Source organism: Brachyhypopomus gauderio, chromosome 4 (genome assembly GCF_052324685.1).
Source record: "Brachyhypopomus gauderio isolate BG-103 chromosome 4, BGAUD_0.2, whole genome shotgun sequence".
NCBI classification, from domain to species: domain Eukaryota; kingdom Metazoa; phylum Chordata; class Actinopteri; order Gymnotiformes; family Hypopomidae; genus Brachyhypopomus; species Brachyhypopomus gauderio.
In genome coordinates this window covers 34,433,257-34,555,065 of record NC_135214.1, presented here as the reverse complement: position 1 = coordinate 34,555,065, position 121,809 = coordinate 34,433,257, and the positions used below count along the sequence as shown (strand labels likewise).

At 41.9% G+C, this 121,809-nt stretch overlaps 2 protein-coding genes across 3 annotated transcripts; one reads left to right on the top strand and one right to left on the bottom strand.

Annotated features, from left to right (window-relative positions):
- Positions 1–23,557: 23,557 nt before the first annotated feature.
- On the bottom strand, positions 23,558–48,653 carry LOC143513154 (tumor necrosis factor receptor superfamily member 14-like). 2 transcript variants are annotated; one of them, XR_013130594.1, is made up of 8 exons: positions 48,374–48,653; positions 32,618–32,970; positions 28,987–29,112; positions 28,001–28,156; positions 27,786–27,873; positions 27,279–27,469; positions 27,119–27,189; positions 23,558–26,698 (listed from the first exon to the last, which is right to left on the bottom strand). XR_013130594.1 is itself a non-coding variant. In XM_077004248.1 (8 exons), the coding sequence occupies exons 2-7, from the start codon at positions 32,778–32,780 to the stop codon at positions 27,173–27,175; spliced, it is 741 nt and encodes a 246-aa protein (XP_076860363.1). In that variant the 5' UTR covers positions 32,781–32,970; positions 48,374–48,652; the 3' UTR covers positions 23,558–26,698; positions 27,130–27,172. The 2 variants fall into 2 exon arrangements, 1 of the variants encoding a protein (XP_076860363.1); XM_077004248.1 differs by having other exon boundaries at positions 27,130–27,189; positions 48,374–48,652.
- A 3,244-nt stretch (positions 48,654–51,897) lies between these two features.
- Positions 51,898–105,831, top strand: LOC143513153 (tumor necrosis factor receptor superfamily member 5-like). Its single transcript, XM_077004247.1, has 8 exons — positions 51,898–52,174; positions 87,144–87,496; positions 99,867–99,992; positions 101,788–101,943; positions 102,063–102,150; positions 102,467–102,657; positions 102,748–102,820; positions 103,572–105,831. The coding sequence occupies exons 2-8, from the start codon at positions 87,334–87,336 to the stop codon at positions 103,582–103,584; spliced, it is 810 nt and encodes a 269-aa protein (XP_076860362.1). The 5' UTR covers positions 51,898–52,174; positions 87,144–87,333; the 3' UTR covers positions 103,585–105,831.
- Positions 105,832–121,809: the final 15,978 nt, after the last annotated feature.

Genomic DNA, 121,809 nt, shown 5'->3' with positions numbered 1-121,809 from the left:
TTGTCCGGCTCTCTCTTTTCATTCGGTTGAAAGCCGAAATGCTCCCAAACTGGCGAAGTCACATTTGGTTTTGCGACCAGAGTAGCCGCAATTGTTTCCATAAAAAGGCCACTCAGAAGCAACGGATACGAAAGTTTTTAAATAGTAATTAACATCCACCGCACACGCAGCGAAGTGGCTTACGTGTAAAACAAGAAGAACCTTGTGGAAAAAAAGAAAACACGAACATCGCGGTGTGACGGTTGCTTGGAATTCCCTGCGGTTGGCAGGTGAATATCGCGGTATTACAATATTGCGGTTATTGCGACAGCCCTAGTCTGAACATGTGTCTGAACCAGGATACGTAACGGTGGAGTGGTTCCCCTAATGTAGTTTAACTCATCAGCTAATTATTTACCTTTGATGAAGTGGACATCAGTGGTTTGGGTGAAATGACTAATCATGTGAGCATCTGTGAGCACTTCCTGTATTTCAGAGTTTCCTCACTTTTATTTTGAAACAAAAGCCATAGAACATAAAACTATCATATTCCAGCGACAGTGGCTGTAGTACTACGCAACGCTAGATGGTGCTATAGTCCAGGGTGAATGTGTATGTTAGCAATATTTACAAGCACTCCATAAACGTGGTCTTTATGGTAGGCTGAAAATAAAAAGTCCCTTTAAACTATTACTGAAATGCTCCTTACACCTTAGACCAAGTGAGCAAAGGTGCACTTGTCTAATGCTAGAAAAATTAGATTTAAATAGAAGGAACTTAGACTGAGACAGGAAAATGCTGAACTGGAAAATGCTGAACTGATTCACTCACAGCATGACAATGTCTGTGCACTACCAGAACAACTAAACAGTGGCTGAACACAGGCAGGGGAATATCAATCAGTCAATCAAAAAAATTTACAACATAACAACAATTAGAGATAAATTATGGCAATGATAAATAATTCTCATCTTTGTGTGCGCTTATATGTGTTCTCTATGTAATTCTTATTCTTAAGAGTCTTAAGAATAAGATACATACAGCCCTATCGGGGGGAATTCGGGGTAGTGAGAGGGTCCAGGGTAGTGGGTTGATCCTTCATCCATAGCAGGTTAGGCAGGAGGTGGCTGGCCCAGGGTGGATATCAGGAAAGGCTCGTCTCTCCTCCTCTCAGTATTCCTTGGGTAGGAGGGCAGCCATTTGGAAAAAGAAAAGAGGGACAATTAGCTCTGTATGGGATTATATGTGGCGCAGAGGAAATGTAAACATTTCTGGAGTGTGATAGAAACTCCGGCATTAAATTATTACAGCCTAACTAAAAGGGCAGGACCAGAAGGTAACACAGAGTTGAAAGCATCCTGAGACATTAGCATCAATCCACTAGACTGTGAACAAACGAGTGATCATGTGCAGAGACAGTATAACAGCACCAGCGTCCCAGTTTACCATAAAACCCTTTGCCCTTAAACCCCTGGATCTGTAACCTTTATTTATGGGAGCACATTAATGACCAAACGCTAAACTTGATATATTGAAATTAGTGGTGGGACTTTAACGCGTTAATTTCGATTAATTAATTACAGGGAAATTAACGAACTAAAACAATTAACGCATTTTAACGCATGAGACACTTTTGCACCGTGGAATGTTTCTCAATGCACGAGTTCCAGGCATACAGATTATATGGACGCACAATAAGATGAGCATAATGGAGATGACTGAAGAGGCTACGCTGGTGGATGGGAAATTTAAATATAAGAAACTTCCAGATGGAAGTACAAACTAAAATAGTGTTATTTGCACTTTATGTACGAAGGAGTTCGCTTATCACAGGAACACTTCCACCCTTCGTTACCACCTCAACGCAAAACATGTTGGGGCTAACGCGCAGGTCAGTAATGATAACTTAGCTGCTAAATGTATTCCTAGTACGAGCAAACAGTGTCGCCAGTCAACACTCGACCACATGTTGGGGTTCAAATTAAGAAACAAAATGTCAAAGTCCACGTCGGACAAAGTGACCAATTCACTGGCGAAATGGATTGTTGTGGACTGTAGACCGCTCACTGTGGTCGAAGGCTTAATTAAGACGCGGCAAATTTAAACAGCTCCGCCGTTTGCGGAGTCGAGCGCTAAGGTTTATGTAGGAGTGCTGCAAATTGCGTCAGCTGATGCAAGTTACGAACTGCCATCCAGAAAGACAATGTCGAAGAAAATCCAGCAGCTGTATGATGAGGAAAGGGAAGTAAAACAGGTTATTGTGAAGAGCGCCACAAATGTGGCTCTGACTGTGGATCAGTGGACTTCTGTTAGCATCTTCTGATTTACTTCTTATTCTTCCAATGTCCTGAGCAAAACTCCCAAAATTAAACAACATTTTTGGTCAGAATTCCCAGTGTTCTGAAAACTGTTTGCTCTGTTTTCTGCACTCATCTATTGGTCTGTGTAGTAGACTGGTGGAAAAATAAACAAGATGTTGAAGTTTATGCTTATGTTCATTGATTCATTCATCATTCAAACTTAAATTAATATTTATCAGGTTAAATAATGGGGCGGCATGGTGGTGTGGTGTTTAGCACTGTCGCCTCACAGCAAGGCAGTCTGGGTTCGATTCCCGGTCTGGGCTGCTCTGTGTGGAGTTTGCATGTTCTCCCTGTGCCTGCGTGGGTTTCCTCCCACAGTCCAAAGACATGCATGTTAGGTTGATTGATCACTCTAAATTGCCCGTAGGTGTGAGTGTGTGCGTGTGTGTTGGCCATGCGGTGGACTGGCGACCTTCCCATGGTGTACCCTGCCTTCGCCCGGAGATGCTGGGATTGGCTCCAGCCCCCCGTGACCCCGACTAGTGGGATTAAGCGGTTCAGATAATGGATGGATGTTAAATAATGAAATTCGATTCGATTAATTTTTTTAATCACATCCCACCCTTAATTGAAATATCAGATCCCTGAACACAAGCAGAGGAACATCAGAACCCCGAACACAGGCAGGTGAATATCTGTCACGTAGGGCTACTCCCCCCTCGTCTAGCTGTCACTCCGGTTCCCTGTTCCTCCTCTCTGTTGTTTTGTCATCATTGTGAGTAAGAGTCCTGCACGGGTCCGTTTTTTGAGACCCGCACCCACCCATACCCGCAGAGTACAGCAACCACCCACCCACCCGCGAACCCGTGGCTATTTCAAAGTTAAATTCATACCCGCCCGGACCCGTTAATTTTCTACCCGTTACCCACACGTGCCCGTGAAAAATCACACAAATCGAAAGTATTCCTATAGAGCACTTTATTTTTCAATGCGCCTCTGAAAAAACGTCAGTACAACACAAACTAAAATTTAAGGTTGCTGTGCAGGAACAGTATTCCTGGTAAAACTGGTAAAACGCAAGAAAATGTATGTAGCCAACCGGTGCCATAACACGATGCAAAATGAGAGGGAACAAATGCCAGTAACAATTAAATAAAATCGCATAGGTTCACAGGGGTAGGAGTTGCCTATCTGCTGTGGCGGGAGCAGCACGCTAAGTTCTCTCTCGTAATTTTTCTTTGTTCTAGCACGGCCACCCATTTAACTTTGTAACCACCAAGCAAGCTACAATAAATGCCCGGTACTGCGTTATAACCAGCCACTGCTCATGTTTCTGCTGGAAAAGAACCGAAGTTTGGGTATTACCCCAGAACGGGTGAAGTGTAAAGTTCAGCCCGCTCTGGCCAACGGAGCTACGGTGTAAGTAAGCTCCTGAGCTTCGCGACCACGATCGGGAGGCGGTAATCAGGCAAAAGGTAACACTATGTTCATTACGTAGCAAATAAAAGCCTACAAAAAATGGCCACTTATTCACGTGCTACCCATCCGTATTTAACTTACCCACCCGCATACCCACCCGTATTTAACATACCCGCCCGCATACCCACCCGTAAAATTGCGGTATGTGTAAAACCCACCTGTTTCAGCATTTATTTGCCCATACCTGCAGGTACCCGACCCGGTGCAGGACTCTATTGTGAGTACTATTCAGTCTAGCATTTGTTCCTGCCTATTCTCTGTTATCCCTGCCTTATTTGTTCTCTGTTCAGTATGCCTATTTACCTGTCATATGCGGATGGCCTTCCTGTTATGACCCGTGCCTGCTCTATCAACCACGACTATGGAATTCCCCTTAATAAATCTCACTCTCGTCAGCGTTTGTGTCCGCCTCCTCGCTCCGCAGTGTATGCTGCGTTACAATATCCTTTATGGGTCTAATCAGAACCCTGATTTAACTTTCATCATAAACCTTTGAAATGACTTGTACAGAATGAGTCTCAAATGAGACTCTAAAGTTCCAAAGATGTCAATAGGTTATACTTAATGGAGATGTGCAGTAATACTGTAGTTTAGTACTCTAGATCAGTAATGCTTTAGTTTAGTTTCTAGATCAGTAATACTGTAGTTTTCTAGGTCGGTGTTGATAATATGTTGATTGAGTGAAGATGTCAGTATGGTTCACATCTGGGGTGCTGAGGGTAAATCACAACACTCCAGAGCATGAGACTATAATCATCAGAGCAAACATGACTCAGCACAATTCCTCTAGTTCCTCTTCCTCATTACTTCAAGCATGACTTCATCTTCTGTGAAACTATGTGGAGAAAAGTCTCATTTCATGCATTTGGTTTCAGTGAGACAGATTAAGATGGGACTTAATAAATAATGACAGGAACTAGTTCTTGTGATGATAAATGTGGAAATAAAACTCCAGTTCTTCTAAAAGCTGATAACTTTTGTTGTGGTGGTTGTAGAGATAGTTATGTTTCTAAGAAAGGATCATATTTTTATATTTGAGACTATCAAACATGTGGCAAAATATTCCTTACTTCTATCCTTACTAAATATTCTATATTAATGCAAAACGTGCCATATTTGTCAATTGTGATTTTTCACTGCAATCAAAATTTGTCCTCCGCATTTACTCATCTGTACAGTTAGAACACCACCCTCCTTCTCAGTCTCGTGTTGTCTGCCCTAGCCCTGTTTTTCCTATTACCTTGGTTTCCCTTCTGTTTGTCACGCACGTGTCCTCAGTGTTTTCACCTGCGTCTCGTTTCTCCTCCCTGTTTCATCCCCTCTGTTTTACCCCTTCTTTGTCGGTCATTGTGTTTGCCATGTTTCCTGTACTGTGTTATATTATCCCCTCTGTTTTACCCCTTCTTTGTCGGTCATTGTGTTTGCCATGTTTCCTGTACTCTGTTATATTATCCCCTCTGTTTTACCCCTTCTTTGTTGGTCATTGTGTTTGCCATGTTTCCTGTATGCTCCTGTGTATGCTTCTCTCCGCGCTCAGTAGCCTGTGCTTTCCCTTCGCTTCTCCTGTGTGCTGGTCTGGTTTGTTCTGTTTTGTCTTCCCTGTTTTAGTTCTCATATCATATCACATATCACTTGCTGTCTTCAGACGCCGACTGAAGACCCACCTCTTTCAAGTGCACTTTGCATAATTATGCTTTGTCTCTTTCCTCAGGTGTTAGTTACAGGTATTGCTTACTGTCTTTTTCTCAGGTATTGTGCATAATTGGGTTATAGGAATTGTTTACTGTCTTTCCTCAGGTGATGTGTATATTCAGGTATAATTGTTAGGTATCATTTGACTTTCGTCTAGTGGTTTTTCCAGCTTGGAGTACCTTGTGTTCAGGACTATCTATTCTACCTTGGAGATTCCAAGCAACTACACACTAAGAAAACTAAGTACAGACTTGTACTTAAGGGAGTACAAAGGCTTGTCGCTGGGGCTGTACCCCGGTAAGGTACAATACAGTACCTTTCAGTTCAAGTCCTTTTTTGTACCCATATATTTTGTACCAGTTAAGGTACATTTAGGTACCCCTAAAGGCTAAAATGTACCTTTTAAATTATGGTACAACTGTGTACCCTTTCTAAAAAGGTACCAATATGTGCTTTTAGAGGTACCACCCCAGCGACAAATCATTTTGGACCCTATAGTGACTAAAATGTACCAGAAATATCCACACAAATGCTCATAATGTAGTTATATCCTGTTTATTTAGCAGTAAACAGAATTTGTAGCATTCATTCAAAATGCATTGAAATAGAAATTCATAGCAATGTGAGATTAAATATTTAAAACACATCTTCATTGCAATTTTCAAGAAATCCTCTAATACCATTATAAATCTGCCATCAACAGGCTATAAAAACAATTGATCCAAATGAAGAATTTGTTATAAAAATAACAATATTACAGAATTTTAAAAGTGCATGTATCTATTCATGGGAGAATTCAAACAATGGGAAAAAACCTTCAGAAATACATACTAAAACTCGAGGACAGCCTAAAACACTCCTCAGAATAACAATTAAAAAAACCATTTTAAACACCAAACCTGCCCTACCCACCCTAACATTTTCAAGAAACAGCATCACATCTAAATGTGACATAAGCAACATACAAAACATACAATGATGATTTCATGACTTTTTTTTTTTAAGACAGCATTACATATGAGCTTGACGAAATGTACGAGCATAAAGAGAATCATGAAGATAAAAAAATCAACAATTCTTCATTCCTGTTTTTAAACTAAATACTTCATTGAAACAAAAAGATTATCATCAACCGAGTATGTGTCAAGAGCTTGATGATCCAGTTCCATTCCCGGATTTTGTAACGTCCAGTCTTTGTCAACTGTGACGCGATATGAATGGAAATGACCATCAAATGAAACCGGAAGCAAAATTTTACCACATAGAACCCACAAAGTATCTATGTTTAATATGTACTTGACCTTCCAAAACAATGGAATCATTTCAGAGTGCAGATGGCCTATTACAAAGACATCACCAAGGGAATATTTAATATTATTTACTGACATATTAGATACACGTTGAAGCACCTTCCCTTCAAACTGTACATCTCTGAGAACATCACTGAATTTAAGAGCCTTCTGTAGGTCAGCTGGTAGAGATGACATTGGCGTGCTAACACTTTTGCTGAGCATCTTTTCATAATCACCTAGGAGTCCTTTAGAGGAAAACTCCCAGAAGCAGGACCTAGTGCTATCTACGCCGGGGACAAGGCACAAGAGCCTTGTGTGAGGATAACATTCGCGCCAGGGCTGACAAGGTTGAAAATGAAGTTGTAAACTCTTGTCATTTGATAGCCTACCCTGTGCTTTAGCCCATGTTGGAAGCCTTTTGTGACTAAATAAAAACACGTGAACCCTGGTATTTTTTACACTAATTTTCGCCGCTGATGTTATTTATTGGTTCATTAAGACGTAGTGGTTTTGACTGAGCCATCTGGAATGGCAAAAGCGGCTTTTCGCGTTTATGGATCTGACTGCATCCATTCATTGACAAGACAGTCAAAAAAGTTTTTTTTTTAAATGGATTTTACTATATTTGGCATCGCCTGTCACTATACCCCTGTACACCAGCAGCCCCCCCCCCCCCCCCCGTCGTTGTCGTATCCACATGATGTCCTATGTCAACGCCCTCCCCCGCCCACATGTCAACGCCCCCCGTCTTCTCACCTTTTTAACCCCTGACCCATTTTCATGCCTGACAATGAATAAAGGACAGACTCCAGGGCCTGTAATATTTCATCTTGCATCACATGCTTTTATACATTTTCCTACATTTTTTTTATTTTTATTCCACTGTATTTAACAGCCCCATTGCAAACTATACAGCTTGCTGTTGATTCATTTTCTGCAATAAAACAAATCCAAACAGCCAGGTCCATCTTTAGGCTGCAACGTGCCCATGGCCAAAAAAAATTCAGTGCCCCCCTTGTCATTCTTTTGCACCTGCACTTTTCAGTCTAAAGTAAAAAACAACAAGCCAGTAACTGTTGTTGCTGTTCAGTTCTATTCGTAAGTTCGGAAACTGAGTAGTCGAATTTACACAGTACAGTAAATGTAAATTTCTCATAGACACAATCAGTAAATTATTACTAGTAAATTATTATTATTGTTGCTGAAAAGCTGAACAGTATCTAAGTCATGGGCTGGTGGTTAGGGAACTGGTCTTGTGACTGGAGGGTCCCAGGTTCGATTCCCAGACCTGAGGTCATGACTGAGGTGCCCCTGAGGAAGGCCCTTAACCCTCAATTACTCACTTGTATAAAAATGAAATAAAAATGTAAGTCGCTCTGGATAAGGGCGTCTACCAAATGTCAAAGTCACACTCATTAACTGTATGTAAATGTCATAATTTAACATTTACCTTTTATTAGAGTTTGGCAGCATGCAGCACAGCATAATGCATAATTATGCATTCCGTATATACACCCTTACATTTATATAGCGCCTTTCACAAACCCAAGGATGCTTAACATCACATATATGAGGGGACACACAATTAGGAAGAATACTGAGAGGTAAAGAGGAAACATTTAAGCTGGTTTTTGAAAGAAGACAGATTACAGTTAAGAAGAGATTGAGGCAAAGTTCCAGAGTTTTGGGGCAGCAGCACTGAAAAATCTACTGCCCATGGAAGCAAGCTTAGTGCGTGGGACAATCAGAAAAGTAGGCTAAATATATACAGTATACAGGCGGAACAAAAAAAGAATAATGCTACTTTTACATAGCCTAGCGCCTATCAAATCAAATCAAATCAAATCAGATTTATTTGTATAGCGCTTTTCACAACACATGTTGTCACAAAGCAGCTTTACAGGATTTACAAGGTTAACAATCTAAGCAAGCCAAAGGCGACAGTGGCAAGGAAAAACTCCCTATGGTGGAACCTAGCAGAACCCAAAGACACAAAGACCAGGAAATTAATTAAAATATATGATAAGCATGAAATGTGCCATATTTGTCAATTGTGATATTTTCACCGCAATCGAAATTTGTCCTCTGCATTTACCCATCTGTGCAATTAGAACACACACTAGTGATTACTAGGGGGCTGTGGTACACACATGCCCAGAGCGGTGGGCAGCCCTTGCCCGGCGCTCAGGGAGCAGTTGGGGTTAGGTGCCTTGCTCAAGGGTATCTCAGTCATGGCCTCAGGCCTGGGAATCGAACCCACGACCCTCCAGTCACAATACCAGTTCCCTACCACAGGACCATGACTGCCCTAATAAAGCGTGTGATAAGGCCTCCACAAACATACTTTCTGTTTTGGTTTGTCTTCAAGGGAAATTCCATGCGTCGCGTCGTTTATCAGCCCTCATCGCAGTCCTAGTGTGCTTATGTGACGCTGCGTGAGGAAGCAAGACGCACAAAGTTTAATTTCCTCTACTCAGCAACAAAGAGAACAAACCAAAAATCACACAACGAAAAAATCACTTGCAGTAAGCACTCAATGCCGGGGCAAGAATTTGTCCTTTATTCGTCGTTTCAAACAAATACACCATAAGAACTAAACAAAGCAATAAAACCACTTATTCCCAATATACCTCCATTACACAATGTCAAACAACCTCAATAATTTTAAATATCCAAATATTTTTATATTAACATCATTAACTCATTAACAAATTTTAAATAGAAATTCTCAACATTAAAATACTACATGCTCTATACCAGGAGTGGCCAACCCACGTCTTTGCCTGATTTCATGCAGCTCCCAAGCCTGGCCCGCATTCAGGTATGCATTCATTCATTCAGGTATGCAAAAATTCAAGTTGAAATTCAGGTTCGGGTGCGGTCCCTGTTTGGCGTGTAAGTAGCATATAAGCAGCATGAAAGTGGCTTCTGTGCCACCCAGAAATGCCACCTTGTGGCAGCTGCCATATAATCTGCTGACAGGCATCTAAAGACTCTTGGGTGACACTACGTATTGGCCACTCGCTTAAATCATCCTGACGAGCCCTGAATCGGCATTTGTTGAAATGAAAATGGTTCATAACTTTTGTTTGAAAATTATGTTGAGTGAAAGATACTAGCTGACATCCAGCTAGACAGCTCTATATTACTTGTTCAGAATACTGTTTGGCGATAACGTCGAATTAAGATTATAGGAGGGTACGTGAATCTACAGTAGTAGACCGTTAACAACAGCACTGTAAATTTAAAGATTCATTTACAGTGCTGTAAATTATTATTTATTCATCAGCGTAATTTAAACTACTGTGAGCAACACTTTCGAAGAGGTAGATGGAGAATGAACACGTCTCTGCTTCATGATGAGGTATACTCTAAGGAACTCGCAGAGGACCTATCTGCATTTTTTAAAATAAACTTCGGTAGCACAGAAAGTATTGCAATGGTCTGGGAGGCATCTAAAGCATACATCAGGGGGAAAATGATTGCACAGTCCTCACAAAGGAAAAAAGAGCACAATGACAATATTAAAAAATTGGAAGCATTAATATTATGGAAAAAGATTTGGCCTGTGACGCGCAGCGGAGCAGGGAAGGATGAGACACGAATCCTCCTTTTCACTGACGTCACTTTTATTTTCTACAATGATTGCGCAATACAACGCACGAGGAACATATAACACGCACACAGAAACGTGTAAACTCTAGACAATGACGAGCACAGGACACTGCGCGAGCGCACATTAAATAGACAAGCCACATTAGCCCCACGTGATTACGAGACGAGTCACAGGTGAGATGGATTATCACAAGACATAACCATAACCACGTAGTTCCACAGACGCAGACGATGCACGTGGACAACGTAAACACACGCCCAAAAGGGAGGGGCTGGGGTCCTCAATGTGACAGACGCCCCCTCCAAGGGCACTACCCGTCCCGGGGTGCCAACAGGGCGGATGATGGGCGGATCCGACGCGCTCAGTCCTGCGTCTGGGAGGTGACCGCCCTCGGTGAAGCGTCTGCCACGAACCGCCTAGAACACCCTCCCTGGGAATACAGGGGAAAAGACGTTAGACAAACACAACGGAACAGACACTAACACACACACAGGTACATTCACACACATAGGCACGAACGGGAAAAGGGGGTTAGGCAAACATACGGGAACAAACACGACAACAGGGACAGACAAACATGAAACTGCGCGCCAGGAGGAGAGCTAGGAGAGGAGAGAGACCGGGAGCTGCAGGTGCTGTGGGGGACGGTCCTCCTCCAGCCTTCGATGCGAACCCTCCGCTGGGTGCAGCGCGACTGGCGGACGCGTCTGGTGCAGCGCGACTGGCGGACGCGCCTGGTGCAGCGCGACTGGCGGACGTGCCTGGTGCAGCGCGACTGGTGGACACCCCGAGCAGGCCGCGTGGGTGATCCCCTTCTGTCTCCATCTCCTCCTCCTCTTCTCTCCGGCTCCACTCCATGGACTGCTCCGGGCTGCCACCCCGGGAGTAGTCCATTCTAGTCTCGCCGGAGCGATCGGAGGATGGAGTCCACCTCCCTTTCGCGGTCTCCACAGACAACTCTGAGGGGGGAGGGCTCTCTTCTTCCTCCGCGGTGTAGGAGCCCTCTGATGGAGGGTAATCTTTGTTTTCCTCCTCCTCTTCACACCGTCTTCTGCGGTGTGAGAAGGGCACACGGGTGGAGCGAGGTAATCCTCTTCCTTCGATTCTTCCTCCTCCTCCTCCTCACCGTAGTCCACGGTGGAGGAGCCACACACCGACGGAGGGTAGCCCTCCTCTTCCTCCCCACCGTAGTCCACGGTGGAGGCGTCACACACCGACGGAGGGTAGTCCTCCTCCTCCTCCCCACCGTAGTCCACGGTGGAGGCATCACACACCGACGGAGGATAGTCCTCCTCCTCTGCCTCCCCCTCCTCAGAGTCCTCCTCCCCGAACTCACTCTCTGGAGTGGACTATGTGGCACCGATGATGCACGAGCCCACCCTCAGAGGCGAGAGGAGGGTTTCTGCCAGCTCGGGATCCCTGTTCTCGAGCCTCCGGGCTGAGGCCAGCTGGTAGGCACACACCGGGTCCTTCTCCAGCTCCTCGACCGTCAGTGTGGCCTCTTGGCACGGGGGGAAGTCCTCCTCCTCTAGCTCGTGGACGCCCAACCGTATGGGCGAGAGCTCCCGGGAAGGAGAGGGGTGTCTCTCTCCTGCCACATCTGCACAGCTGTCTGGCGGTACTCCTCTGCCAGCTCGAGAATAGCAGTCTCCCGAGCCGCGCAAAGCAGATAGGAGCAGTCCGGGTCTCGCTTCATCTGCGCCAGAGTCGGCGTGGAGCCGCGGCGCGGGGGAGAGGAAGAGGCACGGTGACGCCACTTGCTGGACTTCTTGCCTTGTTTTGGCCGGGTCTTGTAGCCTGGCATGGTCTTAGGTGTCTCGGACGGCTCGTTGTTCTGTGACGCGCGGCGGAGCAGGGAAGGATGAGACACGAATACTCCTTTTCACTGACGTCACTTTTATTTTCTACAATGATTGTGCAATACAGCGCACGAGGAACATATAAAACGCACACAGAAACATGTAAACTCTAGACAACGATGAGCACAGGACACTGCGCGAGCGCACATTAAATAGACAAACCACATTAGCCCCATGTGATTACGAGACGAGTCACAGGTGAGACGGATTATCACAAGACATAACCATAACCACGTAGTTCCACAGACGCAGACGATGCACGTGGACAACGTAAACACACGCCCAAAAGGGAGGGGCCGGGGTCCTCAACGTGACATGGCCAGACAGTACTCCGAAAGTATTAAAAAATGCATGACATTTTCCATAAAAAAACATAATATGCTATGTTTAGACTTAAAATAATAATAATAATAATACATTTTATTTAGTGGTGCCTTTCTTGGCACTCAAGGTCACCTTACATAATTTAATTTAACAAACAAATTAAAAATACACAATAAAAATAAGTACAAAAAAGAAACAGTGCAAGTAGAATTTACAGGTCATAGGCAACTTTAAACAAGTGAGTTTTAAGTTTGATTTTAAAAGGTGGCAATGAATCTGTGTTGCGAAGATCAGCTGGGAGTGAATTCCAAAGGCGTGGAGTAGCACAGCTAAATGCTCTGTTCCCCATAGTAGCAAGACAGACAGGTGGAATAGTGAGATAGATAGAAGAACAAAATCTAAGGGTGCGAACTGGTGTAGCAATATGAAGGAGGTCTAAAAGATATAAAGGGGCAAGATTATGGAGAGCTTTGAAAGTTAAAAGGAGTATTTTATAATTAATGCGATGAGAAATGGGAAGCCAATGAAGCTGCTGTAAAACAGGAGTGATATGATGCATTGTAGGGGTCCGTGAAATGATACGAGCAGCTGAATTTTGTACTAATTGTAATTTATGAAGGGTTTTCTGAAGTAGTGTGGCGGTGGCGCCAGAGAGACGGACGAGACACGAGTCCGGTTGTTCACACACTGTCACTTTAATTTAACCACAAGTATTGCGCAATAGCGCACGAGTAACACAGAAGCAGACACACACTACGTGTAGACTTTAGACAACGACGAGCACAGGACACTGCGCGAGCGCACATTAAATAGACAAGACACATTAGCCCCACGTGATCACGAGACGATTCACAGGTGAGACTTATTAATCACACGACAAAACCCTAACCACGTATATTCACTGACGCAGACAAAGCACGTGGACAACGTTTACACACGCCCAAAAGGGAGGGGCCGGGGTCCTCAATGTGACAGGTAGACCAAAAGAGAATTACAGTAATCTAAACGAGAAGTAACCAGACTATGAACCAAGATAGCTGTAGAATGATGATTAAGAAGAAGATAAATGGGAAGAAGATAAGGGTCCCAGGACAGAGCCCTGGGGAACACCTGAGGTAACCAAAACAGAGTGAGATATAAATAATTTTAACTGAACAAACTGAGTGCAGCCAGATAGATAAGAGCAGAACCAATGAAGAGGTATATTTGCAATGCCTCAAGAAGAGAGTCTGTCGAGGAGGATGTCGTGTGAAATTGTATCAAAGGCCGCAGTCAGATCAAGCAGAAGAAGTATAGATAGCAGACCGGAATTAGCAGCAAGAAGGAGATCACTGGTGATCTTAAGAAGTGCCGTTTCAGTACTATGAAGTGGACGGAAACCAGATTGAAGTTGTTCATAGATCATTATCAGTCAAATGAGCATGGAGTTGAGCTGCAACTGTTTTTTCAAGAATTTTGGAAACAAATGGAAGATTTAAAATAGGCCGAAAATGATTAAGGTCATTTGGATCTAAACCAGGTTTTTTAAGTATTGGTGTTATAACAGCTGCTGTGTTATAACAGAGAGCAAGGGGAAAGACACCAGTGGTAAGGGAAGAATGTATAATGTCTGTAATGAGAGGGGACACAGAGGAGAGACTAGCTTTAACAAGAACAGTTGGAAGGGGATCTAATTGACAAGTTGAAGATTTTGATTTTTGAATTAATTTAGAAACATCATTAACTGAAGGAAGAGTGAAAGCTGAAAGTAGATTAGGAGAGGCAAACTGAGGTGATGAAATTAATTCCAAAGGAACAGTTGGTAAAAGTAGTTGCTGGTGGATATGTACTATTTTTGAGAAGAATGATACTAAAGTATTACAAAAGTCAGAACAATATAAATGGGGAGGAAGTGAGTCTGGTGGTTTTGTAATCTTTGCAACTAGTGAAAAGAGGGCCTTGGAATTACCCTCATTTGAACTAATTAAACTGGAATAATATGTGGATTTAATTGTAGAAATTGAATCTTTATAATCAAGAATGTGATTTAAACACATCTCTTTATGTTTGGTGTCTTGAAAGTCTTTCAAGTTGGTGACCTTTTGCTTTTAACTGTCTAAGAGTTGAAGTAAAGCAGGGTGCAGTGCAAGTGAATGAAACAGATCTGTAATGAATCAAGATCATTTAGGAGCTTATGAAGGGATGTATTGTAATGTGAAAGAAGTTCATCTGAAGTAGAAGATGGATCAATACTAGGAAGACTATTGATACAGCAAGATAAATTATTCAAGTTAATATCCTTAATTTTACGATAAGTTATGTTACGTGGAGGGTTAGATTTAGAAAGTGGGATATTGATAACAAATGACAGCAACATATGATCAGAAAGAGGAAAGGAATCAGCTTTACAGTCAACAGGTCTAACACCTGAACAACAAATTTAATCTAGAGTATGTCCTTTAACATGCGTGGGGAAATCAATATATTGCTGTAGCCCAAAACTGTCCAAGCAAGATATAAAATCCATTTTAAGAGGATTATTATCATCATCCACGTAGATATTAAAATCTCCCACAAGTATTACGTTAGGTGAAATTGTGGACAGATGTGTCAAGAAATCAGCAAGTTCGTTAATGAAATCCTTATTATACTTCGGGGGTCGATACAGGGTGGCAATAATAGTGGGAGTTGGTCCAGAGAGCTGGCAAACAGTAACTTCAACTGAGTTGTATACTTAGACAGTTACTGGCGCTACCCTCCACTTCTCGCGGTAGATTATCACAAGACCTCCTCCTCGGCCAGAATCACGAGGTTTTGCCATGTAAACAAATCCCAGAGGAGTAGCATCATTGAGTTGAGCAAAGTTGTTTGGCTGTTGCCATGTTTCAGTTAAACATAAAAAGTCCAACTTACAGTCAGATATGATATCCTGGATAAGTTGCCCCTTATTCGTAAGTGCGCGGATGTTTAAAAGACCAAATTTAATGGTCTTTTCATGATGAGGAGTCGTGATAGATTACATTAGCTGGGTGAGTAGGGCGAATCAAAACACCATGATTAGAGCTGTAAGCATTGTTTTTGTGTGGACGGCGAACAGTAGTCCAGGTAGACTTAATAGAGCTGGACCCAGCATGGCAGAAAATCCGGTGCAAGCCTCGATGTATGTATTTCCGACGGGGCAGATAGAGAATGTCCGGGTGATCAAAGAGAGCTGATGGTGGAGGTCAATGCAGATGTAGGCGGAGCCTATGGAGCTCAGCTGAGGTGTAAAACAGCCGCTCCGCTACCGTTGGACAATGAACAAGGAGCAGAGTAATATAAAGAGCAAGGCACATATAACAAGTCCAGACAGTTCCCAACATGATAGCAGGTGATATTATGACCTTAAAATACTTTACAAGCAGCAGTTTAAAAAGATTAAAAAGGGGAGCCGAGGGAGCTGCGGTGACAAACATGCCAGTGTTCACTCGCATCTGATAATCACAATTAAGATGGCGGCGCGTGCAGACGCAGCGGCTTGGTACTCTCTGTTCCTCATCTTTGTTCGTTTGTTAAGTTCGTTCGTACAGCTATCAGAGGCACTCATTCACTATGGGAGAACTGAAATCCTGGATATAGGTCAGCAATATCAGCACTGCATGTCCTGAAATTTTGATTTTATACCACCTGAGATCAAAAGATTTCAGCCGACCAGCGGTACCATCATCATCCCGCACCAGCGACGCCAGAGACGGAGAAGAGAACTTAAACAAAAACGAGGCAAGAGAAGCGGCCTACGTGCTAAGCTACAGGCTAAACCACACAGACCGGCTCTACCGAGTTTGTTTCGCTCAAACTCCAGGTCACTCGTAAATAAGATGGATGAGATACGTTTAAGGACTCTTTCACACAGCATGGACAGCTGTGTTATGATCATTACAGAAACCTGGCTGGACAGCAATATTCCCGACGCTGCCATTGAGCTAGCGGAGTGCTCCGTGTACCGAGCGGATAGATCAGCTGACTCCGGTCAGAACAAAGGCGGGGGTGTGTGTATGTATGTACACAACAAATGGTGCACTGCAGCAGACATTGTCGATACACATTGTTCACCACATTTGGAATATCTAATGGTGAGGTGCAGACCATTTTATATGCCGAGGGAGTTTTCTGCTACTCTGATCACAGCGGTGTACATACCACCACAGGCTAAGCTAGCCCTAGAAGCGTTACACAGAGCAATCAACAACCATCTAAATACACAGCCGGATACAGCATTGATTGTGGCAGGGGACTTTTAATCACGTGGACTTAAAAAATGTGCTGCCCAAACTCCACAAAAACATTAACTTCCCGACCAGGGGCAGTAACACACTGGACCAGGTCTATACCAACATAGCGGGGGCTTATAAAGCCACAGCCTCACCACACCTTGGAGCGTCTGACCATCTAGCAATTAAACTGATCCCGGCATACAGACCTCTTATTTGTAGGTCCAGACCAGTTGCAAAAACTGTGCAAGTGTGGAGCAACGAAACCACCTCAATCCTTCAGGACTGCTTCGAGAACACTGACTGGGAAGTGTTCAGAGAAGGTGCAGACATAGAGCAGTACACATCTTCTGTCCTGTCCTATATACAGTTCTGCACAGACTCTGTCCTGCCTACCAAGATCATCAACGTGTTTCCAAATCAGAAGCCATGGTTGGACAACACAGTGCGCAGTCTGCTTAGGCCCAGAGACGCTGCCTATAGAGCGGGTGACATGTTGACATACAGCAGTGCCAGAAGAGACCTGAAGAAAGGCATAAAGGAGGCAAAAAACAGGTACAAACAGCGCATAGAGGAGCAATTCAACAATAACAATCCTCGTAGTATGTGGAGAGGCATCAGAAACATGGCAGACTACAAATGCAACAACCAGCAGCCCAGCTACGACCACTCACTACCTGACACTTTGAACCAGTTCTTCGCACGCTATGATACCCAAGAAGGCGGAGTACTGGCCGAGCCCCCGAGACCTGAAGAGCAGCAGCCATATCTCACTCTCCAGCACCATCAGGTGAGATCCACTCTGAGGAAGATAGACACTTCCAAAGCTGCGGGGCCGGACAAGGTTTCAGGCAAAGCACTAAAATTATGTGCGGACCAATTAGCAGGTGTATTTCTGGACATTTTTAACATCTCCTTACAGCAGGCTGTAGTCCCCATCTGCCTTCAATCATCTGTCATTGTACCTGTGCCTAAAAAGTCAGCAATAACTTGTTTCAATGACTACCGACCAGTTGCTCTGACCCCTGTGATTTCAAAATGCTTTGAGAGACTTATCCTGAAACATATTGGGGACAGTATTCCACTCAGTTTGGACAAACACCAGTTTGCCTACAGGGGGAATCGTTCCACAGAGGATGCCATCTCCATTGCACTCCACACGGGCCTGTCTCACCTGGAGCAACCTGACACATATGTCAGGATGTTATTCATCGACTATAGCTCCGCGTTCAACACAATAATCCCTCACAAGCTGGTGGCCAAACTCTACAACCTAGGACTGTCCCCCTCACTGTGCTCATGGATCAAGGACTTTCTCACAAACAGACCACAAGTGGTGAGAATAGGGGACCACACATCGTCCCAAATAATCTTAAACACTGGCACACCGCAGGGCTGTGTGCTCAGTCCAGTCCTCTTCACACTTTTCACCCATGATTGCAGCCCCATCCATGCCTCCAACACATTTGTGAAATATGCTGATGGCACCGTAGTGATAGGCTGCATCTCCAACAACGATGAAACTCACTACAGAGAGGAGATTCAGCACCTGGCACGGTGGTGCTCAGACAACAACCTAGCTCTGAACACCACCAAAACTAAAGAAATCATCATGGACTACAGGACAGTTAAAAGAACCGCACACGCCCCTCTACTCCTAGATCGAGATGAAGTGGAATGGGTTCACAGCATTAAATACCTCGGAATCCACATCACAGCTGATCTCACCTGGACTCTAAATACCTCACACCTCATAAAAAAGGCCCATCAAAGACGTTTCTTTCTGAGGAAACTAAAGCAGTCTGGACTCCCCTCACAACTGCTTGTGAACTTTTACACCAGCACAATCGAGAGCGTCCTTTGTCTCTGCATGACTGTATGGTATTCCAGCTGTACAGCACAAGAGAGAAAGGACCTGACTCGGGTGGTCAGAACAGCGCAGAGAATCATAGGGAGTCCACTCACAGATCTGGACTCTGTGTATGCTGGCCGCCCTCATAAAAAAGCCAGCAACATTATCAAGGATCCCACCCACCCAGGACACCATCTCTTTGTTCCTCTACCTTCAGGACGAAGATATAGGACAATAATAACCTGGACAAACAGGCTGAGGAACAGCTTCTTTCCCAGAGCTGTAACATCCATCACTCCCCCTGCAAACCCGAACCTTTAGGACCTATTGCACTACACTATTAATATAAGCACTATCTCTCACTTGCAACTTTGCACCCAAAATTTGTATTGCTGCTATTAATATATATATATATATATATATATATATATGTTTAGTTATAACACTTTAATACCATACATAATGTAAATACACTGTTATACCATGTCACATAATCAAAACAGTCATCATGCCATAACTGCCTCACCTACACCATGCTGCTGATATAAACCTCTATCAGTATCTGTTCCGACAGACTAGTGAAATGTTTTTATGTATATATGTTGTCTCGCACTGTTATGTGTTATATGTTATCTTGTTATGTGACTAAGAGGTACCAATCAGAATCTCGTTGTATCATATACAATGACAATAAATTCTACTCTACTCTACTCTATGATAAAACACAATTCTGAGTGGCTGGCAGGCTCCTAGCCAGACAGTTAAAAGAACAAAGTGCTACCTGCACAATTCCAGCAGTAAGAACAGGAGGTTCACTTATAACATCACCTAAAGGTATTAACAAGATCTTTCCGGAATTCTATGAAAACCTGTACAGACCTTTGATGCGAATGAGCCATCAGTCCAACATTTTCAATCGAACATAAATCTTCCAAAGTTATTGTAACGCGTTACTCCGCCCCCCCCTCATTTACTTACGTTTATTCGTCAGTTTTAGTGTTTTGCACCGCCTAGTTCCAGCCCTTGGTATTATGGGTCACACCTGTACCATTGTCGTTTAAATAATTGGGTATTTAAATCCTTAGTTAGGACACGGCCTTTGGTGATTGTTGTTTCATGCCCTCCGCGTTTCCAGGTTGTCCAGTCCAGTCCAGTCCAGTCCAGTTCAGTCCCGTCTGTCAGTGCTCTAGATTTTAGTCGGTTCACTCTAGTCTTCGTTTCAGTCTTTATCAGTCTGTTCTGTCTCTGGTTATTACACGTTTTGTTGTTATGGTTATTGTGTGTCTGTTTCCTTCGGGGTTGGTTGTTGCCTTTGGTGAAACGTTGTCCTTCTAGTTCGCAACCCTGTTATGTTTGGTCGTTCCCCGTGTTTGTTCCTTTGATTTCCCTGTCTGTCAATGTTTCTATATTAAGGTCCCATGTCCCATGTGTTCTAATTTTGAGTTATGTGGTTAAAATACTGTGTAGTTGAAAACTTAAAGTTTCATTTGTCTTTACTAAATCCAGGTGTTCTCTCCCTTTCACTCGCGAATTATCAGAGAATACTGACGTGGTTGTTTCTAATGTCTTGTTGATCTGGTCACCGTTTAAAGATTTGTTACCGTCCATAATGTTATGTGGTTTATTTAAATGCCTCGGTGATCGAGAAGGGTAATGCTGCAGGCCGGAGCCCCGGTGGGCGTGGGTAAAGGGCGGAGCATGTGTCAATCATTTTCGAGTGCAGCCAATCAGATACTACACTTTTGTTGTCAATCAATTTTTATTAAGCCAATTATCAGCCAGAGTTAGCTGTCAATCATTTTTTACTGCAGCCAATCTTAACAGATCTGCCAAAAGAAGGCGGAAACTGCACGGAGAAGCTCTTTAAACAGAAGTATATGCCATTCTTGCACAAAAGTAGCTGAATAAAAACATTAGAAGAGCCATGACTTTAGACATTTTTAAATAAAAGTTTAAAATACTTCTCACTTGTTATTCTGGAACGGCACTTTAATGTTTTTTTTCCTTTATTGCACGTATTGCATCATTTACATCATATATATATATGTGGCGAGTGTAAATTGTTAGCGGAGGGGAGGTGTAAATGGACACAAATTAAGTATTATATCGCGATCGATCGCCAAGTATAAGCGCCTCCGCCGAGCAGAGCGTTGAGGAGCGATTTCGATTGGAGGATCGTGCTCTATTTTGTATTATTAATTTTTTGCTGATGCTGGTCCAGCGTGTCGCGTGCCACTGATTATGCCTCGGCGTGCCAACGGTGGCCCGCGTGCCATAGGTTGCCGACCCCTGCTGTAGAGCCTTTGAATATTAAAACCATTGTAGAAATTAAGTTCAGATGTGACCAGCAATGGAGCGCAAGTAAAAGAAGGACGCGATCACACAGTCTCATTGAAAATGTAGGAGTTAATGAATAAAGTGCACCAACGCAAAACCCGTGACATAATCCAAATCCAAAGTTTGAAGACCAGTATTTTTTTTATATAATCAGGCATTGCTTTTAATCGAATCGTCATAATTGTGGAGAGCTAGCTAGATATCGTATGCTCACCGTGTATCTTTCGCCAAGAGAAATTTGTGGGCAGAGTTTAATTACATCTTTGCGGGAGTCATTGAGTTGGATTAACTCTGATTTGATCAACTCTGTCCGATAACTCCAACGCTCCATCGTCATTTGATTATATCAAAACAATACTAGTCTTCAAACTTTATTTGGATTATGTTACGGGTTTTGCGTTGGTGCACTTTATTCATTAACTCCTACATTTTCAATGAGACTGTGTGATCGCGTCCTTCTTTTACTTTACTTGCTGAGCTTCTACAATGGTTTTAATATTCAAAGGCTCTACAGCAGGGGTCGGCAACCTATGGCACGCGGGCCACCGTTGGCACGCCGAGGCATAATCAGTGGCACGCGACACGCTGGACCAGCATCAGCAAAAAATTAATAATACAAAATAGAGCACGATCCTCCAATCGAAATCGCTCCTCAACGCGCTGCTCGTCGGAGGCGCTTATACTTGGCGATCGATCGCGATATAATACTTAATTTGTGTCCATTTACACCTCCCCTCCGCTAACAATTTACACTCGCCACATATATATATATATGATGTAAATGATGCAATACGTGCAATAAAGGAAAAAAAAAACATTAAAGTGCCGTTCCAGAATAACAAGTGAGAAGTATTTTAAACTTTTATTTTAAAATGTCTAAAGTCATAGCTCTTCTAATGTTTTTATTCAGCTACTTTTGTGCAAGAATGGCATATACTTCTGTTTAAAGAGCTTCTCCGTGCAGTTTCCGCCTTCTTTTGGCAAATCTGTTAAGATTGGCTGCAGTAAAAAATGATTGACAGCTAACTCTGGCTGATAATTGGCTTAATAAAAATTGATTGACAACGAAAGTGTAGTATCTGATTGGCTGCATTCGAAAATGATTGACACATGCTCCGCCCTTTACCCACGCCCACCGGGGCTCCGGGCTGCAGCATTACATATATGCGGTGATCTGGTCGTCACGTAAAGATTGTTACTGCCCATGTTACATGTGTTATGTACTGTCGGTGATCTGGTCGTCACGTAAAGAGTGTTACTGGCCATGTTACATGTGTTATGTACTGCCTCGTTCATCAAGTCACCATGTTAAGAGTTGTTACTGTTTTGTCTTAGTATTGTTATATCTAGGTATTATAGTGAGTTGATGTAATCCCAGTGTTACGTGGTCTGTCCAGAATGCCTCATCGGTCTCGTCACCGTGTCGGGAGTTTGTCAATTGGTCATCTGTCTTTGGATTCTAAATTAAATATACAGTCTACTGCAAGTGCAACCTTGGTCTCTACGCGTTTGTATCCTACTTCACCCAAGTCCGCAACAGAATCGTTACAGTTATCTTCTGATCAATCGACCCTTCTTGATGCACAAATAACCCAAGAAGAGGGTTAAGAATGTCATATTTTCTATGAATACAGGGAAAACACCAGGAACATATGGGTTTCCAGTGGAGTACTATAAACAATATATTGATTTAATCACTCCAATATTGACATATGCCTTCCAGGAGGCTTTTCAAAGAGGCTAACTTCCTCCATCCCTCAATGAGGTACTCATCTCTCTGGTTCCCAAGAAAGGAAGGAATCATACAGACCTGGCTAACTTCAGGCCAATCAGCCTCATCAACGTAGACAGTAAGATCCTGGCTAAGGTTCTGGCCCTAAGACTGGAAGCAATCCTACCACACATTCTACATACAAACCAAGTGGGGTTCATAAAGGGTAGGTCTTCTACTGATAGTCTGAGAAGACTTATGCACTTAATATGGCAAAACGCCTCTAATGCGGCGCCAGTAGTAGCGGTCTCACTTGACGCAGAGAAAGCGCATTTGATAGAATCGAGTGGGGTTTTTTACACTCAGCCCTGTTGAGATTTGGTTTTGGTTCGGGCTTTGCAAAATGTTTTGACAAACAGTATTATCTTGCCTCCCTTTGATCTTTCTAGGAGAACGCGACAGGGATGCCCCTTGTCGTCCTTATTGTTTACATTTGCGTTGGAACCCCAGCTATTAAAGGAATGGAAGGTGGGGGGAGCGAGCATAAGCTGATGCCCTGACAGAAAATGCAATCAGAGAATTTCTTTGGGCAGGGAGGAAACCCAGATTTAAATGGAGTAGATGTGTACCCAAGGAAAAGGGTAGACTTGGTCTTCCAGATGTTAGGCTTTATAGTTTGGTGTTTGAGATAATGATCCATTGGAGAGGAACAGTGTCTGCGTGGGCTACTATTGAGAAAAATCTGGCAGCACCATTCCAGCCGATTTGTGTGCTGTCCAAATGCTTGAAAAGTAAAGGAACAGACACAAATCCAATCATTAGGCACTTTAAAGATGTGTGTGCAAAGGTTCATAAGATGTACAAAATCTCCCATTACAAGCAACTGTATGCATCACTTTGGTTTAATCCTGAGGTGAAGATCGGGAAGCAGAAAGTGTTTTGGAAAAGATGGTTAGACAGGGGAATACACACTGTGAAGGATCTGTATACAGAAGGTACATTCCAGTCATTTACTGAACTTGTCCAACAGTACAAATTAGAAAGAAAAAGAAGACTTCTGGAGATATTTACAAATAAAAAGTTTCAATCAGAAAGATTAACCAATCCAATTGTGGTTTACTTAGATAACCCCCTTAACTATAAGGCATCAACATTTTATAAAAACACAATTTATTCAATTAGTAACTGTCACGCTACAGGCCCGGACCCCTCCCCTTGGGGCGTGTTCATGTTGTCTGCGTCTGGTTATGTCCGTCTATGTAGTTCCGTGGGTATGGTTGTGTGTATGTGTGTTCACCGGTCTCACCTGTGGCTCGTCTCGTGTGCACCCACCGTTACAGTAGCGAATGGGATAATTTGAGAATCATCTGGCAAAGGGACCTTAAGTGGGAAATTAATAAAGAAACTTTAAAGAACTTTAACAAAAAGGGTATATTCAGTTCTGATGGTGGGGATAACCACAGCTGCTAGAGTTCTATTAAGACACTGGAAATCACCCACATATCCAACACTCCAAGAATGGAAAATCCTAATGAGTGAGAGCACTTCATATGAGGTCATGTTAACTAGGATAAGGAGTACAGGACCTGCAGAACTGGGAATCTGAGATTACTTCATGGAATATCTTACTTCTAGTTAATGGTGTGATTGAGGTTGGGGGTGGTGTCTGTGTGCATGGGTGTCTCATTGTGTTGTCATTGAATGTTTGACCTTTGTGCATTTGTCCTGTAGGCTTCTTCTGACAGGGACCTCATAAGCCTTACTCAATCCATTCTCATTTTTGAGCTGTTTTTCTGGGGTTGGGACTGCCTTCCTATGGCTTTCTGACTTTTTCTACGTGATGTACCATATGAGCTTTTGTTTATTTTGTTTCTTTTATTTAACGTGCTTACTATGTTAAAATAAAAATGTTAATGGCAAACAAAAAAACAAAAAACTAAGACAAGACATATATAGACGGACAAACAACCGTCAGGTGAGGGAGATCACAGGCCTCACCCACCTGAGGGCCGAACACAACTACCACTGTATACAGGGGCAGTGGTAGTGACAATCTTACAGCAAATCAGGCAAAGGACACCAAAGGACACCGTCGCCCTGTTATCTCAACACCTGCAGTTTCTGCATGTGTGAAAGGAGGAGGTGTAGGTATGGCGTTTTTCTCTCATCATGCACTGCTAGTTCTCTGCTCTAGAGTAAAACTATGGCTATCGCTGTGATTACTGTGTGTTATTCTTCAATTACTACAATTAGTAACTGTTACTGTAGCTCACTCTGGAACGGATTACATGTTTATTCACCTCTCTGTGTTTGGTTTTGAAAATTGGGGTTTTATTGCAAGCTTATAAGGTTTGTGAGTTTTGAAGTGCGTAAACGGAACAAAGCATTTTACTTTTAGCTGAACCTGGTAGAAAATAATATGGTCTGATAAGCCTTTCAATCAGAAGCACCCGTTTCTAAAACGACATGCAGGCTAATGTGTGAACTAAAACAGTACTGCTCACCAGGGGAGGAGAGATTATGAATACATTTATACATTTATAGCTGATGCTCCTGTCTACAGAAGTGCTCTGTATCCATGGAGGTTATCTTTGTTATCCACATGCTACACATGTTTGTGTAATATGACTTGTAGCAATAAGTAAACAACCATCAAACACATAATTAAATGACGAGATGGATGTTGCACACACACAATCACTATACACATTAACTAGTCACAATGAGGAGGTCGTGGCAGACACACGCACACACACACACCCATGCCCACTCACACTCACTTCTGTGCTGCTGAATGACAATAGTCAAAGCAATGGTTTACACAAGAAAAGAAGAAGCTTATTACAACCTGAGGTCTATCACCTTGGGAAAGTCATTGCCCAATAACAATGATGAATGTTGAACTATTCTTTTATTTAATGCTGTATTAGAGGTAAAGGTTTAAGCACTATAACATGCTAATCAGTACAAGAGTGAAGATGCTACAAACATTATGTATTAGTACACATCACTAACATAGAACTAAAACAGCTCAACACAACACTAAAAATCAAGATTTGATTTGGTCAGTATTCTGGTTTTCCAGACCTCCTGGAAGTTACAAGTGATACAAACTAGAAGAGAAAATGTTGAACAGTGGAGTAGAAACAGAAGCAGCATTTGGTCACACCTGCCCTTGTGTGTGCAATGGTTTGTCCTGAAAAAACAGAACTGCGGCTTCCCAAAACCTCCCATGTCTCCTCCATGTCTCCGGAACCCACCAGATGTTCCTCAACTTTATTGCGTTGTCTCTGGTGCTGGAGAGAGCTCAGCTGGTTGTGTAGGTCAAATCACTTTTTGCATGGAGTGTGAAGCCAGTGTCCAGAGTGTGTGGTGTCTCTGATAAATTTTTTATTTTTTTTGCCATATGTCAACTGTGATTTTCACCTCAATCGAAATGTGTCCTCTGCATTTACCCATCTGTGCAGTTGACACACACACACACACACACACACACACACACACACACACTAGTGATTACTAGGGATCTGTGTTGCACACATGCACAGAGTGGTGGGCAGCCCTAGCCCAGCGCCCGGGGAGCAGTTGGGGTTAGGTGCCTTCCTCAAGTGCTCCTCAGTCATGGCTTGGGAATCAAACCCATGACCCTCCAGTCACAAGACTGGTTCCCTACCACAGGACCAGGACTGCCCCATGATGTTGACTTTCATCTTTAGTTGGTCAGCACACACACTGTCCAGGTGTGGGAGGTCAGACCTGATTACTCACTGCAGCCGTCAGTACCCTCTGTGAGTCCTTCTGTTCTGAGATCAGTTTGTGAGCAATTGTTATTTTATGTGCAGCAATCCTACTGCAGCCCTACTGATTATGTAGATGATGTGAACAACACCGTCACGATCAGCCCCATCCCCAGCTCCGTCAGTCACTTCCTGGTTTTCTTTCTTGTTGTCTTTCTCCATGTGCTTCTTTGGTTTGGTTTGTCATCACGCCCCCTCGTTAAGGTTTTCCGTCATCATTAATTCCACCTGTGTATAGTTAATCCTTGTTAGCCCGTGAATTTAAACTGTGTATTTCCTCTTTTCTTTGCTGTTTGTACTTAACCTCCATTGTGGTCTGTCAGTATATGTTGTTTCATCTGCATTTATTTTTGAGTCCTCTATTTTGTCATCTTTTTGTCTTTCGAATTGATTTGTGCTGGTGGTCTGGCTGTTTTAATAACCGTGATTATGGATTTACTCTGATCAAATCTCACTCTTCTCAGTGCTTATGTCCGTCTCACTATTGCTCTGTGTTACAAATACACAACTTGTCTGTGTATTAACGAAGACTATGTGATGTCAGTATTATTTGTCTTAACTGGGACTCAATATACAATTTTGGCTTCATCAGTGTCTTATTTGTTTTGATTTGTCGACAAACTAAAATACCAAGAAAAAAATCCTTACGACTTCCTCACATTCAGAGTCTCGACTTCTCAACTTGTCTTCATCCTCAGATAATCACACAGCATGGTTTCCTTTAAAATCCAATTTTAAAAGTTCCATCATTTAACAATAAAATGTAAAAAACTCTGAACTAAAAGTTAGATAAGTGTCAGATCATTACCTGCAGGTGGGACGTGCCTATACATCTTTTTACGAAACACGCCTACTCCCACTGCTGCCACCACCATCAACACCACAACCCCAGTTATAATTATAATTCCAGCTGTTACTGCAACAGAGGTTTGCTTCCCACATTCAGTATCAGAAGAACTGGTTCCTGGCTTTATTTCTACAAGTCCCAAATCTTCACATCTGTCAGAGTGAAACCAAAAGTATAATGAAGTAATACTGAATATAATGTCTTTGAAATATAATTAACATTTCAGCCTGTACTGTTACCCAAATCATTGATGAGATCAGTTTTCACTACAAGCTGCATCTCTGATGATCCTGTTCCTCTCTTCACTCATTACTGTATTTACACTGTACTTGTAGAGTCTTCTATATCATACAGTACTTGATCACCCAGCATACTACAACTCTAAACTACTCAGCTAAAATAATACAGCACTGGAAAACCACAGCTGATCACTGTAATGACTCAGTGACGGTGGACAAGTGAACTCACTTTGAATGTGGCTGACAGGTTTGAAGAGAGCCATCTGAGTAGGTACCAGCAGTACACACATCACATACAGTGTCTTTAAGGGCTGTTCCTGCAAAAACAAACACATATCAGGTCTGTTGGGTCAGAGTGAATAATGTGGCAGCTTTTATTACCCAGTAAATTAAAAAGTGCCACAGTATGACAGTATGAGTTTACAGCAGGTACATTACACCAACCTTCCTGCTGTATGTAGTGTCCAGGGCAGCATGCTGTGTGCTTCTCTGCTTGTGTACAGCTGCCCCTGACTTGATCAATACAGTAGTGTCTCTCCAGTGGCTCACAAACTGTATCTGATGACCGTGTGCATTGTGTCTTTACTCTTAAACCAGATCCTAGGGAAACACACAACATTGACATAAAACACCATAACACAGTCTGACTCCATTATCAATGTGTGATGTTCATACATGCAGCTCTAATTCTGTATTTGGCTTGTTGAGGCAGCTGTAGTGACTCCATCTGTGTTGTAGTTTAACTCAGTATATCACCCTCCTCTATCTACCCAATCACTGCACAGCATGAACACTACTTGGCCAATCACAGTTCTTAGTACTGACTGATTATTGTGGCAGTTATTCTGGAACTAAACGTTTTTCTAAAACATTCTAGTATGTTTTAGTTTAGACCTCAGATGGCTTTCATCTATGTACTACTGTGTTGATGGCTGACACTCTGAAGGCCATTAAATATGGAGCTTTTGTAGTGTCACCAGAACCTGAACCTGAAACCATTATTAATTGATTATTGTGAAATTCATTCAGGTATGCATTCAGGTTGAAATTCGGGTTGAGAAAGCATCCGGGACACTTAGGATGAGCAAACAAACTCAGAGCTAATCGAACTGCGAGCTAATCAAATTTTGACCTGAACCTGAATTTTGACCCTAACCTGAATTTCGACCCGAACCTGAATTTTAACTTGAATTTTTGCATACCTGAATGAATTTCACAGAGTTTTTTTTCTGTGAAAAATAATAATGGTTTCAGGTTCAGGTTCTGGTGACACTAAAAAAGCCCCATAATTAAAGGTCATCCATTATTCTGTGGTAGAATCGTGCTGCCTGAAACCTTTTCAACTACACTTTTTTTTTTTAAAGCACAGAGTGGAAGATGAAACCACACAATTCTTGGAAATTACAGATTCTTGGAAATTACAGACTTACCAGGATCACACGTAGAGCAGTTTAAGCATTTTTCTCGTCCATTGGGTTCAGCAATATAAGTTAAATGAAGACATGGAACACACCTCGTAATTGTGTAATTTGTACACTGCTGATCAACGTGATAACCTTAAAGAAATGAAAGACATGAAAGTATCAGTACAATGTTTTCATTAAGGTTTATTTCAGTTCTAATGCTAAGATGATTACTTAAATGCAGAAAGCAACTTTTGTACCACATATATTTAAAGGCTAAGCAACAGCTAGACATCTAGATTAAAGACTTTCTGTTTTTACTACATAACTCCTGTCACGGCTCTGAGTAGTTATGAGAACACGGAAGTTGTTTCTCCAACTATGAATACGCAGTGCAAGCTTAAAGTTGCATAAATGTTTGCGTCACAAGACTATGTGGTCATCAGCACCATGTTTAGTTCACAATATATACAAAACCTCCAAAATCAAAGTTCAACGTATTCTAAACCAGAATTGTCAGTAACAAAGCAGAATCATCAATAGCCCTCCAAACCAAGATCATATATCTACAAAATCACAAAGTCTACACATGAGCCAACAAGCACACTACCAACAGCGAAATGGAGAAATCTTCTCCCAGTGGTTCACGTCTTTGTCGCCTTTATGTTTGTCCTCTTGTGGCGGGACCCTGCAGCAGCAGAGTCATCCAAGGAGGGTGGGGCAACACACAACAACACAGAACCTTCTCCAACAAAATGACAGTGACCACACAGGGTCATAACACATGTTCACCTCTGTGCTCGAAAAGACTGGGACGAGCACAGAAGTCCAATAACAGAACACCACTCTGGTTCAGATCGGGAAGGCCATTCCTCCCAATCACGCCCTTCCAGGTCTTACTGTCGTTGGCCACATGAGCATTCAAGTCCCCCAGCAGAACAATGGAATACCTTCCAGTATCCCCTTCAAGGACTCCTAGAAGCCCGGGTACTCCGAACTGCCATTTGGTGCATAAGCACAAAGAACAGTCAGAGCCCGTTCCCCAACCCGAAGGCGCAGGGAAACAACTCTTTTGTCTACCAGGGAAAACCCCAACACACAGACAGCAAACCGGGGAGCTATGAGTAAGCCCACTCCTGCCCTCCACCTGGTCAATTCCAGAAAAGAATAAAGTCCAGCCTCTCTCGACAGGATTAGCTCCTTAGCTCCTAGGATCATGTAGGCACACAAACCCCTCCACCACGATAAGGTGGTGATCCACCGAAGCTGCTCTTTGTCACAGATTCTATTCATAACTTTTATGGACAGAATTTCTTGGCGTAGCCAAGTGGCAGAAGGGTTTCGGTTTAGTGGCCTCAGGATTCCGCGTCTCCTTTTTGCTTGTGTGCCTTTTCCAATACTCTATGTGTTTGCAGTAGGCTAAAAATGGGATGTGTGAGAGGAGGCTCACTGTGACCTTATTTGGTAAGGCCAGGTAGTAAGACCTCACTTCCAGAATAGAGACAGCTATAGGTTTAACATATGGAACGTGCAGCTCCTATGTTTAGCAGAGAAGGATCACATAAAATGGGGAGCAGACAGATTCAGAGCTGCACATGGGGTGACACGAATAGGTTTTGTGAGCTCTCCAGAGATCTCTGTAAATAAAAGGTTAAAGACAAGACTGGTAATGTTTTCTTTTGCAATCAACGAACATGCTGCGCTAAGGTAAGAAAAGGTTAAAAGAATTACTTCCAATTACCTTTTAACTTCATGACAAAAACAGTTGAATTGATGTGCTGTGACAAATTAAAGCACCTGCGATCTTTGGAAGTTCATGTTTAAAAAACAAAACCCACAAGATCAACATGTTTTGCAGGCTTTTGAAAAGATTGACAGCCTAGAACAGTTTGCTAGCTAGATGTATAGCAGATATTCCAAACCTCATTAGCTCATGCTAATCAGATAATTGGAATCAATATCATAGCATCTTTTTATTTTATAGAATAAATTATCCATCCATCATCTTTACCACTTAATCCCGCTAGTCAGGGTCACACGGGGGCTGGAGTCAATCCCAGCATCACCAGGTGAAGGCAGGTGCACCATGGGCAGGTCACCAGTCCACCACATGGCAAACACATGCATGCACTTACACCTACGGGCAATCTAGAGTAACCAATCAACCTAACATGCATGTCTCTGGACTGTGGAAGGAAACAGGAGTACCCAGAGAAAACCCACACAGGGTGAACATGCAAACTCCACACACAGCGACCCAGACTGAGAATCAAACCCAGACCACCTTGCTGTGTGGTGACTGCGCTCACCATCACACTACTCACAGAATAAATGAAAAATACTTATTTTGTTTTGGAACATAGTCACACAAGTGGACAAGGAAAAATGTAAAATGTAGGATAACTGTACAACACACTAAACCAGTGGTTCCCAAAGTGGGGGGCGCGCCCCCTAGGTGGGGCGCGGAGCTATTGCAGGGGGGGCGCGGAGCTTGAAAGTAAAACGTGCACATGTGTCAATATTAGGGATGCACCGATTCCGATATTAATATCTGAAAAAATTCTAGATCGGGTATCAGTGACAATGTGACCGATCCATTAAAACAGATCTATTCAGTCTAATTCTATGCTTGTAACGCTTTTCGGAGTTACACTCCGACACGGACAGAAAACTTGGACAGTTAACAGGCGAGTGAAACACGAAGCACACAGAGAAGAGGTGAATCACTCACTCGTACTCGCGCTGGTGCTATTCCACTTAGTCCGTTTATGTGCTGGTTAACCAAAATAAACCTGGGCTCCATCATTACTTGACTGTTCATACATGAACTGGTGAGTTGTCCAAAGCTCATTGAATGCGTTACTTACAGAAATAAAATAAAGATAAAATAAAGAGCAGTGGTTTTCTACGGCAGAAAGCTAAATAACAACAATATTCCATACGCGCGCTCAACTTGCTCCCTTAAAGAGACAGTACACATATTTCTGGCCGTTACATGCTTTGTGCTCTGCGTGATGTCAACGCTAGCAAACTAGCCGCATAGGTATTGCTGTTTCTCTTATTTCATCTCCTTATTTATTTTAAATGATATTTAGAATTCTTGAACCATTTCAAAGGTTTCTTGCAGTTTATTTTTTTCATGTTTGACCAAAGTTGTGAACCTATTGTTTTTGTAAGTTTCAGGTTCTTTGGTATTATTTATTTTACATTCAATGTTATATTCATAATTGCCCTGACTGAACAAATGCAAGTTGTGCTGTTTTTACATGTTTTTATGTGTGTTTAAGTGTGCTATACTGGTGCAGAGTTTTCAATAAACTTGTAATTCAGTATGTCTGTGTTTAAAAAAAAAATGTTTTAAGTCGATTCAGCACTGTTTTATCAAATCGGTATCGGATCAGTATCGGCCGATACCAAGCCTCAGATAGATATGAATGGGTATCGGAAGTGAAAAACGTGAATCGGTGCATCCCTAGTCATTAGGGAGGGGGAGGGGGCGCAAAAATATTCTCATCTACTAAAGGGGGGCACGGCAGAAAAAGTTTGGGAACCACTGCACTAAACTAACTGCAAGGTTTGCAGAAGTTCATCTGGCCTAGATTGATGGTGGTGAATTTGGACTTGTTAGAGGAGATTAACGTGCTTTTATCTCACTTACCTGGTGAACACATTGGACAACATTGTTCATTTATTTTATATTCAGCCTGGGCACACGCACACACACACGGTTCCAAATTCAGTAAGAAAACAGCAACAATAATCAAAATAATCTCCAAACTACTGATCTTGGAAGTGCTGGTGAGATTCATTCCATCCTGCATTATTAAAAGAAATTAAAAGTTTCATCTCCAGACTTCATATGTTCCACTGGGTTGTCTTCAGCTCATTTGTTAACACATTTGGAAAGTCTGCAGCCCAGAAAGGGCTCTGCTAATGTGGTTCCTCATCTTCTCTACAAACGTATCAGGAGTTCAGGATGATGGTCCAGATGTTCACTGCATACTGAAGAGTCTGAAAGGAAAATGCAAATATTTAGCATGGCTGAAACCTCTTAGAGATCAGTAACAACCAGGTGGTGTTTTACCTACCCACTTCCTACCACAGAGTGCTGAAACACAGCACAGCAATAAATGGAATTTTTGTATTTTAATATCAATTTACCAGTATAACTAGGGTAACTGTATACCTCATTTGTTTTCAGTAGGACATTTGATTTACAAAGTAGGACAAGTTTTCATCAAGTAACTTTCTCCATTATATTTTAATACTGAAGATGTAATGCAGTTTGCCATGTTTTGCAGTATTAGCAAAACAGTGCGCATAAAATAAATACCGTTGTTTGGCGAGGTACTATTGACGGAGATTAATCAGGGATAATTTCTCTGGGTCAAGAATTTTTTTAAGTGCATTATGGTCCACCCCCATTGCCCCGCCCACCTACACTGACACTGCCTCACCTATTTCGCTTACAAGTGCAGAACCAGTTTTTCAACAAGTACACCGTGATGTGTTGCAAAAGTAGAGGCAGGCGGATTTGAAGTTGTGCTGTTTATCCTTCATGGTCTCTATTTTTGCAACAGATTTACCTTCATACAGTTTCATCACCTCAGCCTTCGAAGCTAAATAAACTCAACGGTTTATAACACCTCTCCCATAACATCACAAACTCCTTTAAACTACTCCTAACTCCTTACAGGCTTATTCATAATCCTCTCCAGCCTCTCAACTACCGTAGTTGGGACTTCATACACCGTCAGTGGTCATATAAATCGAGGCAATAGACCAAACCGCAGACGCCACAATTTCTATTTTCCTTTAAAAACATTTATTTTAATCGCTTCCACCACTTATGTCGACCAACTGTAATTGGAGATAACCAGGGCTTAATTTGAGCCGGATCCTGCTGGAACTCTTTCATTTTGAAGGGTGCGTTCCGGGAACTGTCTGCCTCGATCCGGTAACTTTCAAGCCTACTAATGATAAATGATAAAAAATGATACTAATTAAAACAGAATTATGACAAGTCCTGAAATTCAGAAACTAAAAGGGATGACTCTTATTATGTGCGGAGAAAATGTCGCTAAACAGCTTGACCTGGTGCATCTTTCAAACGACACAGTCACTCGCAGAATTGATGAAATGGCGGACAATGTCAGACAAACATTGACCGAGAGAATTAAAATGAGTAAATGCTTCTCACTGCAGTTAGATGAATCCATAGATGTCGCAGATTTAGCCAACTTGCTCATTTACGTGCGATATGAGTATGAGGGCATGTCACACGAAGACTTTTTGTGCTGTAAACCACTACCAACACGAACTACAGGAGAACTACATTATAACATATGTGTGTAATGAGCAGGGTGGCCAACTCTCACGCATTGAGCGTGAGACACGCATTTGACTGTCTTCACATGCCACACATCCGATTTCTCACGCCGACAAAAAAAAAGTAGTTTATTTACCTCTGATCCACATATCTGATTCAATGAGTTAGTAGTTCGCTCTGGCGCCAACCATCGCGATGTAATAGGCCCTTTTCACAACAAAGCGGAAATACGTCACCGACGGGTAAAACAAGTTCCGGTACTCACAGAAGATAGTTGTTGTCAATTCACCTCAGCATGGAGCGTGTATTTACTTCATCCCTGTCATCGCTGCCAAGACTGAATTTTGAAGACGTTTTCAGTATCGTTGGAGAACATTCAACAACGAAGGGTTCCAAGTTGAATAGAGGCTACAAATTGTTAGAATTAATTCACTCATACCAGGGTAAGGTGACACCAGCTAACACTAGCTAGGTAACTATAGCTAGTTCCATTAGTCATCCTACGGAGTGGTAAAACAGTTTTGCGATTTTTGGCCCATTTCCAGCCGATTTTTCACTCGTGCGACTATTTTTGCGATCGGGCCGAGTTTCGGCTCAATCGCGTGTCGTGCATCATAGTTTACACAGGTAAACGAGGAGCGATTCACACCTCATGACCAACTCCCGATCAGAAATCGCAGCGTCGCAAGAATATCAAACATGTTTGAAATTCAAATCGCTCCTCGTGAGAGTATCACACTGTTGAAGCAGCTCCACGAGCCGACTCTCCCTGCGAGTTAGTCGTACAGTTTGAGCTGGAGCTGAGTACACGATTTAAAATATCGTACAGTGTACGCCCAGCTTTAGCAAGCCAAGTGACGTCAGCTATTGATTGTTTGGTTTACATCAGTATCAATAAAGTTCATGACACACACCAAGTTATTAAGTGTTGTTGTTTATTCAGTGTCCAATACAGTCGACAGCAAAGTGATGGTCAGAGCTGGATGAGCTAGATGCTAATGGATCGGGGCTAGATGCTATCGGATCACGGCTAGATGCTATCGGATCGGGGCTAGATGCTAGCAGACTTGCGTGTACTCCCAGCCGAGAGCTTGATCTTTCAAACGCGGACAGCAACTGTTCCACTGAAACCGGCTGGGAACAGTACCAGTACCGGGGACAGTAACAGTACCGGGGACAGTAACAGGGAACAGCACCAACTTTTAGCTGCGAGCTTCCTACTATGTAGTCTGCAGCAGTGAAATGCTGGCTACACACAAAGATGCTCCGTATCACAAAGTTTTCCCCTTCATCCCTCCTAATTGCACAAACCCATTTTCTTTTCTGCTCGTCGTCAGCTGGAAAACCATGGAAACTGAGATACGGCTGTTTTTGCTTCGAGATCGAGCACCCTGTATGGTGTGATTTTTGTTTCAATAGTTCCACAAAAGCAAAAGTAAATCCAAGAGCAGAAAGTATATGTTATGAATGCAAAACAGAAAAAAATATATCAAAAGTATATATTTTTTATATAATTGTTTATTTGAAACTTATATTCGTTTGCATTTTGACAAGTTTTTGGTTCCATTGTTTTTGTTTTTTTGGATTTTCCCAGTAAGGTCTTTTGCTTCTGGAATCTCTCTTTGCTTCTGCTTCGTTTTTTGCTTCTGACTTTTGGAACACATTTCACGTGTGGGAGGGTCTTAGATGAAGGCGTTCCTCTGCAATCTCCATTGGTCACTGATTCCGGACTGACACAGAGCTCTGAGACCGCCTCTGGGACCAAGCCACGCCCACCCCACCAGCTTCCCAGCGTTTTCAAACATGGCGGAACGCGGTGGTTCTGTTTCACAGTAGCATGTAAACTAAGTTTTACCATAAAAGTTTATACAAAAGGTTATAATTAATTGCTAAATTGTCTGTAGATATTGCAAATGTACACTGTATAATAACTATATTAAGCATGCTCACCAGCACGAGCTTTTTAAAATTTTAGTGAACTGGATGGAGAGAACATTGATGTGTGGAAGAAATATGAGTATTTGCAATATCTGGTATGGCGACAGGTGATGGCACGGGGATACGGCGACGGACGGGGGGTGGGGGGCAGCTGGTGTACGAGAGGTGATGCCAAATATAGTAAAATCCATAATAGTAAAAAATACCAAAATTAAAGCCAAATACCAAAATTAAAGCAATACTGAAAAGTGGCCACCCTATATACAACCAGCTTTGTTCACTCACATTGTTTTTCAGTGTTCTGCAGGTACCACACACAAACACACATCACATGCATCTTGTGCTGTCCATATTTAATTAAGAAGTGAACAATATTCATTGAACCATTGAACATAGAGATACTAAACATAATACATGTGTAACCAGGTTGATCTGTCACTTGTATAATTACACTAAATGTACTGTATTTGTTTATCTGTTTATCTAGTTGTGAATATGTGGGATCCAGACTCCTCCCCTTTCTGTTTTCTTCTTTTGTGGTGTTTCCCCCCAAGTATAAATAGCGACCACCCATCTTAACTCCCCCCTTTTCATTTTAATATCGTGGGAGAGGTATGTCACTATTTGTTATCCACCCATTTTATTTCAGTTATGGTGGTGATGGGGAAATGTTTTACAAATCTGTTATTTGTGCTTCACTCACTTTTCTTCTATTATGTTTTTAGAGTGCTGGAGTGAGTTTGTCAGCATTGTTCAATGCACTTGTTGTGTATTAACAGGTATGTGCAGCAAGGCATGCGCGTTGCGCGCGCGGGCCCTTTTCATTTTAATATCGTGGGAGAGAGTGCTGGAGTGAGTTTGTCAGCATTGTTCAATGCACTTGTTGTGTATTAACAGGAGTGGCTGATCGAATAAAAAGAAGATCGCCTACAAAGATTGCATGTGGCGGATAATTTTTACACAACGCAGAAACACACCGGTCACACTTGGTGCCGTTCGACCCTCCACTTCGCAGACCTGCGTTCATCAGTTGGCGCGGACTGCTGCACCCCACCTGTCATCGCGGGCCGCACTTCTGGATCTTCCCTGCTGCTCTAGCTGCTGCTAGCCGTGCCTTTGGACAGTGTTGCATTCATCAGGTTTTATTTTTCTTTCTCTTTTCTTTTCTCAAAGTTAGCGATCGCGCGGTTTGTTGCTGATATCGCAAGCGAGTGATTATCCGTTATTTTTGAATGTATATGTCCCGGTATATGTTATATTGATGGTCGTTGGTCCGACGAAAGTTTTATGTTTGATTTGGATTTTTATAATTTTTTTCCTTCGTGTGTCGCATGCTATATTTGAGCGGGAAGTTTGTTTTTTTTTCTCTTTCTCCTTCTCTCCCTCGCGACTGTACAGTACTCTAGCTTCACTCCTTTTAGCGCCATTTTGAGTTAGCCCGTTTCGCTTGCTGTTAAAAAAAAAAAAAAAACGACTGCCGTTACTATGGCTGAACAGAATTTTAAGGAGCCTTCGGATGCACTTGGTTTGGGAAGGGGTAGGAAATTATTTTCTTTTGGTAGGGGCAGACCAGTAGCCGATAGCGAATATGAACACGATATTCACCATCCGGACATACCGACGTCGGACCCAGTGGCTAGTTCCACCCCTATTGTTAATACACGGACTCGGCCCACCCAGGTTATTTCGACTGAGGCGTTTAGCAGTATGATCGCAGATCTAGCTAAGGAAATTGGCGAGAATGTGGCTGCGAGTCTTGCCGCCATTGGCCTCCCTAGCCCTCCCACACAGAGGACTGCGAGCAGCCAATCAGGCCCTTCTGATCCATCCCAGTTGAAGATTGTGGTCCAATCAGAAACTAAAGCACCGCCATACTTTAGGGGAGATGGTACAGATGCATTCTGTATCCAAGAATGGGAGGATATGATGAAGTGCTACTTATCTAGGTCCAATTGTGAGACACATGCAGAGAGGTTTGATCTGACTATGTCCAGATTGTCAGGCAAGGCTAGAGACGTAGTGAAAGTATCTCTTCGTTGCCGACCGGAGCTAGGTGATGCTGACCTACCGGCTGCAGTGTTTGATATCCTCAGGCGCAACTTTAGCAAACTGGCCTACTCTAGTCTACCCATGAAGGATTTTTATAACACTTTGCCACAGCCCGGTGAATGTGCTATGGATTACTGGATCCGCTTGAACAAATCTATTGATGCAGCTAACGAGTGTCTCCGCAGGAGGGGTAAACTAGTTGAGGATGCTGGTGCTGAGGTTGCCATGATGTTCGTCACTCACTGTCCTGATCCCAACCTCTTTCTAACATTTCAACTAAAGCCACCAGAGGAATGGACTGCGGCCGAGGTACAGAGACGTCTGGACAACCATGTTGGACAGACTAGAGGTTTGATGGTTCAGTCCCAGCAAACTATGAGCATGGTCTGCTCTGCCCAGACTCAAATTAACCCCACTTGCCAATACACACGTGACTCCCCTGTAGCGGTTGGTGGGCCAGTGAATCATTTCAATTCCCCATCCGGTCCTGTTAGTGATCAGGGTCAGGTTCAGCCTGTAGTAGGTCAGCAGAGCCATCTTTCGCCCGGCACTCCCGTTATGCAAACGTCATGTGCTACTCCAGCACCGTCTGCAGCCGAGCATGCTACCCAGCAATTGGTGGGTGTATTTGACAGAGTTTTGTCTTTGTGCACTTCATCTGTTGGCAGCAACCCGCGTGCTCGTGAGCGGTTTGACCGATCTCAGGGCCGGCGAGACTGGCAGCAAGCTGCATGCAGAGTCTGTAAATCAGCAGAGCACACAACACACGCACACTGCAAGTTGTTTAGGTTGTGTCTTACCTGTTTCAAATCTGGCCACATGAAACGCGATTGCCCGTTAGTGGCTCAGCAGTCACCCAGACCCGTGCCTCTTCCAATTCAGCAGTCACCCAGACCCGTGCCTCTCCCATCTGATGCTGATTTAAACTAGCTAGCCCATGTGATGAGAGGGTAAACATGGACGGCATTAGGGACACCCTCACTGAAGTGCTGGACCCATTTTCTATATATATGAACTGTTGTGAAAGCTTTCCTAATGATAAAGTCATTTTTGAGGGCTCGCAGAAGCTTGGGGGAGCTAGTGAATTGTTCTATACTCCGGTTTTAGTAAATGGTCAGGTAAATCTGAGAGGGATGCTTGATTCTGGGAGCATGTCGTGCACTATGAGTACTGAAGCGCTGAGCAAAATAAGGGCCGCTGGTATAGTGTTGAATCCTCAGCCTGTCCCAGAGAGAGTAGTGTTTGTTGGCTGTGGTGGCCTCCTTACGCAACCGGATTGTATCTATGAGTTGGATATTGAAGTCTGTGGTGGTAAATTTACAGTGCCAACATTTCTAGTATCAGGGCAGCGGGATGAGTTGATTGTGGGCAGTAATGTACTCCGCCCTATTATCCAAATGATGAAATCTGATCCGAAATACTGGCAGTTAGTGTCCTCTAAGAGTACGGACCCAGAGTGTGAACAGTTCCTCCAGCTCCTGAGCTGTGTTTCCAAATGGCAGGGTTCAGATGACCCAGACAAGATTGGCACAGTAAAATTGAGGCAAGCAGTCACCCTGCTGCCTCGTCATGAACACATAGTGTGGGGCAAGTTGCCACCCTCGTCCCCTATGTCCCCGGGCAGCACAGTTATCGTTGAACCCTCGTCCACCCATTCCTCTCCGAGGAACATATTGGTTGGGCGGGTTGTGACACCTATGTGGGGAGACCGGTGGATCCCAGTGAAAATCTTAAATCCCACACATGTGCCTGTGTTGTTGAAACGCAATACAAAAATTGCTGACGTCTTTGCATGTACTGCATTGGAGGACTTGCCTCTTTTTCAGGGCCTATGTGAAACTCGTCGTGTTCAGTCAGAGACGCCACTTGAACCATCGCGCTCTTTGTCTGATTATGTGCGACAACTTGAGGACTGTGGGCTATCTGATATTGACATCAGGGGTTGTGAGGTATCAGATGAGTGGCGGAAGAGACTAGCTGACCTAGTACTGTCTTATCAGGACATATTCTCCAGAGGCAAGCTGGACTGTGGTGAAGCGAAGAACTTTGTGCACCGCATTCATCTCACTGATGAACAACCCTTCCGGCTACCGTACCGCCGTGTGCCCCCAGCACATTATGAACACTTGAGGGAAGTGTTGAGTGACATGGAGATGAAGGGCATTATCAGTAAGTCCATCAGTGAATATGCTTCCCCTCTAGTCATGGTGTGGAAGAAGTCTGGTGACATGAGGATATGCACAGACTTCCGCCGGCTTAATGCAAAAACAGTTAAGGATGCCCACCCTCTGCCACATCAAGCTGACTGCTTGGCATCACTTGGTGGTAATGCATTCTTTTGTTCTATGGATTTAACGTCGGGGTTTTACAACATCCCCCTTCATAGATCTGACAGGCATTACACAGCTTTCACCACGCCTTTGGGTCTGTACGAATATAACCGTCTCCCACAAGGTTTGTGTAACAGCCCGGCGTCGTTTATGAGAATGATGCTCAGCATCTTTGGTGATCTAAATTTTTCCAGTCTGCTATGCTACCTTGATGACTTGTTGGTGTTTGCACCCTCCGAAGGGGAGGCCCTGGAAAGGCTAGAAATAGTTTTCCGCCGTTTGAGAGCCAATAATTTAAAATTGGCGCAGAAAAAATGTCACTTCCTCAGACGGTCGGTGCAGTTTTTGGGTCATGTGGTGGATGCGAGTGGAGTCTCTGTTGATCAAGGGAAAATTGAGGTCATTTCCAACTTCCGGAAGGAAGATCTCATGGATTCAGATGGCTGCACCCCGTCACAGCGGAAAGTGCGCTCCTTCCTTGGCATGGTGTTATTTTACCAGCACTTTATCCCGGGGTGTTCTCGGATTGCCAAACCACTGTATGCACTGACAGCGGGTCAGAAGAGGAGAATTAAAGGATATGGAGGCGGTAAGGCTGGTACATATCGGGTGTTGTGTCCTCATGACTGGACTCCGGAGTGCGAAAGAGCATTTGAGGAGCTTAAGTCTGCGCTTTTGAACTGCGTGGTCTTGGCTCACCCTGATTTTGGGAGGCCTTTCATTCTTTCAACTGATGCTTCGCTGCAGGGGTTGGGGGCTGTTTTGTCGCAGGTTCCACCTGGTGGAGACAAGGCTAGGCCTGTTGCCTTCGCCAGCAAGTCTCTCAGTCGCAGCCAAACAAAATACCCAGCACATAGGCTCGAATTTTTGGCCTTGAAATGGGCTGTGTGCGAAAAATTCAGCCACTGGCTTAAGGGCCACAAATTTACTGTGTGGACCGATAATAACCCCTTAACTTATATTTTGACCAAGCCAAAACTGGACGCCTGTGAGCAACGGTGGGTTTCCAAACTCGCCCCGTACTGTTTTGACATCAAATACGTCCCTGGCAGACACAATGTGGTTGCGGACGCACTGAGTAGAGTTCCTTTTGTCAAGCCTCTGTCCCAACGTCTCCTGTCAGAACCGTACTCTGCATTGCTTGATCAGGTCTGTGATGTGGGAGACGAGAATGTGCAGAGTGCGTTTCATTTAACCTGTCAGCCTCAATCCCTGGAAAATCCACCTGACTCGAATGCTGGTGAAGTCACCATGTCAGAAGGTGAAACCTCTGCCTTAATGTCTTCTGTTAGAGACTGGGATGCAGGTCCCTCACAGCGTGCTGCGTCTCTGGTTGATCACCTGTCATCAGTGGCTCCACCTAGTCAGGACGTTTTCTCTGAGTTGCCTTTGACTGATCTCCTTTCCCATCAGGAGTCAGATCCTGTTGTTTCCAGGGTAGCCTTCTATGTTGGGAGGCGACGCCGACCTTCAAGGCGTGAGCGTTGTGGTGAATGTGTGCAGACCCTTAGGATTCTGAAACAGTGGGATAAACTCACATTTTTGGATGGCATACTCTACCGAGTCACGAGAAACCCTATGACTAAACACAAGAGGTTCCAGTTTGTTGTACCTAACTCCCTGAAATCGCTGGTCCTGTCTGGTGTTCATGACAACGCGGGTCACCAAGGTCAACCACGCACACTCTCATTAGCTCGCCAGCGCTTCTTCTGGTATGATATGGAGAGGGATATTCGTGACCATGTAAGAAACTGTCACAGATGTGTTCTCAGTAAAACTTTAGAGCCTGCAGCAAGAGCCCCTTTGGAGAGTATTAAGACCTGCGCTCCATTGGAACTTGTATGCATTGATTTTTGGTCAGCTGAGGACAGCAACAACAAATCTGTAGATATTTTGGTGATCTCTGATCATTTCACTAAATTGGCACATGCATTTCGATGTCAAGACCAAACTGCACGGACCGTTGCAAAAAAGCTTTGGGATGAATTTTTTTGTGTTTACGGTTTCCCTCAGCGCATTCATTCCGACCAGGGAGCAAACTTTGAGAGCGAGCTAATCGCGGAGCTCCTTAATTTGTGTGGTGTTCAGAAATCTCACACGACGCCTTACCACCCTATGGGCAATGGACAAACGGAGAGGTTTAACCGTTCTCTCGGTAACATGTTGCGGTCTTTACCTCCAGGATCTAAACAGAAATGGTCGCAGATGATTCAGTCGATGACGTTTGCATACAACTGCACTGCCCATGAGACCACCGGATTTGCACCATTCTATTTGATGTTCGGTAGGGTTCCCAGGTTACCGGTTGACCTCCTGTTTAAAAATGTCCTTCATGATAGCGACGTCTGTGATTATAACGCCTATGTTACATCTCTGGTGGATAATTTGCGTTCTGCCATGCTTTTAGCGCAGCGTAACAGCATGAAAGAACAGAAACAGCAGTCTGACCAGTATAACAAAAAGACCAAGGGTCTTCCTCTCTCTCTTGGGGATCAAGTACTGGTAGCTAACAAAGGGGTTAAGGGGAAACGGAAGCTTTCTGATAAGTGGGAGCCAGTTCTTTACACGGTGGTAGCCTCAAAGCCTAATCTGCACGTTTACAAGATCAGGGACCGAGAGGGAAATGAACGTGTGGTGCACCGCAACCTACTTCTTGATGTGAGCTTCTTGCCTGTCACTACAGACACAGACGGTTGTGACTTTCACCCTGCTGGTGATTTTGCTAGTGATGTAACTGGCTCTGATGCATGTGAGACTGAAGTGACTGTTGTGGACACTGGAGCAGCCACTGCTGCATCTTCTCTAGCCGCTTCTCCCTCTTGGTGCAGTAATGATGACCGCACAGCATCATGGGTTCAACAGCAACCTTCTGCTGTGTCGAGGTATACTGTGGAATCAGATTCCTGTCCTGAGTCCTGGTCCTCTGTCCCTGAAGGGCCAGTTGATTCAGATGCTACTGTAGATCACCTGCCTGTTCTCCACTTCATTCGTCCTTCTGACGAGCACAGCACCGACTTGAGTAGTAGGTTCACCTCACGTTTTGGTAGGGTGCTCAGACCTGTTTGCCGTTTGATAGAGTCTATGACCCAAAGAGAGTCGCTATTTGACACTGAGAATGTTCGCTCACCTTTAATGAATGTGTGAATTTTTATATATATATATTATTATTATTTTTATTATTATTATTATATATACTCTTTTCTCCACCTGCTGTTTGATGGATAGTTGTTTGCTTGTTTTTTTTCTCATGTGTTTTTATTTCCACTTTATTGGAGGACAGCTCCTCCTAGGATTTCCCAGTAATTGTATGTGACGTGCATTTTGAGGTGTAAATGGCACCTCTTTGTGTCTATGGGGCATCCTGGGGCCTTGCCGGGCGCCAGGCGGTCCTCAGGTCTCCTAGCCCTTCAATTGGGTAGCGTTTTGCTGACATATGTCACCGTTTTCTTACTGGTTCATGTAATATTGCTGAGTGTTTTTGTGCGTCTTGTGATTTTGTGTAATTCTGGGGGGTGAATGTAACCAGGTTGATCTGTCACTTGTATAATTACACAAAATGTACTGTATTTGTTTATCTGTTTATCTAGTTGTGAATATGTGGGATCCAGACTCCTCCCCTTTCTGTTTTCTTCTTTTGTGGTGTTTCCCCCCAAGTATAAATAGCGACCACCCATCTTAACTCCCCCCTTTTCATTTTAATATCGTGGGAGAGGTATGTCACTATTTGTTATCCACCCATTTTATTTCAGTTATGGTGGTGATGGGGAAATGTTTTACAAATCTGTTATTTGTGCTTCACTCACTTTTCTTCTATTATGTTTTTAGAGTGCTGGAGTGAGTTTGTCAGCATTGTTCAATGCACTTGTTGTGTATTAACAGGTATGTGCAGCAAGGCATGCGCGTTGTGCGCGCGGGCCCTTTTCATTTTAATATTGTGGGAGAGAGTGCTGGAGTGAGTTTGTCAGCATTGTTCAATGCACTTGTTGTGTATTAACAGGAGTGGCTGATCGAATAAAAAGAAGATCGCCTACAAAGATTGCATGTGGCGGATAATTTTTACACAACGCAGAAACACACCGGTCACACATGTCAGACATGACATTCAGACACTGTCCGACTCAGAGATAAAAACAAAAAGATTTTAACTTGGAGGGGTGGGAGTAAGAAGAGTAGTCCATTAAAACGCAGAGTGCGGATTAGTTTCCTTCTCACTTTAGACCCGCGGGGACGCTAGCGAATGATCCAGGAGGAGCGAGTAACTAGTCGCTACTATTGTGAATGTAGCAAAACGGTGACAGAAGCTACAGCAGCGATTAAATTAAAAATAATTTTAAAGGCTAGCTTTAAACACGCTCTTCCCTGTTGACTTCTCTCACGGTAATGTCGCGCTGAAAAATATTAACCTGTCTTGTCAATATATGGAGCCAGATCCGTAAACGCAAGCCGCTTTCGCCATTCCAGATGGCTCAGTCAAAACCATTACATCTTAATGAACCAATAAATAACATCAGCGGCAAAAATGAGTGTAAAAAATACCAAAAAAATCTTGTTTCTTATTTTACTATCTACCTATTTTTCATAAGAGTTTGTTTTACCGCAAAATATGAAAACTTCAAAACGACGAATTTTGCCGCAAGGTGACAGATTTTCATGCCTGCATCCAGTTCACTAAAATTTTAAAAAGCTCGCGCTGGTGAAGTGTGCTAAATATTAACTGCCATGCTTAATGTAGTTATTATACAGTGTACATTTGCAATATCTACAGACCATTTACCAATTAATTATAACCTTTGTATAAACTTTTATGGTAAAACTCAGTTTACATGCTACTGTGAAACAGAACCCCCGTTCCACCATGTTTGAAAACGCTGGGAAGCTGGTGGGGTGGGCGTGGCTTGGTCCCAGAGGCGGTCTCAGAGCTCTGTGTCAGTCCGGAATCAGTGACCAATGGAGATTGCAGAGGAACGCCTTCATCTAAGACCCTCCCACACGTGAAATGTGTTCCAAAAGTCAGAAGCAAAAAACGAAGCAGAAGCAAAGAGAGATTCCAGAAGCAAAAGACCTTACTAGGAAAATCCAAAAAAACAAAAACAATGGAACCAAAAACTTGTCAAAATGCAAATGAAAATAAGTTTCAAATAACCAATTATATAAAAAATATATACTTTTGATATATTTTTTTCTGTTTTGCATTCATAACATATACTTTCTGCTGTTGGATTTACTTTTGCTTTTGTGGAACTATTGAAACAAAAATCACTCCATAACCCTGGTGCACTGCAAAAGCTCTTGTTATTGGACTCTGCCATTGTTTAAATGTGTAACGGAAGTAACTTTACCCTGCGACGAGAACTTCCGGAAGAAAAAATGCGGAAGTGTGAAAAGGGCCTATACTTAATTCGTGTCCATTTTACATCCTCCCGGTAACAATTTACGAATTAAACTCGCCAAACAGCATTTTCTTTTTTTTTTTGGGGGGGGGTCGGTGGTGGCACGTGGAGGTTTTTCGTTTGACAGTTGGTGGTACTTTGTCTAAAAAGTTTGAGAACCACTGTACTAAGACATATCGTTTCGGACAACACTGCAAAGAATGTGACGCGGAAAGTATGAACGCTTCCGCCGTTCGCGGAGGTTTGTGCGAGGTGTGCGGAGTCGCACTACGGTCTCTCGCGAAATCCGCCCACCCCTCACACGGCCCTAGTCCAAAGTCATGGGCATTTTTATTATTATACACAAACATATAATAAAACAGCACAAATAAATTGCAAATCAGTTTTACGGTTTATGTGGGTCAGTAATAAAAAAATTAAATTATTTATTACATTTTACAATAAAAAATAAAAATGGTTGATGGGAAATATTTTGTGTTGCGTAGATATCAGACAAAGGCGCCAATTTGTCAAAATAACAGCGATCAATATGTCGAAGACAGTCAAACTTGCTTTCCTTTTTTTACAAAAAAAAAAGCATCTGATTGTACTACTAAACAACCGAGACTTGAAACAAATTAACGCAGCGGCAGTGGAGATGTTATTGGGGCAAGTGCGAGTGTGGTTGAGTCCCAAGCTATATACTAAACAACTAATAAGGTAAGAAACGATTCTGCACTTAAAACACTTATAAAACACACGTAAATCATTTTAAAAGTAATTTATATAAACGAATTGGCTTGTTATTTAGACATTTGTGCGCCTAAGCGTTGCGTTTTGTGTGTGATCCGGCCTCAGTTGGCCTCAGTGACCCCTTGTCTCATGCCACTGTTTGCGTTCCGGCATCTGTCTGCCAAGTTTGGTGTTTCTGGGCCTTACAGTCTAGGCTGCAGTATGCATTTTACAGCCTGAATAATAATAATAATAATAATAATAATAATAATAATAATAAGAAGAAGAAGAAGAAGAAGAAGAAAAACTCGAGCAATTACAATAGGGTTCCCACACTATGTGTGTGAACCCTAATAAAATAGAAACTGTAGAAGTGATAATGCTGATAAAGAATGAATTAAGCTAAATGTTCTGTTTCTTGTCATTTAGGACTACATAAGATTGTTGTGCATAATGGAAGACCCAGTGCTAGACAGCTTTGGTTGAGAGTAATAAAATTATAATGGTTTAGGCAAAGACACACCTGAACCTGCTGTTTAAAGGTAAAGCGATGATGTACAGATAGAGTTTTTAGCAAGTACACTTTCAGTATCAAAATTAAAGTTCCCAAGCACAAGTACAGATGGACATATGCTAGCAAGAGTGCATAAAAGTTTTCACGTAACAGGACGCATAACAAATTTACAGTAACGGTACATTAACGTGAACATGGAACACTAGTGTAATAGTATCCTGTGCCATTAAAACTTCGTTAGAACTGAACACGAAGCCCAGTTTGATCTCCTCATTTCAGTCACTACGACGTGCGAGCGGGTCCTTTTCCCAAATGAAACTAGGCACCATTCGCCTTCTTTCTGTTGATGTTGCCTTCACCTTATCCTAGACCTGTTTCTCCACAGTCTCCACATTCAACTCGTACAATAACATTCTAACGAACACTTTGCGAGATGGACCGACATTCCACTTCCTCTCTCAGTCACATGTGTCGCTGTTTCACCACCTCATCCATCGAAGCTAAATTAACTCTCGTCAACCGTAGTTTTAAGACACATCACGTCTCTCATAACAGCACAAACTCATATAAACACAGCGCTACTCCTTATAGACTTATTCATAATCATCTCCAGCCTCTCAACTACCGTAATTGGGACCTCATACACCGTTAATGGTAATCTAAATCGAGACAATAGACCAAACTGCAGACGCCACAATTTCTATTTTCCTTGAAAAACACGATTTCTAACTACTTATAATCGACTCCACCAAATATACCTACCAACTCTAATTAGAGATAGCCTTAAGACATCCTGTAGTTTTTCCCAACCTAGAACTCACTTCGATGTCCTAATTATTACTATATTTAAGGTGTCAAAACGTATTAACGTAGTTTATTTAATGTATTTTCTCTCAGTTTATTTTTACTCTTTACTGTCACCGAGTAAAATCGAAAAATACCTCGTGATTCGCTTCCCTGTTTGCGTCGTAGTTCATAAGCAGTATTACATTAGTATTTTTACAGTGAAGTAGTTTGTATCCAGAACGAACTAAAATAAGTTACACGTATACAGCGCCGTTCTCTCAAGACAAAGACATTCATCAGAATATATGACAAGCAAATTATGTGTATTAAAGTCTTAATGGCCATTTGCCAACAACACTGTACTTACCAGTGATATGAAAAGCTAAAATACCGAAGAGTTCAAATATAAAATGTCAAAAATAAGCGTATATTCCTTGCTCCCAAAAGTCGCCAAACCAGTCAACATAGGTGAAGCACACTTTCTGTTTTGATTCAAAGGGAGTTTATCGTATTACAGCCCTTGCGTAATCTGATACTGCACCAGCATGAAGGAGGAACTATTTTCAGGAACAAAGTACAACGAGGCTGAAGTTGGTTACTTATTCGCAGTTTGAGATTCGTTTGGTTACTTATTCGCAGCTCCGTATTCGGCGGCTGAAGTTGGTTACTTATTCAAAAAGGGTGTGTTCACGATGCGTGTTTGCTGCGCACTTTGTTTAAAAGCGATAGATTAAACGTTACATTAAACGAGCGTAAGAGCAAACATTTAAGAGGTTATAATTTCCCATACTGATTTTGTGAATGTAAAAAATAAAAATATAATGAAAGCATTTCATTTGTAAAATGGTTTCTATTTCAAGTCGTTTCAATTGTATGCAATTTGTACATGATGATTGAATTCTTCAGCATTTCTAACGTATTCTTAGAAATACATATTCTTAGATTTGAAAAACGAAAAACAAAGAAATGCTGTTCTAGAACACAAATAATCGGAAGAAGAAATACCAGCACACAACATGGCATATTGAGCAGTGGGCAGATAGGTGAACGCATTTAAAGGGGCAGTTTCAGAGGCTTATTGAAAGCCTTATTGATGGCGGGCCAGAGAAATAACAAATGCATCATGAAGAACAGGTCACTCCCTAAGAGAGGAACCTGATTTTAGCCTGATCCAACATCATTTTATACCTTAAATCTAACTGGAAACACGGCATATTGAGTAGTTAAGTGCACAGAGAGCGCACTGAAATGGTTCAGAGGGGCAATTTCAGAGGTGTGCTGTATGCCTATAAGGCGTCGGGCCAGACAAATAACACATGCATCATACATAACTAGTTCCTATATGTATGGGAAACCTGACTTTAGCCTGGCCCAGAATCATTTTAAGCCTCAAATCTAACTGGAAACATGACATATTGAGTAGTTAAGCACACAGGTGAAATGGTTCACAAGTTCAAGTTCAGAGGCCTGCTGTATGCCTGTAATGTCTTGGGCCAGGCAAAACTCAATTGTATCATACATACCTAATTCCTATATGTATGAGGAGCCTGATTTTGGCCTGTCCCAGAATCATTTTAACCTTCAAATCTAACAGGCAAAATGGCATATTGACTATTTAAGCACACAGGTGAAATGGTTCATGAAGTGGATTTCAGAGGCTTGCTGTATGCATGTAAGGCATTGGGCCAGGCAAATCACATATGCATCATACATAAAGCTTTACTATATGTAAGAGACACCTGATTTTGGCCTGGCCCAGCATAATTTTATGCCTCAAATCCAACTGGAAACATGACACATGGAGTGGTGCGCACAGGTCAAATGATGCAGAGCAGCAATTTAAGAGGCCTGCTGTATGCCTGTAAGGTCTTAGGTCAGACAAAACTCAAATGCTTCATAAATAACACGTTACTCTATGTACGAGAAACCTGATTTTGGCCTGGCCCAGAATCATTTTAGCCCTCAAATCTAACTGGCAAAATGGCATATTGTGTAGTTTTGCACAAGTGAAATGATACAGTTCAATTGCAGATGCTTGCCGCTATATGCCTCTAATGTCTCAGGCCAGGCAAAAGTCATATGCATCATATTAAACATGTGCCTATCTATTGGATAAACTAGACTTCAGTTTGTATAATAGTATTTCTAATGCAGTTAAAATATTATATAATGTTAATAGTGCAGTCTATTTATATTTTATTTTTAGAGAAATTTCAACTAGGCCTTATTCATGTAATCACACAAATGAATACTCCAACATAGAGACCAGGTTTCTCCCTAAAAGAAAATCATCATAACTCCAAATTCAATTTCCATTGGTAAATTCAATGCTTGTTTCAGCTCTGGCCAGGAATACTACACAATATGCCATATTGCCAGTTAGATCTGAGGGCGACAGTGATGTCGGGCCAGGCTCAAGCTAGGTTTCTCTTACACATAGGAACCTGTTATGTATGATGCATATGTTATTTGCCTGGCCCAGTGCCTTAAAGGTATACACGAAGCCTTTGAAATCAACCTGAACAATTTAATGTGCGCACCACTGCATGTGTCACGTTTCCAGTTAGATTTGAGAGCTAAAATGTTACTGGGCCAGGCCAAAATCAGGTTTCTCGTACATAGAGTAACGTTTTATTTATGAAGCATTTGAGTTTTGTCTGACCTAAGACCTTACAGGCATACAGCAGGCCTCTTAAATTGCTGCTCTGCATCATTTGACCTGTGCGCACCACTCCATGTGTCATGTTTCCAGTTGGATTTGAGGCATAAAATTATGCTGGGCCAGGCCAAAATCAGGTTTCTCTTACATATAGTAAAGCTTTATGTATGATGCATATGTGATTTGCCTGGCCCAATGCCTTACATGCATACAGCAAGCCTCTGAAATCCACCTCATGAACCATTTCACCTGTGTGCTTAAATAGTCAATATGCCATTTTGCCTGTTAGATTTGAAGGCTAAAATGATTCTGGGCCAGGCCAAAATCAGGCTCCTCATACATATAGGAATTAGGTATGTATGATACAATTGAGTTTTGCCTGGCCCAAGACATTACAGGCATACAGCAGGCCTCTGAACTTGAACTTGTGAACCATTTCACCTGTGTGCTTAACTACTCATTATGTCATGTTTCCAGTTAGATTTGAGGCTTAAAATGATTCTGGGCCAGGCTAAAGTCAGGTTTCCCATACATATAGGAACTAGTTATGTATGATGCATGTGTTATTTGTCTGGCCCGACGCCTTATAGGCATACAGCACACCTCTGAAATTGCCCCTCTGAACCATTTCAGTGCGCTCTCTGTGCACTTAACTACTCAATATGCCGTGTTTCCAGTTAGATTTGAGGTATAAAATGATGTTGGATCAGGCTAAAATCAGGTTCCTCTCTTAGGGAGTGACTTGTTCTTCATGATGCATTTGTTATTTCTCTGGCCCGCCATCAATAAGGCTTTCAATAAGCCTCTGAAACTGCCCCTTTAAATGCGTTCACCTATCTGCCCACTGCTCAATATGCCATGTTGTGTGCTGGTATTTCTTCTTCCGATTATTTGTGTTCTAGAACAGCATTTCTTTGTTTTTCGTTTTTCAAATCTAAGAATATGTATTTCTAAGAATACGTTAGAAATGCTGAAGAATTCAATCATCATGTACAAATTGCATACAATTGAAACGACTTGAAATAGAAACCATTTTACAAATGAAATGCTTTCATTATATTTTTATTTTTTACATTCACAAAATCAGTATGGGAAATTATAACCTCTTAAATGTTTGCTCTTACGCTCGTTTAATGTAACGTTTAATCTATCGCTTTTAAACAAAGTGCGCAGCAAACACGCATCGTGAACACACCCTTTTTGAATAAGTAACCAACTTCAGCCGCCGAATACGGAGCTGCGAATAAGTAACCAAACGAATCTCAAACTGCGAATAAGTAACCAACTTCAGCCTCGTTGTACTTTGTTCCTGAAAATAGTTCCTCCTTCATGCTGGTGCAGTATCAGATTACGCAAGGGCTGTAATACGATAAACTCCCTTTGAATCAAAACAGAAAGTGTGCTTCACCTATGTTGACTGGTTTGGCGACTTTTGGGAGCAAGGAATATACGCTTATTTTTGACATTTTATATTTGAACTCTTCGGTATTTTAGCTTTTCATATCACTGGTAAGTACAGTGTTGTTGGCAAATGGCCATTAAGACTTTAATACACATAATTTGCTTGTCATATATTCTGATGAATGTCTTTGTCTTGAGAGAACGGCGCTGTATACGTGTAACTTATTTTAGTTCGTTCTGGATACAAACTACTTCACTGTAAAAATACTAATGTAATACTGCTTATGAACTGCGACGCAAACAGGGAAGCGAATCACGAGGTATTTTTTCGATTTTACTCGGTGACAGTAAAGAGTAAAAATAAACTGAGAGAAAATACATTAAATAAACTACGTTAATACGTTTTGACACCTTAAATATAGTAATAATTAGGACATCGAAGTGAGTTCTAGGTTGGGAAAAACTACAGGATGTCTTAAGGCTATCTCTAATTAGAGTTGGTAGGTATATTTGGTGGAGTCGATTATAAGTAGTTAGAAATCGTGTTTTTCAAGGAAAATAGAAATTGTGGCGTCTGCAGTTTGGTCTATTGTCTCGATTTAGATTACCATTAACGGTGTATGAGGTCCCAATTACGGTAGTTGAGAGGCTGGAGATGATTATGAATAAGTCTATAAGGAGTAGCGCTGTGTTTATATGAGTTTGTGCTGTTATGAGAGACGTGATGTGTCTTAAAACTACGGTTGACGAGAGTTAATTTAGCTTCGATGGATGAGGTGGTGAAACAGCGACACATGTGACTGAGAGAGGAAGTGGAATGTCGGTCCATCTCGCAAAGTGTTCGTTAGAATGTCATTGTACGAGTTGAATGTGGAGACTGCGGAGAAACAGGTCTAGGATAAGGTGAAGGCAACATCAACAGAAAGAAGGCGAATGGTGCCTAGTTTCATTTGGGAAAAGGACGCGCTCGCACGTCGTAGTGACTGGAATGAGGAGATCAAACTGGGCTTCGTGTTCAGTTCTAACGAAGTTTTAATGGCACAGGATACTATTACACTAGTGTTCCATGTTTATGGCGTCAAATCCAAGTCAATAATCGCGAGCGCGGAAAATCATTTCGCGCGAGGAAAAGTGCTTATTCGCGCGCGCGGAGAGAGCTTCCTCGCGCGAGCAAAAGCTGTCAGTAGGGTCCGTTTCATGTTTATTTTTTCTCGATATCAATGCATTTAGACAGTTGGAAGCTCCATGAACTATGGTAAAACAAATGACCAGCTAGCTAGCTAGATATTTATAAGTCCGACTAGCTAGCTAACTAACTATGTATACAATGCTAATGTCTGACTTATTTTAACATACACAAAGAAAAGTTTTGCTGCAAGGTATTGTTAGTTTTCACATTAACATCTAAGGATTTTTACCTCATAAACCAAGTGTCCACATATGTGGGCATTATGCAATAATGGCAATACGTTAAACGATGTACCATGTCATAGATTTTTAAGCCGTTCATATAAATAATAAAAGTAAATTTGTACAAAATGTGTTGTTGCTGTAAATAGAAACAAATATAAAATTTTCCTAAAAAGCTAAATCTAAGAACATTTGTGTGTGTGTGTGTGTGTGTGTGTGTGTACTGTTGGTGAAAAATTCATATATTGTCTTACTGTAATATTCATCAATATACACATATGTATTGATTACGGTGGATGTGCTGATACCGGGGTTCACCTGGGGAGTAACACTGCAATCGGAGCCTACAATACCAGCATCACTGCTCCGACACGGAATGAAAGCCTGGCATTCATCAACAGACATTTACAGTGACAATATCAAAACCCAGAACTTTCAATTCTACCTTTTACCTAGTCTGATTGTGTGAATTATGTGTGACTTGTGTATTTGTGTGTTAACGGGCCGCCCAATGGAGGATGGGTTCCCTTTTGAGTCTTGGTTCTCCCGAGGTTTCTTCCTATTCCCCACCATCATAGGGAGTTTTTCCTCGCCACTGTCGCCTTTGGCTTGCTCATTAGGGTTCTGGACCCATAGTATTGTTAACCTTGTAAACCCTGTAAAGCTGCTTTGCGACAACTTGAGTTGTTAAAAGCGCTATACAAATAAACTTTGATTGATTGATTGATTACACTTAGTAGTGAGTAGAATGGAAATCACGTTATTAAGGTATATATTGAATAGGCCTGTGTTGAAAAAATTGATTTTCCGATTCAGAATCGATTCGCATAAGATGATCTGATAATCGATTCGTACATCCAAAGATCGATTTTTAGTGAACTTTTACCCCCGCCTCGTCACTGAATTCACGCAGGCGTGTTCGGTCTAAATAACTGTAAAACAACATGGCGTCGGACAGCGCCGGTAACGACGATAGTCAAATCGGCAATGTAAAAGCAGAAGGACAGTTTATCCAGTGTCAGTGACTATTTACAGTTAGTCCATGTCACTCACAGTTTACCCAGTGTTTTTACAGTTTAAAAAAGTTAAAAATGTTCTTGTAATGTTGGGCGCAAGGCGATGGACGAGACAGAATCCTTTGCACTTTCCAAATCGCTACGTTTATTACATTTACCAAAGCGCAGACAGCGCACATAAAACACGTTTACATATAACGTGTGACTCAAACAACGACGAGCACAGGACGCTGCGCGAACACACGTTAAATAGACAAACCACCAGTGGCGGCCCCTGACAAATATCTCGGGGGGGCAATTGTTGTGATGACATCCAAGGTGACCATTTCAGTGGGTAAATAAAAAACTGACTTAACCAATTAAAATATAATCATAAATATATATTTCTCTTTACATTATAGACTGTTCAGTATTTGTGCACCGATATATCTTGTAAATATCATCTTGGTTAAAGCTGTACAATGAACAATTAACTGTAGTCAACAAAAATTGTCATCTCTCAGTTTGCCCTCACAAACATTTTTAAACATGGAGAGGCCAGATTTACCATTAATTAAATAAACTGAATCTTTCCCACTCAATTTCTGTATTCTCAGACAGCATTTTATTTTGGGTGTTGCATTTTAAAATTTAAATGGGCAAAAACATTAAGGCTGATGTGCAGTTAAGCACTAAATATTAAACAATCAGTTCAATCACTAATTACATTACTCACTTGTACTAGCCATGTTTTCCGTTCATACCAGTTAAGGGAAAAACCCCGGTTATATGTTTTTCCTCCCTTTGTAGACACTTGCTTTATGCTTAAATTTGGCCTCGGTGGCCCTAATTCCTTAGTTGCTAATTTGTCGTCATTGTTACGACGAGAGAATGGCAGTTCTTTTAATGACACGATCGAGTTTTTCTGTGTTGAAGGAACGCTGTCCATGTTGAGCAGATTGCGAGCTGCCGTAATTTCCCTACGTTACGTCTGACGTAAGCACGTAGGGGTAAGCCCTCCCGGAACCCATAGACATTGCATTGCAGCGCCTACACTTTGAAAAAAAAACTTTTAACATGAGAGTCTACGAGAGCAGTCGGGGCGATTTTCAGTTAGTCTCAAATCGCCCCAAAAAAGGCGGGACTACAGGGAATGCACCTCATCGCTGATTGGACAATGGCATTCAGAGGCAAGAGACGCTGTCCAGTACAGACATAGCTAGTGAAATGCCGTGATAGAATGAGAGAAAAAAAAACCTCCTTTTCATCCTGGTGGTGCGTCGCCCAATCGCCCTAATGAACAAACAGCCCCTGCAAACCACATAAACCCCACGTGATGACGAGACGAGTCACAGGTGAGGACTATCACAAGACGCACCCGCACCCACGGAGATCTACAGACGCAGACGAGTAGACGCAGACAACATTAACACACGCCCAACAGGGAAGGGTCAGGGACCGTAACGTGACAGTTCTGTTCTTATATTCGCACTTTAAAGAAAAATACACGTTTACATTTTATACTTTCAGTTTATTAAGTGTGAGCACTTTTTAAATAAAAATGCATTTGGTAGCAACAGCTTTTGGGTGAATTCTTAATTATTTCAATCATAATAATAATGCACTGGTTAGTGTCCCAGTAGGAGTCCACTGTTGCAGATATAGACACCTCAAAGATGTCCTCTGTTTATTGTCCAGCCGTCAGTAACTACCAACTACCAGTAACTATTTGCTGATTAATAATGATATAATACTAGTTTTAACATGTTGCTTCTGTACATAGTCAGGAAACAGCTCAAATACATTTTTAATAACACTAAACCCCGAATTGGATCGAATCGGATCGAATCGATTAACACTAGAAGTCCCAGAGAAGGGTCTTGCAACACTTCTACCATTGGAACCCAGAGAAGGGTCGAGAGAGCTGAAGGATTTTAGCTAACACCCTATTATCAGCTGCGAGCAGGCACTTTTGTTCTGTAAATAAGGCCATTACTGGCACACCACAGGAGGGGGCATGCTTAAACTCACAACAAATTGTTGTTTTTCATTGAGTTTAGCCATTTAGTTTCTAGTTAGTTCTATTCAGTTTATTGTATTTTATAATATAAAGGTTATATATATTGTATTTTGTTTAGTTTTATCTGAGCAACAAAGCACAAACAATAAATAATTTTTTTATATTTTAAATAGAAAATTAGAAATTTTATAGCCAGGTACATGTGAGTAATGACCAGAAGCATTTGTGTCTAAGTCAGGAGGACTGAAATTTCAGCATGAGAAACATACAAAAGAACAACTGTTATGTTTCCATGCTTTTTTATGTTCCATGCTTTTTATTATTGCCATAAAATTATACAAAAAATACAAGGAATAAAACAATTCCACACATATTTACAATAGGCTGCAGTGCAGGGCTGTGTGTGTGTGTGTGTGTGAGAGAGTGGCATGTCCTTCTTGTGTGACTAGCACTTCAGCAGTCACTCAGCAGTCTGTCAGAACATGCCTGGCACTGCCAGGGTATCTCCCTGGTACATTTGCCACACGTGTATCTGTAGCAGTCGACACATCTCACATTTGCACAATTGTTCATGAGTGTTCTCATCAGAGCATTCACATACAACTATCTACCCAGTCTGCCAGTCCCTCATTTGGGGAGAAAGCTACAGTATTGTGGCTATTCCCACTTTAGTGACCCCATTTTGTTTCTCTTTCACTCAGACAATAAAATATTCCAATACAGTGAGGTCATGCACCTAAGACGAAAATTTCAGACCCCTCCATGATTAAAAATTGTCTAAAGTGGGGAATAGCCACAATAGTGTAGCTTTCCCCCCAAATGAGGGAGTGGCAGACTGAGTGGATAATTGTATGTGAGTGCTCTGTTGAGAACATTTCAACTTTATTGTATTTTTCTAAACTTACATCATGTCCTCTGTAGCTGCTGCTCTCAGCCAGGCCCTCTGACTGCCTCTCTCACCTTATGCATGTCACCTGCACAACAATGCAGCTGGGGGATGGGCAGACACACTCAGGACCAGCTTACAGACTTTTGCATGACCTTTTTTGAGGTGGATCAACACAATTAATTTGGTAATTTTTTTCAAAAATTGTTATTTTGAACCCACTTATCTTTTTTAGAAGAAAAACATTACTAACATTACTACATTTCTACCTGAGCCTGCCAAAAGCCAGTGCTGAGGTATTTTGGATCATGAGGCCATGAGGCCATCCTTTGTCATGCAGCCACTTCTAGGTAGACGGGGGGATGGGTGATAGTGTGAGCTATGTTGATCCATTGACTCAGACGAAGAAGAAAAGACCCTTTCAGAGAAATCTGAACTTTAGCTATTTTGACCAATAATCATGTCACCTTTTGCAGTGAGAAAAAAATCCAAAATTAGTACAAAGGAGGCAGACTTGAGATGTTTTGGAATTATAGTTCAAATAATGTCTGTGTCAATTTTATAATAAAGAGAAAGATGACTGTAGCCACCTACATGTGGATGAAAATTCATGTCACCACACATTTCACTTACTCTGTTGACTGAGAAGCAAGGATAGCAAAGGTTTCCAGTACACAGCAGGCTTTGGACATGATCCTGGAGGGGCCGTGGGCGGGTGGGGTTCCCTGGTCTTTCTCTGCCTGCCTCTGGCCTCTGGAGCTTTGCTAATAAGTACATTCTGTACATTTATCCTATGTTGCACTTACATAAACACACACACTCACACACACATACATCAGTCATTTGTGCTGTATGTCTTACTTTCTGCTCTTCATTTAGTAGCTATTGTACTTATTGTACTTTATTATACAGAATTGTTTTCTTTTGATCCTTACATGAAAACAAAGTTGTCCTCCAAAGGTGAAAGGGTGGAGGTGGGCCAAAAAAAAAAGTTTGAAAAGCCCATATGAAGCAATTTTCAAGCCTAGGGTCACAAACGTCACACACAACACATTGTTAGTTTTCAGAGAGTAGTGAATATCTGTAGTAGTGATATCTCTTTTGGTACGTTTTCCTAAATTTCCTATTTTTGTTTGCTGGTTATGGCTGTATTTGGAAGAGACACACTGCAAAATCTTGATCTTGATAAGTTAAAATTGCTCAATAATATTATTCTATTTCAAGTAGCTGGAGGTTTTTTGTATACATTTATGTAAAAACATTTTTACCTATTAGCAGTTTTTCAAAAGACAAAACTACTTAAAATAAGGTTAAAAATATCAGCCATCTCAAACATATGGTTCTGTAGATGAGGAGACTTCTTGCAAGAGATCTTGCACAGTCTCATATGGCAGCCAAGGAGGTGCAAGCTTTCAGCAGCAACCACCCATACCTGACACACGCCTCATTTACATAACACTGGAGGCAAGTTCAGCTCTTCTCCCCCCTGCTGATTCCTCAGGCAATGGGCACTTTTGCAAATGAATGGATATTAATTGGAGCCACCAGAGGTGTCAGTTTGGACTAAGGTTCTTTGGACCCTCTTTAGGGACTTCAGGGGGGTGGTTGAAATTTCAGGGACTTATAATAATAATAATAATAATCCATTTTATTTATAGTGCACTTTACATTTCAAGGAAACCTCAAAGTGCTACATAGTAATTAAAATCAGAACAAACATATAAGAGCAAGTAGATAAAAGCAACAAAAATTTCGCACATCAGAGATAATACAACAAATACTAGTAGGATTTTTTAAATAAAAACGTTTTAAGATTTCTTTTAAAAGACTCCACGCTCTGTGGTGCTCTCAAGGGGTCTGGGAGAGCATTCCAGAGACGTGGGGCAACAGCTTGGAAGGCCCGGTCACCCATAGTGCGTAGTTTGGTCCGGGGCTGCTGAAGGCAGTAGGTATTAGTTGAGCGGAGATGTCTTGCGGTGTTGTGCGGAATAAGAAGCTCTTTGAGGTAGAGTGGAGCGTTTCCATGGAGACATTGATGAGTAAGATGGCAGAGTTTATATTGGATTCTGTAATGGATCTTCTTCTAGTGTTAAATCGGATTAAATCGAAATAAATCGATTCTTAATCTTCAGAATCGGATCGATTCTTGGAATTTGAATCGATACCCAGCCCTAATATTGAAGATATGTTAGGCCTAGTACACCTTGATCATTGTATGCCTTACATGCTTGTAGGCACTCTCTCTAGTAATAAAGTAGTAAATTGTGTGAAGGCACTCCTTGTGAGATGAAGGCAGACTATGGAGCTATTATAGTGTCACCAGAACCTGAACCTGAAATCATTATTACTTGAAAAAACAGTCTGTAAAATCCTCGCAGGTATGCAAAAATTCGAGTTAAAATTCAGGTTCAGGTTGAAATTCAGGTTCGGGTCGCAATTCAGGTTCGGGTCAAAATTCAGGTTCGGGTCGTAATTCAGGTTCGGGTCGAAATTCAGGTTCGGGTCGTAATTCAGGTTCGGGTCGAAATTCAGGTTCAGGTTGAAATGTGGTTCATCCGGGATACGTAGGATGAGCAAACAAACTCGGAGCTAATCGAACTGCATCTGGCCAATTACAAAACATATCAGAGGTCATTGGGAGGCTGCTAAATTTCCTGTAAGAGTGCGGTCCCTGTTTGGTGTGTAAGTAGCGTGTAAGCAGCACGAAAGTGACCACTGTGCCACCCAGAAATGGCACCTTGTGGCATCTGCCACATAATCGTGGCACTTATTGTGGCCAGTGCTGCGTGACTGTGGTCTCCGTTGTCCAGAAACGCCGCCTGCCTCTGCTGACAGACATCTAAAGACTCTTGGGGGACTCTGCGTATCGACCACTCGCTTAAAATCATCCCGACGAGCTCCGAATCGCCATTTGTTGAAATGAAGATGGTTCATAACTTTTGTTTAAAAATTATGTTGAGTGAAATACTAGCCGACATCCAGCTAGACAGCTCTATATTACTAGTTCAGTATACTGTTTAGCAATAACGTCGAATTAAGATTATAGGAGGGTACGTGAATCTACAGTGGTAGACCGTTAACGACAGCACTAAATTTAAAGGGTTTATTATTATAGATGTATGGTTATCAGTGAATGTTCCTATACGCCATCAGCGTCATTTAAACCTCTGCGAGCGAATGGCATCGCATTTAGTATTTGTGCAATTTGTAGTATATTTCGCTTTGTATTGGTTTCTATTGTTAGTCTAGATTACGTCTGTTACGACCCCACGATGTCATGGGTCTAGTTTTGGGGTGTGGGGTAGTAGCATGTGCGTAGTGGACAAGATGAAATTAAAGAAGAACGCGAAAACCAGACGGATACGTAAGAAAACTCTTTACTGCAGAGTGGTAATGGGTAGAAGAGCCTTTTCTACGCAGCAAAACACTGAACAGACACGTACGTACAAAAATACACGATTAACCATAAACCAACCAAGGAAAGGAGCAGTAGACGGCACCAAAGAAAAGAAACAAACAAAATATACTACACTAAGTTAACAAAGCAAGACTCACACCTTACTAACATAAATAAAGAAAATATATCTACGACGATAATCTCAAACAAATATACATACACGGTGCCCGCCTCTATACTGGTGTTTCTTATAAAACATGCCTGCATGGGTGTCTATAAGTGTGCACATGCTACTACGTTCTTACGCCATGGTGGCGATTTTCACAACGCTATTCATGACAATTCATGACAAAAGCCATCGCACAAACCCTCACCTCTCACATGAGAATCATGAGCTACAGTTTCTCAAAAGTCACACATGTCAACCGTAAAGGCAGTAAATGCTCGCGTCGCCTCCCGGCAACTTCCAGCAACTCCGTCATGCAGATTATGAAGCCGAAGATCCGCCCCCTCATCCAAATCACGATCTTCGATTGGCCGACAGAATCCACCCGTACCAAGCACTGGCGTAGGGGAGGGGCACGCAAGGCACGCACTGCGGGGGGGCCCCGAACACAGGTGGGCCCCGCCTTAGGACGAGTTTGTTGTTTAGTCATCCTCCTGGGTGATGTTAATGTTTTCCCCCACGCTTAAGCCTGGTTTATACTTGAGGGTCTGCGCGGCGAAAATGACGTAATCGCTGTGGCTCCGCCCGTGCGCGAGGGTCTCGCGCGCTGTCGATTCGCGAGGTCGTGCACCTCTCGAATTTTGTAACTTCGCACGCGCGCCGCGCTTCAGCGCGATGAACAAAGTCATGTTTGCAGGGTTCATACACCTTCCACAAGGTGGAATTAAAGCATTTCAAGGTCCATTTCAATATTTCCCAGCACGTTAAACTTAGTTAAATATTTATACATATACTCGAAATTATTCGCTTTTTATCAAATTATTTAATGGTTATTTTCAAAACGCCCAATCTTAACGCCTTCACGTTCTCTCATGTTTCGTCCTGGAATTACAAGAGGCTCGTATTTGTTAACGTATGGTTTCGGACAACACTGCAAAGCCATATTTACACTGCAGTGACGCTCGCGAAAGTATAAACGCCTACACCGCTCGCGCAGGGTCGCGCGCTACGGTCGCTCGCGAGATTTTAGCTCACGCACGGGCCTCCTCATTGCCTCCTTGCGGTGGGGCCCCAGAATTTTGCGCTACGCCTCTGGTACCAAGGCAATCCACCTGTTAAACCAAAAGTAACCGAAAGAGAAAACAACCTCCCCAAAATCCACAGTTCACGGGACACCGCAGCATCAGCCATCAACCACCGAGCGGCTACTGCCACATTGTCTACCACTAATCTAAATTCGACATTATCGTTAAAGAGTATGTGTTCTGTATGAGAGTATGTGGTGTGTGCATGGGCAGTGGCGTGCACAGACATTTTGGGGGGCAAGTGCTGGGGGGAAGGGGGGAGGGCACTTTTTAGCGCACGTGGAACAATTCATTATAAAAAAATTACAAGCGCATGTTGAATGAAATTTGACTTTTATTAGTAACATTCTCTAAACGTGAGTTTTCAATGGAAAGTCACACCGCCAACTGATAAAATCCATATCCAATATTCATTGTCCTTCAGTTAACTTCTGTTTATCCTCCACTGTCTGCAGGCATTGTTGCATATATTTTGCAATTAGTAAATCAATATAGGCCTACAATTAAGACAGTAAAAAGACCAAAAAGTACGAGAAGGAGATATAGGCTACTGACTGTTGTCATTACACGAATGCAGATGGACATTTTTCACAGCCTAACAAAACCTATACAACAGAAAACGTTCAACTTAACACATAGATTTGCAAACTCTACCTTAATTATTTGTATGTGGTCGTCCTCACATTATCTATCATTGATTTGGGCTAGTGCGACTAGTTTATCAGGTGACCATCGGCTAAAAATGCTTAGTAGTTTGGTGCTGTATGAGACATTTTACTGCACAACAAAATGATTTCACGTTGGGCAAACAGTACGATTTGACTTGATGTGTATGTGACCTGGCTGGTGGGGATGGGAGAAGTCGTCTATCTGTGACCGTGTGTGCTGTGCTGAAGACGCTTCCTTCCACTCGCTGAACTGAACTGCTGCTGCAGCGCATCTGATGTTAAAGGAAGAGAGAGGTCGGGTGTGTGCGAGGTGGTGGCTCATTTCAGGGGATTGTTTTTAATCGCTCAGGTTTTCAAAAGATCATTTCAAACCGACCTCAGTAAAATGATAATAATAATAATAATAATAATAATAATAATAATAATAAAAAACGAAGTTTCAAAAGGGCACTTTCGTTGATAAAGGGCAGAGTTGGTGGTGCTTTAGCACCACCTGAGGTCTAATTGTGCACGCCACTGTGCATGGGTAAGTTTGAATGTTTTCGTGTTTATCTGTACTCGTTCTCTGGTATGTTCGCTTTAGTCATCCGTGTAGCGGACCACTTGGATTAATCACACAAACAATGCTCGGAGCTTCGACTGGTGTATCTTTATTCTCTCCTCCTTTTCGCCACCGACATTTGACACCGTGAAAACTACAAAATGTGGCAAAAAATAAAAAATAAACACAAATGCCCTAGCACCATACCTCACAGATAATGTGTAGAACAGGGTCCAAACTTTAAATGCGTCACTCCTAGCAAACTTGCACATGAACTTAACTTTATGTTATGAGCCGCAGCTCTTACTGAAAACAAAACAACAATCACATCTCCCTTCGTTTTAAATTAAATAAATCACTCTTTTGGATTAATACAATTTTTCTTCCTACCTCCTTCTGCTTCCAAGGGCGCTAAGTTTGAACTTTGTTTTACATTTGACATACAACAACACAAAAAAAAAAAAACTAAGCAAACTACAGTAAAATATCTTCCATAAGTGTCAACAAGGAATATAACAAGTAATTTGTTCTTGTGTTTTTTCAAACTCTGGAGCAACGTACATCGAACGCGCACAGAAGAACTCGCGCTGAAGCGCTCGCGCTGAAAGTCTCGTGCCGAAAGTTTAGTTCAGCGATAACAGGAGGTAGCAGAATAAGCAAATATTCAATAATAAACAAATAAATAAATATAAGGCTGTCATTTACAATCCGTGTTGTGTCGCTGTAGTGGTTTGTGGTGTCGTCTAGTTTAGTCATGCCTCATCATGATCGTGTGTCTTCTATTATATTAACGTAGTTAAGTTAATGTTAAATGTGAAACCCCTTATATAAAATGCTCTTCTCAGCAAGTGTCCTCCCACTGATAACACTTCACCCCCACGTCACAACATAAAACAGATTTATTACAGATTGTTCATCAGTGAACGTTCATCACGCCATCAGCGTCATTTAAACCACTGCGAGCGAGTGGCATCGCATTTGTAGGATTCGTGGAAATGAAGATGGTTTATATTTTTTGTTTGTTAATTTATGTTGGGTGAACGATTCGGAGCTAACCGACCGCTCCAAACTACGAGTTCAGGATGCTGTTTAACGATTATGTTGGGAGCCGCTCGGCTGACAATCTAGACCAGGTATCACCAAATGGCGGACCGCGGTCCGGATCCGGACCCGAACGCCGTCCTGTCCGGACCCAATCACATTCCTGATTAACTGGATACGGACCCAAATGCCAAAAAAAATTTAACGGGAGACTATATTTTAAACCGGAGAATTTATTTTCAGACGAGTGTTACGTTCACCACCCATTTGAGTGTTAGTTTCGCCCCCCGCTCAACAACTTTCGTTCGCCACCCCCCCCCCCCCCCCCCCCGCTCAACAACTTTCGTTCGCCACCGCGGACCCGGACCTAAGGTCTGAGCTATCTGCCAAAAATGGACCACGGAAAGATTTAATTGATTACCCCTGATCTAGACTAACAATAGAAACCAATACAAAGCTAAATATACTACAAATTGCACAAATACTAAATGCGATGCCATTCGCTCGCAGAGGTTTAAATGACGCTGATGGCGTGTAGGAACATTCACTGATAACCATACATCTATAATAATAAACCCTTTAAATTTAGTGCTGTCGTTAATGGTCTACCACTGTAGATTCATGTACCCTCCTATAATCTTAATTCGACATTATCGCTAAACAGTATTCTGAACTAGTAATATAGAGCTGTCTAGCTGGATGTCGGCTAGTATTTCACTCAACATAATTTTTAAACAAAAGTTATGAACCATCTTCATTTCAACAAATGGCGATTCGGAGCTCGTTGGGATGATTTTAAGCGAGTGGCCGATACGCAGAGTTCCCCAAGAGTCTTTAGATGTCTGTCAGCAGAGGCAGGCGGCGTTTCTGGACAACGGAGACCACAGTCACGCAGCACTGGCCACAATAAGTGCCACGATTATGTGGCAGATGCCACAAGGTGCCATTTCTGGGTGGCACAGTAGTCAGTAGTTTCGTGCTGCTTACATGCTACTTACATGCCAAACAGGGACCGCACTCTTACAGGAAATTTAGCAGCCTCCCAATGACCTCTGATATGTTTTGTGATTGGCCAGATGCAGTTCGATTAGCTCTGAGTTTGTTTGCTCATCCTACATATCCCGGATGAACCGCATTTCAACCTGAACCTGAATTTCGACCCGAACCTGAATTTCGACCCGAACCTGAATTACGACCCGAACCTGAATTTCGACCCGAACCTGAATTGCGACCCGAACCTGAATTGCAACCCGAACCTGAATTTTAACTCAAATTTTTGCATACCTGCGAGGATTTTACAGACTGTTTTTTCAAGTAATAATGATTTCAGGTTCAGGTTCTGGTGACACTATAATAGCTCCATAGCAGACAGCCCTGAAGGTCTCTGGTTTGTAGATAAGGATGAGTTGCGTTAGAATGGTGCATCTGACAGACCGGAGGAACAAGGAGACCTTGGCCAAATGACCCTGGCAGGGAAGGAGTGATGGGGTGATACCTCACCCCATCACGTCACCTCACATGGGCCACCAATGAGACCTAACATGCTTAACTCATGTCATGGAAGTATGATGTAATCATGTAGCAAAATAGTATAAGAACTATGGTCTGTGAGTGGGGGGCAGCTTTCTCTTGCAGACGCTCTTGAGCTCTGGATCGATCCATCTATTTTTCTGTCTTTTGTCTTTAATAAACTTTGTACTCTACTCTGATACCATACCCAACTGCTTTTGACTGTTCTTGCTCACCATTAAGGTTCAAATTTCAACGACAGTACATTATAGCACACATGTACAGTTGTGATCAAATTTATTCAACCCCCACTGAAATAAAGTGTTTTGGCCAGTTTGACATTGATTTTGATCATTTCAGTCATCTTATTTACAATTATATCAAAGAGGCACTTATAAATTAGACAAACATAACATAATATTTATGATGGAATAACCACAAATGTCTTTACTGTGCTCACATCATTATCAGTTTTATTCAACCCCCTAGTGACATTATTTTTTAGTACTTAGTACAACATCCTTTTCCAGTTATGACAGCTTTCAAGCGTGAAGCATAGCTTGACACAAGTGTCTTGCAGCGACCTATGGGTATCTTAGCCCATTCTTCATGGGCAAAAGCCTCCAGTTCAGTCACATTCTTAGGCTTGCGCACTGCAACTGCCTTCTTTAGGTCCCACCAGAGGTTCTCAATTGGATTTAAGTCTGGTGATTGCGATGGCCACTCTAGAATGTTCCAGCCTTTCATGTTCAACCATGCTCTAGTGGACTTGGATGTGTGCTTCGGATCATTGTCCTGTTGGAAGGTCCAACGTCTCCCAAGCCGCAGGTTTGTGACTGACTCCATCACATTTTCCTCCAAGATCTCCTGGTACTGAAGGGAATTCATGGTACCCTGCACACGTTGAAGCTTTCCTGTACCATTAGAAGCAAAACAGCCCCAAAGCATAATTGACCCCCCGCCATGCTTCACAGTAGGCAAGGTGTTCTTTTGTTCATAAGCCTGGTTCTTCCTTCTCCAAACATAGCGCTGGTCCATTGTCCCAAACAGTTCTAATTTAGTTTCATCTGACCACAGTACACTGTTCCAAAACCTTTGTGGCTTGTCCACATGACTTTTGGCATACTGCAGTCGACTTTTCTTGTTCTTTGGAGTCAGCAAGGGGGTGCGTCTGGGCGTTCTGGCATGGAGGTCTTCGTTATGCAGTGCGCGCCTTATTGTCTGAGCTGAAACTTCAGTGCCCACATCTGACAGGTCTTTTTTCAGTTCCTTAGCAGTCACGCGGGGATTTTTCTCCACATTACGCTTCAGGTAGCGCACAGGAGTCGCGGTCAGGATCTTCTTTCTGCCACGACCAGGTAACGTTTCCACTGTGCCCTTTAACTTGAACTTGTGAATGATACTTCCGATAGTGTCTCTTGGAATATTTAACAACTTCGCAATCTTTTTATATCCATTGCCATTCTTGTGAAGAGCAATAACCTCTTCTCTTGTCTTCTGGGACCATTCTCTTGCCTTCACCATGCTTGGAAACACACCAGTAGATGTCTAGAAGGAGCTGAGTATCACAGTCCTTTTAAATCTGCCTAATTGGTGCTTATCATGCTTGATTGCTGCTCGTTGACATCCACAGATGTTTTCAATACCTGATGGAAAACACTGGAATGAACCTCTGTTCTTAGGAGTGGTAGTCGTAAAGGGGTTGAATAATTGTGTCAATGAAGAAATCACAAAAAGGCCATTTAATACTTTATGACAAAAAAAATTGATGCTATCTTAGTTGCATTTAGTTCTTTAACAAGTCCTTGTAAGATTTCATTATGAACACAATTACAAATGTGCACTGAATTCCATAAAACCCTTCGCAGCATTGGGGGTTGAATAAATTTGATCACAACTGTATATGTGTTGTTTTTCAACCAGGGCAGTGTAGATCATCAACACCACACTATACAGTTATTGAGGATATTCCAGTAGGTAGTGCATCAGAGTCCACTTACAGTGACAGTGACATCAGCGAAGGAGAATATGAGCCAGATGTGAGACAAAGTGAAAAAAAGCGAAAAATAACAAAACGAGGAAGGGAACAAAGGAAATGAGGTTTAAATAATTAGCAAAGACAACAGAATGTCAGAGGCAAGAATAGAATCTGGAGATACAAGGGTATTGATTCCCATTGAGTCCCACCTATGTTCATGGGGATTTTTGAGGTGAAAGCGCAGGGTGAGGTACCCATTGAGTTATTCTCCAATCTGTTTCGAGACTCACTAATAGATGAGGGATTTCATACAAGGAAATAGCTGTGGAATAACCTGAATATTTTGACATCACTGCCTATCTTTATTTATCCAATTCAAGCTAAATTGTAGCCTGAACGGCATTAAATCACAATTAACTGTTCAAATGTTAAGAGCTGTTTGTTTCAAGATTATTTTAACAGAACAAAACTTACTTGTTTTAATGAAAAGAGGATAGATTCTCACAATTTGTTATATATTTGAGCAATTTTTATAGAAAATATTCACTCTGTTCTTGTATGGTGTCCACATATGTGGACAGTTGAATAACTTTATTAAAAAATGTTTTTTAAGTAAAATAATAAACCATTAGATTTTTTATGCATGTCAGACTAATAAAAACAATTATTTAAATCTAGCCACAAGCGGAGATTGCAGGTTCACACATGTATAGGCCTAAGCAGCCAAAGAAAACCAATGTGTTGTTTTGAGCAAATGTTTGACCTTTGATATGAATGTATGAAGTGTTTTTTTTTTTATCTCAGATGAGGCACTAAATCTACAAAAAATCAAAATGGGGCTAAATGTATTGGCAAAAAATGATTCAGATCATATAACTAAATCACATGCTGAGATTAGCTTTGTGTGTATGTGTTTGCAAGGTGTTTCATGTAAGCAATGCTTTTCAGTAGGTTCCAGTATTTGGCCAGTAGATGGAGCCAAAGTACTACCATACAGTTATTACAGCGATGAAAAGAAATTTTAGTGAAATAAAATGTTCGTTCCTGGTCAGGCAGTATACTTTTTGTTATAAGATGTAATTACAAAGTTATTTGGCTCATTGGTCTGAATCATACAAGATTCATTACTTCTCTGTATTCTGCATGACAGGATTGAAGCATTAGTTTTGATAATTTTAGAGGTTTTTGTGTACAGTAGCGTCCCCGACAGGTCAATTTTAACCAAACTTGGAGCACATCACAGGAACCTTAATCCATGACAGCATTTGAAATTAGGAGTTGATCACTGTGAAAGAAATTATGTCATTCTTGATTAGGTCACGTCATTTAGATTATAAGAGATCATTATGAACGTTATGATTTAGTACATGTCGTTCTGATTAAGCAGAAGCACTACAATAATGAAGTAGTGTGTTTCAGTGTAATCATGTACTTATGTTTAGTTTATATTATGCATTTGTGCTATACTGTGACCCAGGTCAGGGAGAGTGCGAAGGGTAAGAGCACTGTTAACTGGTACTCACTAGTCTACTATACTTGGGTCATTTAGCTTTCTCTGTGTTCAACTGATACATCAGTTTCTTTCGCTAAGGGCGTACTCACACTAGGCTCTGTGATCCGGGCCCGGGCACGGTTTCCTGCCGAAGCACGGTTTGTTTGGCTAGTGTGAGCGCTCCAACCGTGCCCGGGCCCGGATCAGTTAACCGTGCTCGGGCCTGCTTGAAGAGGTGGGCCAGGGCACGATTCATGTGGACTCGGGCACGGTTTGCTTCTAGTGTGAGCGCTATCCGTGCCCGGGCCCGCTTGGTGCCTCGTCTGATTGGTTCATTTCGCTGGAACTCAAACATGACGTCAGTGATGCGACGCTCACGTTAAACAGTCATAGCAGCAAAACGATTAGCAGACAATCGTTGTGTTAAATTATCGATAAATCTGTGCTTGCACCGTGTTTCTGCACTCCCAAAACGACTCCAAAAATACAATAAAAAGAGAATCGTGAACTCCATAGTGTTGTGCGAGCGCGCTTTTTTTCCAAATAAAGTCACGTTGTGATGACGTAAGCATGCTCGGGGCGGTTTGATAAAGCGAGTGTGAGTGCAGGCCAGAGGGGGAGTGCGGAGGGGGGATAACCGGGCCCCAACACAGAACCAGCAAACCGTGCCTAGTGTGAGTACGCCCTAACTCTAGGGAAGTCCATATTAGGAGATACACATACGTGAGACAAAGTAGCCTGTTGGGCGCCTATGTTTTGGAACATGCTGTGCTTAAGATGAACTGCTGAATGGTGTTTAGGATTGTATATAAGCAGGGGGACTGCCCCCTTGCTTTTAGAATTGGTTTACATGGTTTGAGTTATAGCAACATAGGTCATATATGGCATGGCCTGAATGATATAACGAAAAAAAAAGACCAACCTGAAAATTTAAAGATCCAAAATTGTTTTGATAATTATTCACCTAGAGATTGCAACAACAAATACATTGTATACATCGGCGCAGATGGAAATTCTGAAGTGAGGGGGACCAAGCTGTACAATATATACGTTTATGCTTGTAGATGCTAGATTTCGGATGGGGTCAATATAAATCTGGAGGGGACATGTCCCCCCCGTCCCCAGTGCCATCTGCGCCCCTGATTGTATATAGAAACAAATCTTTATTTTACCATCTATGGTTGTTTAACTCAAATGGCTCTCTACTGACAAATCAAGAATTTAGTAAATATTTAGTAACTAAGATTTATTAATTAAATTCAATGTTGCAATTCCTTTTGCTGAATTAGTTATAAAATGCTATACATGCTGGAGTGAGTATGCTATTTAAAAGTACACCAGGACATGATCCAACATTATTACCCATCGACCCAACCAATCTTGAAATAGGGAAAATATGTTTCTCTACATCACACAATAGTAATCATTATATATGCTCACTGTTTCAGAAAGATGGTGTATCTAATCCATATGTATCTATTGGAACACCATCTTTAACAACCTCGACTGGAAAGAGATCTGGACCTTGCCAGCAAAATATATATCATACATAAAGTGAAAGAAGTATATTTTAAAATAATTTACAGTTTATCCATCAAAAACATTTTTAACAATGGTTTATAAAGGACATGGAAGCGAATTGCACTTTCTGCAGAATTCACCCTGACAACATTTCCCATTTCTACCAAATTATGGGAAGATATCTGCAACATATCTAGTACCTGTATTGAACCATTTATCCCTCAGCTTTAATTGTGTATTGCTAGCTACATGCCAAGTGCATTGCTAAGGCAGATTTATTTTGTGTACTACAAATACCCAACTTAGCTAGCTAGCTAACAAACCATGTAAACAATGCAAACGTCAGACTTATAAATAACTAGCTAGCCAGGTTAACTAGCTAGCTGGTTATTTGTTTTACCATAGTTCAAAGTATTTGGAGCATCCAGCTGCCTAAATGCGTTGATATCGCGAAAAAATATACATGAAACGGACCCTACTGACAGCCAATCACAATTCACATCCTAAAAACAGCCTCAGCCAATCCTATCTGGGTCCCTCCCACGACTTTCAAAAATCAAACGATCTGCTCCGCGAGCAGGAGCTTAATCGCAAGCAGAAAGGGTGTGACAAATTTTCCTCGCGCAAGCAACTCTCTCCTCGCGCGCGAGAGTAGGTTTGCTCGCGCGAGAGTAGGTTTGCTCACGCGAGGAAGCTCTCTCCGCGCGCGCGAGAGCACTTTTGCTCGCGCGAAATGATTTTCCGCGCTCGCGATTATTGACTTGGACTTGACGTCATACATGTTCACGTTAATGTACTGTTACTGTAAATTTGTTATGCGTCCTGTTACGTGAAAACTTTTATGCACTCTTGCTAGCATATGTTCATCTGTACTTGTGCTTGGGAACTTTAATTTTGATACTGAAAGTGTACTTGCTAAAAACTCTATCTGTACATCATCGCTTTACCTTTAAACAGCAGGTTCAGGTGTGTCTTTGCCTAAACCATTATAATTTTATTACTCTCAACCAAAGCTGTCTAGCACTGGGTCTTCCATTATGCACGACAATCTTATGTAGTCCTAAATGACAAGAAACAGAACATTTAGCTTAATTCATTCTTTATCAGCCTTATCACTTCTACAGTTTCTATTTTATTAGGGTTCACACACATAGTGTGGGAACCCTATTGTAATTGCTCGAGTTTATCTTCTTCTTCTTCTTATTATTATTTTTTTTTCAGGCTGTAAAATGCATACTGCAGCCTAGACTGTAAGGCCCAGAAACACCAAACTTGGCAGACAGATGCCGGAACGCAAACAGTGGCATGAGACAAGGGGTCACTGAGGCCAACTGAGGCCGGATCACACACAAAACGCAACGCTTAGGCGCACAAATGTCTAAATAACAAGCCAATTCATTTATATAAATTACTTTTAAAATGATTTACGTGTGTTTTATAAGTGTTTTAAGTGCAGAATCGTTTCTTACCTTATTAGTTGTTTAGTATATAGCTTGGGACTCAACCACACTCGCACCTGCCCCAATAACATCTCCACTGCCGCTGCGTTAATTTGTTTCAAGTCTCGGTTGTTTAGTAGTACAATCAGATGCTTTTTTTTGTAAAAAAAGGAAAGCAAGTTTGACTTCGACATATTGATCGCTGTTATTTTGACAAATTGGCGCCTTTGTCTGATATCTACGCAACACAAAATATTTCCCATCAACCATTTCTATTTTTTATTGTAAAATGTAATAAATAATTTTATTTTTTTATTACTGACCCACATAAATCGTAAAGCTGATTTGCAATTTATTTGTGCTGTTTTATTATATGTTTGTGTATAATAATAAAAATGCCCATGACTTTGGACTAGGGCCGTGTGAGGGGTGGGCGGATTTCGCGAGTGACCGTAGCGCGACTCCGCACACCTCGCACAAACCTCCGCGAACGGCGGAAGCGTTCATACTTTCTGCGTCACATTCTTTGCAGTGTTGTCCGAAACGATATGTCTTAGTACAGTGGTTCTCAAACTTTTTAGACAAAGTACCACCAACTGTCAAACGAAAAACCTCCACGTGCCACCACCGACGTTTATGCTTGTAGATGCTAGATTTCGGATGGGGTCAATATAAATCTGGAGGGGACATGTCCCCCCCGTCCCCAGTGCCATCTGCGCCCCTGATTGTATATAGAAACAAATCTTTATTTTACCATCTATGGTTGTTTAACTCAAATGGCTCTCTACTGACAAATCAAGAATTTAGTAAATATTTAGTAACTAAGATTTATTAATTAAATTCAATGTTGCAATTCCTTTTGCTGAATTAGTTATAAAATGCTATACATGCTGGAGTGAGTATGCTATTTAAAAGTACACCAGGACATGATCCAACATTATTACCCATCGACCCAACCAATCTTGAAATAGGGAAAATATGTTTCTCTACATCACACAATAGTAATCATTATATATGCTCACTGTTTCAGAAAGATGGTGTATCTAATCCATATGTATCTATTGGAACACCATCTTTAACAACCTCGACTGGAAAGAGATCTGGACCTTGCCAGCAAAATATATATCATACATAAAGTGAAAGAAGTATATTTTAAAATAATTTACAGTTTATCCATCAAAAACATTTTTAACAATGGTTTATAAAGGACATGGAAGCGAATTGCACTTTCTGCAGAATTCACCCTGACAACATTTCCCATTTCTACCAAATTATGGGAAGATATCTGCAACATATCTAGTACCTGTATTGAACCATTTATCCCTCAGCTTTAATTGTGTATTGCTAGCTACATGCCAAGTGCATTGCTAAGGCAGATTTATTTTGTGTACTACAAATAGCCAACTTAGCTAGCTAGCTAACAAACCATGTAAACAATGCAAACGTCAGACTTATAAATAACTAGCTAGCCAGGTTAACTAGCTAGCTGGTTATTTGTTTTACCATAGTTCAAAGTATTTGGAGCATCCAGCTGCCTAAATGCGTTGATATCGCGAAAAAATATACATGAAACGGACCCTACTGACAGCCAATCACAATTCACATCCTAAAAACAGCCTCAGCCAATCCTATCTGGGTCCCTCCCACGACTTTCAAAAATCAAACGATCTGCTCCGCGAGCAGGAGCTTAATCGCAAGCAGAAAGGGTGTGACAAATTTTCCTCGCGCAAGCAACTCTCTCCTCGCGCGCGAGAGTAGGTTTGCTCGCGCGAGAGTAGGTTTGCTCACGCGAGGAAGCTCTCTCCGCGCGCGCGAGAGCACTTTTGCTCGCGCGAAATGATTTTCCGCGCTCGCGATTATTGACTTGGACTTGACGTCATACATGTTCACGTTAATGTACTGTTACTGTAAATTTGTTATGCGTCCTGTTACGTGAAAACTTTTATGCACTCTTGCTAGCATATGTTCATCTGTACTTGTGCTTGGGAACTTTAATTTTGATACTGAAAGTGTACTTGCTAAAAACTCTATCTGTACATCATCGCTTTACCTTTAAACAGCAGGTTCTGGTGTGTCTTTGCCTAAACCATTATAATTTTATTACTCTCAACCAAAGCTGTCTAGCACTGGGTCTTCCATTATGCACGACAATCTTATGTAGTCCTAAATGACAAGAAACAGAACATTTAGCTTAATTCATTCTTTATCAGCCTTATCACTTCTACAGTTTCTATTTTATTAGGGTTCACACACATAGTGTGGGAACCCTATTGTAATTGCTCGAGTTTATCTTCTTCTTCTTCTTATTATTATTTTTTTTTCAGGCTGTAAAATGCATACTGCAGCCTAGACTGTAAGGCCCAGAAACACCAAACTTGGCAGACAGATGCCGGAACGCAAACAGTGGCATGAGACAAGGGGTCACTGAGGCCAACTGAGGCCGGATCACACACAAAACGCAACGCTTAGGCGCACAAATGTCTAAATAACAAGCCAATTCATTTATATAAATTACTTTTAAAATGATTTACGTGTGTTTTATAAGTGTTTTAAGTGCAGAATCGTTTCTTACCTTATTAGTTGTTTAGTATATAGCTTGGGACTCAACCACACTCGCACCTGCCCCAATAACATCTCCACTGCCGCTGCGTTAATTTGTTTCAAGTCTCGGTTGTTTAGTAGTACAATCAGATGCTTTTTTTTGTAAAAAAAGGAAAGCAAGTTTGACTTCGACATATTGATCGCTGTTATTTTGACAAATTGGCGCCTTTGTCTGATATCTACGCAACACAAAATATTTCCCATCAACCATTTCTATTTTTTATTGTAAAATGTAATAAATAATTTTATTTTTTTATTACTGACCCACATAAATCGTAAAGCTGATTTGCAATTTATTTGTGCTGTTTTATTATATGTTTGTGTATAATAATAAAAATGCCCATGACTTTGGACTAGGGCCGTGTGAGGGGTGGGCGGATTTCGCGAGTGACCGTAGCGCGACTCCGCACACCTCGCACAAACCTCCGCGAACGGCGGAAGCGTTCATACTTTCTGCGTCACATTCTTTGCAGTGTTGTCCGAAACGATATGTCTTAGTACAGTGGTTCTCAAACTTTTTAGACAAAGTACCACCAACTGTCAAACGAAAAACCTCCACGTGCCACCACCGACGTTTATGCTTGTAGATGCTAGATTTCGGATGGGGTCAATATAAATCTGGAGGGGACATGTCCCCCCCGTCCCCAGTGCCATCTGCGCCCCTGATTGTATATAGAAACAAATCTTTATTTTACCATCTATGGTTGTTTAACTCAAATGGCTCTCTACTGACAAATCAAGAATTTAGTAAATATTTAGTAACTAAGATTTATTAATTAAATTCAATGTTGCAATTCCTTTTGCTGAATTAGTTATAAAATGCTATACATGCTGGAGTGAGTATGCTATTTAAAAGTACACCAGGACATGATCCAACATTATTACCCATCGACCCAACCAATCTTGAAATAGGGAAAATATGTTTCTCTACATCACACAATAGTAATCATTATATATGCTCACTGTTTCAGAAAGATGGTGTATCTAATCCATATGTATCTATTGGAACACCATCTTTAACAACCTCGACTGGAAAGAGATCTGGACCTTGCCAGCAAAATATATATCATACATAAAGTGAAAGAAGTATATTTTAAAATAATTTACAGTTTATCCATCAAAAACATTTTTAACAATGGTTTATAAAGGACATGGAAGCGAATTGCACTTTCTGCAGAATTCACCCTGACAACATTTCCCATTTCTACCAAATTATGGGAAGATATCTGCAACATATCTAGTACCTGTATTGAACCATTTATCCCTCAGCTTTAATTGTGTATTGCTAGCTACATGCCAAGTGCATTGCTAAGGCAGATTTATTTTGTGTACTACAAATAGCCAACTTAGCTAGCTAGCTAACAAACCATGTAAACAATGCAAACGTCAGACTTATAAATAACTAGCTAGCCAGGTTAACTAGCTAGCTGGTTATTTGTTTTACCATAGTTCAAAGTATTTGGAGCATCCAGCTGCCTAAATGCGTTGATATCGCGAAAAAATATACATGAAACGGACCCTACTGACAGCCAATCACAATTCACATCCTAAAAACAGCCTCAGCCAATCCTATCTGGGTCCCTCCCACGACTTTCAAAAATCAAACGATCTGCTCCGCGAGCAGGAGCTTAATCGCAAGCAGAAAGGGTGTGACAAATTTTCCTCGCGCAAGCAACTCTCTCCTCGCGCGCGAGAGTAGGTTTGCTCGCGCGAGAGTAGGTTTGCTCACGCGAGGAAGCTCTCTCCGCGCGCGCGAGAGCACTTTTGCTCGCGCGAAATGATTTTCCGCGCTCGCGATTATTGACTTGGACTTGACGTCATACATGTTCACGTTAATGTACTGTTACTGTAAATTTGTTATGCGTCCTGTTACGTGAAAACTTTTATGCACTCTTGCTAGCATATGTTCATCTGTACTTGTGCTTGGGAACTTTAATTTTGATACTGAAAGTGTACTTGCTAAAAACTCTATCTGTACATCATCGCTTTACCTTTAAACAGCAGGTTCAGGTGTGTCTTTGCCTAAACCATTATAATTTTATTACTCTCAACCAAAGCTGTCTAGCACTGGGTCTTCCATTATGCACGACAATCTTATGTAGTCCTAAATGACAAGAAACAGAACATTTAGCTTAATTCATTCTTTATCAGCCTTATCACTTCTACAGTTTCTATTTTATTAGGGTTCACACACATAGTGTGGGAACCCTATTGTAATTGCTCGAGTTTATCTTCTTCTTCTTCTTATTATTATTTTTTTTTCAGGCTGTAAAATGCATACTGCAGCCTAGACTGTAAGGCCCAGAAACACCAAACTTGGCAGACAGATGCCGGAACGCAAACAGTGGCATGAGACAAGGGGTCACTGAGGCCAACTGAGGCCGGATCACACACAAAACGCAACGCTTAGGCGCACAAATGTCTAAATAACAAGCCAATTCATTTATATAAATTACTTTTAAAATGATTTACGTGTGTTTTATAAGTGTTTTAAGTGCAGAATCGTTTCTTACCTTATTAGTTGTTTAGTATATAGCTTGGGACTCAACCACACTCGCACCTGCCCCAATAACATCTCCACTGCCGCTGCGTTAATTTGTTTCAAGTCTCGGTTGTTTAGTAGTACAATCAGATGCTTTTTTTTGTAAAAAAAGGAAAGCAAGTTTGACTTCGACATATTGATCGCTGTTATTTTGACAAATTGGCGCCTTTGTCTGATATCTACGCAACACAAAATATTTCCCATCAACCATTTCTATTTTTTATTGTAAAATGTAATAAATAATTTTATTTTTTTATTACTGACCCACATAAATCGTAAAGCTGATTTGCAATTTATTTGTGCTGTTTTATTATATGTTTGTGTATAATAATAAAAATGCCCATGACTTTGGACTAGGGCCGTGTGAGGGGTGGGCGGATTTCGCGAGTGACCGTAGCGCGACTCCGCACACCTCGCACAAACCTCCGCGAACGGCGGAAGCGTTCATACTTTCTGCGTCACATTCTTTGCAGTGTTGTCCGAAACGATATGTCTTAGTACAGTGGTTCTCAAACTTTTTAGACAAAGTACCACCAACTGTCAAACGAAAAACCTCCACGTGCCACCACCGACGTTTATGCTTGTAGATGCTAGATTTCGGATGGGGTCAATATAAATCTGGAGGGGACATGTCCCCCCCGTCCCCAGTGCCATCTGCGCCCCTGATTGTATATAGAAACAAATCTTTATTTTACCATCTATGGTTGTTTAACTCAAATGGCTCTCTACTGACAAATCAAGAATTTAGTAAATATTTAGTAACTAAGATTTATTAATTAAATTCAATGTTGCAATTCCTTTTGCTGAATTAGTTATAAAATGCTATACATGCTGGAGTGAGTATGCTATTTAAAAGTACACCAGGACATGATCCAACATTATTACCCATCGACCCAACCAATCTTGAAATAGGGAAAATATGTTTCTCTACATCACACAATAGTAATCATTATATATGCTCACTGTTTCAGAAAGATGGTGTATCTAATCCATATGTATCTATTGGAACACCATCTTTAACAACCTCGACTGGAAAGAGATCTGGACCTTGCCAGCAAAATATATATCATACATAAAGTGAAAGAAGTATATTTTAAAATAATTTACAGTTTATCCATCAAAAACATTTTTAACAATGGTTTATAAAGGACATGGAAGCGAATTGCACTTTCTGCAGAATTCACCCTGACAACATTTCCCATTTCTACCAAATTATGGGAAGATATCTGCAACATATCTAGTACCTGTATTGAACCATTTATCCCTCAGCTTTAATTGTGTATTGCTAGCTACATGCCAAGTGCATTGCTAAGGCAGATTTATTTTGTGTACTACAAATAGCCAACTTAGCTAGCTAGCTAACAAACCATGTAAACAATGCAAACGTCAGACTTATAAATAACTAGCTAGCCAGGTTAACTAGCTAGCTGGTTATTTGTTTTACCATAGTTCAAAGTATTTGGAGCATCCAGCTGCCTAAATGCGTTGATATCGCGAAAAAATATACATGAAACGGACCCTACTGACAGCCAATCACAATTCACATCCTAAAAACAGCCTCAGCCAATCCTATCTGGGTCCCTCCCACGACTTTCAAAAATCAAACGATCTGCTCCGCGAGCAGGAGCTTAATCGCAAGCAGAAAGGGTGTGACAAATTTTCCTCGCGCAAGCAACTCTCTCCTCGCGCGCGAGAGTAGGTTTGCTCGCGCGAGAGTAGGTTTGCTCACGCGAGGAAGCTCTCTCCGCGCGCGCGAGAGCACTTTTGCTCGCGCGAAATGATTTTCCGCGCTCGCGATTATTGACTTGGACTTGACGTCATACATGTTCACGTTAATGTACTGTTACTGTAAATTTGTTATGCGTCCTGTTACGTGAAAACTTTTATGCACTCTTGCTAGCATATGTTCATCTGTACTTGTGCTTGGGAACTTTAATTTTGATACTGAAAGTGTACTTGCTAAAAACTCTATCTGTACATCATCGCTTTACCTTTAAACAGCAGGTTCTGGTGTGTCTTTGCCTAAACCATTATAATTTTATTACTCTCAACCAAAGCTGTCTAGCACTGGGTCTTCCATTATGCACGACAATCTTATGTAGTCCTAAATGACAAGAAACAGAACATTTAGCTTAATTCATTCTTTATCAGCCTTATCACTTCTACAGTTTCTATTTTATTAGGGTTCACACACATAGTGTGGGAACCCTATTGTAATTGCTCGAGTTTATCTTCTTCTTCTTCTTATTATTATTTTTTTTTCAGGCTGTAAAATGCATACTGCAGCCTAGACTGTAAGGCCCAGAAACACCAAACTTGGCAGACAGATGCCGGAACGCAAACAGTGGCATGAGACAAGGGGTCACTGAGGCCAACTGAGGCCGGATCACACACAAAACGCAACGCTTAGGCGCACAAATGTCTAAATAACAAGCCAATTCATTTATATAAATTACTTTTAAAATGATTTACGTGTGTTTTATAAGTGTTTTAAGTGCAGAATCGTTTCTTACCTTATTAGTTGTTTAGTATATAGCTTGGGACTCAACCACACTCGCACCTGCCCCAATAACATCTCCACTGCCGCTGCGTTAATTTGTTTCAAGTCTCGGTTGTTTAGTAGTACAATCAGATGCTTTTTTTTGTAAAAAAAGGAAAGCAAGTTTGACTTCGACATATTGATCGCTGTTATTTTGACAAATTGGCGCCTTTGTCTGATATCTACGCAACACAAAATATTTCCCATCAACCATTTCTATTTTTTATTGTAAAATGTAATAAATAATTTTATTTTTTTATTACTGACCCACATAAATCGTAAAGCTGATTTGCAATTTATTTGTGCTGTTTTATTATATGTTTGTGTATAATAATAAAAATGCCCATGACTTTGGACTAGGGCCGTGTGAGGGGTGGGCGGATTTCGCGAGTGACCGTAGCGCGACTCCGCACACCTCGCACAAACCTCCGCGAACGGCGGAAGCGTTCATACTTTCTGCGTCACATTCTTTGCAGTGTTGTCCGAAACGATATGTCTTAGTACAGTGGTTCTCAAACTTTTTAGACAAAGTACCACCAACTGTCAAACGAAAAACCTCCACGTGCCACCACCGACGTTTATGCTTGTAGATGCTAGATTTCGGATGGGGTCAATATAAATCTGGAGGGGACATGTCCCCCCCGTCCCCAGTGCCATCTGCGCCCCTGATTGTATATAGAAACAAATCTTTATTTTACCATCTATGGTTGTTTAACTCAAATGGCTCTCTACTGACAAATCAAGAATTTAGTAAATATTTAGTAACTAAGATTTATTAATTAAATTCAATGTTGCAATTCCTTTTGCTGAATTAGTTATAAAATGCTATACATGCTGGAGTGAGTATGCTATTTAAAAGTACACCAGGACATGATCCAACATTATTACCCATCGACCCAACCAATCTTGAAATAGGGAAAATATGTTTCTCTACATCACACAATAGTAATCATTATATATGCTCACTGTTTCAGAAAGATGGTGTATCTAATCCATATGTATCTATTGGAACACCATCTTTAACAACCTCGACTGGAAAGAGATCTGGACCTTGCCAGCAAAATATATATCATACATAAAGTGAAAGAAGTATATTTTAAAATAATTTACAGTTTATCCATCAAAAACATTTTTAACAATGGTTTATAAAGGACATGGAAGCGAATTGCACTTTCTGCAGAATTCACCCTGACAACATTTCCCATTTCTACCAAATTATGGGAAGATATCTGCAACATATCTAGTACCTGTATTGAACCATTTATCCCTCAGCTTTAATTGTGTATTGCTAGCTACATGCCAAGTGCATTGCTAAGGCAGATTTATTTTGTGTACTACAAATAGCCAACTTAGCTAGCTAGCTAACAAACCATGTAAACAATGCAAACGTCAGACTTATAAATAACTAGCTAGCCAGGTTAACTAGCTAGCTGGTTATTTGTTTTACCATAGTTCAAAGTATTTGGAGCATCCAGCTGCCTAAATGCGTTGATATCGCGAAAAAATATACATGAAACGGACCCTACTGACAGCCAATCACAATTCACATCCTAAAAACAGCCTCAGCCAATCCTATCTGGGTCCCTCCCACGACTTTCAAAAATCAAACGATCTGCTCCGCGAGCAGGAGCTTAATCGCAAGCAGAAAGGGTGTGACAAATTTTCCTCGCGCAAGCAACTCTCTCCTCGCGCGCGAGAGTAGGTTTGCTCGCGCGAGAGTAGGTTTGCTCACGCGAGGAAGCTCTCTCCGCGCGCGCGAGAGCACTTTTGCTCGCGCGAAATGATTTTCCGCGCTCGCGATTATTGACTTGGACTTGACGTCATACATGTTCACGTTAATGTACTGTTACTGTAAATTTGTTATGCGTCCTGTTACGTGAAAACTTTTATGCACTCTTGCTAGCATATGTTCATCTGTACTTGTGCTTGGGAACTTTAATTTTGATACTGAAAGTGTACTTGCTAAAAACTCTATCTGTACATCATCGCTTTACCTTTAAACAGCAGGTTCAGGTGTGTCTTTGCCTAAACCATTATAATTTTATTACTCTCAACCAAAGCTGTCTAGCACTGGGTCTTCCATTATGCACGACAATCTTATGTAGTCCTAAATGACAAGAAACAGAACATTTAGCTTAATTCATTCTTTATCAGCCTTATCACTTCTACAGTTTCTATTTTATTAGGGTTCACACACATAGTGTGGGAACCCTATTGTAATTGCTCGAGTTTATCTTCTTCTTCTTCTTATTATTATTTTTTTTTCAGGCTGTAAAATGCATACTGCAGCCTAGACTGTAAGGCCCAGAAACACCAAACTTGGCAGACAGATGCCGGAACGCAAACAGTGGCATGAGACAAGGGGTCACTGAGGCCAACTGAGGCCGGATCACACACAAAACGCAACGCTTAGGCGCACAAATGTCTAAATAACAAGCCAATTCATTTATATAAATTACTTTTAAAATGATTTACGTGTGTTTTATAAGTGTTTTAAGTGCAGAATCGTTTCTTACCTTATTAGTTGTTTAGTATATAGCTTGGGACTCAACCACACTCGCACCTGCCCCAATAACATCTCCACTGCCGCTGCGTTAATTTGTTTCAAGTCTCGGTTGTTTAGTAGTACAATCAGATGCTTTTTTTTGTAAAAAAAGGAAAGCAAGTTTGACTTCGACATATTGATCGCTGTTATTTTGACAAATTGGCGCCTTTGTCTGATATCTACGCAACACAAAATATTTCCCATCAACCATTTCTATTTTTTATTGTAAAATGTAATAAATAATTTTATTTTTTTATTACTGACCCACATAAATCGTAAAGCTGATTTGCAATTTATTTGTGCTGTTTTATTATATGTTTGTGTATAATAATAAAAATGCCCATGACTTTGGACTAGGGCCGTGTGAGGGGTGGGCGGATTTCGCGAGTGACCGTAGCGCGACTCCGCACACCTCGCACAAACCTCCGCGAACGGCGGAAGCGTTCATACTTTCTGCGTCACATTCTTTGCAGTGTTGTCCGAAACGATATGTCTTAGTACAGTGGTTCTCAAACTTTTTAGACAAAGTACCACCAACTGTCAAACGAAAAACCTCCACGTGCCACCACCGACCCCCCCCCCCCCCCCCCCCCCCCCCAAAAAAAAAAAAGAAAACGCTGTTTGGCGTGTTTAATTCGTAAATTGTTACCGGGAGGATGTAAAATGGACACGAATTAAGTATAGGCCCTTTTCACACTTCCGCATTTTTTCTTCCGGAAGTTCTCGTCGCAGGGTAAAGTTACTTCCGTTACACATTTAAACAATGGCAGAGTCCAATAACAAGAGCTTTTGCAGTGCACCAGGGTGCTCGATCTTGAAGGAAAAACAGCCGTATCTCAGTTTCCATGGTTTTCCAGCTGACGACGAGCAGAAAAGAAAATGGGTTTGTGCAATTAGGAGGGATGAAGGGGAAAACTTTGTGATACGGAGCATCTTTGTGTGTAGCCAGCATTTCACTGCTGCAGACTACATAGTAGGAAGCTCGCGGCTAAAAGTTGGTGCTGTTCCCTGTTACTGTCCCCGGTACTGTTACTGTCCCCGGTACTGGTACTGTTCCCAGCCGGTTTCAGTGGAACAGTTGCTGTCCGCGTTTGAAAGATCAAGCTCTCGGCTGGGAGTACACGCAAGTCTGCTAGCATCTAGCCCCGATCCGATAGCATCTAGCCATGATCCGATAGCATCTAGCCCCAATCCATTAGCATCTAGCTCATCCAGCTCTGACCATCACTTTGCTGTTGACTGTATTGGACACTGAATAAACAACAACACTTAATAACTTGGTGTGTCATGAACTTTATTGATACTGATGTAAACCAAACAATCAATAGCTGACGTCACTTGGCTTGCTAAAGCTGGGCGTACACTGTACGATATTTTAAATCGTGTACTCAGCTCCAGCTCAAACTGTACGACTAACTCGCAGGGAGAGTCGGCTCGTGGAGCTGCTTCAACAGTGTGATACTCTCACGAGGAGCGATTTGAATTTCAAACATGTTTGATATTCTTGCGACGCTGTGATTTCTGATCGGGAGTTGGTCGTGAGGTGTGAATCGCTCCTCGTTTACCTGTGTAAACTATGATGCACGACACGCGATTGAGCCGAAACTCGGCCCGATCGCAAAAATAGTCGCACGAGTGAAAAATCGGCTGAAAATGGGCCAAAAAACGCACAGTGTACGCCCAGCTTAATCTAGCTAGATATTGTTAACTAAAGCTGTCAGTATCATTTGTAATATTATAATATATCATAATAATATGGACTGTTTTACCACTCTGTAGGATGACTAATGGAACTAGCTATAGTTACCTAGCTAGTGTTAGCTGGTGTCACCTTACCCTGGTATGAGTGAATTAATTCTAACAATTTGTAGCCTCTATTCAACTTGGAACCCTTCGTTGTTGAATGTTCTCCAACGATACTGAAAACGTCTTCAAAATTCAGTCTTGGCAGCGACGACAGGGATGAAGTAAATACACGCTCCATGCTGAGGCAAATTGACAACAACTATCTTCTGTGAGTACCGGAACTTGTTTTACCCGGCGGTGACGTATTTCCGCTTTGTTGTGAAAAGGGCCTATTACATCGCGATGGTTGGCGCCAGAGCGAACTACTAACTCATTGAATCAGATATGTGGATCAGAGGTAAATAAACTTGATTTTTTTTGTCGGCGTGAGAAATCGGATGTGTGGCGTGTGAAGACAGTCAAATGCGTGTCTCACGCTCAATGCGTGAGAGTTGGCCCCCCTGCTCATTACACACATATGTTATAATGTAGTTCTCCTGTAATTCGTGTTGGTAGTGGTTTACAGCACAAAAAGTCTTCGTGTGACATGCCCTCATACTCATATCGCACGTAAACGAGCAAGTTGGCTAAATCTGCGACATTTACTCAAGCATTTACTTACTGAAGCATTTACTCATTTTAATTCTCTCGGTCAATGTTTGTCTGACATTGTCTGCCATTTCATCAATTCTGCGAGTGACTGTGTCGTTTGAAAGACGCACCAGGTCAAGCTGTTTAGCAACATTTTCTCTGCACATAATAAGAGTCATCCCTTTTAGTTTCTGAATTTCAGGACTTGTCATAATTCTGTTTTAATAAAAAAAATGTGTTGTGTAAAAAAAAAAAAAAAAAAACTCAAAGCATCTTTTATTTTCCGAGCTCATCTGGCGTACCACCGCGGGGTGCTTTGCGTACCACCAGTGGTACGCGTACCACAGTTTGAGAACCACTGTCTTAGTATAAAGAAACATGCCTCAAAAACAGGGGAAGGAACATTTACCTGATGAATTTTAATGCTACTTTGTGTTTTAGGTTTGAAAAGTGCTGGAATTTAGGATAAAGTAGGCTACTTGAAAATGCTTGAAATCGTAACTACTTCGTTTCACAACAAATAGCTGTCTGACTGAACTGTTCTCTTGTATTACGTTAACAAATACGAGCCTCTTGTAATTCCAGGACGAAACATGAATGAATGAATGAATGAATGTTCGATTTATATAGCGCCTTTCCAGATTCCCAAGGCGCTTTACAATTTAACACAGGTACAAGTCACAGACAATCAATCACACACACACCGGCGAGAAGCGGCAGCCAATTGCGCACAGCGTACTCTCTACCGGAAGCCACAGCCCCCTGTGGGACTGAATGGGGTGCAGGAAGGGGAGAGAGGACAGACCCTAGTGGCAAAGCACCATCCACCACTGGGCATACAAGCACACACACGCATGCACACACACAGACACTACTTTTTATTGAACATAGAGACACAGACACACACTCAGGGAGAATTTTTTTTTGAGAGAACATGAGAGAACATGAAGACGTTAATGCATTTTGAAAATAAACAACCATTAAATAATGTGAAAAAAAAGCGAATTGTTACGAATCATTTCGAGTATATGTATAAATATGTAACTTTATTAAGTTTAACGTGCTGGGAAATATTGAAATGGACCTTGAAAGTGACGTACAAGTGCTTTAATTCCACCTTTTAAAGATGTGTGAAACCTGAAAACATGACTTTGTTCATTGCGCTGAGGCGCTGCACGCGCGAAGTTACAAAATTCGAGAGGTGCCAGGCTTTATGGGGGAGACGCGGAAAGGCATCACTAAAAAGGAGAGCTCTTATGTGATTTAGGAAGCCTGAATGTAGATCTTGTGTTTAAAAATTTTTTATATATATAATTATTTGTTCAATTAATTGGTTCAACGCAGACTGATTTCTTTATCATTAGTAGGCTTGAAAGTTACCGGATCGAGGCAGACAGTTCCCGGAACGCACCCTTCAAAATGAAAGAGTTCTGGCAGGATCCGGCTCAAATTAAGCCCTGGTTATCTCCAATTACAGTTGGTCGACATAAGTGGTGGAAGCGATTAAAATAAATGTTTTTAAAGGAAAATAGAAATTGTGGCGTCTGCGGTTTGGTCTATTGCCTCGATTTATATGACCACTGACGGTGTATGAAGTCCCAACTACTGTAGTTGAGAGGCTGGAGAGGATTTTGAATAAGCCTGTAAGGAGTTAGGAGTAGTTTAAAGGAGTTTGTGATGTTATGGGAGAGGTGTTATAAACCGTTGAGTTTATTTAGCTTCGAAGGCTGAGGTGATGAAACTGTATGAAGGTAAATCTGTTGCAAAAATAGAGACCATGAAGGATAAACAGCACAACTTCAAATCCGCCTGCCTCTACTTTTGCAACACATCACGGTGTACTTGTTGAAAAACTGGTTCTGCACTTGTAAGCGAAATAGGTGAGGCAGTGTCAGTGTAGGTGGGCGGGGCAATGGGGGTGGGCCATAATGCACTTAAAAAAATTATTGACCCAGAGAAATTATCCCTGATTAATTTCCGTCAATAATACCTCGCTAAACAACGGTATTTATTTTATGCGCACTGTTTTGCTAATACTGCAAAACATGGCAAACTGCATTACATCATCAGTATTAAAATATGATGGAGAAAGTCACTTGATGAAAACTTGTCCTACTTTGTAAATCAAATGTCCTACTGAAAACAAATGAGGTATACAGTTACCCTAGTTATACTGGTAAATTGATATTAAAATACAAAAATTCCATTTATTGCTGTGCTGTGTTTCAGCACTCTGTGGTAGGAAGTGGGTAGGTAAAACACCACCTGGTTGTTACTGATCTCTAAGAGGTTTCAGCCATGCTAAATATTTGCATTTTCCTTTCAGACTCTTCAGTATGCAGTGAACATCTGGACCATCATCCTGAACTCCTGATACGTTTGTAGAGAAGATGAGGAACCACATTAGCAGAGCCCTTTCTGGGCTGCAGACTTTCCAAATGTGTTAACAGATGAGCTGAAGACAACCCAGTGGAACATATGAAGTCTGGAGATGAAACGTTTAATTTCTTTTAATAATGCAGGATGGAATGAATCTCACCAGCACTTCCAAGATCAGTAGTTTGGAGATTATTTTGATTATTGTTGCTGTTTTCTTACTGAATTTGGAACTGTGTGTGTGTGCGTGTGCCCGGGCTGAATATAAAATAAATGAACAATGTTGTCCAATGTGTTCACCAGGTAAGTGAGATAAAAGCATGTTAATCTCCTCTAACAAGTCCAAATTCACCACCATCAATCTAGGACAGATGAACTTCTGCAAACTTTGCAGTTAGTTTAGTGTGTTGTACAGTTATCCTACATTTTACATTTTTCCTTGTCCACTTGTGTGACTATGTTCCAAAACAAAATAAGTATTTTTCATTTATTCTGTGAGTAGTGTGATGGTGAGCGCAGTCACCACACAGCAAGGTGGTCTGGGTTTGTGAACGCATTTGGGCATCTGCTACCTGTTTGTTGTTGCCATAAAGGCGATCCCCGGCATCGTCTTGAGATCGCGGTGCGCGGATAGCGCGATTGAAAGAAAAAAAAGATTCCTAAAAAAAAAAACCACTTTTCAAAACAGCTTGTGGGCCAGAAGGGCCGCTATTTGAGTATGGGGGGCATAGAGTATTGGAAAAGGCACACAAGCGCTTACACAGACATTCTTACTAACAAGCAACTTGATCGTTAATATAATGTAAGCAAAACATAGTGATTAATATTAGAAATTTGATTAATACTTTAAGGCTAGTTAAATTATATATGGATTATGATAAGCTGTTGATTTAATACTGTAATGTAAACAAACTATGAAGGGAGTAAAATGTAATTCTCAACATAGTATAATAGGTTCTACCATAAATAAGTGCACAGTGCATATACTGATTTTGGACATAGCTAAAACCTTTCCCCAAAATTCCAAAGACCACTGTAGAAGAGCCCCAAGTCCCTGATGGGGGTTAGCCAAAGTCGTGGCTAACGTTGCCTGAAATAGAATCATCAGAATTACTGTTTGTTTGTTATTTTGCTCATTGATCCATATTCTTATTTGTTATTGGATGAAACACAGCTCATCCCCCTCACTTAACATTAGAGTGTATTTTATATAATCTTCCATCCTTTTCCAACTCATTTGTAAAGTCTGAATGATACTGACCTAATAAATATGCTGTCGTTTAGAATATATAGATGTAACGTGGAGTGAAGTGTAATACACATGTGTGGTAATGTGTGGAGATGAATTACTTACCATGAAAATAAGCCTTGGAGGGCTGAGTTCATGTTACCAGGGACAAAAAGAAATGAAGATTTGTTTTAAAAATTGTTTTATATGAAGTACTTCATAAGTGTGTTACTATATCTCTCTGTATCTCTCACTCTCCCTCCTGCATGTGGAATGGTTGTTGTGACAGGGACAAGTCACCTATAGAATAATTTAAAAACTTGTTAAAGCTTTTTCAGTAGTAAACATCTGAACACAAACCTCACATTCATATCTACAGGAAATGCTGAACATCAGGAGTAAAGCTATGTGATGTCTCTTACAGTCCAATGCCAAAATGAATAGTTTAGCAGCAAAGTTTAACAAACAAATGGATGACTTTAGAAAGTCAGAAGCTAGCAGCTGTTCTGAGATCAGTTGAGAACTAATCATGGTGCTGATGACCACATAGTCTTGTGATGTAAATGCCACTGGTCTGTGTATGACTAATGTGTCTTTGTAAAAGATGAGAATGCTCAACTGGGTGAGGCCATTTATTCCCTGCACATGAGTTGATAAAATTGCATTTATGCATTTACGGTGGAATTATATGTGGAGTCCGTCTACAGCAATGAAATTCTCTTCCCGCTGCAGAAATCCCACAATAAACACAGCTTCATCCATGTTTATACAAATTTTATACAAACTCACATCCTAGGTCAAACAGGTATTTAGAGAGCTCATCTTTGAGGATACGATTGTATCGCTCAACGGCCCCATCACATTGCGCGTGGTAAGGTGTAGTACGCAGTTTCTTTATTCACATGAGAGTACAGAGGTGCTTAATAAGATCTGACTCAAATTGCCGGCCCTGGGGCCTCATGTACAAAGACTTGCGTGGATTTCTTACAAAAAATTGCCGTACGTACAAATCCAGAAAATGGCGTACGCATAAAAAAATCCGGATGTATCAAACTGTGCGTACGCCGGAATCCACGCACATTTCTTTTGTACATCCCAATCAATGTGGAATTGAGCGCACACGGTGACACGCCCCCCTATAAATATGCAAATTCATTTAAATTTGCCCTGCACCGGAGAAGTTTGCTCTCTGATCTATCACAAACCATGTCTAAACGGGGAAAAAAGAGGAACTTCACCGAATGTGAAAGTAGAGACGCTCCTGAATGAGGTAGAGGTGCGGAAAAAGTTTGTTTGGCACGTTGTGGCATTATGGAAAAGCGCAAAAGGTCTGAGTGGGATAGCGTGTGTGAAGCTTTAAATTTTGTGGGGTCAGAATAATGCACACTGGCAGAATAATATAATGCACCTAAAAATATCAGTGATGCGCTCACTAGCATCAGCGACTCAATAAAATAATTGGTTAAAATTTGCGCTGCGCATTAATTTGTCCTGGCTCTGGGTCCACTGGTTGCTCCACCACCTCTAACAATGGCACGGCATACCTGTGCGCAACATTGTGCAGGACCCCACATGCCAGCGCCACCGGCTTTTCAGCTGCCCAATCGCCCTCTCCACGACTGACCAAATGTGAGAATGGAGAGAATTGTATCTCCGTTCCCGGTCAGTCTGTGGATTACAAAGGGTCATCAGCCACGTCTTGAGCACGTAGCTGCTGTTTCCTAAGTAATTTAACAATTACCCATGTTTAAAATGAATTATTCTAAGCTGGAAATGTCAAATGCTTTTATTTAAATGCTTACATTTTGTTGCTTACCAAGTAGCCACCCGTCACACACTCTGCTAGCTTGTAATCTTATCCCAACCATGCAGTTTGTAAGGATGTACTAATCATTGGGTTGATCCAGGCCAACGTGCCACTACATTAGTAAGTTTTTACATCACAGATTATTTGCACGTTTATGGAATTAAAGTGCTTTTTATTCACATAAGCAAATTCCTCCTCAGATGGAGAAATGTGCCTTTATAGAAATGTGTGTGCAGTTGATCGCTCCGATTATATTAGGGTTGCATTATCGCTGCAAATTGCGCTTTAATGTTTGCCTGGTCAACCGCTTCTTAATGGGAACTTTATATAACTAGCTGACATGCAGATGATCCCATCCAAAACAGCTGGCATGGCCCAGCTCAAAGATGACTGGGATATCCCCGACCGGGCTGCCAGTTCGCTTTGAAACGAGCCAGTTGCCAGGAAGCCGAGCGTTGTCGCTGGCAATGCGCAACTCCTCGCGTTTCTCTCTCCAAAACTGGACCCAACTCAACACAAGAGGACAGTTCTTGGAAATCTGAAACGGCTTATAAGCCACTCATCATCATGGGCTAAAAAATCATAATGGTCACGGAAAACGCGCTCTCTGCGAATTCGGCCATTAGCAATATCCTCCAGTAATGCTAACGCTGCCATCTCCCAAGAACTCCAGTGCAACATTTAGTACATGTTGATATAATCTAGGCTAAGTGGAAACACGTTGAATGATTATTTCAGTAAGGCAGTGAAATTGTCTGATTAATTTACTGTTTAATTTTCTGATTAATTTACTTTATTTTACCCAGTAAGGGCTTACTACAATGTGTGCGTGAAGGATATCTTAATAGTTGTAATTTCAATGCATCACCTCTAAGTGTCGCTAATTGACGAAAACACATTAGAAACATGCGTACGCCAGAGGTGAAGGTGTCGTAGATGTACGCACTTTCTCACGTTCAAATCACATTTCGTACATCTGACCGTTTGCGTGAAACATAGCGTACGCAATGTTTTTGTGCGTACGCACCGTTCGTACATGAGGCCCCAGATCTGAGTGAAGGGACTCAGGGACGCCATGCTGAGGAATGAACTGTTCAAAAATGCACTGAGCCACCGAAACAGCTGTTTGAGTCTTCAAAGGATAAAGGTTAACAAACTTAGTGTACAGATCCATCAGGACCAGCACATAACGGTTTCCCTTGGCTGACATGGGCAGTTCCGTGAGGTCAGCAGCCACTATCTCCAGGGGTCTACCCAGCGAAATTGACACAAGTGGGGCCTGAGGACGAGGGACAGGAGAGCATCGGGCCTGGCAAGCAGCACACTGACAGTGCTGGTGAATGTCTGAGGACATGTAAGGCCGCGTAGAAGGAGCGTAAAGCCCTATCAAGTGTTTTAGCTGGCCCATAATGTCCCGCTGCAGGGTGGCCATGTGAATAGTGTAATACCTGGGGAACTAAGGAGTGAGGTATGACCACCTGCTGGATGGCAGACCGAGACGACGGGTGGTCTGTACGCCTGCATAAGAGACCATCACGTACCATGAGGCGAAGAAACTGAGACCACATTTTATGCAGGAATGGAGATGTTTTCCAAAGCTTCCACAGTGGTGGACGCCGGCCATGGTCTAACCAGTCTAGGACTGTAGCTATGTCAGGGTCACTCCGCTGTTTTGTGGACAGATCTCAGTCTGCCTGGATATGAACTAGGTTCGTCGATGTGTATGGTGAGGCTGGGATCTCAGAATGGCTGTCCTAACCCTGAGCCAAAGTCTGCTTAACACAGTCTGGGGTTGTCTGCGTTGCTATTGAAACCATTGTGGGCTTGGGAGATTCAACTGGGGATTCGGGTGGGCGGCAGGACATGGCATCCACATTGAGATGTTTAGCACCATCATGGTGCACTTTAGTCCAGTCATGGAGGTCCAGTTCAACCGCCCAACGTGCACGCCTACAAGTGTGGTCCAGATCAAGAGGGAGCTTCTTGAGACCCACTAATGGCTTGTGGTCTGTGATGATAGTGAATGGATGGAATGCCAAGTAATGGCAAAAATGACAGACAGACCAAACAATGGCATACAGCTCACGGTCAAATGTTGACCACTTCCTTTCTGAAGCAGAGAGGGTATGACTAGCAAAAGCAAGAGCATGCTCTTTACCAGTTACCTTTTGGGACAGCACGCTGCCAATAGCATGTGAGGATGCGTCTGTGTACAGCAGGAAAGGAGCTGATAAGTTGGGGAAGGCCAAGACAGGCGGTGACGTTAGAGCTTGTTTTAGGGTCTGGAAAGCATCATTGGTGGTAGGAGACCATTCAAAGGCCATGCCTTTGTGTGTAAGGCAATGAAGCGGTTTGGCAATATGAGAAAACTGCCTAATAAATCGCCTATAGTAAGAGCAGAGGCCCAAGAATGTTCTCACCTCAGTGGCTGATTGGGGCACAGGCCATGTAGAAACCTTTTCAATGTTAGCCAGATCAGGCTGGATCCCAGCACTGGAAATGTGATGGCCTAAGAATGTGACAGAAGAGCGAGCTAGGTGGCACTTGGAAGGCTTCAATTTAAGACCAGTGGCACAGAAGTGTTGGAAAACTTCTTTCAAATGCTGAAGATGCTGGGAATCTACTATACACGATAATGTCATAGAGGTAAATCAAACGGATATCCCAGTGAAGGCCATGGAGAACCAGTTCCATCAAGTGCTGGAATCTCTGCGGGGCGTTTGAAATGCCCATCGGCATCATCCTGAATTGAAACAAGCCAGAACCTGTGGAGAATGCAGTTTTCTCCTTGTCTCGTGGATGGAGTGGAATTTTCCAGTAACCAGCAGTAAGATCAATGGTGCTGAATATTTGGGCCCCAGCTAGCCTGTCTAACATGTCATTGACACGAGGAAGTGGGTGCGAGTCCTTGACTGTCACTGCGTTAAGCCTACGATAGTCTACGCAAAAACGATGAGTGCCATCTTTTTTCCGGACAAGCACCACTGATGCTGACCATGGGGCAGTCATGGCCTGGCGGTTAGGGAACTGGTCTTGTGACCGGAGGGTCGTGAGTTCAATTCCCAGACAGACCATGACTGAGGTGCCCTTGAGCAAGGCACCTAAGCCAAACTGCTCCCCGGGCGCCGGCCTAGGGCTGCCCACCGCTCTGGGCATGTGTGATCCACAGCCCCCTAGTAATCACTAGTGTGTGTGTGTTCTGACTAGTGTTGTCAAAAAAATCGATATATTGATACGTATCGATACTGAACATTCTGAAACGGTACAATACTCGTTTCCCTTAAGTATTGATTCTTTTTACATAAAATGCGCTTTCGTTTGACCCACCCAAGCTGCCGTAATGCACAGGACAGTTTGTAATGCTAATATGGCAGCTAAAGCAAACGCAGTGCTGTTGGATTCGAAGCAGATACAGATGGAAAACCGAAGGACATGAACAAGCCCGTTTGCAAGCGGTGCTTTTGGAACATTTCAACGAAGGGTGCTAAAGCCTGGTTGAGTGACCATAGCGCTCGACTCTACGCGCACCTCGCGCGAACCTCCGCGAGCGGTGGAGGCTTTATACTTTCCGCTTTGCAGTGTTGTCCGAAACTATATGTGGTAGTATAAAAGAAACACCCCTCAAAACAGGGGAATGAACACTTACCTGACGAATTTTAATGCTGCTTTGTGTTTCAGTGTGTTTCAGGTTTGAAAAGTGCTGCAATTTAGGTTAAAGTACTTGAAAATGTTGAAATTGTAACTACTTCGTTTCACAACAAATATCTGTCTGACTGAACAGTTTTCTTGTATGTTAACAAATACGAGCCTCTTGTAATTCCAGGATGAAACATGAGAGAACGTGAAGACGTTAAGATTGGGCGTTTTGAAAATAAACAACCATTAAATTATGTGATTAAAAGTGCAATATTTCGAATCATTTCGAGTATATGTATAAATATTTAACTTAATTAAGTTTAACGTGCTGGGAAATATTGGTACAAGCGCTTGAATTGAACCCTGCAAACATGACTTTGTTCATTGCGCTGAGGCGCGGCGCGCACGAAGTTACAAAATTCGAGAGGTGCACGACCTCGCGTGCGCCGCGCTTCAGCGCGATGAACAAAGTCATGTTTGCAGGGTTCATACACCTTGTGGAATTCAAATACTTGTATGTCACTTTCAAGGTCCATTTCAATATTTCCCAGCACGAGCAAAGACACTTTGTCAGACGTTCAAAAGACGTCCACTGAAAAGCCAGAATGAAAGTTTTAGCGACGTCTTTTTTAAACGTCTATTACTGCCGTTCAGTTGCAGTTTTTGCACGTCCTGACATCCAATAAAGGTCCTAGTCAGACGTTCAGATAGAAAACTCGTCATAGTCGTTCATGTTAAGTTAAAAGGTTAAGGTCCTAGTCACACTGTCAGATTTTGAACCAGTTTTGAACGTCCACCAGACATGCAAAAATGGGTCTGGACTGACCGACGTGATACAGACTTGATTTTAACGTCTTTCTGACGTCGCATGTTTGTTGGGATAAGTTAAATATTTATACATATACTCGAAATTATTCGCTTTTTTATCACATTATTTAATGGTTGTTTATTTTCAAAACGCCCAATCGTAACGTCTTCACGTTCTCTCATGTTTCATCCTGGAATTACAAGATGCTTGTATTTGTTAATACAAAAGAACTGTTCAGTCAGACAGATATTTGTTGTGAAATGAAGTTACAATTTCAAGCATTTTCAAACACAAAGCAACATTCATTTGTTTATTTATAAAAAAATTAGCAAATTAGCACCGTATCTGACTTTGGTATCGAAAATGGTATCGAATTTCAATATTTTTTAAAGTATCGTATCGAAGTTGTAATTCTTAGTATCGTGACAAGCCTAGTTCTGACTGCACAGATGGGTTAAAAGCGGAGGACAAATTTCGATTGGGGTGTAAAAATCACAATTGACAAAAATATGGCACATTTCATTTCATGGACTATGTGACTCTACAATAATACCATGCTCCAAGAGCTTGTCTATCTCCGTTTTCAGCAAAACTTGTGTGGCTGGAGATGTGCGACAGGGTCGTAACTTAATTGGTTTTTCTGCACCCGTGTCAATGCAATGGTGGACAAGGTCTGTCCGGCCATAATCATAAGGATGCGAACTGAAAATGTCAGCAAAATCGCTCAACATGCCCTTGAGGTGTGGTATTTCATCTGAAGAAAGGCACGTGTTCGACAGGTCAATAATTGGTGCTGGAGCGCAAGCTGTGTCGCATGTATTAACAACTGACACCAGTGTGTATTCATCATGAAAGCGGCCTGAGACCGAAAAAACTTGGCCCAGGGGCCATCCTCTAGTTAGCGAAATGGGGTCTGATGTGGGATTTACTACCCTAACCAATCCCTGTCCACGGATCGTGGTCAGTGTCCTAGTGACTGCTAAGTATGAGGCTGAAGGAGGCTGTGGCTCGACAATACCTACATACGAGGTAGGACCAGGTATCGTGGCCATACATCCATTAACAGAGACAGGTATTACCATCTCAGCCAAAGGGGGAATTGTGACAGGGGAGGCAGTGACAGCAGCACATTGCACTGGGACCAGGTGTTGCATGGGGACAAAAGGCACAGTGGTGTCTTCAAGTTGTATATGTGCATGAGAAATTGATAGGGTCACATTGTGTTGTGTCAGAAAGTCCCAACCTAGAATCACTGGGTGACTAGAGGATCGTACAATGTGAAACACATGGGAAAGGGTTATATCACCAATGTGCACAGGGGCAGTAAGGCAACCTAGTACATCTAACAAATGACCTGTGACCGAGGAGGCCAGGATAAAGGACTTTATCCTGGTTGGGAAGCCAGAGCAGGGATCAATTTGCGGCACTCATCAGTAATCAAGGAAAGGCCAGAGCCAGTGTCAATAAGTGCATGCTGTTCAGAGCCAAAAAGTGAAATTGAAATGTAGGGAGTTTGTGATGTATCTGCATCAGACGCCACAAAACGAGAAGGGACCTTTGGGGTACAATAAGCAGACATTTGGTCCGCAACGCCAGCTTCTAGTAGTTTACCTGACCATCGGCACAGGACGAATTGTCAGATGCATGTGGTGTGGAAAAGTGAACACGCCGTGAGGGGGAATAGTGATGCGGGCGGTGTGGCCTGTCATGTGATGCTGGGGGTGGAGAGGTGGGGGTGGAGGGCCTTGTGTACATGTTGGTGAGGCAGGTGATGGAGAACGGGCATACTGGGGCTTAGAGCTCCGTGGTGTATGTGAGTAGTAAGAAGATGAGTGTGAATGGCTTCCAGGTGACAGAGAGCGACCAGAGTACCTGTCACGGCAAAACCTGGGAGGGGAGTAGTCATCCCTCACAGAGTGCCGATTATATGCATCCTGACGGTTAGATGGAGACTGGCGAGGTCATCCAGGAGCAGCAGAGTTGGTGTCATGGGTAGAAACGCGCTGGTAATCATCCTGGAGAGTCCAGCTGGATGAACGTGGTCTGTGTCGAGGAGGTGGGGATCCATCAGTGTGAGGTCGACGCCCTCTATTGTAATGACGTGATGATGTGGCACAACAGTCAACACAGTCATGCCATTGAAGGTCGTCCTGGTCTCAATGGCATCCGCTTGTGCACGCTTGCGCAGCTGTATAGCCTGATGCGTATGCGGCAAGAGCACAGCCTGGTAGGCCACGCTGGACATCAGTCACATGGTGCGTGAGGTGGTCAAATCCGCATTGTTGCAAATGTGTTTGTGTCAAGGCGTGCAGTTCCATTCTGAGGTCCGCAATAGCAGCTGTTAATTCAGCTACTGCAGAGGGTGACATGGCACCAGGTTGTGGAGTTACAGTCACTGGCATCACAGGTGTGTGTGCTGCTACCGACAGAGCTAACTGTGCTCGTTCACACTGAGTCTCCACTTTCAATGCAGCTTCCAAAGTAACTGCACCATGCTCGTGGTTTTTAAGTTTTTTTTTTTTAAGATTTTAAGGATTTTAAGTTAAGATCCGCAGTATATACTTCCAGGGGCTCCTGTGGTCTGCGAGGGCGAGCATTTAAATGTGTTTGAAAAGTGGCCAAAAATTGTCTGTCCAAAAACCGCATTCAACTTCGCTTTAGCTTGATCATAATCAGACTTCACCTGTTCAGGCAAACTTAGCCAGTATGCGAATGCAGGACCATTAAGTCTCGCAGCTAGTAATTTTGCTTTCTCCAAATGAGCAGTTGAAACTTCCAATGCTACTTCAAAACGCTGAATCCACGAACTGAATGGCTCTAGGGAGTCACCCGTAAAGGGAGCAGGCAGTTCAATACGGAACGGAACACGTGCGTGAACTGTCTCGGGTGAGACTAGCGCTGCATGAGGCTGCAGGGAAGGAGCAGGTTGCTCTTCGTCCGCCATTTCACATTCAGGAGAGCACAAAACAAGCGGCATGTAGCAAAAACTCAACCAGTTGACTAAAAGTGCGAGAGTTAATACAACGCAATCTCAACGCAAGTCTCCCCAAAATGAAAAATAGCGCTATTTTGTTAGCGAAGGCGAGTAGTGAGAGAGAAAAAAAAATCGCCAACCACCGCTGCTACCAGTGTAAAACATACTTTTACGGAACCAGTACTCTTACCAGTTCTCGGGCCGTGGGTTATCGAGGTGGTGATTGCGGTAGCGAGATAAGTATAACAGGGGGACTGAAGAATGGATTTCAATGTATCACTTTTAATCACGAACAACTGGGAGGCTAGTAGTAGTGGTTACCGGCTAGTCCGGGTCTCCGTTCTCACTCTCCCGCTCACACTCTGTCCAACTTTCTCTCTCTCTCTCTCTCTCTCTCTCCATCTCTCTCTCACTCCTCCCACTTCAACACCACTCTAGCTCCTCCCTAGAGGCTACAAGGCACTCTACACATTTATGAACATATAGAAGGTTACATCATGCCATTACTGCTTTTACACAAATGAAGAATCAAATCAAATCAAAGTTTATTTGTATAGCGCTTTTCACAACACATGTTGTCACAAAGCGCTTTAAAGGATTTAAAAGGTTAACAATACTATGGGTCCAGAACCCTAATGAGCAAGCCAAAGGTGACAGTGGCGAGGAAAAACTCCCTATGATGGTGGGGATTAGGAAGAAACCTCGGGAGAACCAAGACTCAAAAGGGAACCCATCCTCCATTGGGCGGCCCGTTAACACACAAATTACACAAAATACAGACAAATACACAAGTCACACACAAATCACACAATCAGACTAAGTAAAGGTAAAAATGAAAGTTCTGGGTTTTGATATTGTCACTGTAAATGTCTGTTGATGAACGCCAGGCTTTCATTCCATGTCGGAGCAGCGATGCTGGTATTGTAGGCTCCGACTGCAATGTTACCTCGGAGAAAAGATACGAGATGTAGTAACTATGTAACAGATTAATCAAAGGCCAAACTAAACAGATGAGTCTTTAATCGAGTTTTAAACATTGAGACTGTGTCTGAGTCCCGAATAGAGGCAGGAAGATTATTTCACAATTGTGGAGCTTTAAAAGAAAAGGCTCTTCCACCTGCTGTGATCTTTTTGATCCTAGGAACAGTTAATAACCCTGCATCCTGCGAGCGAAGTGAACGCGCTGGGTTATATTGTTCAGTAAGTTCACTAAGATAGTCTGGAGCTAAGCCATGCAGCGTTTTATATGTTAATAAAAGTATTTTATAGTCAATACGGAATCTAATTGGCAGCCAGTGTAATGACGATAGTACGGGACTAATGTGATCAAACTTTTTAGTTTTTGTTAAAACTCGTGCTGCTGCGTTCTGAACCAGCTGGAGTTTGTTTATCGATTTACCAGAGCATCCAGCTAGGAGACTGTTGCAATAATCTAAACGAGAGGATATGAATGCATGGATTAGTTTTTCTGCATCACTAATATTTAATATGTTTCTAATTTTGGCAATGTTGTGCAAGTGAAAGAACGCTACCCTAGTTATATTATTAATATGTGTATCGAACGAGAGATCTGGGTCTATTGTGACGCCCAAGTTATTTACCTCTGCGCTGGGGGTTATAGTAAAAGAATGTAGATTCAATGCTACATTATGTATCTTGTCTCTCGCAGCCCTAGACCCAACTATTATTAATTCTGTTTTATCGGGATTTAGTGCTAGAAGTATACTCTGTGGCCATTACTGGTACTGCACATGGAATGCAGTCCATGCTAATTCGAACCACAAGGTACACGTAAAATATACAAAATGCAAACAACTTGAAGTACAAATCTATGGAGTGTTTTACACATTACAGGGTAAAACATAATTGGGGAGATATGACATACAAAATAGTGCAAATATGGCTTTTAATAACGTTTCTCAGACCCACAATTGTCCCACCTACTTGCAGAAATGAAATTCTCTTTCTGCTGCAGAAATCTTACAATGCAAAATTACCAAATAAAAGTCTCAACTCATTTATTCAGGATTTATTAAATTCGATTACCAATTTATGAACACCGTTACACAAACATTTATGTGACTTTAAGCTTACATTACTGTTTCATAATAGGAGAAATATGGGAATGAAAATGACCTGAAGTCCAGACCGTAGCGGAGCCCTGACAGGAGGCTCAGGAAAACATTTCACTGATGCTTTCATTTCTTTAATTTCTTTAAGGGAACCGTGTGTATCGGCACTGCACTGATGACACAAGTACAACTTGTGTTCCGTGTCTTAAGTCAACTTATACTGCTGAACCCAATGGACGAGAAAAATGCTTAATCTGCTCAGTGTGTGATCCTGGTAAGTCTGTTATTTCCAAGATTTTGTGTGCTTTTTTAAAAGTCTTGTAGTAAAAGGTTCAGGCAGCATGATTCCATCATAGAATAATGGATGACCTTTAATGGTGTTCTGATTGAGTCAACCATCAACACCACAGTAGTACACAGATGAAACCCACCTGACGTCTCACAACTAAAGTATCAGTCACTACTAAGAACTGTGATTGGTGAGGTAGTGTTCATGCTGTGCAGTGATTGGGTAGATAGAGGAGGGTGATGTACTGAGTTAAACTACAACACAGATGGAGTCACTACACTGTAAAAAATTACAGCCACATTAAGTTATGTGAACTCACTTCTTCTTTTCAGTTCCAATTGCCGTGGTAAGTTTAGGATATTCAACTCAAGTTCCTTTGTCTTAAATAAAAATAACTTAAAATACCACGTTGTCTTAACGTCTGGTGAGTTTCTCAGAATTGCCCAAGTTTATTTAACTTATGTTTGTAAGTTATTGGTTCAAAAAAGGAAAGTGGGAAGATTTCAATATGCAGAGATGTAGGCACCATTTTAGAATTTAGAAAATATTGGAATACTTTTTACAACTTTAAAACCATGGGAGCATTGGGCTAACCACTTTTTTACAGCGGCATAGCAATTAATATTAACAAGGAGCGACAAAACATCAACTATAGGGAAGTACTTTCAGCGGCGTAGGGATACGCCTGACTCCGGACGGCAATCTGAATGCAGCGTGATTAACCAAGTATAGTTTGGCAAGCTGGAGTAGCATTTACAACGGAACCACACAGCAGTGACAGCAGATGGGTTTTCATTGTTCAAAACCTGCAAAATTGCTCCTAACATATGTCGTGCATTGTAACACTCTATTTATCTGTTGGTGTTGAAGAATTTGTCTTTACTCTTTAGACTCTTTTAAATAATTAAACTATCGTGGCGTTGCCACTGGTGTATAGGGGTGGAGCATGGAGTACGCTACCTCCCATGAGCACTTGCGGCAGTAGGGAGTACGCGAAAAGAGTAAAAGTTTGGTTAAATGTGATAGATTATGTTATTATGTGGTTTGTTTTGGTCATACGTGTTTGTTCCGTACAGTCACTTGTGTTTATTTTAGCACTGTTAGGCTCACCGTGTTCATGTCATGTTGGAAGAGTGATGACCTGGTTTGAACAGCGTATGTAAAAGAACAATAAAAATGTTGAGTGACTGTGTGACGCTCTCCTTACTGTCTAAAAAGGAGTTATTAAAGAATTGAAGTGAACATGCAAAACATTTATTTTGGGTACACTTTTTTTTTAAAGAAAGATGTACCAACAGCCAAGGTGAAAGCTTAAATAATATCAATGTTAGAAATAACTTAAAAACATAAGCATGGTTAGCTTAAAATAATAAGTTATGTGAATATTGCTGTTTTAATAACTTGAAAGTATGTGTTAAACCAGTCAGGAATTGCAAGTTTATTTAACTAAATAGATAATTTTTTTAATGGATAAATTAAACACAGTAAGTTGTTTTAATTCAGTGCATCAAGTTGAAACAATGAATAATCAGTATTTGAACTTGTTTAACTTAAAATCTTGAGTTGTAACAAAGGTTTCCTTCAAGTTGAGTTTACTCAGCTTTTTAAGGCAGCAGGTGAACTTATGTTGCTGAGTTTAACCAACTTGAAATTTTTTACAGTGTAGAGCTGCCTCAACAAGCCAAATACAGAATTAGAGCTGCATGTATGAACATCACACATTGATAATGGAGTCAGAATGTGTTATGGTGTTTTATGTCAATGTTGTGTGTTTCCCCAGGATCTGGTTTAAGAGTAAAGACACAATGCACACGGTCATCAGATACAGTCTGTGAGCCACTGGAGAGACACTACTGTATTGATCAAGTCAGGGGCAGCTGTACACAAGCAGAGAAACACACAGCATGCAGCCCTGGACACTACATACAGCAGGAAGGTTGGTGTAATGTACCTGCTGTAAACTCATACTGTGGCACTTTTTAATTTACTGGGTAATAAGAGCTGCCACATTATTCACTCGGACCCAACAGACCTGGTGTGTGTTTGTTTTTGCAGGAACAGCCCTTAAAGACACTGTATGTGATGTGTGTACTGCTGGTACCTACTCAGATGGCTCTCTTCAAACCTGTCAGCCACATTCAAAGTGAGTTCACTTGTCCACTGTCACTGAGTCATTACAGTGATCAGCTGTGATTTTCCAGTCCTGTATTATTTTAGCTGAGTAGTTTAGAGTTGTAATATGCTGGGTGATCAAGTACTGTATGATATAGAAGACTCTACAAGTACAGTGTAAATACAGTAATGAGTGAAGAGAGGAACAGGATCATCAGAGATGCAGCTTGTAGTGAAAACTGATCTCATCAATGATTTGGGTAACAGTACAGGCTGAAATCTTAATTATATTTCAAAGACATTATATTCAGTATTACTTCATTATACTTTTGGTTTCACTCTGACAGATGTGAAGATTTGGGACTTGTAGAAATAAAGCCAGAAACCAGTTCTACTGATGCTGAATGTGGGAAGCAAACCTCTGTTGCAGTAACAGCTGGAATTATAACTGGGGTTGTGGTGGTGGTGTTGATGGTGGTGGCAGCAGTGGGAGTAGGCGTGTTTCGTAAAAAGATGTATAGGCCCGTCCCACCTGCAGGTAAGGATTTGATACTTTTCTAACTCTTAATTCAGTGTCTTTTACATGTTATTGTTAAATGATGGAACTTATTAAAATGGTATTTTAAAGGAAACCATGCTGTGCGATCATCTGCGGATGAAGACAAGTTGAGAAGTCGAGACTCTGATTGTGAGGAAGTTGTGTAAGTATTTTTTTTCTTGGTAATATGGATTGTCAACAAATCAAAACAACTATGTCTAATATATTGATGATGCTAAGATTGAGAGTCCCAGTTAAGACAAATATTACCGATCACAAGTACAGTCCCAGTTAATACACAGAGAAGATGTGTGTGCGAGACGGACGCAAGTGCTGAGTGAGATTTATTCAGGGTAAAACCATATTTATAGTTATTAAAATGGACTAGTCAGAGCACCAGCAAGAATCAATCCAGAAAACACAATGAAAGACAAACATGACAAAATAGAGAACTTGGAAATACACAAAGGTGAGAAACAGAACAGATACTGACAGACCACAATGAAGGTTAACAGTGAAGAAAAGAGGAAATACACAGGGTTTAAATGCACAGGCTAACAAGGATTAACTATACACAAATGAAACTAATGATGACTGCAAACTCTAACGAGGGGGCGTGATGACAAAAACAAGTACATGGAGAAAGAAAACAAGGAGGAAAACCAGGAAGTGACTGACAGGGAGCTGGGGATGGGGCCGATTGTTACCATGTTGTTCACGTCATGTACATAATCAGTCAGTGGCTTCAGCAGGATTGCTGCTTGTCTTGTATTTTTATTTCAGAATGTGAGAAACCGGAATTAGTTTTCTAGTTTTCATACTGAATTTAGGCTACAGTAACATTTTATCTGTGAAGATGTCACAGAAAATCAGCTCTCCGAAGTGCAACTTACCATTCCTTTATGTTGTTTTAGGTTTGACCTTTAAAAGAAGAACTGCAGCACATAAAATAATCACTCACAAACTGATCACAGAACAGAAGGACTCACAGCGGGTGCTGAGGGCTGGTCAGTGAGTAATCAGGTGTGACCTCCCACACCTGGACAGTGATTGTGCTGACTAACTAAAGACAAAAGCCAACAGCATGAGCAGACACACCACACACCCTGGACACTGGATTCACCCTCCATGCCAAAAGTGATTTGAGCTACACAACCAGCCAAGCTCTCTCCAGCATCAGAGACGAAACCATAAAGTGCATTGTGGAACCTCTCTCTTGGGTACAGGAGACAAGGAGGAGACATGGGCAGACTTTAGAAAGTCATGGTTCACTATTTTTCAGAACAAACCACTGTGCACACACACACACACACACACACAGTGTGTAGTAGTGTTGTGTTAAGACGCTTGTAGTGCTTTGATAATTGTGTTGTGTTTTAACAGCGTTAGTAATGTCTACTGATACAAATAGTGTTTGCAGCAGCTTAACACTTGTTGCACTGATTAGCATTTTATAGTGCTTAAACCTTTAATTCTAATACAGCATTAAATACAAGAATAGTTCAAGATTTATTATTGTCATTCAGCAGCACATGTACAGAATAATTAAATGGAATTATTTTCTAAGTGTAACGCGGGGATAGAGGCAGCCGGAGGCGGAGGTTGCACGTTGTGTTCTTTATTGTCCATCTCAAAACAACCAATAAAGGGCTCTAGTAGAAATAGGCTTCTTTAACACACAATGAACTGATAGCGAGTCCAGTGATGCGTAGCTCTCTCAGATGAATGTGCAGCACTGGACAACGCGACCTGTGGGCTTACAAAGGCAGAACACATAATAAGGCACAGGTATCAGTAGTGCGGTGATTGTGATCTAGGGAGTGGCTTAGTGCTAGGGGGAATGCGCAGTGTGGGTGTGTGTGTGGATGCACGCGCCCTCTGGTGGCGACCCGGCCTCCTCACCGTGACACTAAGTACTCAGTTTTCAGTTGTATGTAGCTAAATCTTTATATTCATAATTCACAATATATAATAATTATATTCATAATTATTTTTATTTGTTTTTCCTTTTCCCAAATGTAGCTATATATAAATACTGTGTATTATGATTATCAGAAACAGGGGTGACACAAATGCAAAGAGATTAATATTTATTAAACAGAAACCAACCAAACAGAACTAAACTAAACAATGAAGGGCTAATATTGAACAGGTCTGCGAAACAACTAGGAAGGGTTAACTCACATGGGAATGTAATCATAACGCACGCTACATGAACGTAAAGGAGAGAAACATAACATGGGGAGTGGCGACTAACGGAAAATAAAGAGACTACACAGACTACGGAGGAACATACTAAACCAAACTAAAGATAAACATGACCAGAGTACAACACAGTGAAAGGGAAACTAACAATACAAACTTTAACCAAGACAGACTACGCGGAGCGAGAGGTACGGCAATGAGGTGAAAACATAACCACAACGGAAATGGGAGATAAGACAGTGAACATGAACAAGAAGCACGATAAGCAGGAGCATAAACAACCAAGGCAAGAAGGTAAAGAGAGACTCACGTACACAATGACTGACGTGGAAGGCAGAGCCAGAGGGACTAAAATACACTAAGACAGGGAAACTATACAAGACACAGGTGGGAACACTGAGGACAGGGAAGTGACAGACAGAGAAGGGAAACCAATGGAATGGGGAAGCTAGGTGCGACAAGGGAGGAGGGCGAAGCTGGATGTGACACTGAATGTGTATATTTGTTATGAAATGCTGAGTGCAAAACGAATAACGAAGTCATGTTTTTTTTTAGTGAAGCGCAGACAGTGCACATTAAACAAGAACACATACACGTTTCAGACTCTAACAAAGACGAGCACAGGACGTTACACACACGCTTTATACACGTAGTCTAACAAGCACCGCGTGAATCACATTAGATTAACGACACGAGTGAACACACACACCCAACCACACCCCACATTTACATACACGGACACAGACTACGTAGACACATGCCCCAAAGGAAGGGGTCAGGGACTGTAGCGTGACATGTTAAATGTTGTAAAACATATTTATTAGGTTACCCTTTCTTTACAAACTAATGAATCTTGAGTGCATCACAGGACAACAGCCCATATTTTTTTTAAACCATTGTTTAAAACCGTTGTTTTTGTTGATGAGACACAACTAATCAGTGTGTGATTAAAACACAAGTTTAACAAGAGATGTTTGTACTGGCCCCTTATGTTTCTAGTTAGTGTGTGTGTGTGTGTGTGTGTGTGTGTGTGTGTGTGAGAGAGAGAGAGAGAGAGAGTCTGCCTGCCTGCCAGCCACACCCCCTCATATGTACAACACTGTCTCATCAGTGGTCATGGGTGTTCATAGTGTCTTGTTTCACACCATTGTTACTGTGGGTATTTAAACCCTTGTGTGTCTTGTGTTTGATGGTTGTTGATTTTCCCTCTGTGTTCCACTCAATATTGCTCTTAGGGACAGTCTTGGTCTGGTGTTTAGGGAACGAGTTTTGTGCCTGGAGGGTTGTGGGTTCGATTCCCAGGCCCTAGGCCATGACTGAAGTGCCCTTGAGCAAAACACTTAACCCCAACTGCTCCCCAGGCGCTGGTAGGGCTGCCGATTACTCTGGGCACGTGTGCACCATAGCCCCCTAGTGATCACCTGTGTCACTGCACATATGTAAACCCTCATATGACCCTTGTCCGATATAGGCAGACCTCGGTCAAGATCCAGACCAAAATTATGTCTCATGCGGACCCGAAACTGATACCAAAACAGAAATGACATCGTAAAATCTTGTTGAGCACTTTCTGGTTTACAGTCTTTAAGGTAGTGGTCATGCGTCCAAACAAACCTACAGATTAATTACATGTGAGTTTGGCTATACCACGCGATACCACAAAACCGTTATCACAAAACAATGTGAGACCGGATGGTAGTTTGTTGAAAATGTAACCTAGCGAAAGACAAAAATAAAAATAGAGAAAAACTGACAGGTGGGATGGTAAAGTAGAGAAAGAAAAGAAAGAAACAGGCGGGTAAGACGGGGAAGAACAGAGAAAACTGATCGCTGAGACGAAGAAGGAGAGGAGAAACCATTTGTTTTTTTCTAAACTCAGTCATTTGTGAACATGCATGTTGTCATGTTTTACTTATTATTTATAATTGGATAATAATAATAATAATAATAAATTTTATTTATAAAGTGCCTTTCATGAGACCCAAGGACACTGTACAATAAAATTTAAAAAAATAATAATAATAAATTTTTTTATAAAATAACAACCAATGATTACATAAACAATTGCTCACTCATGCTAGCTGATATAGATGAGTTTTCAGACTGATTTTGAAAAACGGTAATGACTGGTACATAACTGTAACGGGAGATCATTCCAGAGTTTAGGACCAGCGACACTAAAAGCCCTGTCCCCTAGAGTACGCATTTTTGCAGTTGGAACTGTTAGAAGATGTGAGTTAGAGGAGCGTAAAGTGCATGTCCGAGTATAATTCTCCAAGAGGCTAGCCAGATATGAGGGGGCAAGGCCATGACGCGATTTAAAAACAAGTACCAGTAATTTATACTGGACTCGCAACTACTGGGAGCCAGTGAAGATCCCTCAACACTGGTGTAATGTGTTTCCGAGATCTTTTATGGGTCAGTACCCTGGCTGCAGAGTTTTGAACATACTGCAGTCTGTTTAACAGCCAACTGGGGAGACCATGTAGTACTGCATTACAGTAATCAATACGAGAAGTTACAAATGCATGTATAATGGTCTCAGGAGCAGAAGAGGAAAGATACGGGCGGATTCTTGAGATGCTCTTGAGGTGGTAGAAGACATTTTTACAAATAATTTTAATATGAGGCTCAAATGACAGTGTTGTGTCAAAAGTGACAGCCAAGTTTCATAACCTAACAAATTAAAAGGATTTATGTAATAATAACAGAGCATCAAGCAAACATTTTTACATCTATGCAAATATATGTAATATTTGTAACTTGAATAAGTAATAAATTCAGAGTTATTTAATATTAAGGAGTAGTTACATTTATAAGTTACATTTGGCCCTCTCTGGGCAACGATTATGCTGATGTGGCCCGCGGTAAAAATGAGTTTGACACCCCTGATCTAGCGCTTCTGGTTTGGTTTCCTTGTCAGTTCTTCCATATATGTCTGTCCCTGGTTCCAGTCCTATTCCGGTACCACAGCCTGTTCCTGTTTCTTTGTCTAGTAGTTTTGTTTCTGCTATGTTCCCCCATCTGTTTCCAGCTCCCGGTTCTGTTTGTGGTGTATCTGTTCCATTCTCAGCTTCTGTTAACTTTCTCTTTGTGTTTTTTGAAAATTTAGGGGGGTGTGGAGGAGTTTTTCACATCTGGCTCCTCCCTCACCCGTCAAGCTTTTTTAGTCCCTCCTGTCATTTCCTTGTTTGTTCTCCATGTTGTTCTGTTTTGGTTTTCCCAAGTATTCTCAGTCTTCCATGCCCTTGTCGTTTGTATCCCCACCTTGATTATTGTGTTCAGCTGTGTCTTTTGTTTTTCGTTTACTCTTGATTTGTGATTATGCTTCTTGTTCCCAGCTCATGTATTAGTTGATGTCTGTAATGCTTAATGTTTCTGTACTTTTAGTTAGTGTTATTTGGTTCCTGTTTATTATATAATTTGGTCTGTCTTATTTGTTTGTGTTCTTCGTGTTTTACAATAGTCCCTGAATAAACCCTGAATACATATTTCCAGTCTCCACCTACCTGACGTTACACCCAGTCCTGTGTTATTACTGCAGCTCACTCTTGACATGCCTCCCAGTACATGAGTACCTTGCAGCTGATCCTCAATGCAGGTGTATGATGGGTATTCACTCTTATTAAGTTCTCACGTCTCTCCACTGCTATGTTCCCTTCACGGTGTCCCATAGCTGCCTGCAACAAATTAAAAGTTTGTTTGGCTACAAAGTCATAAATGGATCAACCCCTGCAGCTTGAACAGTCATCACCCTGCACTCTCTCTCACACCATTCCTCATGTACAGCCAGTTTTGAACCACTGCCCTCAAGAGAAAGCAACACTTGCCACAAAATGCTTTTCTGTGCTACAATCCCTGTGCTTGAATTACCTTCCAGTCTGTCCTCTACACCTGAGTGACCTTAAAGCCGAAGACCCCAGAAGCAGGGGCGGACTGGGGAGAAAAAGTGGCCCGGGAGTTCCTGACAGACTGGCCCACTATGTATATGTGTGTGTATACTGTATATGAATCTGTACAATCTATACATGGCACATAGTGTATATGATGGCGTTTATTGTCATATGGACAATATTAATTCCAGCAATAATACACATAGTGGCTTTTAAATAGTCCACCATAAGACCACCAAACAAGTTGTTAAATAGTCCACCATAAGACCACCAAACAAGTTGTTAAATAGTCCACCATAAGACAACCAAACAAGTTGTTTTACGCAAAGTGCATCCTAAAGAACAACCTACAACTCTAACGTGGGTATTTCTTCCTCTTACCTATTTGTGGTGGTTAGTTTTAATCTAAGAATTTCAATAGCTTTAAAAAAACAGTGCACAGTGCTCTGCCTTGAAGACCGCCACTTGCGTCCGTGTTAACCGTGTTAAGGTAATTTGCCTTAGACGTTGCAGAGGCGACAGCAGTACATTTAAAATAACATGTTATCTACAATTTAAACTGCTGTATGTTTTCGTAGTCCGGCCCGTATTTTCTGGGACAAGTTGGTTTTTTTCTGATCTCCGCTGCATACTGTCAGCCCGCACCAGCTGGCCCAGTCCGCGGCCGCGGTCCAACTCGTTCATGTGTTTACAGGCTCAGACCGCGGCCGCGCTGAGCAGGTTAGTCTGACTGGAGCGGGGGAGGTATTAACACCGTTAAACAGCAGCGTGACTACGGGCCGGGGCCGCAGTGTGCGGCAGTGGCTCCTCCACGGACTGAGTTAAACCACCGGCCCACTAACCCATCTGCCCACCGGGGAAATCCCCGGTAGCAATGTATGCCAGTCCGCCCCTGCCCAGAAGTACAATTCTGACTTTGAGTCCCTCCCACAGCTCATGCATGATTTCCTTGTACTGTGCCCTAGCATGTGGATAGCAAAGAGAACTTCCATGGATAGAGCAATTCTGTGGACAGGAGTGTCTGCTAGTTGGAAGACTTGTCAGACCACATTATAATATACCAGGTTCAGGCTTTGAGCTCCACAGGTTATTTTAATAAGTTGCGTTTGAATAGTGGTGCTGGTTCAAAGCTCATGAACTGTAGCATCTGAACCAGAGACCGTATATATAGTGGACGGTACGTCACCGTTGACTCCCATTGTGAACTTTTGAAGCCGCCAAGATGGCCGCGTGGACACCGCCATCTTGGATGCGCTTGCGCAGTAGATGAAAATTGGAGCCAGAGCATGCGCATTAGAACCGGTAGGCAGGACAGTATCTCCGCCAAAGACTGTGGCTCTCTTCGAAATAACCTACTACATACTGGATACTGCATACTGGACTCAGTATATACTGGATACTGCATACTGGTCCTCATAGTAGTATGCAGTACAGTTTCCAGTATGCGACAAAAGCAAAGCATACTACGAGGTCACGTGAAAGTAGCGTTGCATGATGGGATGCAGTACACCACGAAAATAGCTCTGTTCGCATACTGGAATATTTTGCGGAAGTAGTAGGTCATCCGGGTATGTTTCGCGTACTGGAAATTTTCATTTTGGTCACATACTGCATACGGCATACTGATTTGGGGATCGATCAGTACACCAGTAGTATGTAGTAGGCTATTTCGAACAGAGCCTGTGGCTGTGTTCGAAATACATTACTACATACTGGATACTGCATACTGGACTCAGTATATACTGGATACTGCATACTGGTCCTCGTAGTAGTATGCAGTACAGTTTCCAGTATGTGACAAAAGCAAAGCATACTACGGGGTCACGTGATCGTAGCGTTGCATGATGGGATGCAGTACACCACGAAGATAGCTCTGTTTGCGTACTGGAATATTTTGCGGAAGTAGTAGGTCATCCGGGTATGTTTCGCGTACTGGAAAATTTCATTTTGGTCACATACTGCATACGGCATACTGATTTGGGGCTCGATCAGTACGCCAGTAGTATGTAGTAGGCTATTTCGAACACAGCCTGTAATTCCGCCCCGACATTCGTTAGGATACGCCCACCAGTATAGACACTTTTGACGTTTTACAAAATAAACAAAGGTAAAAGGTTTTAATACTGCTGTCGAGAGTTTTGCTGTAGAGAGTTTTGATAGAGTTTTGCTGTTGAGCGCGTTCACGTTTGAGCATCTGGTATTAGATGTCAACCAGCAGCTATTAACTCTCAATCACCTTATCGCCACACCCCTTTAAATAACACTTAATAAGTTCTATAAAATCTGTTTATCGTAGAGAAAAACACTGGGAGAGATACTAACGCAATGGGGTCTTATAGAATTGACAAAATATAATTGCTCAAAAAACTTATTTTACGTGTAATAAAAATTCAAAGTTTCTCGTCCGGCCCGTTCACTTACATGGGAATGGGCGGGGTTAAAAGTTGTACTGCAGCCAGCCACTAGAGGGCAGCTGACACACGGAGGCTTCACTTTTCACCAGAGTTGTATAGTAACGAAGTAGAACTACTTCGCCACTGTACTTAAGTACTAAAATGCTGTATCTGTACTTTACTGGAGTATTATTTTTTTCTCCTACTTCCACTTTTACTTCACTACATATTTTCCATCAGTTTAATACTTTTACTCCGATATATTTTTTACGTGCTGTATAGTTACTCGTTACAATTATATACATGTTAGCTGGCGCTGTCACTGGGTCAAGCGATCAGGCTGTCTTATGAAAACTGCGCATGCTCCGGTCGCGTCTCGTTAACTCTGCTGCTGCCTTCACTGAACACTTGAGCTTCGTAATCTAGGTTCACTTGACACTAGTGATGCGCGGATCGATACTGAAATATCGATTCCATCGATACCAGGTCTTTATGTTCTAAAATCGATTTTCAAATCAAAATATCGATACTTCAGTCATTTGAGGTAATGCAAAGCACTAACAGGAACACTGTGGAAGTAACTAAAATATTGAGATCTTGTCTAAATTATATGCGGTTGGTGGGAACTACTTTTTCTTCCGCCTGGGTCAGTGCATAATGCGTAAGTACTGCGGCACGCTCACACAGACGCTCACTCAGTCTACTACGGCGCTGTACGTACGCTATGGCGGAATGCAAGAGAAGTCATGTGTGGAGCTATTTCAGCCCCACAAACAGCCAAGATGCTGTTTGTGATTTGTGTACAAAAACTATAAGGAGTTGTGGCAACACAACAAACCTTGTTAAACACCATAGGGTAAACCACAAGGCCCAATATGAGGCTTTCATGCTTAGGCGGACAGAAGAGGAGAGCACTGTGTCAGATGCTGCTAATGCTAGGGCAAGACAGACATCTCTAGCAGAGTCCTTCGGCTTCGGTGCCGCAGGCAGACACTATCCAGGTACAGAGGGAGAAAATGTGAAGCCTTAAGCAGCACTAAGCGCTGTTACTGTTAAGAGTTGTTAAAATCAATACCATAAATATGGTTATGAAGTAAATAACGAAATAAATACATGATTCAACAAAAAGCTGCATAAGTTTAGCTTAGAGTAAAAAATATGTGCATTACTGGGTGATTTATTCAGGCAAGGTTTGCTAACGAATTGATATGTATTTATAATTGATAACTATAAATTACTTAAAGTAGATTACATATACAAGGTCTTTTCAAAGGCAGGAGAGGTTCTGAGCAAAAAACGGAACAGACTAAAAGGGAAAACTGTAAATATGATATTGTTCCTCAACAAAAACCTGTAAATTAAGTGTTATTTAGATATTCAGTATGTTCATGTTAATGCAATATTTCAGGAGTTCTATATAATTAAACACTAATTTATTTTAATTGTTTTATTATTTTACTTATTTAATTTTTTTTGCATGTTTGAAAACAATTTGTGTGAGCGTTCTCTGTTTTTTCTGTTGAATTAGTTCTGTTATAGTGTAAATGAGGCTGCTACCTCAATATACTTTATTTAAAATAAATAAATAACATATCTTGTATTTTTTTTATGATGCTATGACTTGAAATACACTACTTTTTTTAGATTTACGAGACACATTAAGTGTAGTTGCACAAGGTATCGGTATCGGATCGGTATCACCGATACCAGCCTGAGTTTTACTCAGTATCGGATCGGAAAGGAAATCGCTGGTATCGAACATCACTACTTGACACGCTGTTACTGCGGCAAGGGTCCGCGCGGCAAAAATGACGCAATCGCGGTGGCTCCGCCCATACGCGTTAACCACGCGCGCAGTCGCGTCGCGAGGTCGTGCACCTCTCGATTTTTGTGCGTGTGAAGTTACAAGGTGGAATTCATGCACTTGTACGGCACTTTGAAGGTCCATTTTCAGTATTTTCCAGCACCTTCAGCTTCATTTACATATTTATACAAATACACATATATTCGAAATTATTCCAAATAATTCGCTTTTTATCTCATTAAAAGAGATGGTACCGTGTTTGGTAACAGTGGAAGAGCGCAGTAAGCACTAGTTAGGTTAGATATCTTAGCTAACTAATCTAATTATGTTCATGGCGTGCTGCAGAATTCACTTAACATTAGCTGGCAATAAAGGCGACGTGCTGACTAATCATGTGCCCATTTTATAGTGTAGTGTTTTTATAGGGTAAGGGCATTTATTGGGGGTAAACGCAGGGCAGTAAGCTCACCCTTAGAATCCGACGGACGGATTTTACGTCCAAAATACACCTCGTTTTCTCAGCTAAATTATGGCGAATTTGTACTTTTGCGTCAAACCTACAACGTAGCGGGACATAGGTTATCTGTTTTTTGTGTACGAAGTGTTAACCCCAGTTTTTTAAGTACATACAGAACACTTGTATTTGTGATCTTTGACATCTTTGATTTGTAAGTGATATATAAAAACAATTGATAATCAAACTTTGATGGCTTTCTTTAATTAATTCAAAACACAATACTTGTACTTTTTACTTTCAGTACTTGAGTAATAAATTTTAGACTAAACTACTTGCAATACTCAAGTACAAAAAATGCTGAATACTTCTGTACTTCTACTTAAGTAAAGTTTTTAAAGAACACTTCAACTTCTACTCAAGTAAATGTTTTGATAGAGTACTTGTACTTTTACTCAAGTATGGGTCTCGAATACTTTATACAACACTGCTTTTCACTCGTGTTGTCCAGTCCACTTATATATACGGTCTCTGGGGGGTGTTCCAAGAAGCGGGTTAAGCGAGAAAACCCGGGTAAGTTAACTCAGAGTTCACGGAAACTCGAGGTTTTCCATTCCAGAAACCGAGCTTAGAGAGAACCGGAGTCAGTTACTATAGCAACTTATGCTCTGAAGCTAACCTGCTCGCTGGCAGGTTAACTTGGACCTGACCCAGAGTTACAAACACGTCATCATGACGTGTCCTTTCCTCGAAGATCATGTGGATATTGAAACTCAGTTTATTCGCTGAGTTCTTCATCAGGGACGCCTTATAAAACACCGAATAGACATAGGCCTACTATCATTTTCGGATTATTTTCGTTTTCAGCACAATCCATTACTTACATCAATAACTTTATTATTATAATACCATTTCAAATATTACACATCGCGGATCAGCCCTAAATTCTCTCCAGATTGTTATATATCGGTCCGAAAACTATGTCCGGCATCAAAATGACTAGTGCCAGGTTTTGTGGTGTTTCCTGGGCTTAAGCCAGTTATGGACATCAAAGAGGAATTCCACAGCATCATTGGTTTGTCTTTAATTCACACGGACAATAAAGAATTAAGCAAAGGAGAGGCAATATATAACGAACTTCATTCCATTTACATTTTAAGGATTTCCTAGAGTGATTGGAAGTTACCCCCCTGGGTATTCCAAGAAGCGGGTTTAACAAACTCTAAACTTAACCCTGAACTCGGAGTTGTCTTACCCCGATCTGACATACTCAGAGTTTTCGGTTCCAAAACGGCGGATCGGAGTTAAAGTAATCAGGGTCGCTCAACTCTGAGTAGGTTGACCCAGACAGAAGCGCGTTCACGCGTAACTATGAAAGGCATTCTTAATGGAACGCAGATAAATAGGATTTATCATGGACTTAAACGCGAAAATTAGCCGAACATCGTATTTCACACCACTGTAGCTTGAAGTATTAATGACTGCGTATGCAGAATATTTAGATATTATTAAACGTAAATCTAATACTGCGGTAGATGCTAGAGAAAGGCAGTCAGCATGTCAAAAAATTGCCAACAGAGTTAATGCGTGAGTGAAAATGATATTTTTATATTTAGCAGAAGGGTGCGATTATATTATTATTTTCTCCACCTTTATAATACTGTATTGAGTTTTTAAATATTTTTTTATTTAACACTTACTAATTCCAGGTCTAATCTGAGTGGTGTGAAACACACATGGCATCAGATAAAAATGAAGTATAAGAATATTGTACAATGTGGTATGGCTGTACATAACTATATCTTATTCTTAAAATATATTATAAAATATTTATTTACAGGAAAAATGAAATAATGAAACATAACAGTGAATTTGACTGTAATGTATATTAAAAGGTTACAGGGTGGATGGTGGGGTGGGTGGTGGTGCTTGATTTAATGTGGAAAGCAGTGATTGCAGATGGAGTCTCTGACAACTCCACCATCTCTGTTGTCACCCACATGCATGTAAGGTTCCTCGTCTGTGGGCATGTCAGAGATGGTAGGCTGTCGCTCTTCCTGGATGGTTGCAATGTTGTGTAATACCACTAATGCCATTATTATGTGGCACGCCCTATCAGGGGTTACTCTGAGCCCCTTCAGGCACTGGAACCTGGCCTCGAGGATTCCTAGGGTCATTTAAATTCTTGCCCTGGTTTTGCTGTAGGCCTGATTGTAGCGGGACTGTGGTCCAGGTGCAGGATCTGAATAGGGAGTCATAAGGTAGGCCTATAGGACAGGCAGGGATACCCTCTGTCTCCATGAAGGAGGCCGTCATGTCCTATAATCACACTAGGGTTTGCAATGATTTAACTACAGTGGGTTGCAAAAGTATTCATACCCCTTGAACTTTTCCATATTTTGTCACATTACAACCACAAACATAAATATATTTCACTGGAATTTAATGTGAAAGACCAACACAAAGTGGTATACAATTGTGAAGTGGAAGGAAAATTATACATGAATCAAAACATTTTTTACAAATAAAAAACTAATAAGTGCGACATGCAAAAGTATTCAGCCCCATTTTCCCTGAGTGCAACCAATTGCATTCAGAAGTTGCCTGATGACTGCTAATGACTCAAAAGGGTCCACCTGTGTGTAATCTAATCTCAGTACAAATACAGCTGCTCCGTGACGGCCTCAGATGTTGGTTAAGAGAATATTGGGGAGCAAACAGCATCATGAAGTCCAAAGAACACACCAGACAGGTTAGGAATATGGTTTTGGTGAAGTTTAAAGCAGGCTTATGTTATAAAAAGATTTCCCAAGCTTTGAACATCTCACGGAGCACTGTTCAATCCATCATCCGGAAATGGAAAGAGTATGGCACCACAGTAAACCTGCCAAGACAAGGCCGTCCACCTAAACTTACAGGCCGAACAAGGAGATCACTGATCAGAGAGGCAGCCAAGAGGCCCATGGTGACTCTGGATGAAATGCAGAGAGCCACAGCTCAGGTGGGGGAAACTGTCCACAGGACAATTAGTCGTGCACTACACAAATGTGGTCTTTATGGAAGAGTGGCAAGGAGAAAGCCATTGTTAAAAGAAAACCATAAGAAGTCCCGTTTGCAGTTTGCCAGAAGCCATGTTGAGGACACAGCAAACATGTGGAAGAAGGTGCTTTGGTCAGACGAGACCAAAATTGAACTTTTTGGCCACAATGCAAAACGCTATGTGTGGCGGAGAAATAACACTGCACATCACTCTGAAAACACCATCCCCACTGTCAAATATGGTGGTGGCAGCATCATGCTCTGGGGGTGCTTCTCTTCAGCAGGGACCGGGAAGTTGGTCAAAGTTGATGGGAAGATGGATGGAGCCAAATACAGGGCAATCTTGGAAGAAAACCTGTTGGAGTCAGCAAAAGATTTGAGACTGGGGCGGAGGTTCACCTTCCAGTGTTATGTCCTATGATAGTGTTGTGTATTGTGTTTGCTGTCTGTTCCGCTCCAGACTCCGCTCCAGACTCCATTTCACCCTGCACTATATAAGGCCCTTCCCGGTGCCTCCCAGCGAGACATTTTTGCTCCTTGGTGGTGTTGGTTGTTTGTAATTAGTATTCTGCATTTGTACCTCATCTTAGAACTCTGGTTTTTGACTGCTTTGAACTTGTTTATGCTATTTGCCTTTGCCCCTGTTGGATTGTCTGCCGGTTGTACATTTTGTAAATATTCTACGTGTTGTTGGTGTTCTGGTAAGTAGGGAGTGGCTGCCATTTTGTTTTGGGATTTGGGTTTGTTTGTATGGTTTTTTTTGTTAGGGAGTTAGGGTAGTACTGTATGTTTGTTTTCTGTTAGAGTAATTAGTGTTTGGTTTATTTTATAGTTCAGTTCTGTTTGTTATGTTGGCCTGGGCCACTCCTGAAGCTGAGACCAGTTACGTGTATGTATATATCTTGTAAATTACAATTTCTGTATAATACACCTTTAACCACCCACTCCTGTTGTCCCATCATCACTAACATTCGCACTGCTGTTCACATACACCACTGTTACGGTCCTCACGCCTAGACAGGCCGTAACAGAATTGGGGGCTCGTCCTCCTTTCTTTTGGCTCTTTGTTTGCTGCTTCTTTTGGTTTTGGCTGGTGGGTTTTGTTCTTTGTGGGTGGGGGTGTGTGTGTGTATGTAAAATGCCGGACTTTGACCTTACCCAGTTCACTGTTTATCCGACTCTTGAACAGTTTGATGATTGCCGCAAGGTTGACTTATTGTTGGTGGCTGATTTCTTTAGTGTGGATGTGCCTCGTTTGGCTCCCAAGAGAGAGATTAAGAGGATTTTGGAGGCACAGTTGGTTAAGGACGGGATCTTGCCAGACCGAGACAAATCGCCTGGTGTTGCACCGAGTTTGGCCCAGGGGCTGGAAGCAGCGGAGGCTGTAACCGACTTCATGGCTAGGCCCAGCATGGAACCTGGTGTTTACCGTTCTCATGAGGTGGATCCCGTGCTAGCAGTGAAACTGAAGGAGCTAGAGCTGGAAATTAAGATACAGGAACGCGAGGCAGAGCTACTCAGAGTCAGGGGGTTGCAAGTGGAGGCTGACAAAGAGATTACCCTGAAGAGGTTGAGTATGGGCTTGGAGAAACCTATACCTCATCCTCGGAAGGTATCCTCACCAGCACCAGTTCCCCTTTCTCACGTGAGCTCACCAGTCCCTATGCCTCGTTCCTCACGTACATCTACAAGTCCAGCAAGCCCAACCGTGAGTACTGCTTTTGATGTCAGTAGACATATTGGCCTAGTTCCTGTGTTCAGGGAAAATGAGGTAGATGCCTATTTCCCCATTTTTGAGCGCATAGCCACCACACTTAGTTGGCCACAGAGTCTTTGGTCGCTGCTGCTACAGTGTAAACTTGTAGGAAAAGCGCAGGAAGTGTGTTCCTCTCTGTCTCTTGAACAGAGCTTAGATTATGACATTGTAAAATCCACTATATTGAAAGCATACGAGTTAGTACCTGAAGCCTATCGACAGAACTTCAGGCGTCTGGCTAAAACCCAGAGCCAGACCTTTGTTGAGTTTGCTAGAGAGAAATCTCTCCTATTTGATAAGTGGTGTGCAGCCTGCAGTGTAACAACTCTTGATCAACTCAAAGAGCTTGTGTTGCTAGAAGAGTTTAAGAATTGCCTTCCTGAGAAAATGGTGGTCTACCTTAATGAACAGAAGGTAGTTAATTTGTCTTCTGCTGCTACATTGGCAGACGAATTTGTGCTGACACACAAAACTGTATTTCATTTGACTCCCCGAAGTGTAAACCCTAGTCGACCTGTTATGTCCAGACCTGTTGCTTCTTCAGAGTCTCGGGAAAACACTTCAGCCACAGACAAACGGGAATGTTTTTATTGTCATATGCAAGGCCATCTCATTGCTGCATGTCCTACTTTGAAGCGTAAAAATGATCGTCAAAACCCTACTGTGAAGAAAGTCAATGCTTTTAGTTCCAGCACTACAGAGGAGACACTAGGATGTCGAGCCACTGTTTCAGCCACAGTAGACCCTGTGTTTAAACCATTTGTGTTTTCTGGGACTACCTCACTAACTGAGGATTGTACACATAAACAGCCCATATCCATCCTACGGGACACTGGGGCTGCTCAGTCATTTATTTTGGAGAGTGTGTTGCCATTCTCTGTAGAGTCTTATTGTGGTAGTGATGTGCTTGTCCAAGGAATAGAACTTGGAGTACTTAGGGTTCCTCTGCATCGTGTATATCTATGTACTGAGGCACTTACTGGCTATGTTAAAGTTGCGGTCAGTTCTAAACTGCCTGTCACAGGTGTGTCATTTATTCTGGGCAATGATCTTGCTGGTGGTACACTGTTCACTCTACCAGAAGTGGTAGATGAACCTGTGGATGTTTCACTCGATAAAGACCTTGATGCAGTGTTTCCTACATGTGTGTTGACTCGTGCACAGGCACGTAAATTCGGTGACATAGATTTGGCAGAGACATTTATGAATCCTAACCCTGTTGTGCCCCCTAGCCCTGTTCCTGATGTGACAAGGGATATTAGCAAACGTGAGTTGGGATCACAAGTAGAGGAGTCCAGTGTTCCTCCTCTTGTTACTAGAACAGCATTAATCAGAGCACAAAGGGCTGATCCAAGCCTGGTCCCTTTCTTTAATGCAGTTACGGAAAACCCTCTCTCACTAGACACTCGTGTGACATATTTTTATACAGATGGAGTCCTGATGAGAAAATGGTCTCCAGCAAATGCCAGTGGTGTGTGGGATGATGTGCACCAAATAGTAGTTCCCCAACCATTTAGAACGCATGTTTTGTCCTTAGCCCATGACCACCCCTTGTCGGGTCATTTAGGCATTCGAAAAACAGTTCAGCGCCTATCGCAGCATTTCTTTTGGCCAGCAATGAAATCTGATGTTGTTAGTCATTGTCGGTCTTGCCATACCTGTCAACTTGTTGGGAAGCCAAATCAGGCCATTCCTTCTGCTCCTCTCTGTCCCATACCTGTGGTAGGAGATCCATTTGAACGGTTGTTGATAGACTGTGTTGGACCTTTACCGAAGTCTCGTTCAGGAAATACTTACCTTCTGACCATAATGTGTGCTGCTACAAGGTTTCCTGAGGCCATTCCATTACGCTCGTTGAAGTCAAGATCTGTAATAAAAGCCCTTGTAAAATTTTGTACTACCTTCGGTTTGCCAAAATGTGTACAATCGGACCAAGGGTCCAATTTCATGTCAAAACTCTTTGCTCAAGTTATGTCAGGTCTGCATATACAGCACCAAGTGTCGAGTGCTTATCATCCTGAGTCCCAGGGAGCTCTCGAACGCTTCCATCAGACGTTTAAGACCATGTTGCGATCATATTGCTTGGAAGTAGGAAACGATTGGGATGAAGGTGTCCCATTACTGTTGTTTGCCATCCGTGATACAGTGCAAGAGTCCACTGGTTTCAGTCCCAATGCCTTTGGGAAAAGCACAATTTCTTACCTTGGCAAGTTAGTAGGACGTGGTCAGGTGCGTCCCCTTGATGCCAAAGTCCAAGCGATAAACGCCTTCCCTCCTCCCCGGTCTAAACGTGAGCTTAGGCGTTTCCTCGGACTGGCTGGTTATTACCGTTGTTTTTGTAGAAACTTTTCAGATGTTGTTCTGCCGCTTACCTCTCTCTTGCGTAACAATGTTCCGTTTTTGTGGTCTTCTGCTTGTCAGTCTGCTTTTGTGTCTGTAAAGAGTCTACTGTGTAGTTCACCTGTGCTTGCTGCACCAGATTTCGCTAAGCCATTTAAGCTAGAGGTTGATGCCAGCTGTACCGGGGCCGGCGCAGTGCTCCTACAGGAGGACTCATGTGGAATAGACCACCCAGTGTGTTACTTCTCAAAGAAGTTTGCTAGACACCAATTGGCCTATAGCACCATAGAGAAGGAAGCATTAGCTCTCCTTTTGGCCTTACAACATTTTGAGGTTTACCTGGGTAGTAGTTCTGAACCTATTTTTGTGTTCACGGATCACAATCCTTTGACTTTCTTGCATCGAATGTCCAATCTGAACCAACGCCTTATGCGCTGGTCCCTTATTATCCAAGGTTTTAACATTCGTATTAAACACAAACGGGGCTCTGAGAATGTTGTGGCAGATACCCTCTCTAGGTGTTAATTGGAATGTGTTGGGTTACCTGTGATTTGGTGGGAGGTCTCACACTTATGGGGGGGGGGGGGGGGGGTGTTATGTCCTATGATAGTGTTGTGTATTGTGTTTGCTGTCTGTTCCGCTCCAGACTCCGCTCCAGACTCCGCTCCAGACTCCATTTCACCCTGCACTATATAAGGCCCTTCCCGGTGCCTCCCAGCGAGACATTTTTGCTCCTTGGTGGTGTTGGTTGTTTGTTGGTTGTATTCTGCATTTGTACCTCATCTTAGAACTCTGGTTTTTGACTGCTTTAAACTTGTTTATGCTATTTGCCTTTGCCCCTGTTGGATTGTCTGCCGGTTGTACATTTTGTAAATATTCTACGTGTTGTTGGTGTTCTGGTAAGTAGGGAGTGGCTGCCATTTTGTTTTGGGATTTGGGTTTGTTTGTATGGTTTTTTTTGTTAGGGAGTTAGGGTAGTACTGTATGTTTGTTTTCTGTTAGAGTAATTAGTGTTTGGTTTATTTTATAGTTCAGTTCTGTTTGTTATGTTGGCCTGGGCCACTCCTGAAGCTGAGACCAGTTACGTGTATGTATATATCTTGTAAATTACAATTTCTGTATAATACACCTTTAACCACCCACTCCTGTTGTCCCATCATCACTAACATTCGCACTGCTGTTCACATACACCACTGTTACGGTCCTCACGCCTAGACAGGCCGTAACACCAGCAGGACAACGACCCTAAACATAAAGCCAGAGCTACA

Coding starts and splice junctions, on each gene's coding strand:
- LOC143513154 (XM_077004248.1), bottom strand. CDS start 32,780: ATGCAGGATGGAATGAATCTCACCAGCACTTCCAAGATCAGTAGTTTG. Junction 29,113..32,617: donor TTGTCCAATGTGTTCACCAG/GTAAGTGAGATA, acceptor CATTTCTTTAAG/GTTATCACGTTGATCAGCAG. Junction 27,874..28,000: donor ACACTACATACAGCAGGAAG/GTTGGTGTAATG, acceptor TTGTTTTTGCAG/GAACAGCCCTTAAAGACACT.
- LOC143513153 (XM_077004247.1), top strand. CDS start 87,334: ATGCAGGATGGAATGAATCTCACCAGCACTTCCAAGATCAGTAGTTTG. Junction 87,497..99,866: donor TTGTCCAATGTGTTCACCAG/GTAAGTGAGATA, acceptor AATTTCTTTAAG/GGAACCGTGTGTATCGGCAC. Junction 99,993..101,787: donor CTGCTCAGTGTGTGATCCTG/GTAAGTCTGTTA, acceptor GTGTTTCCCCAG/GATCTGGTTTAAGAGTAAAG.